General features: G+C 41.4%; 4 protein-coding genes across 13 annotated transcripts; 2 read left to right on the top strand and 2 right to left on the bottom strand.

The window, feature by feature from the left end:
* Window positions 1-18,094: 18,094 nt before the first annotated feature.
* On the top strand, window positions 18,095-22,952 carry gabrp (gamma-aminobutyric acid type A receptor subunit pi). Its single transcript, XM_029442039.1, has 9 exons — window positions 18,095-18,179; window positions 18,325-18,437; window positions 18,573-18,640; window positions 18,726-18,943; window positions 19,877-19,959; window positions 20,277-20,414; window positions 20,529-20,681; window positions 21,645-21,838; window positions 22,595-22,952. Exons 1-9 carry the CDS (start codon window positions 18,127-18,129, stop codon window positions 22,925-22,927), a joined length of 1,353 nt encoding a protein of 450 aa, XP_029297899.1. The 5' UTR covers window positions 18,095-18,126; the 3' UTR covers window positions 22,928-22,952.
* afap1l1a (actin filament associated protein 1-like 1a) lies at window positions 22,036-38,072 on the bottom strand. The gene is given in 20 exon segments (XM_029442038.1): window positions 22,036-24,483; window positions 25,537-25,599; window positions 25,601-25,663; window positions 25,755-25,933; window positions 27,294-27,461; window positions 28,856-28,970; window positions 29,509-29,581; window positions 29,703-29,848; window positions 30,074-30,285; window positions 30,536-30,655; window positions 30,852-30,915; window positions 31,459-31,542; window positions 31,676-31,855; window positions 31,960-32,174; window positions 32,269-32,364; window positions 32,517-32,652; window positions 33,049-33,128; window positions 33,252-33,335; window positions 33,478-33,603; window positions 37,942-38,072. Coding segments are annotated over 20 exon segments (2,301 nt in total). The 5' UTR covers window positions 37,976-38,072; the 3' UTR covers window positions 22,036-24,420.
* A 12,182-nt stretch (window positions 38,073-50,254) lies between these two features.
* On the bottom strand, window positions 50,255-93,348 carry ablim3 (actin binding LIM protein family, member 3). Of its 6 annotated transcripts, none has more exons than XM_029441881.1 (23): window positions 92,945-93,348; window positions 85,118-85,252; window positions 73,885-74,068; window positions 70,434-70,549; window positions 67,503-67,629; window positions 67,270-67,363; window positions 63,264-63,351; window positions 63,098-63,156; window positions 62,914-62,985; window positions 61,266-61,427; window positions 60,177-60,206; window positions 59,909-60,035; window positions 58,859-58,954; window positions 58,444-58,494; window positions 54,990-55,106; window positions 54,730-54,800; window positions 54,330-54,498; window positions 53,141-53,170; window positions 52,748-52,803; window positions 52,480-52,546; window positions 52,366-52,376; window positions 52,158-52,238; window positions 50,255-51,534 (listed from the first exon to the last, which is right to left on the bottom strand). In XM_029441881.1, exons 1-23 carry the CDS (start codon window positions 92,955-92,957, stop codon window positions 51,421-51,423), a joined length of 2,070 nt encoding a protein of 689 aa, XP_029297741.1. In that variant the 5' UTR covers window positions 92,958-93,348; the 3' UTR covers window positions 50,255-51,420. The 6 variants fall into 6 exon arrangements, with proteins under 6 accessions (XP_029297741.1, XP_029297742.1, XP_029297743.1 ...); XM_029441882.1 differs by having other exon boundaries at window positions 52,366-52,373; XM_029441883.1 differs by lacking the exon at window positions 58,444-58,494 and having other exon boundaries at window positions 54,990-55,124.
* A 3,835-nt stretch (window positions 93,349-97,183) lies between these two features.
* On the top strand, window positions 97,184-118,048 carry sh3tc2 (SH3 domain and tetratricopeptide repeats 2). Of its 5 annotated transcripts, none has more exons than XM_029441941.1 (23): window positions 97,184-97,487; window positions 102,710-102,809; window positions 103,766-103,864; window positions 105,121-105,252; window positions 105,880-106,007; window positions 106,205-106,310; window positions 106,510-106,653; window positions 107,595-107,796; window positions 108,519-108,592; window positions 109,661-109,856; window positions 110,093-110,226; window positions 110,423-110,473; window positions 110,580-110,884; window positions 111,986-112,180; window positions 112,327-113,187; window positions 113,279-113,499; window positions 113,597-113,763; window positions 114,795-114,972; window positions 115,081-115,231; window positions 115,635-115,757; window positions 115,909-116,059; window positions 116,187-116,383; window positions 116,893-118,048. In XM_029441941.1, the coding sequence occupies exons 2-23, from the start codon at window positions 102,806-102,808 to the stop codon at window positions 117,724-117,726; spliced, it is 4,653 nt and encodes a 1,550-aa protein (XP_029297801.1). In that variant the 5' UTR covers window positions 97,184-97,487; window positions 102,710-102,805; the 3' UTR covers window positions 117,727-118,048. The 5 variants fall into 5 exon arrangements, with proteins under 5 accessions (XP_029297801.1, XP_029297800.1, XP_029297802.1 ...); XM_029441940.1 differs by having other exon boundaries at window positions 102,710-102,830; XM_029441942.1 differs by adding an exon at window positions 97,733-97,805 and having other exon boundaries at window positions 102,710-103,864.
* Window positions 118,049-122,795: the final 4,747 nt, after the last annotated feature.

Raw genomic sequence — 122,795 nt, 5'->3', positions numbered from 1 at the left:
GTTGGAGCACAAGTTATTTTTACATGTATTTTGGAGCACAGTGGTTTCTCTATGGTGCAGAGATACCCAACCCAGCATCCATCAATCACATGTTACTGTAGCTATGGACCTTCCTTGCCTCAGGCAGAGTGATGTGATTAAAATCTATAAATTCTCATCTACACCTGCTGCCTGGCTCGTGTCTTCCACACACCTGTCGAAATAACAGAAACGCACACCCCCCTCACACATGTTGTTTATGTATGTGTATGTGTGCACGTGCCCGTGCAGGGCAAGTGTGTGTTGTTTATAATATAAACTCAGACAGAGAATGATTATGCCTTGAGCTGCTGTGCATGAGAGATTTGTGTGTGTAAGAACTGTCCTGATTATTGCGGTGTGACAAAGATTCCACGCCAAACTGTGTGACAGATAAAGAGTTTGTAAAGTCTGACAGCTCGTAAATCTGCTCAAAAGTGTTCCCTCTAAAGTGAGGAGATGCACGACTTCACTTTGGATAACTGCTACATGTCCAGAAATCTAACTGTCCTGGTACCAAGTCAATCCAAAACACACACAAGGACACACATTAATGGACCTACATTTGTATTATAGCATGGACACACACACACACACACACACACACACACACACACACACACACACACACACACACACACACACACACACTCACACACACACACGCACCTTCTGTATTTACTAAAACAGTCTTGTCCTATCGAGGCTGTTTAGTAAACGGTAGCAGAGAACGTCAAGCCTGGAGACATGTCGTCATGCTCAGTGCACCAGCTCTGCCTTACCAGCTTGCTGTTTAGTGTAAACACCCACACACACTCCAGACACACGCATACAGGTGATGAAATGAGCCTTTATCTACATTGCCCTTTATCTGAAAGTCATTGAACAACATATTCTGTTTTTTGTGCTCTTTAGAGGTCAATGGAAAACGCTAGAATTCACAATCTCTTGTATCCAACTGCTGTTGGCAGAAGTTTGTCACCCATGAAAGGCTCTTACTTTGATAATTCACTCATTTTCAACACGACAGTTGAACTATTGAATGCCAGAAAAAACATTTGCTTAACAATATAACTCTTGACGACAATGCCTAAATACTCCATTGCCATCCCCAATGTCCAGCAATCTCTTACTCCCAGTTTAGAAGAAGTAGAAAAAGTCCCAGTTTGACCAAATCCCATTAACGTTCTCCATGAACAAGTATAAAAATACAGCAGCTCCTTCTTTGTAAAATAGTGCATCCAGGTGTCCCAGACTCCAGAGAATAAGGCAGTGAGTGATCTCCTCTTCATCTCATGGCTTATATACACAATTTGGGGGAAAGTGAAGTTTAAAGACAAACACAGAGCACAGTGAGACTGTGTGTATATATGAATCATTGCTATTTCACCCTAAAATATTTTCCATGTCAACATGAAGTAAACATGACGATATGAACAGGGCTTTGCAGTGAGGGAGGGAGAGGAAGGAAGAAGGGGGGAACATGTCCTACTGGACATCTGTGGAAGTGAATGGGGGATCTAACATTGACAGCCTTGTGTAATGTAACACTTTTTTCTTTTTTCACATGTATTAACTAATGGCGCACTGAGAGTTTAACTTTGTCACAGTTAACCTAATAGGATGGGTTAATAGGAGACATGCAGTAGTTTACACAGTCAGCCTCAGTGAAGATTTAAGAATTAAGTCTATACATTCAGTCCTTTTCACCAAACGTTCTCAACAGCTATTAGTTGCTTTGTATTTTAAAGGTAAATTCTGAAATAAAATGCTTGGAAAATTATACAGCAAGAGCTTAAGTGAAAGCCTTCTTGTTTTTATGTTTTTCAGTTCTTGCCTCGGGCCCTGTCACACATATCCGTATGACAGAAACGTATGTACGAAAATTTGTCAGAGTCCAAATACGTCCAACTTTTCATTGGATCGGAAAAAAGAACATATACAGATACGCATGTCTAACCTATTGATGGCGCATCACTTTCTAATAAAAAATGTATCAGACAAATGCCCAACAAATGCATAAGATATATACACAAATATGGCGTATACAAAATATCGGCAACACGCTGGTGTACGTTGATATAAGGTAAGGTATAAGTAGTATTCGTTAAGAGCTCGCTGTGTTACGCTGGGGTGCGTTGTTGAACGCTGATGTTTTGAGCATGTTCAAAATTACGGGACGTACCCGACGTGTGCCTCATAAGATATGCAGACGTTACGTTACGTTAGACATACGTGAATACGGAATACGTACGTGAATATTTACCTACGTAAATACAGTACGTGAATACATACCTAGGTAAATATAGTACGTAAATACTTACGTGAATACCTACGTGAATACGTTAGAGGTATGTTAGATATAGGCTACGTCGGCTGACGGTGAACCCTACAGCCAATGTATTGATAACGAGTGGATAACCTATTCCTACCCTATGTTAAGATTATGCCTGACGACGGAGTAATTTATTAAACGTGTTTCTACAGTACAGCTAGCGTTCAGCATGTTAGCCGTTCTCCAGCATCAGCATGACGTGAACCAGATGGCACTTTTCCAGCTCCGTTGGCCAGACGCTCTGATACGTTTTAAATAAGTAAGTGATACGATATCAATGTTTGACATACGTATAATAATTCGTTATGTATTCGTTATGTATGCGTCAGCTACAACACCGCTGTGGAAAAGTTGGACATATTTGGACTCTGACACATTTTGAGCTACTTTTCATATACGCCGGCATGTTTCTGCCATACGGAGCTGTGTGACAGGGCCTTGATGGCTCCCCAGGAATACCTGGCTAACCTGTTAAATGCGTAGTAGAAATGTAATATAAGAAGTGCAATTATTACTGCTGCTGTATTTAATATGCCTTCTGGATGGAACACGGAATAAGATCCCTTTCTAAGCATAAAGGCCAGCTGATTGCCTTCAGGTTGTTTACATGCTAGCTGAGTGTCACATACTTTACAAGGCTGTATTTTAGTATGCAAGGTGGGGACTGTATCTGTTCAGTATGCACTCACATTTATTTCCATTAACCAGCCTTGAAACCGGATAAGACAGCATGAGTGCGATCCAAACATAAGATAAATTGCTCAACAGAAAACCAAAACCAAAGAAAGGAAGAAAAACACAAAACAAAGGCTCAGTTTCCAGTGTGCAGATGTGGCAATAAACATTCAGACACGGACCCTTCACCGGCAATTTTGCCTCATGCAGAAGTCAGCATAAGTATGACCATGCTCATGCTTATTATAAAAGTAGCTGATTTGGTGTATAGACCTGAATTCAAGTATTATTATTTAAAATAAATGTCATATCCCCTCTCTGCAGGATGATGATGTTGACACTGTAACCCAAATCTCATTGTTTTTAATGTTCTGAGTGAAGGCTGTGGTTTCTTTTATGTGTTTGCTTTAGTTTTTAGGTTAATGATGGTGATTGTGGTGCTCATTAAAAAAGCTGAGTGACAGCTCTCTGCTTCCTCCTCCTCCTCCTCCTCCTCCTCATGCAAGCATCTAGTGTAAGTTATTCACTAATACATGTAATAGAACTAACTAGGACATATTAATATTTACTAAATGTGGGCACGGACTCACCAAAGTGTGGAGACTCAATAGATCATTTTGAAGCTATTGACACCCCATTAAGGTGTAAACAAACAACGAGCTGTTACTGCAGCACATGTAAGTCTCGAAACAAGCTCTGGAGAAATCTTCTCACATGGAAGCTTCCAGCAGCCTTTTATGTTGGAAGAGGGAGAGAAAATCAGTCGGTTGTGTGGTTACACACAGAATACGTGTAGTTGCCTACATATTGGACTCAAAACATGTGTCACATATTCAGATTTAACAGTCCAAAATGCAGAAATGTGAAATGAGTGTCAGAGACAATACATCTCACCACAGAGGGTGTCACTTACAATCATAAAGCCTTCAGTCTGAAGCCATTCTGTTATTGTCAGTGCCTGGAGGTCACCTCTGATGGGATAGATGTCACACCTACTGTATGAGTAACGGTAAACGTCCTGATAAAACAGTCCCTCATAACAAACCCTCATAAGCTGTGTGTTGTGACACACTGCTCTGACTCCCATGACAAAAACAAGGTTTCAGACTCCACTGGTTAGATTGGTACTGATAGGGTTTTTTTTATGGCTATTTAGTGTCTTTAATTCAAATAACTTATGTCTTTGAGGCTTTAAAACTCATTCACATGGTAAGTAAGCCAACCAGATCCAAATCCTGTTTGACACAAATAAGAGAGATAATTTCTTTTAATGATTGGTGGAATGTTTTTGGTTACATGTAATGCCACTTCTCTGTCTATTTCGACAGCAGGGACATGATTGGCTGATAAAGATCGTGGCAAAATGCAGTTGGTTAACTAAAAGAGTGAACACTATAAGCAGCTGATTAGAATCAGCAGGAGGAGGGAGACAGAGAATTGAGAATAAATTAAGCCTAATGATAGTCTTCCTGATTGAGTTTACACTGAGCTGCGATTAGTTACCGTGAAAACAACTCAAAGCCTTTGCACATATACTATATATATACTGTAGTCAGATGTTGTTTTCATTTTCAGTGTATACATTTAATGAGAATTGTACAAAATAATGAATGTAAAAAGGGTTGGTGTAATAAGCTCAGGCTTCAGCCGACACATTTTGATCAGGATTAGTTTTCTTTGACTTAGCATTGTTTATTTAAGTGTATTTGAGTTCAAAATGACCAAACTAAACTAAACTAAACTACAACCCTTAATGAAGAACTGGAATTCAGGCATTAACTGGCAACATACATTCACACTACAGTTCTACTATTAAATGCACATAGCCTCTGGTTGACAGTAGATCATTGTTCCACACGTTCAGTCGTTTGTTTTAGCTCAAGACAGGACCAGACAGTCACAATATAGCTAATCCGAATTAACTGTCTTTCCAAGACTGTGGAGTAACCTGATCAAGTGTGACAACAGATACAGGTATCTTAAAAGAGTCAGTTAAGGGGTGTATACATATGCAGTGGTGCATGTGTGTGTGTGTGTGTGTGTGTGTGTGTGTGTGTGTGTGTGTGTGTGTGTGTGTGTGTGTGTGTGTGTGTGTGTGTGTGTGTGGGTGTGTGTGTGTGTGTGTGTCCATGCTATAATACAAATGTAGGTCCGTTAATGAAGACACAAAAGCCATTCACCTTTTTTAGAAGCCCAACTGGCTTTTCAATATACTTAGCAAATCTCTGGAGGTTAAAGTGAGGATCGATGGCAAAATAATTGCCTGCTTTGAGAAGTGTGTGTATCTGAGAAGATAATCAATCCACTGGAAGACTGGACTCCTTATAGGGTAACAATGTAACACAAGCCGGAATATAATAAAATGCAAGCATACATATTGTATTTATGATTTACTGTGCGTGATGAAGAATATATGATCCATTCAGTCCCATTTCTGCATTTTTTGTGTTTTTGTTTTATGCATTGTGCAGTGCATTGATGGAAGATTGAATAATTGATCACGACTGGTGACGTAGGATTGGACTTTCTGGAGAAGCTTATTGATTTTAAAGATTTTAAATTGTTTCATCATGCAAAGCTTGTGGCTGGATGGGTAGCCTCAATAAGGATCACATTCACTCACATACTGTACATATATTACATACGGTATCCTGCATTGCCGTTACCATCCTCACACTTTCACACGGACTCATTTTGATATAAATAAAGGCACACTAGAATGGAAGTTACAGTAGGTAAGAGAGGGCAAGAGAAAGAGGAGGTTGGGGGAATAACAAGTGTGTGAGGAGGAGAGGGAATTATTCTGATAAGGTCCTGGAACGGGGCATCAGAAAAAGAAAGACAAATACAAACATAAGGGAATTTGTATTGAAAAAAAAAGAAGCCACTGAAGTGTGACCACACTCAGAAAACACCAGGGAGCACAAGAAGCTCTCAGAGCAGGAATAAATAAATGTACTTTCCACATAAAAATCATTAAAACTGAATATATTTATTTCCCAAGATGCAAGTCCAGTGCACACCTGAGAAAAATGCCAGAAAATATCCTGTTTAAACACTGACATTAGAAAGTAATATTTACTAAGCAACACAAATTCCTATACAGTATATGCAGCCGAGAAATTGGCCACTGTCTTAACCAATGTAGTTTTACTTTTTTTGGGATTAGTCAGATATAATAGAATCGGTATAAAATCCATATTGTACTGGATTACTGGAAAGTAAAAAAAAACATGAAAAATGAACAAAAGTAAAAAATGCATATACCGTATATTCTTCCTCACATAATGTTTTGAAATGCTTTCCCCAAACATTGTACAGAGTGATACAAGTCTAACACATTGTATGAAACTACTTAAATAATTCTACTTGGAGAGGGAAAATTGCGTTTGCTAATGGAATAATCCTGTGAGGAAAGGAAAAGACAAAAACACACAAAGAGGAAGGAGCCACTGTGTGAGTCATTACACATCCAAGAAACAACTGTGTAGCTAATCATTCTTACTGCAGTGCATCTCTAATGTTTGCCCGGGCCATGCAGGCACACAGCCTTAGACTTATGAACCTTCATCTTCCTATTGGGCTTTTCTCCAGATCCTGAAAATATCAACTGGTGCATACTAATTGGTGTGTCTTTATCCCTGTGGCAAAAGGAAGAGCAGTGTGTGTGTGTTTGTGTGTGTGTGTGTGTGTGTGTGTGTGTGTGTGTGTGTGTGTGTGTGTGTGTGTGTGTGTGTGTGTGTGTGTGTGTGTGTTTGTGTGGGTGTGTGTGTGTGTGTGTTTGTGTGTGTGTTTGTGTTTGTGTGGGTTTGGAGGGGTCTCTAATGGACCATGCAGATGAGTTGGGTCCTAAAATTGCTGCAGGAAAAATCCTTTGTTTGACAGCTCACATCAGTGCATTATATCTATTTAGACACTGTCCCCTCATGCACACACACAGACACACTCCAAGGAGGTGAATACCATGTTCTTCCTAATGTGGGTCCTAATTTGGCCTACCATCCACACTCAGTTTTCGATAATCAAAAGCAACGCCTTTCGCAAATAATCTTCAGAAATGATACGTTTGAAGAGTCGTTCGCACAGTTTGACAATTTTTTGGTAAACCATTTGCTAGCGTTGCTGAACCTGTGGTTGCCAGCAGTTAAGTGAAACCAGTTTTGAGTTGTTTCCAATTCACTTTCATTGCTTGCATTGTGTTTACAGCCAATAACTTAACAAAGTTGGTGTCAAAGACATTTCTATCTCCGTTGTACATAAATAAATATTTGATTGAGCACCACATGCAGCAACCCAGAAATTATCATTAACTGTCGGCTGGAAGTACCACTTATGAAATTACCTCAAGCTATTATCAGTGCCAAGAGCTATTTTGTGTGAGTGGCAGGATTACAACTCAAATAACGTCATGCGTCATCAGCCATGTTTGTGATTTAACTAGGCTAGATGCTTGCCTGTGTGTGCTGTGCTAAGCTAACCAGCTGCTGGCTATAGCTTTATATTTAACGCATAGATATGATGCGTTAAATTTGAGCAAATAAATTAAAAGAGAATGCACATTTGTCATACAACTGACCTATAATTACAACGGACCTATAATTACTACGTTAAAAGTTGTTGTTGCACATTTGTGATTACAGTTACAATTTGAATTTTCTGTCACCAAATTCCCAATACAACAAAAAATTGTCAGCTCTTGATAGTTGAATTATCATAAAAATAAAACAAATATTTTAAACAATTGATAAAGCTTATGGTTGAAATAAAATACATTAGCAAAATAGCAGAGTTAGCTAGTTTAAAAAAGACAATGAATCACAAAACTAGACTTTCCACACCTACACAGCACAAAGACAGAATACAGGGGCCCGATTGGCATTATTTCTTCTTTCTCAGCACCGTCGGCCAGAGCTGGAAGGATGAAGGTAACAAGTGAACAAATTCCCTGTTTACTTCTCCTCCCTCCCGTGGAATTAAATGAGATGCTACCCCAGGTCCAGACGATAACCACTCCTGACACTACACTCATCTGAATTTCAAGTAGAAGGCAAAAGGGACAAGATTTGCCCCGGGGAGAGCCAGGGTTATTCTGGACGGAGAGACTATGGGTCGGTAGACTGATTAGATAAAGGTAAGAAGTGCCATCATAAACTAAATACGGCCACAAAATTACAGGTTAGAGAGGTCAGTACGAAGCTAATGCTTTGAAAAGAGAGAAAAGGGAATCAATGAAGAGAAAATGAGTCACAACATAATTAACCCATAGGCTACGCAGAGATAAACACACTTATTACAACAGTTATCTGAAGCATAAGCTGTGACCTGTCCTTTATCCCAGTTTTTGCCAGACCTATGGTTGATTAGATCGCCTGAACCTGAATGGGATCTCGGGGGATCCACCAGGCTGGTTGATGGTTAAAAACAGACCGGTGCACTCAGGGGGGGACAACATTTTTTAAGCTGACAGTAAAATGGAGGACTCACTGATAGATAGATGTTATACCTTGTTTGTTTAATCTGAACAAAAGGTGTAAAAACTATACGTTGTCATTATACAGGGTTGTTTTCTTGCATTCAACCCCCACCCCCTGCAGGCCTATATTGACAATGTGTTGCTTTTTAATTTTGGATTTGTACAGATTAAAAACAAACTAGATACAAAGTGTTAACTAGTGAGTGTTAGAGGTGCTTGTAGGTCAATTATATTACCTTTGGACAGAGCCAGGATGTTTCCCCCGCAAGGGTGTATATCTATGTTCCCAGGGTCCTATGTTCCATGTCTTAATATTCTCTTAATATGACACATTAACAAGACGTTTAAAAGGGTTCTCACCAATGTTTTATCCCTTGGTTAATGTGTTTAAATCCCTTACCTACAGTTTATATAAATACTAATTTTACTCCTTGTTTGCGGGTTGTATTTCTCTTTAGATACTGACATATCTAGCTTAACAGACTTTCACTAATCAAACTACATTTGAAACATCAAACTCTTCCAAGTCATATGCAATTTGAACCCCAAACTGCCCTTCCCAATCTATCACTGTGTTAGTTCATATCAAGAACATAGGACCCTGGCAACATAGGGATGACCCCCCCAGCATGGCTAACGAAGATGAAAGTGTTTTTACTGAAGCACCAGTCTCTGTTCAGGCAGATCTCCCACCTAGGCACTATTCTGCACTACATCGACCTGCAGTTAACTAGTTTAACAAGCCTTGTTTAACATGAGCCTTTAAAAGCATTTCCCTGCTAATGTAAAACCCCGCTTTTTACACTTTCCTTACTTTACGTCATTATCCCATGTTGCAAACTGTAATTGGTGCTGATATTGATTCCCAAATGGTTAGCTTGTTTGATAGCTGAGGGGAATATGGAAGTCTCACAGCTAGTGGAAGGTAAAATTGAATTTCTGATAGATAGGACACCTTTCCTTCCTAGGTCTTTATGTATCCTGTTCCTAGAGAGGAGCGCTCAGTCTTCTCTGCTGCTGACAGCACTAATAAGAGCCTGAGTGGACCTGAGGGCAGAGCAGGCAAGAGTTATGTGGCCAGGAGAATGTGGCTTATAGTGGTTTTCTTACCCTGAGCATGCACTTGGCCAAAATTGATGCAGTGTGTATTAGTGTAATACTGTGTGAAATCCATATTATTGTATCAACACTAAATTTGCCTATTACAAATTGTGCAAGTTTATCCCTGAGGATAAAGGGATCAATGCTAGTTTAATAAAGATGGGATTGGAGACAGATGGGGTAATTGGGTGTTATTATTTTGAGACTAAGATTAACAGTCTGTTAACATCATGCAAATTCTCTGAGCCCTACCAGCTATATTTCAGATCAAAGAGTCAATGACTAACTTACTTATTTACTCTGGTGGATGCCTGCACTTTACAGTTTGCATTTTCTGAAGATAATTATCTCCCATCATTGGCTACCAAACCAAAAATATGTTTTTTGTACTCCAGCCATAATGTGTCCATTTGGCAGATACAAGGGTTTAATGTTTGAATAAACCTCCCAGCCATTTCAAGCGGCAGGCAACTAATGACAGAAAATAAGATGTTAACATCGAGGGAGTAAGCAGCTTATTTCTAAAAGGATTATTCTATTTTTCACCCCCTCTAGGTTTGGTTACAACTCCCAAAGTCCTCATCGGAAAACTATGAAGCAGCAGCTCTTCTAAGAAACACAAAATGCTTGTGGTGTGGCTCTGACTGCTAACACACATTGACCCATCTTTATAACTTTGGCTCTTTAATAGACTAGCTGTAATCCTGGGTTACTAATAATACAGTACATAATTAATTGTGCACACAAAGCATACAAGAGAGAACATCAGGTTACTTTTCAATAATTAATACAGACGTTGCCTGAGCCCTGGTATTTGTTCTTTTTGAGCCAAAAAGAGGATTAACAAACACCTAAACCTACAATATGTCAAATCCACTTTAGGTCGTGAGTCTAGTTCTAATATTCATACTGATAAAGTCTGAGAAGAATACACTGAATATTTTGTGTATCAACTTTATTCAGTCATTTTGTCTTGCTGTCTCTAATCCCCTGAGGGTGTGTACTTTTAATAAGGTGTTTCACTGATGCACTGAGTGCAGTTGTTGTTAGTATTCCTGCAGCTTGGTTTCTGTTCCCAGTCCCAAACAGAATGTTGTACCATGCTGTATGAACATTGTCTTCAAATAATTTTAATTATACTTTTGTGAATATAGTGTTCTTGAGGGACCAGGCAGCTAATGTCACACATGCGCAGGGAAGGGAGAAAAACTGTTCACCAAAACTTTGACTGCAAAGAGATGAAAGGTGGAATGATCCGGATGTATAGTTGACGTTAATAAAAGAGTCTTCATGAATTTTATGTGCCTGACAGGAACTTCAAACTCTACAGTTCTAAAGTGAAAAAAGAAAGTAGATGGGATTGAAACTAGTTGATACTTTTAGATCAACAAGAGGAATGACAGGACAACGTCTGAGGAAAGATAAAAGAGCCTCAAAGGAAGAAATGCTGCTCTCCCTCAGATAACGCCTAGGGCACAAGCCAGCAGAGCCTGACTGAGAAGACCTTCTGGGAAAACAAAGAGTTGAGAGACATGTTAAAGTACAATTTCATGTCCACTTATTCTGAAGCAAGACAACAGAAAACACTTAATCCACTTCCAGTGGACACAACAGTCATGGGGAGACATGACAGCCAGCTCAGAGCGGAGGCTAGCCTAGCTCACAGGGCGAAGAGTCTACGTCACATTAATTCATACACGTTCCTCCTGGACATGGCAGCCGTCACAGTCATTTAGGAGAGATTTATCACTGTCTTTCTCAATGGAAGTCCCTTGACATTTCCATTTGTCACATGACAGCAAATCACCGAGCCAATGCGTGGGCCATCGTGACATTTAGTTTTCTGGTGGTGCTGTGGACATGAACATTACTTGAAACATGGTGTAGTCAAAATGCTTATCCATTCTGATAGTGAGACAGAGAGAGACACATGCAGAGAAATGTAAATTGAATTGAGCAGAGAGGCAAAGAGATTCAGAGAAAGTTGGTTATGCAACAGGGGATTGATGGCAAAGAAACCAAAGTGCAGCATTAAGTATTCTTGAACATAATGGAATTCTTAAGAGGAAATGGATGGATGGATTGATGGAAGAGGAGATCAGAAACTGGCTGCCATAGATGAGATTAGATATAGGAGGAGCAATAGTGGAGATGAGAGACTCCCAACTACAAAGGCCAATTGCTGTGGGGAGCTGTCAGCCAAGGACAGCTGATTGCATTTAAAATGAAAAATTAACTAGGGGGGGGTTAATGAATGAAGCTGAGACTGGGAGACTTTTGGCCAGCAGTGTAGCACTAAACACATACAGTCCATACATAAACATATATTTAAAGCAAGCACAGCATTGGATGCAGAAATGTGCATACAAGCAAATGAGGATTCTAATGCTTGGGTAACGATTGGGTTGTACCTTTACAGAGCTGCAACGGTAACTTGACTAATCGACTAGTCCATCGGAAGAAATATAATCAGCAACTATTTTGATTAAGTGTTAAAGTAATGTTTCATGCAAAAATCGGAGAAAATGCTGTTTTCAGCATCTCATAAATGGAGAATTTCTGTTTTTCTCTGTTTTATATTTAATCCCAGGAGACCGCTGTTCGTGTCCCGTGTGGAAAACCATGAACTTTTACTGAACATAACTAGGTAGTTTTGTTGCCTTAACAACTTTTTGTTTTGTTTTGTTTTGTTTCAATTTACAGTGCAGATCGGGAAAAATATGTTTACCTCAAAACATAATTGAGAATGCAGTTTAGTTGTAGGTTCTGAGTTGTGGGAACGTAATTTTTAGGAGACAGGGTTAAATTGGCCAGAAACTATTTTTAACCGCCAGTCTTTTATAATATGTTTCACAGTTGTGGCTGGCGTTCATGCCATTTGGAATGGGTAGGAAATACCAGATTACAACTAATGTAGCTGATATTATTTGGTCATTCAGACTTCACTGGCATAACATTTTGGAACTCAAGCTATATTGTGTTATTTGTGTGTAATATGACTTTAACTCTTCTCCATTTACATAATTATTGAGCATTATTTTAATCAAGTATCAGGTAAAGTGTGTTGACTATATCTCCTTATCTCTTTACTATAAATGTATATACTTTAAATATTAAATATTAAGTTGGTTCAGTTACTAAAACAGTTGCATCCTGGTCATTATGAACAATAGTTACAACTATTCTCTATGTAAGACATTTGTGAATTAGTACGTTTTAAATTTAGTGATGTATAAATCGCTACGAAGTAAACACTTGTAACTCGGCTAAGTTTAAATTTAAGAACAGCTGGTGCAAACAGATCCCGGTTCAAAAGAACATTTGTTCAGCTTTTGGCATGTTTGTTTCTAAATCCTTGACATTTGGATTTAATTGTAGCCACAACCAAACTTCTAGTATATATATATTTTTTGTGTGACAACTCTTTTTATTGGTTCTCATTTTTTTCACTTTTTCATTCATTATGGCGGAGACATTGCATAAGAAAAAAATCAAGTCACTGAAATGTTGTGTTGGCACTGCATAACACATCTGACAAGTGTCACAGTTCTTGCACTACTGTTTCCTTTTTTATTTTGAAGTGTTCACTCCCCCTTGTTATATGTCTAGTGGTACTTCCTGCCTGTGTCTTTACCCTCCTCTTCTGATTGTTAATGTGTTCCTCCTGTGTCCATTTACTCTGCCCTTGTGTTTCTCCCCAGCTGTGTCTTGTTCCCTCGTTTGGTGTCTGTGCATTTAGCCCTGTCTGCCCCAGTGTGTTTTGTGGTATTGTCATTGATGTTAGGTTGTGTTCTGTTCGTGGTCTGCTCGTGTTTGTTCTGCTCGTGTTCTGCTCTACCCCGGATTGGTTTGTGTTTTGGTTACTTTGTATTGTTGTATTCTAGATTCGGCTTTGTTTTAATAAAGCTCGCTTTTTGTTAAACCCTCGTCCTGCATTCTGCTTTTGGGTCCTCATCTTTACCACACCGTGACAGTACAATCCCACCAAAAATGGACCCAGCAGTGTTTGACGACTGAGGATTATCTAAGTCTTTATGTCGAGATAATATGTATTTTGTAGGAATGGACAGAGGCCGCATGTGGAAGGGACCAGCAGGCCCTTCTTCAAGAGGCCCGCAGCGAGGTAGCAAAGAAGCCCTGGTTGAGGAGTTTTCTGCCTGAGGCACTCAGGGACTTCCTCAACCTTGCCGATCGGTCTGCCTTTCCATCAGCTCTGCAGACCCCGGCCGTCTCCCTGCCGCCTCTGCAGACCCCGGCCGTCTACTTGCCGCCTCTGCAGACCCCGGCCACCTCCCTGCCGCATCTGAAGACCCTAGCCATCTACTTGCCGCCTCTGCAGACCCCGGCCGCCTCCCTGCCGCATCTGAAGACCCTAGCCATCTACTTGCCGCCTCTGCAGACCCCGGCCGCCTCCCTGCCGCATCTGCAGACCCCAGCCGTCTACTTGCCGTCTCTGCAGACCCCGGCCGCCTCCCTGCCGCCTCTGCAGACCCCGGCCATCTACCTGCCGCCTCTGCAGACCCCGGCCATCTACCTGCCGCCTCTGCAGACCCCGGCCGCCTCCCTGCCGCCTCTGCAGACCCCGGCCGCCTCTGCAGACCCCGGCCGTCTCCCTGCCGCCTCTGCAGACCCCGGCCCTCTCCCTGCCGCCTCTGCAGACCCCGGCCCTCTCCCTGCCGCCTCTGCAGACCCCTGTCGTCTCCCTGCCGCCTCTGCAGACCCCAGCTGTTCCCCAGCTGCCCCTCGGGCCCCCAGCTGTTCCCCAGCTGCCCCTAGAGGCCATAGTCCCAGTTCCTGCTGTTGGGCCGCGACAATCCCCTGTTTCTGCTGCCGGACCGCAACAGCCCCCAGTTTCTGCTGCCGGGCCGCAACAGGCTCCGGTTTCTGCTGTTGGGCCGCGACAGCCCTCTGTTCCTGCTTCCGGGCTGCAACAGCCCCCTGTTTTTGCTGCCGGGCCATAACAGCCCCGCATTTCTGCTGCCGATCCTCCTGCTCCAGCCCCTGACCCATTTCTGGGTACTTACCTGGCCTTCGGGGGGCCTCTGTGTCCAGAGGGCTTCCAGGCTTCTGAGGAGGAGAACTGGCAGTTCAGACCGCCATAATGTCGGTTCACAGAACCCAGTTCCTGCTGCCGGGCCTCGACAGAACCCAGTTCCTGTTGCCGGACCGCAACAGCACCCTGTTTCCGGATCCTGTGCTCCCTCTGTCCCCCGAGACCCCAGACCCTGGGCTCCCTCTGTCCCCCGAGACCCCAGACCCTGGGCTCCCTCTGTCCCCCGAGACCCCAGACCCTGGGGTCCCTCGAGACCCCAGTCCCTGTTCTCCCTCTGTCCCTCGATACCCCAGTCCCTGTGCTCCCTCTGTCCCTCGATAACCCAAACCCCCGTGTCCCTGTTGCCGCTTGAGATCCCCGTGTTCCCCCCGACTGTCGAGAGTGTCCCCAGTGACTCCACGCCGGCCTCCGCGCGCGCCGGCCTCCGCACCGGCCTCCTGAGCGGCTCCGCCCGCATCCTGCCCGGCCTCCCCGCCGGCCTCCTGAGCGGCTCCGCCCGCATCCTGCTCGGCCTCCCCGCCGGCCTCCTGAGCGGCTCCGCCCGCATCCTGCCCGGCCTCTGCGCCTGCCTCCTGAGCGGTCTCCTGCCCTGCCTCCTGCGGGCCTTAGACCCTCATCCTGATTTTTTGCAAGACATTAAAGTTGAATTGACCAAGGGAAGCAGCCATAAAGGAACATTATAGTGGCAGATAAATAGTCAGAGGATGCCAGGAAATATGAAAAGTGAGAACGCTAATAAAGACATTAGAGACAGGTGAACAGATGCGAATACACTTTAAGTGGTGAGAGGAGTACAAAGAAAAACACTCAGTCACAGACTGAGGCAGGTGGGCAGAGGCAGCCAGGTGGATACTGACTAACACTGAGTTGTGTGCCACTCTGACATCGTTGGTTTGACAATAATTATTCATTAGCCCTCTAACACACAGATCTGACACAACACCCCTCGGGTGCTTCACCAACGTCTCCAGTTGTCTCGTTCACTGTCAGGGACTGTGTGTGTGTGTGTGTGTGTGTGTACTCCCATTCCCGTAGTTGATGCAAATCAGATCATCTTATGTTCATTTGACTGCGTTCCTCACCATTATCATTAAATGTAAAAAAAAAAAAAAGACTGTTTATCCAAAGAATACAGCACCACCAGTGCATGGAATTGAAAATAAGAGAGCTTTATGTCAAAAGTAAGTTATTGGTGCACAATATAGCCTGGGCTAGAAACATAAGCTTGTTAGCAACCAGTTAACATCAGTAGTAGTCAGTACTGGGGAATGCAGGCTGGGGAGGCAATAGGCTGCAGCAGGTCGATTGAAATCTCATAAGGCGTTATTAGGCTGCCCTCAAGGCTTTGTCACACATGCTGGAACTCCTACCAGTGGGCCCTCGGAGGTCAGGCTACGTAATTAGAGTAGATACTTGGAGAAGGAAGCGCAAATAGAGATTGATCACACTGGTGCTGGAGCTGAAAAATTAAGTGCTTTAGTCAATGGACTGTGGTTGTGACCAAGTCATCACCATTATTACCAATAAAAGGATTCTGCTTATTAATTACAGTAATCAACAGTAGCAACATCAAGAGCTTCAACATATTTTCAATGAGCAAAATGCGGAGATCAACAGCCAAAGCTAGGGTTTGAGGAGCAGGCTTTAGTAGGGGAGAAAATACACAAATACCATTGTCAATAAGGTTTTTTGAGGCAAATAGAACAAAAGTAGTCCTAAAGGTCTTTTCATCTCGTATGGGCGCCACATGGGTGTTTTATGGAAGGGAATACCGAGAGGAAACTTATTCAGATGATGACACTGATGCAAGGGAACGGAGTTTGAGGTGAGAAGGGAGAGGGCACGAGGGAAAGAGACAGAGGAGAGATATGAAGCCCAGAAGGAGGTAGGGTGTCAGTGCAAATTGGAGGGGAGGGTTATAGATAGAGATTTACAATATGTGGGAGGAGGAGAATGAGGTAAAGGAAAAAAGTGATATGGCAGATTAAACTGGATGTTAATATTATATGTGGAGGTGGGGGGCAGGGAAAAAGAGAAGGGGAGGGATGCAGCGCAATTGAGAGGGTGAGTGGCATAAACAGAGAGGGAGAGAGAGGGAGGGGGTGCACAGGCTCTGTGGGGAGATGAATACAGCTGTGCAGAGACAGAGGGAGATGCACAAACAACAAAACAACCAACAACAGCCCACACACCAGGAGCAAATGATAGGAGCAACTGGGATTTATCTTTAGATGACAGAAACACTGGGATAGCATCATTAAGAACGGGAGAAGGAGGGAAATCTCAGCTACTCACAACATTTGGGACAGAGGAAGAGAGAACAGTGGGGGAGGAAAGAAAGGAGAGAGTGGAAAGAGAAGAGGAGTGACCTGAGGTGGAAAAAGGACTGAAACAGGTAGGAGAAAGAAAGAGGCATGATAAGATCAAACCTGAGAATGAGAACATTTAATGAGCATGTAAGAAAAAGGAATTAGGAAGATAATTGAGTAAATTAGGTAGAGAGTATAGTATAAGAAAATATATATATTTATTTGGATGTGCATGTACAGACTTAGCAAATGTAAAGAATGTAAATATAGAGGTATATTATTCTATAGTTAGTTGATACATGGATGAATGGAAGGAGGGATAAGTGTGGACTAAAAGAGGAATTAGAAAAAAACAAAGGAGCATGCAAAAACCAACACAAATTATATTTTAGTGAATTTAGAGAAAAAGACTTAAGCCTAAACTACAAAGCGATAAACAATCAAATGAATGTAAACAGAAAGAACACGGTGGCATGAATTAATCATTAACTGTCATGTGTGCAAAAACAACCTAATACCATTCTGTGGCTCTTTAACTTTCATTACGGCGGTTAGAAAAGGAAAACAAGTGTGTGCACATGCATTATCCGTCATAATGGCAGTGCTGTGTGAATAATACATTGCATATTTAAGGGAAATGCTTTGTGGAGGTGTCAAAATATTGGGAAAAACACATGAATGATGTATTTAGATTATTTGGGTGAAAGTAAGACGTAAAGAGGGCTATTACTGCACTTTGTGAATAAACCATGAGGTTTTGACCACATAAATCAGCAGGTGACAGACTGTAAGACACACTTACCTGCAAGAAACGCACAAAAACAAGCATGTAGATAGGTATGTAGGTGCACTTATGCCTTATCTAGTCTTTATCCCTTTGTTGTATTCATAAGCAGCTACTTATGCATTCATGGAACAGGAAGATCGATTCCACCGCATTTCCACAAGTGTGAGGGCACAGTTTTATAACATCAAGGGTGAGGATGGCCGCTGTGCTGCACATTTGCCCTGAGGTTTGGGATCCCATTCGGTCAGGTGCCGCCACCCTATGGTGGGACGACGCTATCCCATGAACTGCAGGATAATGATTTGTGGAGTTTTTGTGTGCATGTTTTTGTTTGTCCCTGAGCACAGCTGCTGACCTCTGGCCCGCTGATCCACAATGTGCGTCCATCTGCACACGCTCATGACCCTCTGCCTGACCTTCACACAGGGGTGAGAGTCCAGAGGCTAAACTCATGTACAGGGTTAAGAACATTTGCTGACATTGATATTAATGTCTATTGGAAATGTAATTCCTTACTTTTATGGTCCACCTCCTGTCTCATTTCTTTTCCATCTCTCTTTATTGGTGTCATAGTGGTTGTATGTATTCGAGCAACCACTGGGGAGAATTGAACGACTCTCAGCTTCAGCCAACAATTCAGAAGCTGATGAAAGGCTACAACCGCTACCTCAGGCCTAATTTCAATGGTAGGAATGAGCTTGATAAATTGATACAATCATTTAGCTGAGTTTAAGTGTTTACAAAAAAATCAATTTGTTGCTTGTGTATCCCATAATTGAAAACAGACTTAATTCCAAATCCTTTGTCTCTGTCTTTGATAGGGGATCCTGTGGAAATTGGAATGAGTCTTGACATCGCTAGCATTGATGCCATCTCTGAAATCAATATGGTACACCTACTTTGTTTTGTGTCAGTGGGATTAGTTTGTGATTGATTGAATTAATGAATAAATCTTCTTTTCATCAACTTCTTAGGACTACACCGCAACCATCTTCCTCCGTCAGCGCTGGCGTGACTCCAGGCTGGTGTTCCCGGGTAATGAGAGCGTCAGCGTGGACGGGCGCCTCGTGTCCCTGCTGTGGATCCCTGACACTTTCATCCCAGACTCCAAGCGCTCCTTCCTGCATGACGTCACGGTGGAAAACCGCCTAATACGCATCTTCAGCAATGGGACTGTTCTCTATGCCCTACGGTACAAGTTTATGTTCATTGATTTGACATTTATTGACATTTTCTACTCTTGCACGTGTCCAAATACAGACTCTGCTGAGCCCGTACGAGTAAAATTGACCTGGAAGGAGAGAAAATGAAAGGGTGAAATAATGCGAGAAAGAACAGGAAGAAAAATCTATAATCTTATTAAAAAAAAAATGTCATGGTGTTTTTATGTTTGTCGTGGTAATCAACCGTTAATTGGCCTTGGGTTCTGCCAGGGCAAGCAAAAAAAAAAAGCATTTATATGTCATGCCTCATCAGTCATATACCTTTAGGCAATGCCACGGAATTTCTGTGTTTTTCGTGCCCTTCAAACTGTTCAGATTGTGTTAGGGAAGATTCCCCTTTGGCCACGGTCAACATTTGTTCTGACATCTTATCAGCCATGTCACACTGATACAGAACTTCATTATGACTAGACAGCTTTACTTAGGACAGAAAGGGCAGTCCTATGCAGGAGGTTATTCTTATAACTCTAGTCTTTTTATCCTTGAGTAGAGGAACACTATTCTGATTTTATTAAGCTGATTAAACATCGTGTATCATATAATAGTAGCGTTGTACAGTAGATCCATGTTGTCCGTGTCAATCACAAATCCGCCATGTTCCTCAGTTTTCTTATGTCTTTAGTATATTTTCCTCTACCCTAACTTTATGCTATCCGTAAGTAAGTTATATATCAACAGAAGATTTTCAATTCCAACAAGTAAGCACCTTATACATATTTAATCTCTGAGGTACATACATATCTGACACTTCAGATACAAATCTTTGTTCTTTTGGTGGTTGCTCAGGGGGCAGAGTTCTTTGTGTTCACTAGTTATTAACCGCCCGGTCGTACATCAAAGGAGTGACAGTGTCTCGGGGGGAGTTTTGCTAATGATCTTGCCACTGTATGAATACACAACAGCATCACGGCTACGATTGCCTGCAACATGGACCTGACCAAGTACCCCATGGACAGACAGGTGTGCACCCTGCAGCTGGAGAGCTGTGAGTACCTGAGCATGGCTTCAACCCTCCATCATGTGTGTCAATGGACATATGTCACCATCACCATATTCATCATCATCATCATCATCATCATCATCATCATCATCATCATCATCATCATCATCATCATCATCATCATCATCATCATCATCCGTGTAGTGAGTATCAAACTGAAGAGACAACGTTATCTTTAGCAAGTCAGATTCATCAAACTTTAATTATCAAATAATTATATTTGTGTGTGTGTGTGTGTGTGTGTGTGTGTGTGTGTGTGTGTGTGTGTGTGTGTGTGTGTGTGTGTGTGTGTGTGTGGCCAGGGGGCTACAACCTGCAGGACGTGGTGTTCTACTGGACCAGAGGGAATGATTCAGTGAAGGGTCTTGACATACTGCGGCTGGCTCAGTACAGCGTAGAGAGCTACTATACATCAGTGTCACGGGCAGTGTATGAGACAGGTAGGAAACTTCAACTCCCAGAAGCCTCATCCTTACGTATGGAGGTCTATTTGAGATCACAAATGTCATACATCATCTTTATAAATACATGTCTTTTTGTGTCTCTTCAAACAGGACAATACCCTAAGCTAGTGTTGCATTTCGCACTGCGTAGAAACGTGCTGTTCTTTATCTTGGAGACGTATGTTCCCTCCATTCTGCTGGTGGTTCTCTCCTGGGTCTCTTTCTGGATCAGCCAGTCCTCTGTCCCAGCCAGAACCTGCATTGGTCAGTACCAGATCTCTTACTGTGTTTCACTATCTACTGTAGGTCAAAGGATGAGTGCAAAAAAAGTATTATTACTCATTATATATTGAATCACTTATATAACTATAACATATTCTCTCACAGACTTTATAGGGTCAGATGGATACGCCCAAAACAGAGAAAATACATTTGAATGGCATATTTAAACACAATCCGTTATTATGCAGAGTAGTCTACATTGAAGAAAGAAAACCCACCCATCCGTGGCTTAACATTACCATAACCTAAATTACTAGTAACTACTACTAATACAAAATAAATGAATACATAAAAAACACAAATTCCAAAAATTGGATATCTATAGTGGTATAATTTATTCAAATTATTTTTATTAATGTAAATGTCTACAAGTTAGCTGAAAGTCTAGTTTTCATCAGCAGTGGCTTTTCATAATGTTGTTAGGCATCCTAGAATAATCTATATAATACAAAATGTGCAACTATTAAAAACATACTACATTGTGGTAGAAACCTGACACAATACAGTTGAACTACACGGGTGAACAAAATCAGATGATTGGCCTAAAAGTACAGTATGAGTATAGTCATGTTAATTTAAAAACGACTGTACTCATCTTTAACATTATTAATGGTGGATAAAAATAGCAAAAGTAGCATTAAAGGTTAAATAAAACCCTATTTGTGTGTACATGGTGTTTTAACTTCACTAGAAAATCAATGCAGTTGATTGCACTAAGTTCTGTAATGCATTATAATTTATGAGAATATAAATATCAACACATCATCGTCATTGTAGCACCAGTCCAAGACATTATTTTATGGTTTACTTACACCAGTACCCGATTAGATGAAAGAGCAACAGCACAAGTGAAGAAAAAAGCAATTATGATTACCAAGACATGGATTAGAGGTTCAAGCACTATCGTACATTAAGAAAACAACAACACTGTGATGTATTTCCCAGGAGTGACAACAGTGCTGACAATGACCACACTGATGATGGGCGCCCGCACTTCCCTCCCCAATGCCAACTGCTTCATCAAGGCCATCGATGTTTATCTGGGAATCTGCTTCACCTTCATCTTTGGTGCCCTGGTGGAGTACGCCTGTGCCCACTTCTACACCATGCAGCACCAGACCGTAGAGGATTTACACAGGGTGAGGATAATGCTCACATTTAAATACGAGGTAAAAGACACTACAGGCAAACACATTTTTGTGTGCACTGGTCAATTTTGAGAGTTTGGGCTATTTTGCTTCCATAGCATGTTTTCTTCCATCCAAAAAACATGCACAATACACATTTAGGCGTTTCATTTATTTTGCATATGTAGATTTCTCCTAAATGCACTTCATTTACATAAATAAACATATTTTAGAACATTTGTAATACAAAAAAAGAATTGTCTTAATGTAAGTAACCAACTGGGGAAGTGTCATAGTAATATTTATTAGTTCATTTTGTTTAAACCTCTTCACCTATAATGTCTTTACAATACAAGTCGGTTTTCTCAAATTAGTTTTTTTTCCATATACTGAGACAGAAATCTGCACTTCAGTAGTAGCACTTTGTTTGTATATTGACAGTATTTTCTGATTTAGGGAGACAATCAAAGTGACATCCAGTATTCCCTTATTAAAAACCTTTGTCTGTAATATGTCAACAAATAAAACAATAATTCCTTAACTTGCCTTTATCCAATGTTCAGACTTATGTTCCAGAAGTGTATGCAAATGAGCACATAGCATCTCATTTGCATATTTAAACATCCAATGTCAGAAAACTTGTAATACAAAATATTATTGTCTTTATAGAAGAAATGTATTGGGGAAGTTTCATAGTGATGTCTATTTGTTAAAATGTTCTCCTATTAAACATGTGAGATAATGAAAACACTGTAATTGTGCATGCAGGAGCTTCTGAGGGAGCTCAATGAATCCAATGGAAACGGCTCGATGCCCTTCATCAGCTCCAGACAGTCCAACCACCCTGTGGAGATCGGCTCCACTGCAGAGGAGATCACCGAGCAGTCGGCGAACAGTGACACAAGGAACAATGCTGGGTCAAAGGAGAAGGCGTCACGACAGGGCTGCGGCCTGTCTTCAGTGAAGAACGCATCACGTAGGGCTGCAGCTGTCTTCACTGTGGAAAATCCGCACAACATTGATCGCCACTCTCGCACCGCTTTCCCCGCAGCGTTCCTCTTCGTCAATATCCTCTACTGGTGTTACTATCTCTTTCTCTGAGCTGCTGCATTGTTAACATCACCATCCATGAAGCTGCTCTACCTCCTCATTTCACACCCAATACCAGTTGACACTGCCTGGATCTAAACTGAACACATAAGCTTTTTGTATCACAGATATTTAAAGAAAAAACTTTTTTGTCCCACAGACAGGGCTGCAAAATGATGAATAGTAGTTGGGTTAGGAACCAGAAATTCTTCTCTGCATCAGTCTGTATTGAAAGCTATTATTGATCATGTATACATGGATGGCTACTAACATCTTAACATACACAAACACAAAGCTGTATCTGTGTATTTCCTGACAATTCCATAGAACAAATGAGGATGAGTCAACTAGTTATACAACAATAGGCTGCCTGAGCTGCATCACACTATACTGTGTTGCTTTGAGTTGTCGTCATTAAGTGACCGATGATGTAGATGTGTTTTTTTCTTTCTTGTTTTGGTTTTCATACATTGTTTGTATGAGACCAATATACTCTACTTCACTTCACAGCATACCATGTGAAATTAAAATAATAAATGACTGACTGAGAACACATTGTACTGTAGGTTTGTATTGTAACACATGATTAAAGATCACATGTTTGAGAATAAGACACACATTTATTATTCCCTTATCCAGGTAGGAGAACAGTAAAGTGCAAAAGTCGACCACAGGTTCAGCAGAGAAGTTGTTAGAATGACATAATAGTGAGGATTTCACACCTCAGAAAAAGATTGGTTGGCACCACTGTGTTAGTCACTCAATTATCTCCATCAGGAGTATTTAAACTGCCAAAGAGGGCAGGATGGAGGATTATTCAGCAGATGGTTCTGATGTATAGCACAACTTCAACCTGAGATAAGAAGTTTATAAGTGCAGTTTAAAAAAAATAAAAAAGGTAACTCACTCAGCCATCCATGGCACATAAGTGAAAACCGTTTACAGGTATTTCTTATGATGATGATGATGATGATGATGATGATGATGAGAAATTAATCCTTGAAGAGTATAAAAGTATAAAACACACACAACAGTAGTCATGGCTCACTCTGTACAGGCAGAATAAAAATATTATATTATATAAATGACACAAAGACTCCTTCCTCGCAGTTTCCAAACACTTTACATTTCACACCTTAATGATTTGCAACACCGGATGAGAACACAATCCTGTGTTGCCTAGCCGCTCCCAACACTATGCATTAACTCTGCTTTTCAACTCACTTTTCTTGTGTCTTTCTTTTATAAACTCACTTTCCTGTTTGCCACATTTGAATCTGTGTCACCAAAGACAATGAAAATACTTGGATTCAGACAATGAGCCGTCCTTGGATTCCTCACATTTAGAAGACGGAAGAGTAAATATTCAGGGAGATGTACCTCCACCTAGTGGCCAATTTCTTTCCTTACAGTTTATTTCCTTTGAAAAGTCTGTGCTTTGGACTGTAGGTGGAAGGTTATCCCTAATAGGATTGCATGCCACAGTAATCAGATCCTGACATCCATTAATTCTTTCTGCAGTCCTCTCTATGGAGCTGCGCTTTGGCTTCTTTCTTTGACTCCCATTCCTGTAAAGGTAAAACACATGTAGGTGATTTAGCAACAACTTGAAAGCAGGTGCAGGTGAAACACGCGTACACAATGCAAGCAATAAGCAACACAAATAAATAACAACTAATTAAACAAATTTACTGTAATAAAGATATGTGAATACAAACAAGCAAAACAATCAATAATACAGAATAATGGAAAAGCTGGGCAATATTGTTAAAACATAATATTTTATATTTGTAAGCCTTAAAGAAATGGCTGCAGAAAAATATTTTTCATAATTGGAGCATTAAGTAAGACCCCCCAGTTTTGTAAGCAGTGCTTCACTGAGTTTTTTATAAATTGTATTTTGTCCAAAATAAACCAGAAATGCTGAATAAGGCCAAACAAATGAGGTTATGGCTGTATGTATGTATGTATGTATGTATGTATGTATGTATGTATGTATGTATGTATGTATGTATGTGTGTGTGTGTGTGTGTGTGTGTGTGTGTGTGCGTGCGTGCATGCATGCATGTATGTATGCATGCATGCATGTATGTATGTATGTATGTATGTATGTATGGCTGTAAAGCACTGTAATGTGCAATGTACTGTTATTGTTCCCCAAGTCATTAAAGTAAGTGTGCAATCATGATATTAGTCAATAATCAGAACATGGAAACATCTATAAACACTTCTTGCAGCTTCATCTCAAACATTTGCAGAACGTTTCTATGTACATTCACTGATTCTCAAAATCCCCAAAACCCATTACTACTAACTTATTTAGACAATTATATTTGACAATGTATGTATTGGTGATCCACAGTACAATACATGGGAGTAGCTGAACAAAGAGACAGAATCCCATTTGATCATTATCCCTTAAAATACGCTCACTTAATTTTAAATGACTGCGTGAGCAGTCTGTCTCTCTATTTATGTGTGAACTGTGAAAACCCATTAGATGATGACACATGCTGCTATGATCCTATCAGATCCCTCTGAAGCCTGAGAGAGAAATCTGTCCATAATGACAGGCGGAGCAATTGTTCAGGAAGTGACTGTGAGACTAACTGACAACTTACCTTTGCCTTCTGCATGACAGTTCCTGTAGAAGAGGCATAAACAGACAGAGGTCTCCGGCGCATTCTCTGCGGCACAGTTTACTGGTAAAGAGTCACTGTAGATATTCTGTTTCTTTTTGCCAGAGGCCTACACAAAAAGAAAAAGAAAAAGAGTAAATAAACATTGCGTATGTGCGTGTAAACATTTGTTTGTGCGTAAAAAAAAGCAACAAATATACCTTAACTGGGGGTTTAGCGTCAACAGGCCCAGCGCCCAGCACTCCACCGGCCATGCTCTTCTTGAGGTTTTCTTGGACCTCAGTCAGCCGGAGCTCCAGGTCTACCCTCTCCGCTTCTTTAACTCGACAGGCGTCCTCCAGCTGGGACACACGCTTGTTCAGGGAGGACTTCCTCCTCTCTGCTCCACAGAAACACATTAACACACACAACACAATGAGAGAAAGGTAGATTTTTTTTAAGTTGGTGTTCAGACCCACAACACATTTACTGCATGTACTAGAGTGCATTTAATAAAGTACTGCATGTACTGTAGTTATTTTACTTCAGAGCTATACTTTTTACTCTCCTACAGCTATATATAGTATTTCTAGTAAATTGTGATACGTTGTTATCTCCACCAGGCCAGTGTTTGGTCGTGTGTGTGTGTGTGTGTGTGTGTGTGTGTGTGTGTGTGTGTGTGTGTGTGTGTGTGTGTGTTGCAGGACCTGGTTGCAGTGAATCACAATTTTGCAGAAAACAAAACGATTTTATTGATTGTTTTGTCATTGACTGCGGACTCCTCTCACTCCTCTTAACCGTCCGGTCGCGGCAGCAATGATCAACAACTGTTCCAGTAGCAAAAGGAATTTTTGGCTATCAGCTAGGCTATAAACAAGCCTTACCAAGTCTGTTACAGGCCACATTTTGTGGCCCAAAAACGGACATCAATAGAACAATTTGGTCTCGTTTTGAACCGGAGCATCTGCAGATTAATTCCATTGCCAATATGTCGTGATCCACTAAAGTTAGAAGCAACACGAGATGAATAAGACACCGTTCTTGTAAACATTTGCAGCCATCTTGGCGGTAAGGGAGTCATGACAAATGAGTGAGATTCAACTGTTCTTAGTGGAAATCTGCACTTTACTGAGTGCATCTTTCTAGTTATAGATTAAACTATCAAAACAATATCTAATAATATAGTACATACTAATATAACAGTGGCAGGTTCCATTGTAATGCCTACTGAGTACTTTTACTAGTGATTAATTTAGCCGCTACTACTTTCTACTCTTACTTGAACCGGAGAACCGGAGTATGTGAAACTACAGGAAATTAATTACATTTCTAATTATAGTTTAATAATATAAGCAATTAGACGTTTTATTTATCCCTGCAGGGAAATTGTCTTCTCACACGACCTCTAATAATTGAGGTCAGAGTGCAGGGTCAGATACAGAGCAGGGATGCAGAATCTCCACTTAATATTCAAGCCTTCTGATTAATGTGCAGATAAAAACTTAACCATCCTGGAAGCAAAATGTGACTTACAGACTAATACATTTTCCTAGGAAGACTTGCTGCCCCAATTTGTCTCTCCGTCCTTACGATCATCAAGGTACATACAGCAGATATATGTTCTAGCGATGCCGTTTATTTTGAGACTTCAGTAAGTAAGTATCTGAAGAGCTGCAGAGTTCTGTTGAAGCTGAGCTCAAGTAAAGACTGGGAATAATTTGTGTAGCATCTGCTGTCTGTTTTGCTTTGTATCTTCTTACCTGAGGCCGTCTTCAGCTCTTCCTTCAGCTCGCTCTTCTCCTTCCGGAGGGTCACCAGTGCATTTCGTATCCCATGCCTCTCTCTTTCCAGCTCCTCTTTCTCTTTCAGGTAATGCTTGGCATCCTCTTCCGCTCGCGTTTTCCCATACCTGCCATATTGGTTGGCGTCTGGGTGGAGATGTCAGAAGAGAGCAAAGGTGAAGGGTCAAATGTGCAGGGGTTATGGGAAGAAGACAAAACATCTCGCAGCAATTTCTTTCTGCTTGACCTTATTAATGTCACGCTCCTCACATGAGGACTATGACGCCATTTGCTACACCTCGCATGAAACCATAGCACACAAATTTGACCTTTTTCATAATTCAAGCAAAGAATTTTGGGAGGAAACAAAGATACAATGTCATTAATAAAAGAAAAACAGACACAAGCACTCCTGCAGAGGAGAGGTCAGGAGGCAAGACAGCGGATCTAATGTGAGTGTCCAATAAATCTCAGGTTTCATCCTGAAGCTCTCAGCCATGGAGAGCGCTGGCTCTTTGATGTGTCAGAACATCACAGTAAAGGCCTGTGAAACAGCACTGAGAAGAGCAAGGAGGAAGCCGACCACACCGATATCACGTTCTTTGACTCAGAATGCTCATCTCCCTTTTTTTGTATGGTAGAGGCCAACTGACACAACGGAGAAAATCGGAGATTTGGAAAATATTATAGAGGGAAAGTGAGAAGATGATTGAGGAGAGAGAGGGAAAAAAAAGGAATATTGAGCTGGATAAAAGCTCAGTACAACACTGAAAGGATTGTATGAGGAGTGTAAGCTACAGCAACAGTAGAGCTTTGCAATCTAACGTGAGACACACAACTACAGTATATTAAGAAGTGTTGTCTGTATTATTCTTGTTCCCCTAATAGGCTGCTACTCTTATAATCTGAAGAGATACTAAATATATTTGGTCTTGCTGTACATATACATGGTATTAAATGTTTGGTTGGTTGTGAATGATATTGTGAGTAGTTTAGATAAACAATATCATTGTGCAGCAACCTGTAGGGCCTTTATATAAAGTTCAGATCACAATATGTTGCATTACATAATATATTGGCGTGGTCAATATTAGCAAAGAGGTTCCACAGGGATCAATCCTAGGTCCTCTTCTCTTCACAAACTATATAAATAACCTAGGTCTGAATAAAGAAATAACAGTCGATTTCATCTGTATTCAGATTAAACTATTTTATACTCAAATGCTGACACAATTGTGCATGAAAAAACTTCTGAAAACTCTAGAACTTGGTACACTAATAAGTTTCTCACAGTTTGTCTCTATCATTGAAACACCACTTGAATGTGATTGTTTTAATTGATAACTTTCCCCTTGCCATTACTTAGTTGTTTCTTATACAGGGCACTCTTGCACAAGGGAGCTTGTTCTCAGTGAATTTCTACTGCATAAATTAAATTTTCATTACATTAGATTGCATTCAATCTATCAGTATACTTCATTGGAATGGGCTGGCTGGAGGTATAGCAATCTTATTTTGGAAAACCAACTAACCACACTTACTGGAGCCTGTTCGTTTGAGGGAGACTAAAGGCTTGGCTCTGTCAGAGTCGCTGCTGGAGAAACTTGAGCGCCGCTTTCCTTGATTCCCAGACTGCTGCCTGCGGTTCTCCCCTGACTGGGTGGAGTAGAGAGGGGGTGGGGGGACATGACGGATGTGGGAGGATGCAAAAAGAAAGATTAGGACAGAGGTAAAAAAGTCAGTAAAGTCTGTTTATTAGGCTAGGCAAGAAAACTAATTTATTGGTTTGAGACCACTGAGGTGTGTATGTTTGTGGATGTAGGTGTTGAGATGCATGTGTTTAACTGCATGTCAGAAGGGTTAAGAAAGGAGTTTACAGGCTGTAAAAGTGCCATGACCTTTTGCCTTCCTGTCACCAGTTTGATCGCTAGTTCTTTTTTGTCTTTTTTCCCCTCTCCTATGGCCACACACTGCTTTTTCTGTGGCCTACAAAAAGCCGTCATTGATAGGAGCGTAACAGAGCACTGTCTGTCTGTTCGGGTGACTGATATGGAGTGTCATATTCAGACAGTGACAGTCCCCAACAGCTGCACACACACAGACATGTCGCTTCTAATCTTGTCACATTAAAGTAAAGCATTACACAAAAGGTTTTACTGAACTAGAAAAATGTGTGTGAGCACATGTATCCCACCTGCATGTCCTCATTAGGGACCTCATCATATGTTCTGGAGTCTGTGGAGGTACTGATGGAGGATGTGGCCCACCTAGGATCAGAGAAAAAGGAGACATTCAATTTACGTGAGGTCTAAACATCATTGCATTGGTCACTGGCCTTGCTTTGACCTCATCCAAATATTCCCATTCCCCCCTCTCTGTCTCACTCACAGGAAGGAATGCCGCGCAGCGTCGCGGATGTTAGCGATGGTTTCCACGTCAACGTAGTCATAATGCAGTGACTCAGGATCTGTCGCGGAGCCTGTCTCAGCCAAGAGGACGCCGAGCCACCGTCCAAGTTCCTCAGAGCTACTAGCCTAAAAAGAGACAAGACAAATCAGGTTTGAATTTTGAAGTGACTAAACATTAAAGTTGCACGCTGTAAAACCGAAACAATGAGCTGAAAGACACTAAAACGAGGCTCTGTGGGTTTGTCACTAGAAGCGACTCCTTTAGAATTACACAATAATTTGACCTATTGTCAATATAAAGATATTTATGAGTGCAGGATTAAAATAAAGAACAAATGCTAAGTATTTTACCTCCAGAGCAGCGACCTCTGAGCAGTTCCGTATGATTCGGAAGGCAAAGGGATGTTTGGGTCCCAGCCCCGGGAACACCTCGCAGCCGTAGAGAGGAAGTGAAGGCAGGGAGGTCCGAGGGTCTCCTTTGTCATGGTAGAAGTGCAGGGAGCCTTTGCACACACAGCACCACTGTTCCCTCCACACCTGATTCACCAGCACCGACACGTAGCCTGCATGGTGAGGAGGGGAAATGAACGACGAATGAACGAAGAACTAGAATTACAGCATCGGTGTTGTACGCCTCCGACAACCATTCAAGTTTGAGTTACATACAATGTCTTTCCAAAATAGTATCACTTTGTTATTTTATCCTATCGTGTGTGAAATTGCAGAGGCATAAAAATAAATGACATGTCTGGAGATCTAAGAGGTCCAAAGATCTAAGGAGATCTAAAGAGGTACAGTGAAGTGGGGTCTGACCTTTTCGAGGGTCGCTGTAGGATGTCCGGGGATCTCCTGGCCGCGGGGGCTTCTTCTTGGAGAAGCTGATGATACGTGTAATTTTACGGCCTGCAGCGAAAGCCCCCCGTTTCACCTTGCCTACATCAAAAATGGAAGGATTTAACAGTTGCTTTTTATCCAAAAGTATGTGGAAACTATACTTTAAGATATGCAAAAAACATGTGACAAAATACATTTCACTATGGACTATAGAAATGAAGTTACGTGATGATAACTAGACAAAGATCCAGTTGATTGCTGTATTAATATGAGGCTGTGTGTTTCTCCGTCTCACCATTCTCTCCAGTTGACACACCCACACTCTCTGAGTCTGATGCGTTCCTCTCTGCAGATAACCTCTGAGGAAAACACACACACACACATGTTGAGACTTTCAAGAGGAGAGTCCAAGTCCTGCACTGGATCTGTAAGACTGCCAGGATCAAACCAGAGCTAGGACTTCTACACTTGTCTTACTTAAAAGCTTAATAAGTATAATTAAGACAATTCGTTAACAATCTTAAATGTATTCTTTCATTATCTTACATAATGACATAATGAGACAAACTCTATGGTTGCTCTTATCTCATCATCCTGTGCTTTCTTTCATGACAGGACCTTTCGCAGTTAATGTTCTGACAGGTTGGTTAGCTTTAAAAGAGGATGTGCCTGTTCCAACACTGACTCACCCTCAGCCCTATCATTGACGTCTTAACACCCAATTACGCTGCATATCCCTTCTTTGTTCTGCAGGCCAAATACAGGTATCACTGTTGTTTAATAAAATTGATGGTGACAACACAATTACTGCTTGCCCCCAACTGTTCACCTCAGCTGTAAAGATGAATGATGTCTTGGGGATGAAGAACGACGGACACAAACATCCTCTCTCCTGTACTTACCTTGTCAAGTTCGGTTTTTCTTGGAATGATGGGAGACGCAGATTCCTCAGGCCCTGCGCTCTGACTGCTCACCTCTCTAACAACCTGTGGGAGGACATTTTACATGTGTCACTCTCGACAGGGTTTGTTTTTCCACATTGTCAAACCCACTTCCAGTGATTGTCGACAAGATTGACGACTGCTGCATGCATGCATATCATTTCAAAGTGTAGCTCACCCTAAGCCATCTGTGGGCCTGCTCCTTGCTTTGTACCGCCAGCACCAGTGCATCTCCATTGGGCAAAGTGAAGCGGAGTTCATGGTGCTTCCTCTTGCTGTCTTTGGGTGCATAGACCACAGTGCATTGGGGCAGCAGCAGATCCACATAGGGGCATGTGTCTTTAGAACTCTTATAGCACTGCAGAAAGGAGGACACATAGGATAAGAAGTTGAAAAAGAGGTCGTGTATGGGTTCCTGCTTGCATGCTTTCCTGAAAACTTGTTGAATGTACAATTTCTCACCTGTAGTCTGTTCTCCCGTATGACAGTGAGCTGTTTCGACCATTGGCCGAAACGTTTCTTGCGCAGCAGGAAGGCACAGATTCGACAGTCCCGGGCAGGAGGCATGGAGCTCTCATCCGAGGGCCACTGATGAGTGAGTCGGACGTCGGGACTCCTCTCCTCCTCATCCTCCTCGTAGGACTCGTAGGAACTACTCAGGGCATCGGAGTCATTGTCTGAGAGGGCAACAACAGAGAAGAAGAAGTGTTTTATTTGATGTTTATCATGTAATATTGTTCATTTTGGGGGGTAACTTTGTTCTCAACTCACATGAGTTTTTGCGGCGTGTGTTTATGCAAGTAGTTGGATAGTTGTTTTCAGCATCTTCATACCCATCCTCGATAGAGTTGGGAGGGCTAGGTCTGACTAAAAAGGGAAGGGAAAAAAATCCCTAATTACTCCTTATGTTCCATCCTGCACTTTAATGCAACTTGTACTTTGTAATTACTGTCTCAGAGGTTTTTACAGCAACATTACACTAAGGGCACTGAGTTCAGCCGAGGCGGGAAGATGCTGACCTCGTGTGATGATGTACTCGGGCAACTTGCCAGGACTGAGGGGCACTGCCTCCTCATAATACTCCTCGGGAGGAGGCGTTGTGGGCAGAGGGGGAGGGGAGTCTGCTGAGTGTGGGGCTGGCGAGTCTGCACAGTTCTGCAAAGGGAAACACACAAACACAGCTCACAGATTTCCCTCATAACCATGAAAGAATTTCTATTTCACAGCCTCAGAACTACATCATCAAAGAGATAGAGGGAAAAACCCTCAAAATGATATCCACAAATTAGAAACATGGGCTCTGGGCGGGTCCCTAAATCTTAACTCTTCCACCAGCTTGCAGATTGATGAGCATGTGTGTATGGGAAACCCCCATAACGTGGAACACAATGTCTGTTCTTCTTTGCTTTTCTAGAGGTGTAATAGTCCTCTGCAGTGTTGAATTTGGATGGAGAGTGCTAAAAAGATACGTACATCCTCCACAGACTGAGTCATATGTAATTTAGTCTGGTAAGGGATCATTTAGAGATTCACTATATATTGGCCACTTGCCTGTTTTAAAGTGTCAGCTTGTGTGTTCTTGTCTTCTTTCAGATCATCTGTAACATCCTTTAGGTCTCCAAGCTCGCAGTCTGTAAGACATAACAACGTATATTTAAACACACACTTGTATACAAAGAGAACATGATATCTGCAGCTCATTTATAGATGAGGTGGTGCACATTTTACAGCACCATGTTGGAACTCAAACTCACCAAAAGTCTCAAAGAGGGACTCTACGAAGCTGGTGCCATTTCTGTACACTGCTGAGTTCATGTAGATGTAGTCCGTTCCTGAAACTGGAGGCAAGGAAAGAAACACCTTTAACATGTTGAGTGTATTGCACATTTTTGAGTGTAAAAAGCTTCCGATTGAAGAAATAAAACTGACAAAAAAAGAAAATTAAAAACAAAGTAAGACATCTTTTCTCCTCTCACTGACCTGAGGGCTGTATCTGCTGCAGGAGGTTCCACACGGAGGTCTTCTTCTCCTGCGTGGGGGAGCTGAGGTTCTCTTGGTCCAGCATCTTCAGCAGGACGCCCAGCTCACTCACCAACACCTCCATCGCTGCACAGAGAGGGAGGCAAAGGTCAGATGGGGCACGGGTTCAGTTCATCATCAGCAGAGAAGTCTAAACAAACCGAAGGGGTTTATGTAAAAAAAAGAAAACTCTTTCTGCTTCGCTTTCCCTGCGTCTTTCTTTCATTTTCTGACACGTCTGCTTCACAGTTTGTCAATATCAATCTTCCCCCCTAAACAAGTCTCCTCTTCTCCTCCTCTCTCTGTTACTAGCCAGACTAAACAACAACATCAGGCTGACAGGAAATGCGTTTGCTAATTGCTCATTATCCTCGAAAAAAGAGGAAGTGAAGCTACCAAAAATAACTATTTGCACAGAATATCAACAGAAATAGAGCTGCAACAATTAGTCGAACGAATGAAACATATCGATTCATTTTTTAAGTAATTTTTCATGCAAAAATGGCAGAAAATGCTGCTTTCAGCTTCTCAAACATGGATATTTCCTGCACCATATCTTTGGGTGTTTGGCTGACAGAACAAGACATTTACCTTGGACTTTGAGCAACCGGGATGGACATTTATCTCTAGTTTCTGACATTTTATACACCAAACGATTAATAGATTAATCTAAAAATAATCGGCAGATCATGAAAAAATGTCAAGAAAAACAAAGAAAGATGTGTCTTTCTGCAGCTCAGACTGATGGCCATAAACCCACATTTCAATCAACTGTCGCATAGGTAGATTAACTGCTCTATAAGAATGTGTAAAAATGTTGGCAGAAATATGAGATTCTGACAAGAATAACTGAAGCAGCACTTTAAAGAGCCCAGAGCGGCCAAATGTGCCAGCAAGCAGAGTCTCATGGCACCTGATCTTTATCAGCAGTGGAGAGATTTTAAACTCCTAGACTCACAATTTCAGCAAACGCTGGCTCAGACAGGCAGACCTCCTGCAAAACACATTCTTCACAAGGCTCTCCAGGTTCTGTAATACTTTGAGGACTCAGCGTATAGGAATACATGATCCACACATCATGTTGATCTGGTCCACTCCCTGTTTTCAGAGCAGAACTTAAATAAACCGTCTCCCTCCCCCCGGCTGCTGGACATCCTGAGAACAGGTCTGCAACCTGCTGCTGTGTTTGGATTCCTCCTCGTTCTGCCAGACACAAGCAAAGCCACAATGTATCTCCCTTCTTTCTGCTAATTTCACAGCTTCTTTTGTATTCTTTCCCTGTTTATAGTTAATACATACTAATTCGCATTTCTCTACCTCTATAATCCTGAAAATCCCCAGAAAATCCCTGACAACTGGCTGAGTCACTGCTGGCACACTTGTCTGCCTTCCCCCACTCCCTCCATCTCTTTCTCTCACCCACTCCCCCCCCCCCCCCCCTTTTCCTTCCCCCCCCCCTGCAACAGTTTCACAATCCAGCCACATTAGACCTGCTGAACCGTGCATTTTTCTGGGGTTAACCACGGGACAGCCGCTGAGCCAGAAAAGTCTTTGTTCGGGCCATCAGATGGCAACAGGTAACCAAACACAAAATACACACGAGTGTTGTCACTATACTGGAATTTCTTACTTCAATACAATAACTTGATTTTCGATTACATTTTCAAAACCACGTGGAAATATTGACACAACAATGAGGACAGAGGCTATAACATGACGTGCTGGTAGCAGAGAACAGCAGGAATAAGTGTTGTAAACACTAACAGTAATAAAACATTTTATTATTAAACAAAACAATATTCTTCTTGAGGTACACGCAATCAAAAGACAATAAAGTGCACGAAAAAAAAAGAAACAAAAGTGTATTATGTGTTTTTTGAATGTACGAGTATATCGATGTATCGAATTGAAACAGTTTCAAATATCCAAAATCGGTATGTATTAAAAAACTGATATTTTTGACAGCACTAACTCACACTAACACACAGGAATGCGTGTGTGATGTGGATTTAGTGGGGCGTGCAAAAAGTGAACTTTGGTGCACCTGTCAACAAGCCAGCGTGTTGTGCCAGTTTGAGGAGCATATTAATGAGCTCAGGCAGAATGTTGGACTCTTCGATGTATTACTCTGACACGACAATCTTGTATGTAATCACCACTGACAAGTAGAAAGTCTTGATAATGTGGGAGATGTATGTGGTATTTGTTCTACATTTCAGACCGCTCCCACTCCTTAAAGACAGACATACTTTCCTGAGGTGGGTCTTCCTATGGGCTTCACAATACCCTGCCAGGGCTACAGTCAAGAGCAACAAGAGCTACAGTAGGTGCGCTTGCCTGTGTCTGTTCAACCACTTCTTTACGAGTGCGGTTTCCTTCTATTGTAATAAAAGCACGCTCGCTCTCTGAGAAGCGGGCATTAATTCCTGCAAGGACTTGGAATGTCTCCTCATTAAGATCCGATTCACCCGAGGGAAATAAGGACGTGGGGGTCCGGGGAAGGAGAGGAAACTCATGAGAGTGGGATGTTTTGGCCTGGTGAGTGCTGTCTCTCTGCCAGAGGCTCCCAGCTGTTTAGATTCTGGCTGTAGCGCACCACTGGGCTTCCCCTATCCGAGTGGAAGATGGAACTTTATCCACAGCGTGACTCATTCACAGCAGAGAGAGACTGACATTTACACCAGTCAGCATTAAATCAAATATAACTAAGAAATCAAGGCGTCGCTTTCAAGGAGTGTGCGTGAAGAGGTCATAAAGAAACTTCACTATTTCACTTGGACCAGTGTTCTAAAAAGCTTATTATCCAACTCCACGATTACAGTGTTATTCCGCTTGTGCCAAAATGAGCAAAGAGGAATTACTACATAGTATTTGGCATGCGAGGCGCTTAAGACCACCCTTAAGTCTCCAGCTATGCCTTCATAATCAACACCACACTACTCATATTAGTTCTTCTCACACACTTAAAACAGCACATGATCCTTTAAATCTCTGTTGCAATGTTGTGTGTGTTTGTGCGAGGGCGATGTGTGTCTTTGATGTGTCTAAAAGCCAGAAAGAAAACAGATTGTGAGCCGAGCACCTGAGGGACACTACACACAAGCTTGGATAAGGTAATAACGCTGCATGAAAACAGGTCAGACCGTGGTGAATTTGGAATATTTGCAGCTACAAGAAGGACAATTTAGGGCTGTACTGCATAGTTCGAAGCACAATACAATTTCTGTACAGTTGCAGATAAGATTAGGCAAAAACTAATACTATTAGTATTCTACTATTACAGAGTGAAAGTGTAAATGTTTTTATCTAATGAAATATTGTGCTTCAATCCATAATTGTTGCTGTTAAAAACAACATTTTTAATGCAAGAACTGCCCTCGCGCATGCTGCACTAAAAGAGAGGCACACACTGAGGAGTCATATTCATTAAAGAAAGTTAATTTGATAAAAAAAAGACCGAAAACATTTCATCCTTAGGGTGATGGCGTCATAAAATGTGACGACAGACATTCGAAAGCTTAATCCAAAAACCTCAATAGAAGCTTCCGGTACAGCCCTAGGACAAACTATACATTTAATCATCTACATACAGATGAGTAATCCATCAGAGAAAACATCATGACATTTTAGAGAGCACAAAAGATGGGTACAGGCAGTGCACCATGCAGGAATGTGTAGTGCCATTCAAAGCTCAAACATTTACCTCCTCACACTTGTCCGACACTTGCTGTTAAACACTAGACACATTCCCCATCTTGTTAATAGTGCAAGACTCTGCAAAGTGTGTTTGTGTGAGTGTGTACATCAATAGTAAAGCCAAGAGAGAAGTTTGTTTAAGAGTGCAGACTAAGACCTTTTAAAAAGAGCGAGGGGGGGTTGAGTAATGTCAGCAAATTGAGCACCTGTGCGAACATGTCCAACAAACCTTGATATGAAGAATAATGACCTTGATGCACGGGTTGTTTTTTTTACTCCCTCCTTTACATGCCAAGGGCTTTCTTCATGCTGAGCTTACTTATCTTGCTACACATCGCACACTGACACACACAAATAACTCCCCAGTATGTGAAAAGTGACAGAATTCCCTCTGTTTCACAATATTGTTGCAGGCAGACATTCCAAGATAATCACACACACATTTTCATCCAACAAAGAGTCTCTAGTGGCTTTAAAAATTACAATGTTTCACTATTTGGGGGGCAAACTGCTGTTTTCTCAACAACTCTGCCCTACTTGGTGTTTCAGTAAGCTGGCACAATGGCACGAAGTAAACATCACCTCATTCGGTCTCATGTTTACAACACCTCCGCAGCCTGTGTGTCTTTGCATTGTTCAGTTTATATTAAAAGATCTTTACGAATCCTCCTTCAGCTTCAGATACCTGCTGTTGATATCCTGACAAGCCACAAAGACTTCAACTCTTACCCTCGGCAGCAGCAGTGGATGAGAGTCCCACCATGTTCCAAGGTTACGAAGGAGAAACCGGTTCCTACATACAGAAGCGATACTTCGAGATATTCCAAAACCAAAGTCTCTGCGTGTGCTGTGACCTGTGAAGTCTTTGTAGTGGAGGTGAGCTGTAGTCTGCCTACTGCTGAATTCACACTTACCTTCCTTCCTCCCTGCGATCTGTTATCTCTCTATTCTTCCCTCCCACTCTGTCTCCCCTGCTCTCTTTTCTTTTTTTTTTGTGTGTGGGGGGGGGGGGGGTAGGGAGTTTGTGGTGGTGGTGGTGCTCTTTGTGTGTGCATGTGTGTGTGTAGCCCTACAGCTGTAATCCTAGGGATCGTATAGCACCTGGGAAAGGCTGGCTGTGTAAACACACACATGTCGACTAATAGCTAACTCACATTCTTTATTCTTTCACATTCCTCCCCTCAATGCATTATCAACCTTTAACTAGATGCACATAAAAGGTTACCACCCAGATGATGCCAGTGAACCCACTGACCTACCAGATACAGTAAGGCATTGTAGTACTACTTTACATTAGAGCATCTTTAATACCTACTGATAAAGATACCAGTACAATGTTTCAAGGGAAGCTGATAATGTGAGTGGTAACCTCTGAACTAGAAGATACAGGGGTGACCTGAGGAAAGGCTGTGGGGTGGAGAGAGAGGCAAGTTGAGACTTTTCTGAGTTACACGTGGATTACTTTTTGCCTTGAGGCAGACTCGTGCCCTGACACGATGCGACACGCTGCCTTCAATCATACACACAACCATAAGCACAGCGATGCACACACGCTGCTCGAAATTGAAACATTGAAATCACTTCAGTTAAGAATTACATTTTGAAGGATGCTCATTCACTTCCTTGCTGAAAGTCACAAGAGTTCGATATAAGATCTCATGTCTGTATGGTAAACAGGAAGATGGTTAGTTAGCTTAGTTTAACACAAAGACAAACGGCTACAGTGGCTCTCTCCAATGGTAACTAAATCCACAGACATGCACCTTAAATGCTCACAAATGAACATGTAATATCTCTCTTTGAGGGTTGTGGGGCTTTCTTTTCTCCAGGAAGTCACTGATTAAAGGTTTGTACAGATTTAAAAAAAGAAAGAGATATACAATATTTATGCTAAGATAAGATGACTGGAGCTGCTGCTTCATATTTAGTGAACAACACAAGACAGTGGTATCAATTGTAATCTACCAAATAGAGAACATCTTTAGGCATCACAGAGACAACAGTGATGACTAAAGATAATTATAGCGTTAAAGGTGATCTCGGTCAAGAACATTGCAGAAATACCACTAGACAATGAATCATAGACAAACGAGTCATTCTGTGCACAGATAAAGAGGATTTCAAAATATACACTTCCAAGGATGTCAGAGTAGAAACATGGAAAAGTAATTGCCTAATAATGTAGACCGGAAGCTTCCCTGAGGCATTGCTAGTGTTTCCCAACTTTTCCAATATCCTCTTTAATTGTGACACATGCCACAGACACACCCTGAGAGACTTGGTTATGGCCTAACAAACCACTCCTCCTCGCTGTGACTAAACGTGACCTCTGACATCCTCAGTAAAGCTGTGAACTCACACAGGACCGTGGATGCCAGAGGAGGGACGGGAAAGCACGCCATGTTGTAAAAAAACACATTACGACTGGATACAATAGCTCTCATGCGTTTAGGCAAAACTGACACGTTCGGGACAAACGTATTCAAGTAACTGCCAAAACATGGTAGATTGTTAATCTGGAAAATAGATGCATTTTCCAGATTAACAGTGATAAACACAAATAATGCCCACCATACAGAACAAAGTTTTAACCACATAACAAAGCGGCTGTGAGAAAATCAAACGACTGTACCATCTGTGACTCCACAAGAGATCAGTATCTAATGAAAACTGCTGGGCTTTTCTTGGAAGTCTCCCCTTCCTTATTGTCTTTGGACATGTTGGGTATACAGCAGTTTCCCAACCCGATCTGACATGAAAGAGCGCTGCAGGTTGAAGACTTTGAGGTGTCCAGGCACAAAGTGTGGGAGTCTTACGTTGTCTCATCACTAAGGTCGGTTGAACAATATGACTCAGCGACTTTTGAAAGGAAATGAAAAAAAAACCATACAATCTTATCTCATGTTATGTAAGTCACAGGAGAGGCTTTTTTCCTTTAGGGTTTAAATGTTATCTTCATGCCGTGTGAGGGTTATCTAAATACCACCATCCAACTCAGTCATCAAAGATGGGATATGCATGTTTAGGGGAAAAAAGCTGAATCATAACATTTAGAAGACAGACTAAAAAATGGATGCCACATCTGTAGTTAAAAATGTATCACACCCAGTTGCCATATATAGATCATTGAGCTGTGTGTAGGCAACACATGCCAACAAAGGTGAGGTAAACCAGATGACCAGATGTTGTTGAGGTTTTTAATTACAATAAGAGCTGTGCCAACAATGCCATCTCTCACCAGCCTGTGCCCTATCATGATGATATCTCCTCCCACTCTACTCCTCAGATTCCAGACATTTCCCAAGTCTGACACTTCTCCTCTCCCCGGCACAAAACATGCCCGGGCATTCACAAGTTGATATCACCAGAGCCCACGATAGGTAAATGGAGACAGTGTTGGTTTAATGGGAAGATGATACAACATCAGTGAGATGACTGAAACTGTTAACTTGCTGTGTTGTTGCAACTGTTTGTTACGTGTGTATTCATCATTCAGGGTAGGACTTGAGGTGCACGAACACAGCCGGATTCAAATATGTTGCAATAAATCAATATTTTTAAGGCCTTTACTCAGCGAGGGCCTTTTTTTGTGTGTGATTAATTCATTCGTCAATACATTTTTGCAAAGTGTTGTTTTTGCCATGAACACCTTCACACAGAATGTGAATATTACGCGGCGAAAAAGCGATGGTGAATTTCTCTGAATAAAAGGAATCAACCAATCTTGTTGGTTGGAACTGACATAGGGCCTATTCAAAAAGAGAAGTATAGTGCAGATGAGGATTATAACAGGAGACAGAAAACCTTTTTACTCGTTGCTGTGATTATTATTTGAATAATGGGGTGACTTTGAATTATATAGTACCTTGTAATTAAATACTGCAATACCAACCTTTTGTCTGCATTTGCCATAGTCCCACTGCTGCCATCAAAACATGAAGGAGTGGTAAAGTAGCTTGATTTAATTGGCTGACTAAGCCAACTAAGAGATCGCTTTGTGCTGAGAAATTGAGAATATTTGAACATTTATACTTGTCTAAAAACTGCTACAAAAACACGACTTATGGTGCAAGAAAGTGCGGCAGGTACCACAGGAAAACAGTGGTTCAGCTGGCGACGCGTTTCTAGAAACGCACCTCGGGGCTTTACGGGGTATTGAAGTGTTTTTCAGCTTATTGTTTTGGTATTGTGGCCTTGCAACTTTATAGTTTTGTTTCACTCACACCAGTGTTGTTTCCAGACACAGCAAGCAGCAATCAGTCAAATCCCACTCTCTGCTACCTCTTTAGCACCAAGCAACCAAATAGACAAATTGAGCAACTAGCTGGTGAAGATAGTGGAACATTTAGCAGCTAAAGAGATGGACATCCCCTCTGAAAACTGAGCTAAGAGGATAGTGAATGTGAATGAAACCCAGACGTCATGTAGCATAAAGGCTCGTTATATGTGAGAGTAAGCTGAAAAAGTCATTTAAAGATCATACTGGCTCTGAAAAGCCAAAGACTGAAGACCCTTAGAGACTTATTTTGATTTTATTCCGCATGCTGACAACAAAACACTTTTCCTGTCCTACATTAATTAATGGTCAACCAACTGTATGGGGATGCCCCCTATAGAGATGGACTTCCTCCCTCTTCTGGTGACATCACTTATCACCTCCGGCCTTCTGTTTCCTCTTCCTGTCAGCTGACCCACTCCCACCTTTACTGGGCTGTCTCTTGTGAGCCCATTCTCAATGCACTGTCTAGATCCTGGGCTAGATAGAATTAAACGTGCCTGCTTCTACAACTGTATTTCAAACAGATGACAATATAATGGAGCTTTTGAATATGCTATTATTACAACCCTTTATTTAGCTGCTGCAGGTTGTCCCATTGAGAGGGAGAATTCCTTTCTCATGGCGTTGACATGGACATTTATTATGTGGGTGGACATTTTAGACAAACAGACAACAATAAACACACATACAAAATACACAATGCAAAACCAGCTGAAGTTGAGAAGCAGGTGAGGGAAGCATGTGGAAAAACTTATTTGGTTTGGAAGTCGTAAAGGTATACAAATTTAGGGGAGAAGGGAAAAAACATGTTCTCCCCACTGTTTTTATTGTACCTGGACGGGAAGATGCTTCAGGTTATCATAAAATGATCCATCTCACACCACATGATACTCACAAGTGTACTCACAAATACAATGAATATACTAGAGGTGGAAACAATCCAGGGAAATACATTGCTTTGAATGTCTTTGTGATACATTAGGTAGTATTCTGTGCTAGTTTCTTATTTTCAAAAATAATTGCCAGGTACATTGCACATTGACACTTTATCTGATTGTTTACTTGAAAATCCCATTTAATAATCTTACATTAGGCAGAGCCTATGGCATTTGGAAAATGCATTCCACAGCACAATTACTGCCCGGCCTTACATCTTAGTTTAACTCTCCCTAAAGTAGAGCAAGGTTTAGGTTGAATTACCCTCGACTTTGCAAATATTTGTAGACATAATTTAAATGGGGTGTGTTCCTAGCTTGAACGTGCCTCCTTTCTCCTTCTAATTAGGCTGATCTAATGAGCTTGTCACATGGAAATAAATCTTCTCAAAGTCATTATGCCTCTTGAGCGGCTGGGACGTTTCCATGGTGATGGAGTGGGAAAATTACAGGTTTGTGCTCCCACTCACTCACCTGTTCAAGCATTAACCGGCTTTGAAGGGCAGCAGTGGAGCACATAAGCTTTTGATGTTCACACACACACACACACACACACACACACACACACACACACACTGCTATCTCAGCTGGGAGTGAGAGTCAAGGACTCCACTTACAGGTCAGGTTAGTAAAGCATTGCTGCTCATTTCCTCATCTACTTTTGCACTATAACTTTTGCATTGTTTTAGTGAGCTTGAACTTGGGCTTGGATTACATGTTGTCAGCTCAATAGCGGCCAAATCTGACGGATGTGGGGCATCACAAACAAAGGTGTAATATGCCACAGAAATACTTTCATAGTGTATCGTGTGACTTGGAGGAAAACAAGCGTTGAGCAATACTTTACAGCTCACAATGTCCTGATACAAAGATGTGGTTTTCCATTGTTTTACTTACTGTGAATGTAGCCATGTTTTTATACACATGTATCCTAAATGTTAACCACATTTTGAGAAAGTCTGCAAAAGAAAATGCAAATGAATGCTTATTTCCATCTACTACCGTTATGCGATAATTCGGAGTTGGCTCATTGAGATAAGCAGTAAGAGGCACACATACTCTAGTTGTGAAACCATTAAACCCATTGCAGAAGAAGAGGGTGCAACAAGATGAAAAACAATGTAGAAAACCGTTTGTTTCTAAAAACAGGTTGAACCCATAGTTCATGTCAAATTCATCTCTCTTGTATACCTTTACTTCCCCCTTATTGTGTCAAATCTATTGCATCATCAAATATGCTTGTTAAGCACTGTGATCAACAGGCAAACTCTGAGGGGGATTTCCCTCTATTCCCAATGCATTATGGGATAGGCTGATCTCGCCAGTGACCCTGAACAGAAAAGAATCAGGTATAAAAAATGGACAGATGGGTAGAAGTCATGGAGTAGTAGCGATGACCAGATTGCAATAGTTGCATCTGGGTATTTCTCAATATGGACTCAGGTCAAAGGTGAAAGGTCGCTGAACTGACCATGATGTAGGGGATGTCTGTCTGCTAAACCTCCTTCCCCTCTTTCTCATTTTTTGTTTTCTGCTCTGTGATTTATTCAGGTCTGAGATGGCACAGAGGACTTGACTCAGCCTGCTGCTGCCAGACAAAGGCCCTACAGTGCAGTCAGTATTATTCAGATCCAGTATCTGCCCTGAGTCCTATGAGATCATCACCATGCTATGTCTCCCTCACAGAAAAGTATTCACACACTGAGAAAGATGCTATTCTGCAAGTGGAAGCACAGTCTTACTGATGTTGCACAGACAAGGGTAATATACACAACACACACACACACACACACACACATACACGTACACACACACACACACACACACACACACACACACACACACACACACACACACACACACACATAGAGTCACACACACACAAAAGGGGCAAAGGAGCTGCTTTGTCTCCATTTGGGATTTTTCGTGTTAATGGGATTTTGACCGGAGGGGGAGTGCTGCCTTCAGTTGTTCGCAAGAAAAGCATCATAGAGCACAAGTTCTTCTTACTTCCAGAATGAAAGGCATTTCCCAGCACCAGGTAAACCCTAACGTGACACACACATATGTACCACAGCCTTCCTATTTTCTATATATAATGTTTCAGTATGCAATAAACGAATGTGACAATTTAGTCAAACGTCTTCCATGAAACTTCCCAGTCAATGAAATAACAATGTCAATGTACCTCGTCTACCTCTTCATGCAGAACAAGAGTTTCTCCTGCTGAAGAACAGTCTTGTGTACCGTAACACTCGTAACACACACACTATGCACTGCTTTTGTATAACTGAATGGGCATGGACTGGAATAAAATCACATGTCTCCATCACATGCTGATGTGCTGAATAATAATAATACTTTAGATTTGTAAAGCGCTTTTCTAGAAACTCAAAGACACTTAAATATGTGTTTTTCCCCATTTAAACAATGTTCCAGATAATGAAACTACAGATCGCACATCGATGTTTTTCCATGAATTCTGTTTAAACTCTTCTGAGTTTAAACAGAATCAGAAACACATTTTGTTAGTACTTGTTGTACTGTTTGAACTGCTAACTTGGATGTATCCTTAAGGCTAATAAATTACAATTCTATACATGAATATTAATATCAATCATATTTCACTGCTAAATTGTGGCTGTTGTCAAGCAACATATAGTAAACCTAACTGATAACAGGTAAGGCAAGTCGTATTCTATCTAGACTCTTATTTTCTGCCAAGTCTCTCCAATAAATCTGAAACTCCCTGTGAGTTTATTGCTCGTACCTGTCTGCATACACACCCCAGGCAGAGTCACTTCTCTCCAACATAATAAAACACCATACTTCTAAGTGTCATAGAACTGCTGTAATGTTGTGCAGCACATCTCCATGGAAACCCCCTATAAACAGCTGTGAATGACCATTGCCTATAGGCCCTATAGACAACGCACACGTGCACGCCTACAAATACCCTTCACAGACATATGAATCATGGTGATCTTCTCATCTCACAAGGGTTAAAGAGGGGAATTCCACTTTTTATAGGGCTGGTCCACAATCATCCATGATTTACAGCTCATGCATGATGGGGCATATACTGTATATGTATGTAATATAATGTACTGTATGTATGCGTGTCAGCACACTCATTTTATAACTAAAAGCTCTCTTGATAAAGTCTCATAGACAAAACAAAACAAGGGAACTTATGAATCTTTCATGTATAATTAAAACTCATACGGGAGTGAGATTCCTTCTCCTTATATCTCCTTATTATTATAGCTGGTGTTTCTATTGGTTAGAATAACACAGCATCCAGTACCATGCACTGACAGAACAGACAGGAGTGCCCCACTGGAACCAGCTTTTCAACAGTAAGACCCAGAGGTTAAAAAATGATGGAATAGTCCTTTATTGGTGCGTTCACACAGGACGTGAAACAGATTTTCCGCGCGGCGCGATTACATTTAAAATCAATGCAAAGCGGTAAACGTGAATAGGCGCGAATGACGCAAGGTGAATTTTGCAGGTTGCAAATTTTAAACAGTTCTAACAAGGTGGAAATGTGTAGGAAATATATGTGTACAAACCCTAGACTGTCTATGAAACAATACATTTGCTGCTGTATTTATGCCCAAAAGACGTTATTTTGAGTGTTGATACGATGTTAGCTTAGCCTAGCCCTGATTGAACCAATTGCCATTCAGAAAACAACCATTTAAAACGTTTTTTTGCTCGTTGTCTTGCGGACAGACCAGACAAAAAAACTAATGATATAAACTTTGGAGTGAACTTACTTCCACAAACTTTAGTTTTGCAATGTGAAATGCAGATTGCTGCATACATAATGAGTAATAGGGCATAAATGCACACACAGCGAGGTCAGCAACCACCGGCTAGATGACGACAGCAGACTGCATTTTAATTGTGCTCTTTAGCCCCGCTAACCCGTACCCACTTAAACCATGTTGTCATTCAAAGTTTAACAATTCAAATCCTTGTTTAATCTCAAACACATTCTCCACAAGCCTGAAGACTTGATCTGTATCATGACAAAAATGTATTGTTTCTCAGAGCCATCGGTTGCTTTTGTATGTGAATATAACAATTATAAGGAAAGAAAATCCCCATAGGCACACACACAGGTTCTCTATTCATAGATTTCTCAGTGGAATGCTAAACCATCTCATTAGAGGAAAGACGTGGATAGAGTATGCATTTCATGCACACGCTGCAGACTTGTGCTTATATGAGCAGTATGTAACATTTATGCATCATTGTGGAGCCCATAGCAGATCATTGTTGTGTCCACAACTTCTTCCATATGCTCCCAAAACATCCTGACAATAGCCACAATTGATTCATCAGATCTGCTGAGCTAAATCACAGACAATCCCAGCCCTGCAATGCATCTCTGTGGGGACAGCCTCTCCCCTCTCACACCCACCTGGTGCACTGCTTCTCACTGTGGAAACCAAACTTGTATTACACTGTTGCTCCAGCTGGCTTGGATAGTGCATATTAATAAGCTCCTAACATTCAAGTTCATACCTGCCTTTCATCAACCTTAACAGGATTGATAGCTGAGCTTATGTAACTCTGCACAGCAAGCTTTGATAGACAGAACATGAACAAAAATAACCTTTAAGACAAATAACTGATCAATTTAAAGTTGCACTAATCAATATTGTTTACATTAACAATGGGTCTAAGGACTCATGACCTGTAATGTGATGGTCGTTCTCTTCAACTTTGGGGAAGTTTTTAGCATCTTTTAGCTCATTGTTTTGAATATTTTGGTTCACTCAACCCCATTTCCAGCAGCAGCAATCGTGGAGGAGTTTACAACTTGCTTGTATTGACCCAAAATTCAGTTAATGCAGCTTTAAGTACAACACTTGTTATTACTTATTTATAGCTAATACTTGAATTTGTATTCTACTGTTTCTGTATGTTGCACTTATGTTGCACTTCAAACTGGCTTATCTGAAGACAGTGTTCACTTGTACGATTGTACCTATTTGAAGCTATTGTACTTACAAGATTCTTGCTATTCGAAGTTGTATCTCCATGATTGTTTGCACTTTTTGTACGTTGCTTTGGACAAAATGAACTGTAATGTACTTCTTCATCCTTTTATTTTCTTAATTATTGTTTAGACTAAATAAATGATTGGAAGGTGTCACTTTAGCAGCTTGTAAAGGGCATTTGTCCTTATTTTCTCACATTCAAAGACTAATCTAAACTAAAATATCATTGCTTGAAGGAAAAGTGATTCAGCAGCAGTCAATCAGGGGATTATAAGACCATGTAAACAGTAGGGTGCTCCCCAGGGATCACTAGCCGTCACCATGTGTTTTCTCCTGCTGTGTTTTCTCCTGCTGTGTTTTCTCCTGCTGTGTTTTCTCCTGCTGTGTTTACACAAACACAAAGCTCAGATAGAAAGTCAGTCAAGCAAAATTCCTGTGTTTGTACTGTGTGTGTGTGTGTGTGTGTGTGTGTGTGTGTGTGTGTGTGTGTGTGTGTGTGTGTGTGTGTGTTGAGAGAGATGGCAGTGACAGGCAAGGATTCCTCCCAACAAGACCTAAAGAAACTTCCTTCTTTAGATACTTTGTGTGCACACCAAACAAACTGCTGACATCCACATACACCAACAAGGTGAGACAGGATGTCAAATTAGTAAATCATGGACAGGAAAGGCAGAAGTGACATGTGTGGATGAAAAAAAAGTATTTTGGATGTCATCATCTCTCTCACATGTGTACCCGCCTGGCAGCTGGCAACAAGTCTATGTGTAAAAACACATCAAACTAATTAAAATCACTAAACTGAAATATTTGAAATGCTGAGTTGGGTCACACCTTTCCCTGGTAACGCTGTCACTTCTAACCTTGTTTTCAGTTACAATGTGGATAAATGTTGTACTGTGCAGGGGGGCAACTGCACTGAAGAAAACACATGGGGCGGAAACACATTTTGTATTTCTTGCTATTTCAACACAAAAAGCTCTGGAGCACTCCAGAGATTTCTATGAAGAATTCTCTGCTGGTGGTGTCCGATATCAAACAATGATTACCGCCTAACCTCCAAATATCTCATCTCCACATCCAGATATTTGACTTGACTCAGGATGAGTGAGGTTCACTTTCTATAACAACAATCAACCTTCAGATGAACACTTGGTTCTCTGCCTCTCCAAGCAGCTGGAGGGGAGACCAAAGCAACATTATTTATATGTTTAAAGTGCACTACCATTGTGTCTTAGATGTACAACAGGAGGGGGAATTACAGGGGAAATGAAGTGTACCAGACAACTGATTTCTGGTTCTAATAGTCACACAGAGAGAATATAAATTTAGAGAATAATATGACAGAAAATTAAGAGCAATCAGGGCGGAAATTTAGAAAAATATAACTGTGTTAAGGTATGTTTTCTCAGTAATTGTGTCCCACATGTCCCCAGTAACACCAGTGCAATGGAAGCCTAAGTGAGGGTGCTGCAGTCAGAAGTGTGGGAGGAAGGACACACACACAGTCGGTGTGTGAAACGATACCAACGTTTTTGACAGCCGCAAAAAAATGACCAATTAACACATAAAACAAACATGCATAGGTCTATATCTAAACTCACCTTTGCAAACTTGCACAAACTGAAGCAAAACACTCAAATAAGCAACTCACTGTCAGTCAATGTCTCGTTTCACGTTGAAAAGTAAACTTACATTTGATGCCGTTTGTTTCCATTCTGCTGGTGATGCTGTCCATGTAAGAGTTGTTGAAATTGAATGCAGGCCCATGAGTGAGTGAGTGAGTGAGTGTGTGTGTGTGTGTGTGTGTGTGTGTGTGAGTGAGTGTGTGTGTTTGTTTGTGTGTGTGAAGGCGTGGAGAGCCACCGCTGACAGATACAGTCGATACATTACAGATCCGCTGCTTCTCTGCTGGGTCCTAGCGTCCGCCTCTGCAGGGAAGCTGCCGGCACAGACCTGAGCCAGGCATGCAATGATTCCTCAAGCTAGTAAGGAGTGTGCTTATTCACTTCCTTTCCGAGAAGGGAAGCTTAATAAAACGTTCAAGTCAGTAGGAAATATGCTATTTAGCTAGCTGGAGCCAGCAGCCGGTTAGCTTAGTTTAGAATAAATACTGGAAACAAGAGGAAGGTAGTCCAATTCCGCCAGGAAAATAACACAATAAGATGAAAACTCAGCCTTGTGATGAAAAGAGTGATCCTCTCTAAGTCACTGACAAACTTCCTCTAAATAATGACTTAGGAGGCTTATCTCAAAATTAAGATTTAATATCTCAAAGTAATGAGTTAATATAAAAAAAAGAAGAAGAACATTCTCAATATGTCATTATTTTGAGATACTATGTCATTATTCTAAAACAGTTTATCAGTATAAGGACTTACTGGATTATTCCTTTTCATCAAATTGGCAATAATTAGCTTCCTTAAAACTGGCTCTGTCCAAACGTCCAAACATCTGCATATCTATCCTTAAATTCACATGTGTGTGTGTGTGTGTGTGTGTGTGTGTGTGTGTGTGTGTGTATATATATATATATATATATATATATATATATATTGCTAGGCCATTGCTAGGCAACCAGTGGAGACTGCCGCTGGCCAAGAAATGGCAACACGTTGTCAACGTTTACATGAATTAGGAGCAATGTGTCAATGAATTTTGGAAGCTGTTTCAAGTCTTTAGCTGCTCCACAGAGTCATCAGAGTGTGAGGGATCTTCCCATCTAGTTTATAACTCAACAAGAAAACAAATACGCCAAGCTTTTTTTTTTACAGGTGGTTTCTTCCAAACTACAAATACAAAAAGAGGAGACTGTGTTTGTTTCAAGTTTAATTTTTAGTGACAAAATCAAAAATAACAGTATTCAAAGGAAGTAAAGTCTTCAACAAACCTGGATCTTTGTCAGTGTGTTAAATACCTTGCAGAGTTTTTCATTGTGAGTGAATATAATCTCTGTAGCTACAAAAATGATTGGATTATCATTCTAAAAGAATACAAATGATAGTGAATGTAAATGTATGGATGACTACAGTCCTCATCATAAAACATTTAGTCATCATTCTATTGCAATGAGCTGGGAAACATGGAGCAGGAGGACTACATTGATGTTTCCTGTATCTATTTAATCTACCGGATTGCACATTATTTTAAGTTACCATACAGCTGCACAGTGAACTGTATCTATTGGTGACCTTTAACTATTTAACCAGAACATTACATGGAAGTGATCTGCTAATCTGTATATTTGCATTCTCACTTTGGTTTTCATTTGCACACAAATCAATGCAGATCACACGTACAATTGAAACAAGTTGTATCTACCTCATATTGTTACTTTTTTCATTCTATATCAATTAGTGTAAACCAGAGGGACACAGTATTTCAGGTGAAAGAGCAAAAACAGGAAAACGGGTAAACAAAATGCATCTTTAAAAACCATAGCAAAGTGATGCTGCTGTATGCTCGCTCACTCATTCTCCCCATCTAATCATTCACACTGATAAAGTGTCATAAATGATATCTACATTCTACTCATTCAGATTGCTGGTGCTGCACACTCATAACTAAGAGAGCATAACAAATAAGGCAAAGCCAAAATTCTCCTCTTTATGTTTTTAAGTACTGCCGCTCTGGTCACAAATATCACCACATGTGGCCTTAAAAGGGCACAGCCATGCCCTCCTCCATCCTTCAGGCTTAAGAAATGCACATCACTAATAGCCTCTATTGCTTGCACACCACTCCAGCACACAGCCATGTAACAGTGTATCAGTCCATCTGTGCATAATGTCTCTGTGGCCTTCCCTCAGTATCTCAGAAGCCCACGCAGGTGTGACCAGAATTTGGTTTGTCAAATGAGGAGATCTAGAACAGGTTCTCAGCCATGGCAGTAAAACCGAGCAGAAGTCTAACTATCTGTTTCTACCCCTCCTACAGTCTCTTGCTCTAGTTATGGCAGTAATCAACAGGCGTCCACATGTTATTAAAACAGTCGGGCCTGTTTCTTGAGATCATTTCTCTTCCACAGAGCCAGCCGGTCAAAATCCTCCACAGTCATGCCGAACACTTGGAGGAACTCCTCTGGCGACAGGTGACGCTGAGAACACAATGGTGAAGAGATGACACACAGTTATCACATTATACATGTCTTTTTCTTCTTACATTACTCAACTCAATTCCTCTAATGAAGAGTTTCTCAATCGAATTTCAGCCAAGGACCCGTTACAAGATAGAGAATATACTATCTATCTATCTATCTCTCTCTCTCTCTCTCTCTCTCTCTCTCTCTCTCTCTCTCTCTCTCTCTCTCTCTCTCTCTCTCTCTCTCTCTCTCTCTCTCTCTCTCTATCTATCTATCTATTCTTTTCAACTTCGAGAAAATTCAAAAAATATATATTTTTCAGGCAAAAGAAATAAATGCATGAATTAAAAAGATTGTTGTATTTTCATCCAGAATTACATAAATGGCAACAGACTATAATATAAAGAGATACAATTGACACAAAACATAATTGAACAGATCAATTAATAGATATATTTTAAATACAAATAATATTTGACAGAGTTTGGTGGGTGGCTTGTCAGAAGTCTCTTAGGTAGGTGGGGTTCTGCTGCAGGTATAGCCTTTGTATTTGTAAAGCCTTGGCTACGGTGCTACTGTTTAACTAGACCAGACTCTCTATTCCCAGCAGTTATCCTAAAGGCCCATTCATAACTTACCTCCAGTCTGGCTCGGTCTGCATCTTTGGGCAGCCTGTTGCGACCTCTGGTGGTGACAATAAGCGCCTCATAGGGGTAAATCTGCAGGGAGGAAGAGGCAGCCATGCTTTATCAAATTTTGGACACTTACACTAACACTGGGATTATTCAACATAAAGGCTAATACACATGGGAATGAATTATTCAAGTGATTAATGTAAAACCTTACCGTATATTCTGCTGGGAGGAAAGAAAGAAAATTAAGTCAGTAGAAAAGAACAAAACATTGAATTAATTGCTTCAATCTAATAAGAGGTAGGTGTTTAAATGCATATTAAATTACCTCGGCTTCCCCAGTTGCCCTCGCTGCCACTGTCGTACTGGTACTGGTAGCAATCTGCACTCTGAGGCTGCAGGTGTAGAGAGCGACAGCGACTTCAACATAAACAGATACTGGCATATTTTTAGCCTGAGATATGTAAACATCTGTAATAAGAGTATGAAAAAAATAACAGCCCAAACAATACCCTAGTGTCAGAAATAATCCCCCAAGCCTGTATAATTAATACAGCTAATCATGTTTTGTGGTGTTATGTTCACTGTGGTCTCACCCTCTGGATGCCGTTGCGTCCGTATCCAGGGAGCGAGGCGGACTTACAAACAAAATCTAAAATGCAGAAAGCAGTAGTACAATATTAACTCAGTCAAGATTAGTTAACAGTTACTTAAATTTCTAATTATTTTCATGTGGTTTGGCACTTTGAAATCATACGATCAGTGCCGTTCAGTGCCAGAAGATGGCGCTCATGACTAACAGAAACATTCCTAAAGTTCCAGATGTGTGGGCTTAATATTGGAGCTTTGATGTAAGGTTATTGAATCAAACATATCATTTATGATCTAATTAAACTATTATTTAAATAAACCAGAAGCCCAAACTGAGTTGGTCTGCAATAAGCCTAAATCATTTTCAGATATGTTTGTAATATAAATGATGAACTCACCATTATCAGCACTGTACTGAGACCTGGGAGCTGTGAAATAAAGACATCATATAGTTACATGACATCTCACTTAATGCAAAAAAAACACAAATGCTGCAGCATTTTTTAATCTGCCCAGCTCTAAATTGTGATTAAATTCCTCAAACAACATATTCAGGGGAGATGGTGATAGAGATTTGACAGCCATCTGTTTGGTGTAACAAAGAAACAGAAAAAGAGCAAGTTGGGTAGCCAGCAAGCCCTGGGAGAAAACAAAACATCAAAGGGGCAATAAGGCAGAAAGAGGCCAGGCATGGTTCAGGGAAGAAGGGGGAAAATAAAAAAATGTTTAAAAATAACATACAAGCAGAAAGACACACAGCACGCTCCATCATGTAATCGCATAACACAGCTCGTATGGGTACACGTCTTTGTTGCCTTTTAACCATAGCCAACAGAGTCCTGTTCAGTTGTGTGCCCTCCCATCAGAGAAACAGCTTTAATGAGAGATCTTACTGCTCATAAATAAACCAGGATATGGGACACCAGATGTGAGAGCGAGAGAGTGCGATAGATACACAGATAGATGGATGGAGATGGAGAGTTAACAAAGTAAAATATAGAGAGCGATATCAGGAGAGAGAGGAGGAGAAACAAGCTCGCAGATTGAGACGGAGCAAAGGAGTGAAAAGATGAAGGGAACCATTGGATAATGATGGAGACCGGCTGGTATCTGGGGCTAAAATAGCAGTCCTACCCCCGGTGAAGCTTGCTTCTTACAAACAGAAAGCAACTCTGGTAGCTTCAGGTTTATCACATCTGGCTTGAACGTTGTTCGGTAGCCTAAAATGTTCCGAATCAGTGTGATTAGATATCCCCACAACAATGACAGGCCACATCTGTCGCCGCTGGTGGCCTACCGCAGGTGGCCTACTGCAGGTTCAGCAGCAGCTGTTCAGCTGTCTTTCCATCTCAATAAACCGCCCCGCCTGCAGCAGCCATGACCCTCTCTGACCTGCATCCAACAACCTCACTGCCCCGATGACAGCAGATATCGAGGCTCGTAAAAAGCTCGTAAAAAGCCCTTGTGGCAACACATATGATCACACACGAGTGGGACAAAGCCATGGCTGCACAGGCGTGAACTTGCAGAAACGGAAAGAAGAAGAGACAAAGAGGGAGATGCAAAGGGGGCAGGGTGGATCCTTACATCCGTTGACGGTGTTGTTGTACGCCGTGGTGCCGTAGCCTGTAGTGTTGAGTGTTTCCTTGCTCCCACAACGAGAATTCCTCGCACTGCCCCAGGGGTCGTTGTCATAGGAACCAGATCTTGCTTTCATCTCCTCCTTTAGGATCAACCTCCCTATGCCACTCCCGATCTGAGAGGGAGTGAGGAATTGAGAAAGAAGGGGGAGGAAAAAAGAAAGAAGCGTAAGGGGAAAACTGCTAATTAAATGTACAGTGAATGCAATATGGAAAAAGATGCAATTAAAGAAAATGTGGATAGTTTAGGCACCATACCATAAGAAGTTCATTATTTATTGGTGTTTCAAGAGGTGACTTTCTTCAACTAGATGTTGAAGAGAGAAAGAAAATAACGAAGCTCTTACTCTTTGAAGACTGTGACTCCAGCTCTCTTCATCTCCTCCTGTCGAGAAGCGTCTTCTCGGCACCCGATAGGCTGAGAGACAAAAACAGATAAAAGAGATTCCCTTGTATGAATATAGAGTTCAGAGTGGAGCGCAGTGGTAAATATGACAACACTGTTACAGGAACTGACTGTCTGTGTTTGCTCCAGCAACAAATGAATAAAGGCAGCTTACTAGGCAGCTTGGCATTCTAAACTAAGTGAGATAACACTGTTTCGTACCCCTGGGGGAGCTGGCGTACGGGTAGTAGTCAGACTCTGTCTGGGTGTATGGCTCAGGAGAGTAGGTGGACAGTCTGGAGGATCGGAGGATGTCCTCGCTGGTCCTGCTTTTTGTGGCTGCGTCCACATGATTGTCTGTGAAGAAATGGGATCAAGTTAGGAGAGAAAAAACTAGACAGAACCAAAGTAAGTAATATTTCTGTCAAAGAAATAGTTTGACATTTTGGGAAATATGTTTATTCACTTTTTGCCGAGAGTTAGATGAGAAGATACCACTCTCCCATTTGTCCTTTAAATATGAAGCTAGTTCCAGGAGGAGGCTATTAGCTTAGCTTAGCTTAGCTTAGCTTAGCTTATCCGTAAAAACGACAAGCTTTTACACGGTGGGGAGCAGTTGACTTCCTGGATTCTCAGCTAGCTACCCGCCAAACCTCAACAAGACTCCTGGAAGTCAATGAGCCTGGATTTTTGTATGAATTTGACAAACAAGATATATGTTGTTAATTAGCGACCGGTCTGCAAGATTTTACAGAGCCACGCTAGCTGTTTCTCCTTGCTTCCACCCCTTATGCAAAGCTAAACCATTTTTGTTCTGGCTCCAGCTTCATATTGAATACAGATATGAGAGTCTTTTATTCTAGCTCTCAACAAGAACATGAATAAGATATTTCCAAAATGTCAAACTATCCCTATAAGGAGGAACATGTGAACATTAATATAGCCAGAGTACATAGCCTATAGCCTACGCTACATATCCACAGTTATCATATCCACCATTCCCTGTCAGAGGGGATCAATATTTCAGCCAACAGCATGAAAATAACCAGCATTAAAGTGACTGCTCAGCTTGAGGCACACAGTCGTTTGATGAGTGGTGCAAGGCGATGATATTGATGCCACTCTGCACTAAAGCAAAGTCAATGGGAGTCAATGGCTGTGACATGCAGTGTAACGTTAGATAGATCGCTCTCCACTCTGTTAGCCATTACCCGTGCCAGCCCCGATCTATGATCCATTGAATTTCTATACACATGATGCATGACACCGATGGCAGACATTCTCATCGTTGGGACACACACACACACACACACACACACACACACACACACACACACACACACACACACACACACACACACACACACACACACATATTTGGAGCAAAGTTTGACAGCAGGTTGAAACTTCTGTCAGAGGAAGTATGGCTGTACAGTTATGTTATGGGATGACAAACACAGAAAGAGAGACACATACAGAGACAGACATTATGCAACATCTATCTACTGACAGTGAGTGAAACAGCGAGAGGAGGGAAATACTTACAGGCAAGGTCACCAGGTAAAGTGAAGCAGGAGGTGGAGGGAAGTGAATAAAAGTGATTGGATGGAATAAGAAAGAGGTGAAAATAAAAAGGAAACATTATTTTATTATTGGAGAGCTATTAGAGCGACAATGTGAGAGTTTTACGGCGAACAAGGACAAAGCCAAACAGCAGGGATCTGATCTTTTCTATTGGCCTACAGGTAACACACTTGTTAACTGAGTAGTACATCACAGGCCTTGCATGCCACACAGCAACACAAATTCAGGGAACTGCAAAGATATTTTGAGGGCCTGTTGCTCTGACCCAGAAAAAGGGCACAACCACGCCCCCCCCCCCCCCCCTCTCCCCCACCTTGATTTCAGGTGTCAACATTAGTATGTATCTGAATGGTGTAAAATCTGGAAATTTAACAAACCACAAGTCAGTTTTAAATGTGTAAATTGTTATACATTTTGAAGAAGATGTAAAATATATGCACACTGTCATGTTCAAGGGTTAATTTGAAAAAAAGAACACATTTTTTCTGCCTCTATGCTGTCTGTCTACATTAATAGTTTTACCCCCTGTAAATGCCTTTTGTATGTTCTTTCTGAGAGCATAGGGCATGCCTTTGTGCTCTTTTTGTTTGTTTGTTTGTTTGACTCTGGGTCACCCCATCTCTGTGTCCCGTGGAGGCATGCATTTAAAAAGTAATAAAAGTTTGGATGTTATGCTGTTTTCATTTTGTCTTACTCTACCAACAATGTGCTACTCGTACAACAGAAAAAATAAAACAATTATTTTATTTTATTTCCTCCAGAGGGGCAGCTCAGCTCAAACAACTTTAGATTGGCCTTGTGCACGTCCCTACATGTGTCTGTAGTGACTTTGGATTTACACCAATCCTGTTAAGTGCTGAAACAAGAGAAAATAATAATCAATAGCTGTTTTGAAAGACATGAAGTACAAAAAGGATCAATGTGACTGAAGTGTGTGCACAATGTCCGTATTCTAACAAGGCAAGCTTGAAGGTTTTTCAATTTGCCATTTATTTATTTTTTATAGGCAAAAATGTGTCATGTGAACATTATGGCCAGTGATGTACTAATTATAGAAGGGTGAAAGTGTTTATACACAGGTCGACAGAGTTTACTCACTCCCCCACAAGTACCAACACACACAGCACAGAAGAACATGCAGGACAACAACAAAGATACACTATCTTCCAACAAGAAGTCTTAAGTCTTGTGACTCTCAGCTGAACAGCCTTCCAGTGTAATGTGACAAAGCGATAGTGTATCTCTTTCTTATGGATGTTTATACTTAAGCCCGGAAACCAGATGGCTGAAGTGCATTTCAGTTTAATCACTTGGGAAAAGGGCAAAAAATAGCATCTTGTGTTAACCGTGCTGATGTGTTATTTGACAACATAAATCCACACAATTAGGAAATCAGTCTTCCCTCTCCCATACTCGCGTTTTTGACCAAAAAGCGAACACAACAACTGTCTTCGGATTCAAACAATTACAATTTCAGTAACGTTAAATTACACACTGACCACTGGTAAACTAGGCTGGACTGAGACTCCACAGCAAGTATAAATTGCAGTTATAATACACAGTTTCTTTCACCGTGCCTTTTACAATTGTTCTGTTCTATTCTGGTGAATTGTGTGTCCTCAGAGTCCCATGTACTCAACACTTGCCACGCCTGAGCAACCTTCACTTCACATTCAGGGTCTATTCCGGCTCCATTTGCCGACAACAACCTGTCATGCTGCGGGAGTTGTACGCAGAGGTAGGCATGTGCTTGTGGCATGCACACTGAACACTGCTCTTTTGCATTTGGCCTCTTACTAATGCAATAAGTCTCATTGATCTTTATCTTCAATTTTGAGAAGAGTTTTACAAGTCGAACTCTATTTCCTTTGTGCATCTTTAAGCACACACTCAATCTTTTCCATTTATCTGGTTCTGTTAGCAATGCCTTCGATTTCAACTTAAGCATCAATACCAATAGAATGCTAAATCACAAAGGGCTGCTGGAAAACATCAATAGGTCAGTAAAAACATCTACATCGAGTACTCAAACACGGCATGACTAAACTGACAGGAGGGCAGGCAGGCTAAGGCGGGGCTGACTACACTGTACCCGTTTTCGTATAGATGGGAGGCTTCCTGTAGATGTTGGGCTCCCTTGTGGCTGAGGAGAGAAAGAGGAGATGGCGAGGTGAAACGTGGAGGAGGGGATGTGAGTTTCTGTCGGGATGATCGTAAGGAATGAGGTGGGCTGGAGGTAAAAGGGATGGTTGTGAACTGATGGATGAACTGAACTGTAATGTAATGTTGTAAAGGAAGGTAAAGATGCAGTAAGAAGGGGAGAGTGTGCAAGAGCAATTGTGTGCGGTATAAAAATACGACTTAGTCACATTTTCACACACTCTGAGTTCCACGAAACTCAAAATGAATGATTTGCATTCGTGAATAATGGCTGATGAAATCTTTCCCACAGAGTTAAAAAGTCTATGAGAATGTGAGTAGTGCAATGAGGAGATGGGGAGTCCTACCTGGTACATGAAAATGTTTAGGGGGCTGGTTTGTGGTTGGTGTGCTTGACCGCTCCTCTTGGCCGTAATAAGGTGAACTCCTGCCACTCTCAGAGCCTGCAGCCAGCCACAGCCAATCACAGCAAAGGAAACATGAGCATGAAGGAAGGCCTCAACACAAGACTCATCCATGCAGATGAAAACCCAACAGCCTAAACACTCATTCAAATTACAAAGTGACATCGGATAACTATTCCACTTGTGCAATTACAAAGGTTATTGACTTGTCTTCCTATGACAGTAATTACAGTGTCAATGCACATGTGTAAGAGTTAAATGAAATGACAGCCAAGGAGCAACCGCAGCATATGAGATAGACAAACTATTTTGGAGTGAAGTGAAAGAGATTCTGCCCGAAGGCGGTGAATCTGTATATCTTTTGTCACCACTGAAATTCTATGATGGCATATTTGTTAATATATTACAGTGGTGATGACATACAAATGGAAATGACAAGCAATTTGATCTCTCTTAAGGGAATAGTTAGACATTTGTTTCCTTGCCGAGATTTAGATGAAACAATTGATTGATACAGCCAGAAAAGCTTAGCTTAGCTGAGCATAACTTAAAGACTGGAAACAGGGGGGGGGGGGGGGGGGGGCTATCCTAACTCGCAGATCTAAAGCTGACCAATTAATAAGTTATTAAGTCTTAATGATAAGTCATTTTTCAAAATTTGCACTTAAACCAAAGTATAAAAACGTCAATTGTGGGACGGTTTCTTGGCCAGGAGCATTAACCAGTGTCTGGCAACCTAACAATGAAGAGAGGCAAGAGAGAATACAGGCATATTCAACAAATGTTGCACTATTCCTTTAAACAATTTAATTTCAGCCGAATCATTATCAATCCTAAAATCTAAAAATTAAACTCCCATTTGTTTCAGTTTTGTTCAAAGTGCATTTTACATTAAGCACACCATAATTGACTTAATTTAATATGTTTTCAATGGACCCACTTTAAACTCTGAGTTCAATGCAGACAATAAGGAGTGAACACCGTCTGACTCACCAGCGTAGGCATAGTGCTGCGGAGAGCGAGGCATGATGGGTGACATGCCTTGACGGCTATACGTCGGCGAGTCAATGTAACCTGGACTGGAGCACCGCCTCTGCTTTATATCCAGGCTGTCGTAGTCCTGAGAAGATAAAAGATACGAGGTAGAAGTGAAAAAAGAGCAGGGGGCATTGACGAGACACATAGCTTAGTGACAGGCCAACATTACAACAGTACACTTGTTTAAACTCGTTTGAAGTGCTCTGATAGGAAGAATGCTTACCTGAGAATAGGGAGAGAGTGTCCCAAGTGACTGGAGAATCAGTGGAGAGAGAAGATATATATATATATTTATATTGTAGCACCGCGGGACAAAGAAAACAATATATCTTATATAGTGTATTGAAGGATCACAGTAAAAGTGCAGAATTCAAATTCAATCTATCCTTTGTTTTATCCTACATGGATGATTGGTGTTTTTTCTTTTGCATGGGACAAAGGGAGGACTAGAAGCATCTACCTCATTATTTTAAAGTCAATTAAAAGAATAGTTTTGGGAAATAAGCTTATTCGTGTTCTTGCCAATAATTAGATGAGAAGATGGATACCACTTTAATGTCTGTCTAAAGCTCACTAATTAACCAGTTATATCCCTTTTGGTTATTTTCGTATACAAACCGAAATGCAAAAATGTCAAGTTGTGGTGTGTTTGAACTATTTCTTGGTTTTACACTTTAGAGGTGCAGGCAGGCAGAATTCTCTGACTTTGGACCCAACAAGGCTGTTTTCTCCTGAAGCCTGAAGCCTGCTGGCTCGAGCAACATATTGAGCGAACAGATATGAGAGTGGTATTGTTATTCTCAAGAAAGTGAATAAGTGTCATTTCAAAAATGTTGAACTATTCTCTTTAGTGTGGTGTATATGTACAAAGACAGGTGTCAGACATTAATGTGGATTGTCTAAACATGTACAGTATGTTGAAAAATCCATCTGTAACTTTAAACAAATGCTACAAAATATTCACAAGTACTTCAGGCTCATCATTTCCTTTATCAAATGTCACAACACATTTTTAAGGATTTCAAAATTTAGTTGAGGTAAAAATTTGATTTTTTATCTTGATCTCAAAAATGAGTCCCTTCCTGTAATAAAACAAAAATCACATTTCTGAATCACATTTTACCAAATCAAATTAATCCATTCAATTCATTTCTGAAAATGAAAATATTGAGCCCTACACATACTATATGACTGAGATTCAATGAAGACAGACACACTTCTCCATCTATAAAGTCAGCAACGTGTTTCTCCTGACAACTGACAAACGATGAGACCAAAGATTAGTTTGGCCTGGAGTGTGTGGCAGTAGTACCTCCCCATAGCTGTACGTTTCTAGCCTGTCATCAGAGGTGAATCTGTGGTAGGGCTGGTATGAGGAGGATATGAGGTCTGGCTGTTGGACCTCGTATATGGCCTTGACCTTTGGCAGGGCAGCTAGGTCCTTATAATCTAGGATCTGATTCTTCACTCTGGCCTGGAGAGAGGACACACACATACACCCAGACAACAGCAACAAGACCCAACATCAACCACATGGACAATGCACAGCAACAAAGTACAATGTAAACTCCACCGGTGACGGTGAGCAGATCATGCAACGGTGAGAGGATTGAAAAAGCGCTGATGAAGCACACATAAGCCTGCACATGCATATACATGTGTGCGCTCATCAAAAGTACACATGTACGCTGCAGATCCTGACAGCAGCGTAAATTGTTGACCTTCAGGAGCTCAGCATGTGTGAGGAAGAGAGCAGAGGAAGCAAAGACAGCAAGAGAGAGAGAGATAGAGAGAGGGGGGGGGGAGACAGTATGGACGACAAGCGTGCTGACACTGCACTTCTGCCTCATCCATCACCTTAAACAGAAAGGTCATTGATTATGAGACGAGAGCAGAGCGGGGCAGGGCCGAGCATAGAGCGGTGACTCCTTCTTGCATGCAGACAACCCTTGACATGCCAATGCTGCCAACATGCAGCAGCACTCAGCAGAGTGCCAAACAGCACAGTTGGAGTCTGTTCCATATCTGTCTGAACCCTTGTTTTGAAATGGAACTGGTCCAACTCTGCAATGCATAGTGACAACCTTCACAGAAACCTGTTTTTTTCCCAACTAGCCTCTCTCTCTCTCTCTCTCTTGCTTTATATATACAGTATATACAGTCTATATAGTGTATATATAGAGTGAGTGCTAAAACCCGGAAATGAGTTCCCTCGTGAATGGGTTTTTTGTTTAGATGTGGGATATAAGGTCTGTGGTTAACACGAGCTTAACGAGTGAAGTTTGAAGCTTTTACGTGTCTTAAAAAAGGTGGTTGCACACAAGTGGCTAAGAGGTTTTCGGGGACATTACAATTCATCATGCTGACCACTGGTCCGCCTTTAGCTTAGTGGTGGTTACGTGATTGTGGTATAGTTTGCAAGAGGCCATGTGTCGCAAACTCTGGTAAAAACCCCAATTGAGACTTGAGATATTCCGAATGCACTGTACTGTATACATGTCCAAACAATGCTCCTCAAACCTGAATAATATCGGCATATCCCTCATGTCTTAATCGGTAAATACTACATGCTAAATAAGGCCTGATTCTGAATATCAAACAGAGTATACTGTTTATACGACCTGTATACAATTCAGAATATTGTCATTTTTGGAAAATAATAGCATAATATTAGTATCCATGTACACATAGTCATTGCGTTTTAACAGTTGTTCACGTGGTGACAACCAGACACTTTATAATTGTTTCACTTCTTTTCTTCTGCTGCACATCACTGACAACAGATGTTAGGACACAGACAGAGGCCAAAGGAGTGAGCAGCCGCTCAGCTTGGTGCTTAACCATTCAAGGGGGCAATGGGTAGTGCTTGTGTTTCTGCTGTAGAGATTGTTCTTTTAGGGTAAGCTTGGTGGCAGTGGCAGTTAAAAGTGACTAAAAGCTTCAATGTATGAGCTACTTACGCATATAACCCTATTGGGAGAGCCTATGGAGGAGCCCGGTGGGGAGATGGAGGCCTCTGACAGGCGTCTGTGCTGTGAGGTACAAACAGACAAAAAAAAGAAAAGCAGAGGAAAGAACGCAGACAGTGAGGAAAATCACTTTTTTTTTGTTATCTTAACTTTTTCATTTCAAACTCCATCTCACCCTGAGCCTCCTCTCTGCCCTCGCTGCCTGCTTGCATAATGGGTGCCACACCTCACAACCTGAAAAAGAGCGAGAGATGAAGAGAAGTCAGATTGGCGCTGGGTGTTCCCACATGCCATGCATTCGTCTACATGGGCAAGTACTCTGTATTGGCATCAAGTTTCACCTGTCAGGTACATTTCCTCTCCCTCTTTGAACATCAGGTTACAGCGGGAGCATCGAGCGCAGGTCGGATGGTAGTGCTTCCCTCCCGCCTGTGAGGAGGAGAGGAGAGCAGGAGAGGCGTGACTGAACATAAATTATCATCATAAAGACTTTCACAGAGGTGATGGCTGATCTACAAATGAGCAGGTCATTACCTCCATATGCTTTCTCACGCATATCACCTGACCACCAATGGCCCCATAATGTACCAAGACATCATTGCACAGCCTGTAGTTGTTCACCAGCATGGGGCAATCAAATAATAGCTGCCACCCATTTGACATAATTAGAGCAAAGATCCGTGTAGGTCAGTCACATGAAGAACAGTGTTGGAGGTTGTGCGTGCGTGTGTTTGTGTGTGTGTGTGTGCGTGACAAAGAGGGAAGTAGGTGGCCATGTAAGTGAAGGACACAAGAGTGCGATACATGTCCTTGGACGTTCAGAGCACCCTGTGGGACCACATCTAAACAGGTGAAATGGACTCATGAAATGATGCAGTATGATGTCACTGCGCCAGCTCCGGTCATTAATCCAGTCCGGTTCACGGTCCTTAAGTTTCTCAGATGTGTCTCTGCGGGGGCAGACGGCTGAGGCGTGGCCTCCGTCCCGTCGCTTCTGCCTCCCTGAGACACCATTAGAGAATTTCTATTTATAGAAGCACCGGTGACATGCGGCCTGTGTCGAGGAGACCTCGACTGTTTCATCTGAAGACACCCAGCACGTGTGTTTGAGTGTGTCATTTTCTGCCGCATTGACTTTCCTCGCTTTTAAAAAAAAATAAAACTGATCGTATCTAAGATGCATTCTGTCCAATCCCCGCTCTCCTTATCTGTCTCAGGTTACTCTGAAAGGAAAGCCCCGAGAGGATGCAACATTTCCGTTCCCTTCCTTTCCGAGCAACAGAGACGCTTACCGTCTGTGGTCATACGGTATCAGTTTAACAACTGCTGTTAGCATTTCTAATGAGGCCCCCATTCTCTCCGGTGGCATTAATAGGCTGCTATATTTATTGGCGAACTAAAGACACAGAGGAAGGAAGGAGAAGGAAAGAAGTGAAACTAAAGAAAGAAGGATTTATGCTTCTCTCTTTTCTGCTTCCTGTCTTTATTTGATCCCCTTCTCCATCTATTCTATCCTCATTAGACTAACAACCACTGGCTCTGGAAAGTTGGACCGACGAGGGGCTCTGTTGGAAGCCTGATCATCAGTACAGACACAAACACTGACAGAATAGTCTGGGTTTTCAATGTAGGAGAGAAGAGAAATCAGTACTACAAAGTGATCCTTAAAAACAGATAAGTAGATGACTTATTGGCTTCTGTGCAACGTTATTTTTCATAACAAAAACCAGACGAAATAAAGTTGCTGAAAACAAGAGCTAATGTAAAGAAAATGTATGCATTTTTTTGCGAACAAATAAAAACTGAAGCATAAGATGGACACATGGATGAATTAACTTAATACTGTTTTAATGTAAAGTCTTATTTTAAAAAATGTAATTACGGGATCTGAGACACTTCTTCCACACAATCTCTCCAGATCCTTCAGATTCCGAGGTTGACGCTTGTGGACTCTCCTCTTCAGCTCATCCCACACGTTTTCTATAGGATTTAGGTCCGGGGACTGTGATGGCTGTGGCAAAACCTTTATTCTGTGGTCAGTAAACCATGGTTGTGTAGATTTTGAGGTGTGCTTTGGATCATTGTCCGGCTGGAAGGTCCAACCACGGCCCATTAGGGTTTCATTTAATATCTGCTGGTATTTGATATAATCCATGATACCATGTATCCTAACAAGATGTCCAGGGCCTTTGGAAGAAAAACAGCCCCACAACATCAAAGATCCACCACCATACTTCACAGTGGATATGAGGTGCTTTTCTGTATGGCTATCTTTCTGCCTTCGCCTAACCCACTTTTGACGTTTGTTGCCAAAAAGCTCTATTTTGGTCTCATCTGACCATATAACCCTGTCCCAATCAAATCCCAGTGGAACCATCCTCCTCACGGTGTGTGGCGTCAATGTACACACACGTCCTCTTCCAGGCTGATTCTTAACATCTCCTGTTGCTTTAAACTTCTTAATTATTGCCCTGTAGTGGAAATGGGCATTTTCAACTGTTTCAAGATTTTCTTATATCCATTTCCTAATTTGTGAAGCTCAACAACTTTTCGTCGCAGATCTTCACTGTGTTCTCGGGTCTTTCCCATAGTGAAGGATGACAAAGAGAATTTTGGCTTGTGTCACCTCATATTAATACCCCAGTGAAACAGGAAGTCATGGTTGACCACTTGAGAGTTCCTAATCCAACAGGTGAAAGATATGACTGGAAATATACATAGATTTTTATCATAGGATTTTCTCAGGGTGCCAATAATTGTGGCACAAATGTTTTGGAGAAAGATATTTATTCAAAGTCAACATTTATTTTTTCTTTCAATAACTTTTACTTCAGTGAAAAGGAAATATTTGTGTGAATATTTTGAATGAAAGGCCAAGATGATAAACAATACATTGCATTTTACAGCCTGTTTTGCTCATTTCTACTAAAGGGGTGCCAAACATTCTGGAGGGCACTGTAGATCCCCATGCAGTTAGCTAATAAGGCTATTCCAGGGTGCTACTTTCTGGGATCGACTTTCGATTGGACTCAGAGACAATATTTGGATTGAATGGTCATGAAGCTTGCACAGCTTGCTCCGATATAAGTGCAAAGTTAGCTTTACCCATGGAGTCACAATGGATACATTTTTGGGAATTGTGCCATCTTAAAATATACTGTAATTTGACTAAAACTGACATTTTTGTCAAAATAATTATACTAAATTCAATAATCAGATGCCAAAATGAACACAGCATTTGTGAAAGTTCCCAGAAGGATTTTATGTTATTCTGTTCCTAAATGAAGACTATGTTTGGAGAGTTATTGTTCCTGGATCTGACTTTCTGTGAGTCAAAACAGTTGCACTCTGCATCTTAAAGAAACAAATCATTATGATATCAAAAAAATTGACGGGAGAAAAGCAAGAGTGTCATTCGTTCAAGCACACACAAACAATCAGAGTGAGAGTGAGAGAGAGAGAGAGATAGAATGAAAAAAGAGAGAGAGAGGGAGACTCACAGATAAAGGCTGACATGTCCCCATGTCTATAAATAGCCCAGAGAGACTGACAGTCACGAACAAAACACTTTACACCAGCCATTCTGACAAGCAAATGAGCACAGGGACAACAAGACCCCATATGTGTGTGTGTGTACATGTGTGTGTCCGACAAAGTTTCACCACGTCTGTTGCTTTTCCCCAGGTCCCGACAGACAAGATCCACCCTTCAGAGAGTCTTCCAAAACATTTAATTAGCATGTGCACTTTATCATTTTCATTATATTCAAATCTGCTCCCCTCATTATTTCCCCTTCCCTTCTTCCACCCCTCTGTCCGCCTCAGCTGCTCCTCCCCTGCTCTCCTCTCTCCACTGTTGTCTCCTTCTTCCATCTCTTTTTTCAAAAGCGTTTCTGTGTAAGAGCATGCAAAAAGCACACATCTCTATCACTGCAGAGATTGCTCTCTGCGTCTCTCTTCACTCTTTACCCTCTGATCTTTTTATAACTTCCTTTTCCTCTAAACTCCTCTTCTGATTCAATCGAGCTTTTTGCTTCCTGTTAGTGCAGGTAGGCCTTTGTTCTGCTCAACTGTGCTTCTACAAGTAAAAAAGCATTTGACCAGGCTAACACATTGCAGCTGAATTTGTTTTGGTTTAGTAAAGCGACACACAATTTGTTATCACCCGCCAATCGTAAGTCTCTCCTTCCCCAAAGCACAGTGGGGCTTAAACTGAGGAGAGGATGAAATGCGACTGCTCGACTGTGATAACGCTGATTGCACTCAGTCACCAGAGTCAACTCCTAATTTGGAATTCTGTATTACGGCAGAATTCTGTGCGAATGTGGAAATCTGGTCCAGTTCTCACCTCCAGAACCCTTCCACTGATGTATCTGCAGCAGGTCTCACACTTCACCCCGTACTGGGCGTGGTAATCTGCCTCACAGTATGGCACTCCATCCCTGCAACACAGAGAATAAAAACAACTGCTGTAGCGCGTGAAATGCACAGTTTAGCCTATCTGGCGAGCAAATGTATACAAAAGATGTCTTCTGAGTGAGACATGAAAATGCTTTGAAATGTTCCTCTTTACAGACTCACTTGCTGATGTACTCTCCGGTGAGGACTATGTTGCAGGTCCGACATCTGAAGCAGCTGACGTGCCACTGCTTCTCCAGCGCCAGGAGAGACTGACCCTGCTTGATCTCGGCTCTACACCCGGCACAGTCTGGAGATGGATAGTGTGTGATAGAGAAAGAAAGAAGAATAGGAAGGGAAACAGGAAGAGAGAAGGGTGCAGACGGAGAGAAGAGAAAAGAAGTGGAGAGGGGAAAGAGGCAAAGGAAGAGATAGACAAAGTGAGCCAAGGTGTAATTGCACATCTTTAAACACCCACTGTTCTCATAAGTGTAGTTATATAGCCCTTTGGCAAAGCCACCTGAGTAATCAATAGCCGTACTAATGCGGGATATTGCAGAGCTATGAGGTTTGTTCTCTCAACTGTAAGCCCTGCTACATGGATTCAATCATGCAACATGATTGAATGCAGGCGGGAAGCAAGAATCACTCAAATAGCCTCAGGGATAAAACAGTTGCAGAAAATCCCCCTCACATGAGACATGTATGAATCGCTCTGTCGGATTGTCTCACACACATCCTAGCACTGTATTCAAGCAGACTGTAGAATTACACTTCTCTCAGAAGGACGCCCCAGCAGGCGTTATTGACCACCACTAACAGGGCAAGAAAGAAGCAGAACAGCGCAGAGGCTAAACAATGATGCATGGCTGCAGAGAAAAAAAGGTCAGCACTCCATTTGTTTCCATTTGGAAGACGTTTGGCCTAGCTTAACCTTTTCTGACCTGCTCGACTGCCCCTTAGAGAAGCCTGGAGTCACAGGGAACTACTCCCCTCCTGTCAGCGAAGACAAACTGGGTTTTGCAGTAAAGAACTGAAGTGTATTGAGTCAGGTTTCTGCAGGCCAAATAAATCTTAACTGTCATTCGGTTACAGTTCCCATTTTAGCAACCTAATGAAATTGGTATTGGAAGGTCTAAAGAATGAAGTAACAGAGCTTGTGACGAGAAATTGTTAGGAAGTAGAAATTAACACTGAATGAGGGAGGGAAGAAAAAGGCCTGTGCACTGTTGTTGTATTTCTGGCCCAACCCCAGTCTGTGTCACAGCAGGTGTGTCCATCAGCTGTTCACTAGACATGCTCTCTGTGATTTAGTGTTTATTTAAAGGAATAGTTTGTCATTTTGGGAAACACTTTTAGTTAAAAGAAATCTTGGATTAGTCCAACATATAAACCACAAATTGTTGTTTTTTTCACTTAGTTTTTTGTGTGGATTAAACAAACAAGATATACCATTTAATTAGTGAGCTTTAGAGAAGCCGCTCAGAAGATTTTGCCACAGTTTGACAGTTTGAGCCATATCTCCTCGCTTCCAGTCTTAATGCTAAATTAAGCCAACCACTTCTTGAATCCCTTGTCCAAAGGATTTGTCTTATATTATATATATATATATATATATATATATATATATATATATATATATATATATATATATATATATATAATATAGTTGGGGGGCATTTTTGCCTTTAATTAGTATGTAGATGATAATCAGAAAGAAAAAGAATACAGGAAGAGACTGCGGGGACAGCCCGTTATCCTGAAAACAAGTGCTCATTGTGCCGATGGCCCACTGCTCCAAAAATACACACTCTCAGTGTGTGAGCCTACTGTCCCTCTGATTACTCGTTGCCTACATTGGTTTGGTTCAGGCAGAAGAAGTGAGATTGGAGACAACGTCCACTGAGAAAACAGTGCAGTACTGTAATGGAAAAATACTGCATCGCTTAAATTGCTTTATTGTCCTTAATGTTGTCTGTCTTCCTTTGTCACATGAAGGTACCTACCTACAGGGTGAAGGTTTGACCTTTTTTATGTCCTAGGTGTTTACGGTAGGTGGAGGCAGTAAATGGATGAGGAGACAGGGGGCTGTGTTTGAAAAATGTCCTAACTGACTAAAGCCAGGTCCAGTCTTCAACTCTGCTTTCGCCTCGCCCTATTCCTTGACCCCTATAGGTCACCTGAGGTGTGTAAAGATGAGAACACTTCCTCACACGGTATCATTGCTTGACAGACCTTTGTGCTGCATGCTCTGATCCTTTCTGCAGAAAGCCTTCTTTATAATAAAATACTCAAAGACAAACTTTGTATCTTTTGATCATCTTTGTTAACATCATTTCCACCACAGTACTTTCCATTATGTTCCTTTTCCCCTAAAGTAATAATTTTGTACTGGCTAAATAGCTTTCAACCACTTTTGCACACAGTGCATATATTTGCATTCTTAAATATCAAAATGACACAGGGAACTGGCTGTTAAAGCCAAGTGCATTACATTTAGTGTCTGCACTCTGTGTCCCGTCTCATAGATTGCCTCCTCATAAGACAGAGTGATGAACACGTACCTGGGGAGCCGTTTGGATTTCATTCTCCTGAATGGAGCGAACTGGGGAGGACAGTTATTCACTGCCCGTCCACCATCTGTTATTACTGCACAGCCAGTGAGTGGCAGCCTGCTGTCTGTGTGCCACACTTAACAAATGATTCACTATCAATCACTATTGCTGTGTTGTGGGAACATCATTTGTCATTTTCCCGCTTAATTCTGAAAGTGTGAGGGCTATGCACTCTTCCACATATAGCTTTCTGATACCACACAGGATGTTCAGCTCATTATAATCATGCAGGAATATGTGACCAGATATACACTGGTTACATACAATATTGTGTTTGTTTGTTTGGTGTTGACAGTAATGAATGAATGATGTGTCTGTTTGTGTTGCATAATTCTCAGCTGGCAGATCAGTGCGACAGGTTGGATGACTGATTTGACAGACACTTGATTAGCTAAATGAGCTAAATGGGCCTGGCGGACACATCGCATTAGACTCAGCGCTCTGTAGCGCCTGGTGGCCCTAAACAGAACGGACAGAGCGAGACGGACGCCGGACTTACGGCTGGGCCCGTGGATCTTGATCGGTTCATTTGGCTTGGCGAGTGTGCGGGAGCACTGCTGGCACACGCAGTCCTTTCCACTGAACGTCACTCTGTCTCCGATGGGGAAGGGTTTACTGAGGAGGGAACGAAAAGAGAGACAGAGAGGGAAAGGGAATTAGAAAACAAGCACACAATGGGTAATAGAAACAAATGCCTGCAGTGATTTTATAGTTGTAACAGTTTGTTTACATTACTATCCAGAGTACACACGGAAATAACAAATGGGTGCTGGCAGAAACATGATTGGGTGACAGACAGGCCATAATTCGGCTGACACAAGCCAAATACAGTCTGACATCCTCTATGAACCTGAAAATACATTTGCAAACGGAGCGACGGGTTAATAGGACGCTGATTGTTGTAGGAGCACCTGGCTGCTCTGTAATTAAAGAGGCGATAATGTGACGCTGCCATGGGCTTCTAAAAGGAAACTGGCTCTCTCAGTGAGAATGAAAAGTTATTAGGGAGACAGTGCAGAGTGCATACTGATCCTACCCTCCTCTTTCTATCTCAGTCTGTCCGCCCAGTTCGCTCTGCCTTGCTCACTCCCTACACAGCTGGTGCCACCAGGTCACAGATTTCTTCACTGCTTTAACGTTAAGATTAAGAAGAGTAAATACACGAAGAGGAGCAGAGTACATGACAGCAAAACAGCTTTTATGAAATTACATTTAACACATCGCGATTTCAGCTCTCTTTCCTATTCTGCAGCATTTTAGTATAGACAGATTGATTTCTTTATGACTGGGGAGGATGTGAGACTGAATGGGGAGCTAAAAGGCTTAGGGAAGGCTGTTTAAAAGACATAGACGGCAGTAATCCTTTTACTCCCCCGCCGAGGCCTGGAGCCGGAGCCAAGACCCAGAGGGAGGCTAGAGTCTCCAGCAGAGCTCGCAGTCAGCACACAGGAGTGAAGTGCATCCATGTACGCAGTTAGAGATGTACAGAGGCAAGCATGTATGAAGGTTTGTGCAATATATACAGCTGCAGAGGTTGTGAGCCCTAGAAAGTGAGTTTCTAGGGAGCTGTTTTGCAATTGTTACTGCCTAAATATGTGTGTGTGTGGAGGGAACTGGCACATACAGTATTCTTGGTTAGCTCCTCTGTGCTTTTATATTGTTTAAAAAAGGGCAACATGCATACATAGAAGAGAAAGGATGAACAAGCGAGCAGAGCAGATGCGCCAGCAGAGATATTTCATCGCACAAATTATTCAACAAAGGCCCCTGGTAAATATTGAAAGGGACACAAGTCAATGAAAAGTGATAAATAAAACTGTTACATTCATTCAGGCTGAATTTTAATTTCACCCTTCAGTTGATGCCAAGGTTAACCATCTGTTTTTTTACTTTAATGAAGCTTGTTTTTCTAGGTTTGTATCTGCACCTCCAAGCATGACGGGCTGTATAAGTGTATAAGTGAGCGAACATAGACATTCCAGTCTATAGTCCAACTTAAGGAAACGCTGTAATAGTGCAGAAGAGTGTGTTAGTCTGTGTTTGACCTTGTCTTTACCTGTGTGTTGCTCTCACTCCCTCAAGACCATCTTGCCGTGTCAGCCTTTCTCAGCGCTTTAAAAATTTACTCTGTTTACATATTTAATGCACGTTTTTTCCCCCCTCTTTTTCCTAAACTGGCCACAGAAGTAAAGCTATTTCTGGCCTTAGCGACATGCCCTCTGGCTGTTATCACTGCCGCTTTCCTAAAAAACATAAGCACGGAAAAATGAAACTTGCAATCAGCCGTCATTAGAGCTGAGGCCGTGATGACAAAAGAGAAAGAGACGGAAGATGATGAAGTCATGAAGGAAGAAGAAGGGATGCTGACGGTGATTAAGAGCGGGAAAATCATGACGGTAATGATGAGAATGAGGAGAGGACAGAGGAGGAGGAGGAGGTGGAGGTGGGGAAGGAGGGGAAGGGGAAAGAATTACAGGAGGTACAAAAAAAGAATTGTGAGCAATGAGACAGAGGGCAGACGGAGCAGGAAAGAAGAGATTCGGCCTTCGGCTTCTTGCTGTCTCTTCCAGTCGACTCCACACACACTGACACACACGCACACACGCACACACACACACACACACACACACACACGCACACACACACACACACACACACACACAGAGACATCCCCGTGCCAGGGCTGCTCCACTGACTGTCTCAAGCCAGTTGGTGTCAGTTCAGTTTCTTTTGCCCACGGCTGGTGGGCATGACCGCATGCTTATCAGCCAATGTCAAGCCGATACACAACAACAGACAAACACTACTGTCCTGGAGGGAGGTAGGGGAAGATCGTTCTTACGTAAACACATTGAAACAGATGGGGAGGGAGGAAAATAGTGCAAAACAAACAGTGAGATTAGGGGACTTTTTAAGAATGGGACATGAAAGAGAGAAAGAGAAGGGGAGTGAAATAATGAAATATAAAGAGGAAAGGAAAGCCAACAGGGATGCTGACTCCTACTTCGTTCAGGAGGAGCTTAAAACAAACAGTGATGGAGGTCAGAGGAGAGATGGCCTACTTTTACTAAATCTAACAGCGTGAAACACCAGGTCAGCTCTCTTTTTGGAATCGTGTCTCGACTAAGCAAAACGTCTGACAGCTTGAGCTTTGCAATCAGACATGTATTAACATTCAGGAGCCAAGATAAGACTGAATCATGAACTGAATGGCATTATTAAACGCAATATATAGAAATGAGCCCCCGTTGCGTTTCTTATTTTGAAAGATGCAACATGTGATTGTATGGTCATGAGGCAAAAAACAGTCATGCATTACTTGTTCAGTAACTCCACAATTCATCTCCTGTTCTGTGTCTTCTCCAGGCTACTCTCACTAATGAATCAGAACTTGTGTGCTTCACAGTACAGAACAGTACAAATAAAGACACGACAAAGTAATGTGTACAAGAGTGTTATGCTTAATGAGTAGCATGGGTTAGTGTGTACGAGTAGGAGAAGGCAATATGGATAAAAATCCTTATTCATTATTGTAAAATCAATATATTGTGATTCAATCAATTCTTTCTTGAAAACATCGAGATGGAAAGAAAATAAAGATGTCAGCTGGATAAAATAACCAGACTGTGTGTTGGTTTGTTTTTGTAATCCTGCATTTTAAAGCTGTACTAATAATTATCTGTATATTAATGACGGATGAAACATCGTGTATTTTAGGCGAAAAACTCTGACAAACCCACTGTACGCTTAATTTGATATTTAAGGATAGCAAATACAGAATGAGCAGTAAAACACTTGACGATAGGCAAAATATTTTAAATATATATAGATTAAATATTAACTCCAAAACAATAATGCCGCTGTTTTTTATTGCCTAACTACAGTATATGTACTACTATATATGCAGTAGGAGATTGTGTGTGTGTCTGTTTGTGTGTGTGCTGGTGTACCTGCAGACACTGCAGACAAAGCACTTGGGGTGGTACGTGCGCCCCAGAGCGGAGACCACCTCTCCCGTGATGAAGCTGTCACAGCGGTCGCAGCGTGTACCGTACAGGCGCTGATAGTCTGCCGTGCAGATGTACTCGCCCTTCTTCTGGAAGAAGCCAGATCGTGCCAGATCACAGTTACACACTGTGGAGAGAGCAGGTGAGAGAAAGTGTGAAATCAGGACATTAAAAACACTAAAGTACATGCGCTTACATGTGGATGTCCTGTTCTCTTCAAATCAAATTAAATAACAAAATACCCAGCAACATTAAGTGTTTTACAAATCCTATTTGTCTGTTTTGCAATGTTTTGTTGCATTACACTTGAGTATTTCGGGGTTATTTTCAGTCCTTGCTATCCGTCTGTGTGAGCATGTGTACTTATTTGTGCTGTGTGTATGTTTGTCTTCACACATGACTGCTAGGGAAGTTATTCCGCTCCAAACAGTGGTGAGCCAATTTACTGTAATGGGAATATAATGATATAATCAGCGGAATAGTCATTTTGTGCTAAACAATGTGAAGACGGAGACAAAACAACAGACCGCATGTTCCCAGCATCCTCAGAATGTCGACTGCAGACTCATTAAATGCCAATGAGGAAGGCACCAAGATAATAATTTGCTGTGTTTGCACAGTTTGTGTTTGTGTGTCTTTATGTTGTGTAAAGACACACATACACTGTAGGCTGCAGCTCTTCGCCATGTAACTGAGAGTACATTTTAGTGGGTGTAATCGTATAGCTAAGAGGCGTTTTCACAGATCAGTGGCTGGTGTGGTTGCTGGTCTCAGGTTTCTCCCAGACTATGCGGTTCACCAACAGGAATACTTGACAGTTTTTTTTGTAATCTCCAGCTGGAAAATATACTATGACCTGACACACATGGCACTGATATCGGTCATATGCTGTGTTAAAAAAATCCATATTTTTGCATGTGTACTGTACATACAAAGTTATGTAAAAAGTAAGTATTTACCAAATGAGAATTTCCTAAAACTAGCATTACTAGAACGTAAACCTTCACCACTGTTAAACTTCAAAAACAGCTGGTTAGCTTAGCTTAGCATAAAGACTGGAAATAGGGGGACACAGCGAGTGGGGCAATTGTTAAAAACATCTAGCTAAAACTACAAATTGTAGTAATTAAACAACTGAGATACATCATGTTAATTAGTGCATTTTAGAAGTGCTGGCAGGCCGATTGTGTTACCTTTTGAACTGAATCAGGCTAGCTGTTTCTCCTGCTTCTGTCCAAAGGTAACACAATCTGTCCTTCTACAGTGGAACTTCAAAAGCTCACTTGTTAACACGTTATATCTCGTTTGTTTGATCGTCGTTTTAGGAGGGGTTATGTGCCAAACTGTTTCTTGGCAGGTGACAGTTAGCAGGCAACAGATAGTGACTCCAATAAGTTACTACTCCCAGTCTTTATGCTAAACTAAACCAACTGGCTGTTAGCTCTATCTACACCGTAAAGACACAAGAGTTGTATCAATCTTCTCAGCTAAACAAGCCTATTTTCCCACTAGCAACTTTCCCATAAACATTACTTTAATGCCACTTCCTTTGACACAATCTGCTACAGGAAAGAAAAAAACAAGCCCAACACACTTTCTGCCCTCCAAAAGGCGGCCCAACACAATACTCTGTAGTGAACACAAAGACTTTCTCCTAAATAATTCCTAAAAGATGAATGGACTATTGGTTTTCTCAGACTTGAAAAGCAGATTCTAAGTGCAGAAACCCTCAGATCCTCCTGATAAGCCTGCAGGTCATGTGAAACGGGCCATGAATTGGAAACTAGATCAGAGGGTTTAAACACCAGCTACTGGTAGATCGAGCTCACACTCAAGACGCTAGAAACAGACAGCAGAGAAACGAGTAACCTGAGTACAGTTTGGACTGCCAGGGAAGAGTACAACCGTCGTACCTGGCAGTCGTGGAGCACAAATGTACTGTATCACTAAACACAGACAACCTGAAGGAAGTATTTATTTGACCAAAGCTGAGTCTCAGACGCTGTATGCGCTTGCTACTGAGACATCTCAACTCAAATTCTTTCCTGAAATTGAGGAAAGAATCCAGCCACAATTACTCATGAATACGGTTTCTATACAGAAGCCAAACCACTGACCATTATCATAGCATGAAAAAATGTAAATATAATCTACGTGGAAAAACTGCTAATGATGAGGTTAACAATATCAGGTCCAACTGACGATGCTAAAAAAAGACTGGCAACACATAGTCAATAAAGGTGGATTGTGATGCAGTTAATAAAGCAGTTAGCATATTAAACTTAACAATACATCATTCTTGTGGTGGAATGACGCACCTTGAATACCAACAACTTGATACAAGTTAATAAATGGCTTCATCCCAGCCATGTTATAGAGACTATAGAGTTGCTGCTACAGGCTGAATGTGGTTGCCTATAGCCACCAGTTTTTAGTGTATGCTGGCAGGCTGAGGGTTCACAGACACACAGACACAGACAGATGCACACACACATGCGCATAAACCCTTCAAAGGGGCTCATTTAATCTCCAGCTGTTTATGAGTGGAGCGTATTGACTTAATGGTGTAATAAAAGATCAATGGGCCCTCACTTAAAAACCAAACAACCTCGGCTCCCACAGGAGGACAGGAACACATAAATCCATCACCGATGAGATGGCCCTGTGCGTATGCAGAGATAGGATGATGAAATGGGACAGTGTGTATGGTGCGATATGATGATGGATCTTTATTATCGAGACAGGTCATTGGTATCAAGGCAAGGCGGCTGCAGAAGTGCAGAGGAAGGGAGGAGAATGAAGAACGAAAAAAAGGGGATGCATGAGGGAGACCAGAGAGAAGATTTGAAATAGCTTGTTTATAAAAACGTGTGTGTGTGTGTGTGTGTGTGTGTGTGTGTGTGTGTGTGTGTGTGTGTGTGTGTGTGTGTGTGTGCAAACCACATTTCCAGAACCACTGAACAATGGCACAGACCTTCAAAAAGTGTCCCTGCTGCATTTTAAACCAGACTTACTAAGGCTAGAAACCAGAAACCTAAATCACAGGCTATGTGATGCCTTCATGGAAAAGGGGGAATACATAGTTCCACATCTACTAAACTCTTCGTCATGGAAAACAAATCATTGTGTCTTCAAATGGTCCATTGCATTAATTTAATAAAAATGTTTTTAATCTTCTAAACCTAAATTGAAGTAATATTCACAACATTATTTTCTAATTTTTTCTCGTCTCTTTTTCCCTGTCTTGTCTGCCTCTCTCTCTTCTCTCTCTGTCGAAATGATTTGCTTTTCATTCTCCACCCAGATTGATTTTCAAATGACTCAATGTTCAATTAGCCTAATGCACTTCATTAGCATATGGACGCCTGGCCAAATCACAGCCAGCAGACTGGATCTGCTCAAACTGGATTGGATAGGCTGGCTGGATGGTTCACCTGTTCTGGCTAATCATATTGTTTTCTTTTGACTGGACGATTGGCTGGATGCCTCAAAAAGGACATCCCCCTTCCTCAGTTGCCATAGGAGACGTAAACCTTCCACAGTTGCCCTAGAGACAGCTAGGTCCCTGAGTCTGAATGATGTGGTGGTGGTGGCACATTTGGTTTTGTTGTGGCTGTAAATACCTTCAAATCAGTTTGAAACTTAATGTGATGGCAAAAGCATTGAACTGACACATTACAATCAAGTTTTCACCTTAATGTTACAAAAATGATTAATGATTCAAGTTAACGTTCTCAAAGCTGATTTAAGGCACCATTGGCAAATAATAAGACCATGTCAACTCCAAGTGTATTACACATGTTGTTCCTTTAACTAAGATTATGTCAAAACCATAGTATTCACTTCAAGAGACCATCTTAAAGTTCACAAACACACACACACACACACACACACACACACACACACACACACACACACACACACACACACACACACACATCTACAGTTAAGGTGACTTACCAAATAATGTATCTCAAAGTGTTCTTTTATGTGTGAAATTTAAAAGTCCATTGGATTAGCTATAAAATGCATAATAACAACGGAGAAAATAGGTGTTTTGTCTTATTTGCAACTGTTTATGGACACCTTGTTAGACTCAAAAGTAAATCCAACTTTTAGATGTTGGACCATTCTATAATCCTCCCAATTAGAGCCTCCATCTTCACAGCATATTTGCAAGCAGGCCCTCTACTTTCTCGCTCATTTTTAGCCCTAGCCATTAACCAGAAGTTTCAAACTTCTCCCTCCACATGTTGTAGTTGCCAGCAAAGTGGGTGTAGTTGGGTCAGAGCGTGATGTCTGTACGGCCGCAGAGACGTGGCTTAGCTTGGCTCTGAGACGAAAGGCTTTGGTTACAGCCGCACAACCAGCACCACATGGTGTGGACACAAACTCATAAAAACAACAGCCCAATACAACCAACGAAGAACCAGCCTAGTCTGTTACACTGTCCTATGAATGGCCTTTGGAGATGTATATTGTTGCTACTCATGGGAAAGTGCACCCAGTTGGAGTGGAAATCATATGTATGTAGAATTCCCAAGTTAATGAAAAGTTGTGTTTATATGGGAACTATGTATTATTATTGGAGACATATTCAGATTGATCATCAATTAGCTTCCTAACCAAACATAATCAGCTTTGAAAGACAAAACTACATCAAAGACTTCATCTCTTTGCACATTTTATGATGTGAATGGCGTTTTAATGAGAAAAACTAAAAGATTCTGCCTCTCCTTCATATTGCTCTTTTTTGGCAACGTAGGAAGTTAGCATAGAGATCATAAGTCTAGTGATTAGAGGTTAGCATGTAAGCCGGTGTCTGCAGCTGTGGTCATTAGAACCGCACTGATTAGGCACCCACAGGGGGTCCGCGTGATTGGGTATTTATCTCCAGCCAACAGACGCAATTAAAATTCCCTTCTCAAAGTCGGCCCAGGCCGGAACCCCAAAATAGTGCTGACAACCCTGCCTCCTCCCCTTCCCTTTCTCTGTCTTTCCCTTTCAAGACTGCTTCCAAATCGTTGTGGCTCTGAGCACAAGGTCTCCACTTTATCTCAATCTGCACCCTCTTTTCTATCTACAGGTCTGCACCTCCATGCAACCTTCTCTTTCTTTCACAGTCTCCCTTCGGCCCCCATTCGTCCCCAAGTCTCTCTCACTGTGACTTCCCTGACCTAATTATTCTACTGTTAGGTCTTCATAATGTGCTATCAAGTAAATGGACATACTTTACCTCAAAGTAGCCCCGCTGCGCATGCTATGTTAATTTACAAGGCTTTTAAAATTTTTTATAATAGGGGCAGTGACACATTTCAGCAGGGGAGGTGCTCACCTATTCACCCTCACATCTGTGCTACCAACATGGGGCCCAGGCTCCTCCGCCCTCTCCCTGTCCCCTGGATCTGATCCCCCTCAGACAGGAGGAAACACTTCAAGAGTAAATAATGTGTTTTCTCAAGTTGTGCCAAATCACAGGGGGGTAGAGGAGGTGGTCAGACAGTCAGGAAGAGGAGTGAAACAAAAGTCTGCAAACACACTAGGAGCTTTGTGAGGCTGTGATCGGGAATGGCGCTTTCAGTCAAAAGCTCAAATCAGCCAAAGGCTAAAATCAGCATGCTCACAATGACAACGCTAACAGTCTAATGTTTAGCAGTTATAGTGTTTATTATGTCACAATTTTAGTTAAGTGTGTAAGCATGCCAACATTTGCTAATTAGCTGTACAAAGTACAGCTGAGGCTAATTACATTTGTTTCAGTCACAAACTGCGTGACATATGTTAACCTGATGATGGCACCACATGAAAAGTAAGGTTCACTAAAGTTAATACAATCTACTGGGGAACATAAATGGCTGTAGTAAATTTCATTAAAAGCCGTCTAATAGTTGTTGAGGTACACGAGGAAACGTCAGGGATTGTTAGGATTCCTCGTCTGTGAACAATAGTTGTCTGTACAAAATGTTGTGTCAATCTATCTAATGGTTGTTGAGATATTTCAATCTGGACCAAAGTGGCGGACTGGCCGACTGACATTGCCATACCTAAAATCATGCCGGCTGCATGCGTGGCTATAAAAAAGAAAACCAGTAACAGAAAACAGACGGAGATGTGGTCGTAGAAAAGGGAAAGATGAGAGAGAGAAAAGGAGAGGCAGCTAAAGGCTAAAACAGAGAGAAATCGTGCATGAGTGACAAGGTTCCCCCTAGCATTTGGCTGCGGTAGTTGATGGAGACAGATGGTTGCCCAGTGGAGTCCCTTCATACCAGCAGACCAGCCCCGCTGCTGAGGCCTTCAGCTTTTAACCCTCTGAGGGCCGATGAGACACTCAGCTGAGGGGAAAATAGGCGTGAATGAGATCTCAAACACACACACAGGGACAAACTGCTGGGAGAGATGGGGCCATGTGATAAACAATGCAAATGTATAAATGTACTGATTTAGTGTGTGTGTGTGTGTGTGTGTGTGTGTGTGTGTGTGTGTGTGTGTGTGTGTGTGTGTGTGTGAGTGTTTGTAGTAGGGTTTGCCGCTTAATGATCCTCTTTATCATTCAGAAATCACTCCTTCACTGAGCCAGACAGTTACACACTTAGGCAGCTCCACCTCACCGTGGCACACACACACACACACACACACGCTCACTTAAAAACAATAGGGAGGGCGTCAGTGTTTGACAATCCCTCAGGACGGTGAACGCTTGAGAGAGAGAAGTGAGGAATAATCCCTGTCATCTCTCCCAGATCCTGGAGAGTTGTCGGGGAAAAGCGCCGCTGCCTCCGTGCTCCCTTCTCTCTCCGCCGGATTCTCTCCCTAGCAACCAGGCATTGGCGTGGTGATTGGACCAGCGTACCAGTGGTTGCTATAGCTACAGGAAGCTCCCTGTCCCTGTAACCCCCCACTTTCCTGTGCTGTGTGTCTCTTTTTCTATAACCTCTCTTTCTTTTTCTCTTTATTCCTCCTGCTGTTTGTCTTTTTCCTAACCCTCTTTACCCTCCGCTAGCTTTCTCTCTATCTCAGTCTGTCGCTCGCCGTCACAGAACAGAAGTACAGTAGGTCGATGTTATTACCACAGAGGTTGAGTGATGGGGGCTAATGGCATTCAAAGGGAGGCTGAACTGACTGAAAAAGGTCTGCAGAGAAAAAGACAAATATGCTGCAATTTCACAAGAGCCCCAGTGACAATACCGGCAAGAAATGGAGCATTAGCAGAGCAGTCAAGTATTTATTTGACCTGTCTGTGTAAATATTCTATTCCCTTTAGCGCTGTTTTATGATAAAAATCTGTTTTGTTTCCGAGAATAAATAACTACTGGGAGCAGCCTGCAAGTTTATGTGCAAATGTGTCTGTGTTTGCATCTGTATCTGTCTGCAGTTGTATATTTGTTTCTGTGCTTCTGTGTTTTCTGTTAGCATGTGAGTTGTCTGTACGGAGAGACACACGCACATTTTGCCTTTGCATGTGATTTATGTGAGTGTTAGCTTTGCGCTCGTGCCACTGACAGGCCCCGCTCTTTCTGTTGGAAAATAAGAGTGCCAATTATGCTTCAGAGGCGGGATAAATGTGGCCACTATGTCATTAGGCCAGTATGCACGAGTCAGCGGTCTGCCGGTAATACAACACTACATTATCCATACTGTACAGCTGCTACACAGAAAAGTGCTACAGGATCCACATAATACCCACACACATACACACACACACACACACACACACACACACACACACACACACACACACACACACACACACACACACACACTGCCTTCTCTGTGTCTGGAGTTGATGCATCAATCTGTGAGCTGGCTTCTGTCTTTAGCATTTTTTCCACAGACTTGTTTCTCGAGTTGATTGTGTGGCTGCCTCTTAGTGCTATAATCAGCTGCTGTATAATGGGTTCAACTGAGAGGTTAAATGCACATGATGAGTGATCTGTTCTTCTTCTGACTAATGCATGAGAGAGGAATTATGATAATGTGTCATGAGGAAGGTAATGTGGCTTGATAAAGTGTGGGGAAAGACAGAGGGAGGAGGAAATGATGGACGGGATGGATTGATTTATTTCTGCATTCTAAGTGAATGTGTGTGCTCACAAACTCTGAGTGTGTCTGACTGTTTAAGACTTCCGTGATCATGATCTATTTAGTGGGGCATTGTCAGCCCTTTTTTGAGTAAAAACAGAAAAAAACAAGAAAGAACTGGAGAAGGAGGAAAAAACGGCGAAAGATTTTATGTCGTGGTTTTGCAGTGTGAATGAAGTGACTGAGGCACACACACTATCATTGGTCAAGGTCAATAACCTGAGTACACACGCTAATTCTCTGGAGGAAAAAAATGGCCAAGTAAAGAATGAAATCAAATTTATAAACACACCCCAGCCACATAGTACATAAACACATCCAACAGATAAGGCAATTGGCAGCTGACAGTGGATTGTCACTCTGGCGCGATGGTATAATACAGTTTAGCCATTAGCCTCCAAATTGTACGCCCCGCATGCCAATGTCATCCCATCCCAAGATGAGAAATTGATTTCATGCTTGGGTGACTGTCATCAGGAAAGAAAAGAGAGAAAAGGGGAGAAAGAGGGAGAGGGAGAAAAACTGAGAGAAAAGGCAACAGAGAGATCTTAAATCCTGCCACTGAATTCACAAGCATTCAACCTCGGAACATATACTGTAGAGGGGGGACTACTGAGCAGCGGAGAATAGAAGAGCAGACAACAGAGAATAGATTGAGTTTATGAAGTTCAAAAGAACATGCAACATGTTTGTGTGTGAGGGGGGGTTTAGACACTGAACAATACAAGCTTTAGAAAACTGCTGGCTCTGCAGAGGCCCACACAGGAGACCATATTATGGGGCAGGGATGTGGCAGAGTCTCGACGCACAATAGTGCCCCATTGCCTCATGGGATGAGGAGAGCTCTCTGGAACATTAGAGGGAAGAGCTGCCTGATGGGTGTATTTAACATGATACTCGTCGATGGCAGTTTTCCATTACTGTACCGCTGCTGCAAGTTGAGAGGGAAATGAAAAGGAAGAGGAGCAAGTGAGAATCAGATTGGTATTACACTCAAGTGATGATGTAATGTTTAGGCGACCCAAACAGCACCCCCATCCCCCCTCTTCTTCTCTTTTCTGCTCGCTTCCTGTGTTCACCCCCCTTTTTCTCTGGGGCAGAGAATAGAGCATTCTGATTGGTTAATAGCACCATAGAGATGCTGAGAATATCCACCAACCAGGGCCCGGGTGCCCCTTCACATCGTTACCACAGCAACCCCTCACAACCACAGCGAGCGTGTACGCATGTATGGTTGAGTGCATGTGTGTATGTGTGCACCGTATAGATGTGTTTTCATGTGTGTGAGGGCTACACATAGGGAACGTGTAACAACAGTCCTCCAATGAATAGCCTTCAGTGAGTTTATCTTCTGTGTAATGCAGTTCGTACAGTAAATAAACACAACTTCTCCTCGACAACAGCCGCTGCAGAAAAGTCTAAATAACTGCTGGTGTCGTGGATTTATTTCACATATTGTTTTGTACCTGAATATGGGATTGAATGATTTATTGAACATTTGAAATGAAATGCAGAATGTGTACAAACATTATTTAACAGTTTATTACACCTTCTATGAAAAATAAAATAAAAGATGAACAGATGTGCTCAAATGTGCAATATGTCAAGATACATAAGAAATGGTGCCTATTTAGGGAAGTGGAACATTTCTATTAAACTGAAATTATTGAAATAACTATTACATTATTGCAATTAATCTCCTTTAATGGTAGATGTTCTAAATAATAAGTCTTCTTGTTTATTTTTATTTTCATGGAGTAAATAAGTATGATATTTACAGAGAACACTGCCTATTGTCTGTCTCTAATGTCAGTGGTCGTATAATGTTGCATTTCTCACAACCTGTCTATTTAACGTACTGTAAATGTTTACTTAACAAATGTTTAGTGTACTTAAATCAGAGAGCCATAATGACTTGGCCTTATACAACTAAGCCAGTGTGACATAATGTCTACATAACTCAGTTGAGCCCATGAGAAATATGATGGCTAGAGAACAAAGTGGGGAGAGATCGGTGTCAGGTGTCAATTATGCCAGATTATTTTATAATTATGCAAAACTGCTTGTGATTAGATGACTGCAAAGTACACATTTCCTCTTAATCTATCTGGTTGGTTTTTTCAAAGTCATCTGTAAATGACTGAGAGTAACCATGACTGACTGCCTTTGCTTTAGAAATGGGATTATTAACATAAAAATTAGTACACTCGCTGCAGGCTGTACAGCTGCATGACAAATACAATTCCTCGGTTCTGTGATTTCTGATTTTCTCATGCACAAATGCCTAACTGTCATAAACCCCTTTCGGACCTGAATTTTACTGTACAAATGAGAAGCTGTTTTCACAATCTTGCTGAGCTGAAGTCAAACAAAAAAAACATCCCATTCATCAGATCATCAGCTTCCTAAATGTTACACTTCCAGCTATGCCAACTGCTTGCAGCATGAAACTCCAGAAAAACAACATTTGAGCAAAACAGGAATTTCATGTTTTTTCAGTTTATTATGTATTCTTATTATTTTACTTTAAATGAATAATTTACATAAATCTATTCCTTTAAACAGATAAATAAATTCATTTTAAAACATTGAACACACATCCCTGTTGTAAGACTATGTGAAGGATGCCACCTCTGTATCTATTCTAGGTCACCTGTAGCACTACAAAGCTCATTGACACAGTTTCATTAGACCACAGCGTGCAACCAAAAGAAAATCCTGTCTAAGTTGGCAGCGCAATAACAAGCTACCTTAGCAGGAGCCTTAGTCTCCTACAAGGCACCTCTGATCCGTTCCAATCCCCACCATGGGCTAATAGTAGCACTCAGCATGTACACTAGGAGATGGATGAAGACTGAGTGTGTTAGTGTGTGTGCGTGGGTATGTGTATGGAAGGGAAGGATGTGATCAAGATAGATGTCTTGTTTCTAGTCTACTACTGGTATCCAACTCCAATCCTATTTAACTTTAACAACATTTATGACCAGGGCACCCACACCTTGAGACTGTAAGACAGCACCTGTCTGTGTGATCAGCTGTTTGTGTACTCTAACACTTGCGTTGTTGTGTTGTTATGGATCATGTTTCCATGTCTTACCGGTGCAGGTGAAACACTTGACATGAAAGTGGATGTCTTGTACTCGCACCACCTCTCCTTTGCATACTTCACGACATCGCTGGCACCGGATTGGTTCAGGTCTTCGTTCACTGCCCACAGAGCCTTGGTGATAAGCTGCAGAAGACAGGAGAAGGGATACACATTTAGTAGTATATTTAACTAAATAATTTTGCCAGATCAATTGAAGCCAAAACTTAGTTACTGTTGCTAAACCTGTCAAGCTTTCTATTCATGCACAGCACATAGGCTACAGCAGTTTACAATGAAAACGGTGAAAGATTACCACTTCAAATCCTTACGACATTTTCAAAGGAATAGGTTCTTTCTGACAGTGGTAGAAAAAAGCAAGCTTCTAATTTCTAGCTATCAACAGTTGATTTGATATCTGATATCTATCGGTGGCAGATTTTATCAGCATAACAGCTAGCTAGCTAATTAAGCTAACGTTAGAATCACAGGTTGATTTGAAATTCATTTATTTTAAAAGTCCGTTAAACGATCTTAAATGAGTACTTGATGGCAACATACAGTAGGCCTACATTATATATGATGTTTTGCTGAAGGCTAAAGCTAACCGGTAGCAGTCAAAAATTGAGCATCCTTATAGTTGATGATCCATAGCCACTTTGGCTGGGAGTGCTTGAGTGCATATTCAAATTAGGACAGAGCTAGTAACTTTAGCCTTCTACTGTAGGAAGTAGTTAGCCGGCAGACTTGATAATCTTTGTGGTTTACAGTAAGTTATAACAGACAAACACACTGTTTGATCAATTCCTCACACTTTTGCTCTCCTATTTTTGGTATTTGAGAGATAAAAAAAATAAAAAGAAAGCTTACTAAAAAAACTAGAGCTTCCTAAATTGATAGAGCCCCATGTATACTGTCTCAACATGCAGAGAAATCTAAAACTTGACATGCCCGTTGTGGATTATAGTTGCTAAGCTATGAGTGGACAATCATTGCAATTTCACCTCAAAGTTAGGCTAATAGTGTACAATGAAAATACCATATAATTGGACGATCACATAGCCAAACCAATATAGCCTGTTGCCTACTAATTCAATTAGATAATGGCATTGTCCATCACATAGATGCAACCCCAACCAACCCTAATCAACATTTCTGTTTCTCCAGCCACTTTAATGGACTTAAATGTATCATCCACTTTGATGGACATAATAGCATTGTATTAATTCAAAAGCATTATTGATTTCAGCATTAAGCTCAACAAAACTGCTTCACATATTCAAAGGTTTCTCCACTGTACTTTATGAAGCAATCCATCACCAGAACGGCTCTGAGACTGAGTACACTTCACACAATACGATCAGTGTGTAGCTCTGTCAACACTTGTTCTGAAGCTGTGAGGTCTGACACCTATGTAAGCCGGGTAAGCTCCAAGCTTTCTCTCCCACTGTCTCTATTTTCCACACACACACACACACACACACACACACACACACACACACACACACACACACACACACACACACACACACAAACACACACACAGCTGCGTCAGGATAGAAAGTGGATGGATCCCCTTACCTCATTATGCATTAGCTTAGCCTACATTTCAGACTCCTGCAAGCCCGATAGCTATTTCACGTTGTCAGGAAAGCAAGGTCTCACACACCCAGCCTCAACAGAAATGGAATAAATGCTCTCACAACCAAAAAGGTCAAAATATTAGATTAATTTGAAGAAAATGAATTTATCTAAGAACTCTTAGGCTATTTGAGACTCTTTAAATGTCCATCTTCTCCTGTAGGCTATAAACAGATTGTCTTGCAGAGACAACCAGCCTCTGAATACTAAAGGCTGTGCCAGAGCAGCTGGGTTCACAGTCTCTTATTATGTTCCATCTTTCTTAAGGAGCATCTGCGTGGTCCTACACTCTGTGAGAAAAGGATATAATGGCAGGGTAACCAGCAGGCATGTCTACCTGAGTAGCTGACTGAAGGACTTTGCTGCTTCAGTCAGAGCAGCATCAGCGTATGGGCTGGCGTGACAAAGACACTGATTCCATTTCATTGGATGAATCCTGAAGGACTCACAGCACTTAAAAAGTCTAACAGTCTTGCATGCTTCAAAGCCTGAGCACCCTTAGCATGCTCCAAATTTGTATAATGTACATTATGTGTACTGAGTGTGAGCGTATATATACATTCATGGGAACATGACAGAGTGAATGCAGTGCTGAAGTTTATTTTCCTGTTCGGGACAGGAGTGTGGGCACTGGAAATATGCAATCATGATTAATTCCCACTCCCAATCTCCCACACTCAAGTCTCTGTTAGTTCATTGTTTCCCTCACAATGTCTGCAGCACCACTGGGACCCACTACCCTGCCTCATAAGTGCCCAGCCACTGGTTTAAATAATGACACTCCGTTGGAAGTGGAATTTTGTATATGTGCGTGTGTGGGGCCAGGAAAAGGGAGGCAGTCTTTTTTTGTCGTAAAACCAAATGAGCAACACTGCTCCCATCAAGTGTGAATGAGAGATAATGGGAACTAATGGCAGTGCAAGCACGTTGATGTGCCAACACCTACTGGAAACACACAGGACATTTATTTACAATGCTGACCTTCTGAAATATGGCCAAAACAAACCTCCATCACTGCATAACCTCCTCTGCTTTTGCAGCCCATCCAGGCAAATTGGTATGAAAGAAACAATATACTGTACCGAGCACGGTGCTGAATTGACATTATCAACACATACCTAAACTAAACAGGCAAAGGCGTGGCAAATAGCAAAGATTCCTGCACATTTTCATCAATGTGTTAATGAATGAGCTCACTTGATAAACTTGTTGAAAGTGCATGCCGAAAAGCTGCACCTACGCAGAGAATCCAGGTACACAATCAGCTCAGGAGATGAAGCATTGTATAACTCTGTCTAATTGTGTCACGGCGTTCATTCTCATTGAACACAGCCACGCTCTCCTCTTCTAAACCCATTACAGTGCTCTCAAACAACCCTCCATCCCATGCTGAGGTGTTGAGTCAGTCTTCTAATTATAATCACTGGACTACAGGTGTAATCCACTGACTCCAAATCAGTGGTGACTGTCTGGGGGGGAAAAACAGACAGGTGATAAAAACAGGGCCAGGGTCAGAGAGGCCAACAGCATCCCAAGGGACCAAGAGGCTGCTATTCCTGACCTGACAGCCCCAGGGAAGAACTTACTGCGAGCTCAGTCACAAGGGATGCTGAGAGATCAGTGGTGACAAGTGAGCGGAGCGAAGAATGGGGAAAAAATCAAAGAGAAGCAAAACAAAGACAATGTGGATCAAAGATAATTTTTTATAGTTTACTTTGTAGTTAGTAACATACCCCCAATAACCCTACTATAGAACCATTTCTACCACACACATCTCCAGATGCCACCAAACCAACCAGCAACCAGCAATGCTAAAAGCTGAAGCCACTCCAGTAGTTTAGATAATGGCTGCAAGATGCCAGTTTAAAGAAATCCCTGTATTGAAGTGACTGGGAAAACCCCACAACAGTTTTCTTTAAACACATCCCATATTTTCTACAAGATCATAGGGTCTCAATCACATGTGTCTTAGTGGCAAGTTTAAAACATTTTGTTTGATTGTGAATCCCATAATAACCTCACATTTATCTAGGGTATAGCCCACTGTCTCAAATAAGGTTTAACATTTCTTCAGGTCCCAAGTGAAAAGAATCATATCACTTTTACTACATTCATGTTTTTCTACAGGTTCAAATGCAGTGAAACTATCTGGTTAACGATGTATCTAGCGAAAATATGTTCTCTGTGTTTTAAAATCAGCACTGTATGCTATACATTGTTACAACAGCCTTCCCCGTCCGTATTCTAATGCAGCCAATGAACAGGTGTCTCCCTGCCATCCCCCACCCTCTTTCATTATCTCCCTTCGTCTCTGTCAGGACCTTGGCCAGGAGCAATCATCAGAGCAACGATGATGTCCAGTGGTATTGCAAACATACTGTCACTCTATGGAGAGCATGAAAGGTCAGACTGTTGCTGACAGTTTGAAATGATCACTCAATCCCACCAGAGGCCAAAGTTATGGAGACACCAACCTTGAGGACACAACACACTATATAGCCACAATGCTTGAGCTGAATGAAGCTCATTGTTACTCTATTCATTCAAATTAAATTTAAAAAAGATCTTAGAGCTTGCACCTGAATGTTTTCACACAGTTTTCATTATTTCCTTCCCACAAGGGCTTTATCTGTTCTACACAAACCCAACTGAGTACCATTGTATAACCCCAATGACTGTAGCTGCAAATGAACAAGTAAAACAACTGTTTTCATGTTGAACTTTAAATACTGTACATACCAGTTGTACATGACTGTGTACTATGAATATTCATGTGTGTACCCCAGCATCTGTGTGTGCATCTGCGCAGCTTTATATCCCACCTTTTGTTCTCTGTGTTATTGAACTAAGGCGTCTGGCAGGAGGAGTGATAAATGGTGTTTGGCTCTGGTTTGGACTGCTCACCAGATGAGGCAGAAGAGCAGGAATCATATATGATACAGCTCCCCTCCCTGTCTACCCTTGTTCTATTTCATTCCTCCCATAAAACAGAAATAAACACAACTGACATCGAAACAGCGCAGGAAATATCCATCATTTAATCGAGTACCATCCTGTGTATCTATACATTACTATCTATACATTATGCAGGTTACTGTCTTTTCAGTGGGTTATTTTACCATTATGTACATTAAGACACTTTGGTCCAGAGAGGTTCCCTGACATTTGCCTTTTACCATCATAAAGCCAAAATCTTCCTTTGACAAATGCTTTGATCCATAACAAGGTATCTGGAAATGAACCTTGCTGCACATACTGGGGTCGGCGAAGGATGAATCGGTGATTGACTCTTTTGTCTTCTATTGCCACCATCAGGTCAAAGCAATCTCTTAAATTATTACAATGAGGTCAGTTCAACGCATTTCCAGTCAGTCATTGATGCCAAACATTGCGCTGATGCGAAGTCAAATTTGTACCAAATCAGATTGTTTCAAGACCTTTCTTGAATAAAGTGTCATTCCTTGACATAAGTTGATCAAACTGCCTGATTATAATGTACTTTGAGATATTGACACATCTCTATAAAATTCTTAAAACGAATCTATCTATCAAATCAAATTGTGTGCCAATCCATCAAGTAGATGTTGAGATATTTCACAAGAAAAGAGACATTTTTGACCGGCTGGTGGTGCTAGATGAAAAGTCAGAGGATCACCATAGTCATTATGATTCATCCTCTGGGTGCAATGAGTATCTGTAGCAAATTGCATGGCAATCCATCCAACCGTTGTTGAGATACTTTAGTCCGGACCAAAGTGGAGGGCTGACCAACATCGACAGACCAACATTGCCATTCAAGGAGCAACACTGCTAGTGTGGATAAAAAGACGATACATGAAACACCATAGCTCAGCAACTTGGACAATACTTCCATGGAGATTGCACTTAGAGCTGCCGTTGATTTCCATACTCATCATGCATTCAAATCATATGTCTTAATCATTAGGTTGCATGAGATGCAGACACGCTTTTTGAAGTTAAGACACCCAAATGGGAACGCCTTTCGGATGCATTTTTTCTGATACCTGAGAACTCTCTGCTATATAGAGAGAAAGAGAGGGAGTGAAAGAGGTGTCAGTGCCGTCTGTGATGTATGGCTCTGCAGACCGCCTCAGGTCCCTGAGCTCAATGATCACTATATTGATCAACATGTGTTTTATCGCTCCCCTGAAACACACATACTGTACATACACTGCATCTCAGAAATGGCCTTATTTGTCAGTTTGATTACATTTTGCAAAACTGCACCTTTACTCTGCGGGAATACTTGTTAGTGATCATATAGTATATCTTAAGTATGTGAAACCAAACCCTAACCTAACCTGCTACACTCACGGTCCTGCCTCGACTTCCAGCCAGGCAGAAAATAGGAGTCCGTCTTGACACACACACACACACACACACACACACACACACAAACACATACATTCACATAAAACCCAGTGACCATGAGAGATAGAAGGCCAAGAAGATGAAGACAGACAGTCAGAGCTGTGTGTAATTACTCTGTGTGTGTCGATGGCCTCGGGGCTATCACAGCCAATGCAGCGGAAAACACTGCACACAGTACTGCCTAACAGTCCCATTCACGTCCAAACGTTGAGAGTATTGAGAGTAGAGAGGAGCATATGTTTGACTGACTACAGGGGTGGGAGTGAGGAAGAGGAGAGGAGAGGAGAGGGGAGGAGAGGGGAGGAGAGGAGAGGAGTTGGTCTTTCCTCAGCTCTGACGCCTGTTGTGTTTTTATGCCTGAAGCCAGACACATGTCCCACCATCGTCCGCCTGCTGTGACAATGCTGTCACACGCACACGGCTAAAAATGCAGACATACTCAGGTTTACTCATACTCACAGGCAAACGTAATACCACAGGTTGACATGTTGTTGATGTGTGTGTTTGCCTGCATTTCCTGTTTAAGCACATGCTTTTAAATCACGAGAGCTTGTGACAGCTCTCCACATGCTGCCTGCATGTGTTCCTCCCCCTACTGTGTCAGCTGAGAAAAAGCATTTAGAAGCTTCACAAAAGAATTCTACACATTTTCTAGGGGGAAGCGAGGAGCTGCGTCACCACTCCCGGCACGCACGGCACGGGAACTGGCAGTCAAGGCAAGCCTCGGTACCAGAGGGTTAAGAGCATTGGATGAATAATGTAGTGGCACACAATGACATGGCTAGATTATGAATGATGCAGTAATACCAGGTTCCTCCTGTAGACACTGAGGACAGGGGAGGGAGGACAGGAAGCACACCGAGCACATGGAGAACATCAATATTAACTGGCCTCACTGACAGCTATGGGACTCTTAAAAAAAAGTCTTCCAAGCCTTGTGAATCAACCAGTGATAACTTGTAAACAACAAAGTGGAGGCCCACATACAGGCACACAGCTGACCAGCCAGGCCCTACAGGGGAAAGCCCTGATTCAGCTGACAGAGGATCAGGGTCACAGTCAGCTGATACAAGGTCAGTTTAGCATCATGGCAGGCCCCGGACCAGTCTAGCATAAGTATGACAGAAGCCCTCAGGCTATCAGGCTTAATTGGCATGCGCTGCATCGCAGTGAACTACACTCCACGAGACCAGGTCAGAAACCTCCAGGCTCCAGGGCATCCTGCTTCTGTAACAAATGTGTTAGAAGACAGGTGGACTTTTATGAAATCCTGGGTGGTCTCCATGAGAGAGGTCAAACGTGCTGCTGGTGGTGGCGAAGGAGAAGAGAAGAAGATGAAAGAGGAGTGACAGAGGAGGGGTCGGACATTGGGAGGGACCAAGCAACAGCTGTTACGTGGATGTAGAATCCCAAAAATGCTACTCTATGGATGAACTCTGGGCAAATGCTACTTTGACCTCCAGATATACTGAGCTCCCCTTTCCACTCTAAACCTGCTCCAAGTCTATAAAAGGGCTTGGTACACACACTATAAGCAGAGCATCAATTTTATAATCACATTTCTGAATGTACATGAAAATTACAATTTAATACAGCTATGAAATCTAATATTATAGTATACTGATGTGAAGTGGAAATACATGTGTTAAACCTTGATTTTCATATTAAGTTGCCACTTTCTGTATTCTCTTTCATCACATACAGGCTACTATTGTTGAATGGTAGTTCTTCTCTCTGCTCTCACATATAGGTCCTTGCGCTGAGAGAGATAAAGTGGAGAGATAAAGCGCGCAAGAATGGACTTACCACTGGAACTCATGATGCCCAATGTTGTTCTTATCTGAAACAAAGCGTCTTCGTCGACGATAATCCCATAAAGCAATAGGAAATCTTCGCGGAGCAGTTTACTCCTTCCTAATTGGGTTAATTAAAAATGAACCTCAAGTGAACGTAAATGATGCTGCTCACTCTCCACAACACTGCTTGCTGTCCAATTTCTGAGAAGGTGGACAGAGAGGTACAAAAATGTATAATAAAAAGAAAAATAACGCGAGGATATTTCCAGTGGTTATAAAATCCAAAATAAAGCTCCTGTTCTTGCTGTGCGTGAATGTCGGAATGTTTTCTTTTAAAGAGAAACAGGCGGCCAGTTAAGACACAATGCTGCTCAGTCTGATTCCACCTTTCATATTTTCGCTCCTGGCTGATTCCAGCTCCGCCGCGCTCTCCCTGGCGGTGCACTGCTGCTGACACCGTGCGCCTCTCACGCGCTGTCCACACAGACAAAGCAGATATGTTCCGGTCTTCCCTTTCAAAATAAATGAATCAAGTGGGTCTGGTGACAGTGGCCCTTACTTGTTCTGTGTCTAAACGTTCAGATTACTACAGACATGATTCTTAATTTACAATTTCATCAGGTAGGCTATATTTGAAAAGATATCATGAGTTTCAGGTTATTGGGTCTGAGGGGTAATGAAAATATTAAAACCAAACCCCTTAAAAAGCCTTCATTTTTAAAAGCTGTTACACATAAATTTAGGTTGATTTTAAGAGCTAATACCCCATCCAAATGAAGTAGATCCTAGGAGCTACATAGCATTCCTCTGGTTGATTTATACATAATCAGTTTAAAATACTATTAAGGGATTAAGCGTGTGACATTCAATACAATGTTATTACTAATGTTGTTTCTTTCCACTGCATACATTGAAACAGCAGCTCAATCCATTGGGCAGTTTGTGAAACGATAGCACTTCAGCTGTAATAAGATATCTTTGTATGAAAGTGTCAATAAGCAGACTACTTGATGTCTCTTGGATCTGGAGGCCAAGTAGCTAGTAACACACTTTTATGATTTTATTGTGAAAGTAAAGCTGTATTATTTCCGGTACTGCTCTGCCTCTCTATTGGTAACTTGACTGAGAGCCCTCTTCATTATCCTGGGTTAAACGACGTCACTCTGTGCTGCTGTGGACTCTTTGGGGACACTATAGCCTACATCACACTGCAAAGTGTCCTAAAGTCATTAGTCTGACTCTTAATTCATTTTTCACACGAGGAGAGATAGAGATTCTCCAAAGCATTTTAAATTAATTGAATAATTAGTCAAGCCAGTGTAATTTAAAACTGGGTAGAATACCACGGATCACATTAGTAATCTTTGAAGATAGCTAAAATACTACTTGAAACCGATTGATTTAAAGATTCTGGACATCCTTTATGATACTGAGACTTGTTTGGTGTTTTTCTTGTTGCTCTGCTATGCTGGGTTTGTTGTTAAAACTGCTATGACACCGCCCTCTTCTGGAAAGTCGACGTAAGCAAATCAGTTAATTGGATTATTTATGGTGGAGCTGTTGACAAGGGGAGGAGGTTAATTGTGATGCTGTTGACCGATTTACTGTGATGTGTTTGGCTTTAGAATTACAGTAATTGCATTATAGTAACTGGCCTGTAAAGGTATACCATCTTAGTTGGTCCCAACACTTTGTATGATTAATAACTGAACGTGCATGGTGAAATGCCAATCTGCTATTTTCCAAGTCTGTCATTAGTCAAGTCAAGTCATGTTTAAAAGCAATTGCAGTTGGTCAAATGAAACAAAAGTCAAATTAAAAGACAAAAAAACAGGCAAATATATTAGCCGTGTAAACAGAAGAATATATAGTCTATGTAGGCACTATGTGTATATGTGTGTGATCTGTTTTTACTAAAGCAACCGACTGCCTTGCCCCGTGTCCTGAGGAAGCCCTGGTTCTGAATCCTGGAGGAAGCTGTACAATGGGGGGATGTGAGAGGCGCCTCTCTCTCTCTCTCTCTCTCTCTCTCTCTCTCTCTCTCTCTCTCTCTCTCTCTCTCTCTCTCTCTGCTGCCCAGCACAGTCTTACCTCTTTGGTTCTGGAGCTCAGTGGTTGTACAAGATGTTCTCTCTTTGTCCTTTAATCTGCTTTACTCCCTCACACACTTTGGTTCTCAGGTTTAACAGGGAGCTTTGTAAAACTATAGTGGATTTCACTGAAAGAGAAATGGATTATAAATTATTAAACATCTATTTTTAAATGATTTCATTATAAGGTGCCCTGCTGGCAAAGAGAGCAAAGGTTTTTACAGTGTAACATCAGTGTCATACATTTGAATCTTTGTTCTCCCCTCAATTCACTGTTCAGCAAATTTAAATCATAATCTAACGCTGCATGTACCAGATTATGTATGGATCCCAGTGATTGTATATGTTTATATTTTACTACAGTATGTTTACTGACCTGGCCCAAGTCAAAGCTGATTATGATCACTGTGGATAATGATAATAGTGATAAATGAGGGTGTGTGTATGTGTGTGTGGGTGTGACACTATGTAGGTGGGTGCCCTGTGGGCCTGATGTGTGCCGGGTGCTGATTGTTCTCCTGTGTCAGTCCTGCGCTGTACTTGTGTCCTCCAAACTGATGGGGCACAAAAACAGGAAGCTGGCCTTCCTGTGAACTGAAGGCAGCGGGGCAGGAGGGCCGTCAGGTCAACGCACTATTGTCACTGACTGTAAAGGTGCCACTGTCCCCTGATTGACAGCAAACGCAAACATCTCCTGATACTTGTTATTACTGGAAAAAGCCTGGACAGCCTTCTGATGGAAACAGTTTCTTCAAGCAGTATAAAACAGCAACACTGAGTACAATATATGGTTTTTATGAGCTGCTAAACACGTGACGGAGATCATGTTAATGTTGCAGTTCAGTACTAATATATTGTCACATTGTATGACCTATAATCATTCACTCAGTGTTTTTCTATTGAAGGTAATGTGTCTTTTGTTTGTCACACTCAGGCCAACTATCAGTAGCACTGATCAGCAGTATGCTGCATTCTTCACTAATCCTCTCAATCCTTGCCCTTTGTCCAACCACAAGGCCAGGGTAAAGCACACCCACACACACATACACACACACACACACACACACACACACACACACACACACACACACACACACACACACACACACACACACACACACACATACACACACACACACGCAATCTACTATTCACCCTGTAACGCTACGCTGACATCTCCACCCATTCCTATATAGTTCTAATTTGTTGCTATTCAATACAGCCTCATTCCCTCTAGTTCTCTGCCCCATACAAACATACACACACACACACACACACACACACACACACACACACACACACACACACACACACACACACACACACACACATACTTTTGCAAACAGAGCAGAATAAATGGTCTGTGTCCTGGAGCCTTGCATAGCCAAATACACGATCACATGTGCAGTGCCCGGCTGATATTCTGTGTTCAGGGTGACTTTGTCATGGTGCGTTGGGGGCTGGGGGATACACAATCAGTTCCAGAGTTTATATTTAACTAAGCAGGCACAAAAAAACCCAAGAAACCAAAGCAACGCTGGCCTGGGGATTATTATCTTCCCAAACACAGATAGAAATGGAGTTGACCCAGAAAATGAAAAAGTGTCAATGATAGGGAGAGGTCACTGTTATTGTACACAAGGGGACATACTTCACATTACCAGCCATTACAGAGGAATGCTGGCAGTGTTTGTGGTTTATAGGGCAGGACTGTGAAAGCTCTGTGCCTCTGGAATGAAGATGAGTGATTTCTCACGTATGAACACCACAATTGTACAAACCAGCTGATTGATTGTGTCTTTAAGTGTGGGTGCGTCAAACCAAACTTGTGCGACTGCTGTTGTAGAATGAGGAAATAGTCTGATTCTAAAAGGGAAGTAGTGTCACACAATGGTCACATAAAAGTGGTGTCAGGGTTAAACAGCTTTTAAGATAGATTAAAATGCAATTATACCATGGCCTATTTTTACTGGTCAAGTCTCCTTTTAGGCTTTCCAAATGTTGACTGAGAGAGGAAGAGTATGTTTGGGTGTGAGGGATAGGGGTGAGTGAGAAAGAGAGAGAGAGAGAGAGGGGGGGGGGGGGTAGGCTGTGCCCTTGTCCCAAAGAAATCATGGGAGGAGTTAACAGCTAAACTTCCTCAGTCAGTGTGACATGCCGTCTGGGATAGCCTCTAACGCTCAAACGCACACACACGCTCTTACTTTCTTTTTCTGCTTCTCTTCTCCTGTGCTTTTGGGCTGACAGCGGAGAATGACAGCTGTTTCGCCAGTTGTCATGAGATTCAATTCGCCAGTTAAATGGTGAAACGACACACACACACACACACACACACACACACACACACACACACACACACACACACACACACACACAAACAGAAACACAGAGATACATAGGTACACACACACGCCACGCACATGAGGAATGAATTGAGAGAGGGGAGCTGGCAGCAACACAGAGGTAAGAGTTGTTTTTTTTCTACTTCTGACTGCTCTGTAAGTCTTACTGTGTCATACACATTCTTCTGCTGCACTTTGTACCAAGTCACTTAACCATAAAGTTGTTGTCAGTCAGGGTTTAGGATGGACAGTAAAGCTGCTATTTAGTGATTGCAGGTCCTTATTCTATGTTTGCTTGATGATGAATGTCTGAAGTCTTCCTCTGCCTTTATTCTATTCATTATACTTCCACACTGTTTGTTTCAGTGTCGTACAAATGCCGCTATGCAACAGTGTGGGAATCTCCCTGCAGGGACATCTGTCCTAGACACACAGGCATGTGAGTGATCTAGTTAGCCTAAACTTAGAGTCCATAGCCCCTGTCTCATATTCCTCCTTGCAAACTTCTGTACCACATTTTCCAAATCTAAAAACACAGATTGTACACATACACAGTCACAAACACCTCAAAATAACCACTGCTTGTCATGCATTTGAACACAGCCAGACACTGCTGACACCATATGTTTCTTATTAGCTTAAATGCTATTGTCACGAACTGCAGAGTGTAACAATGGCAGTCCAGGCTTTTGTTGTGGTTTCAGACTGTATGGAGAATCAGAAATACTTTATTGAACCCCGGGGGAGAATTGGGTTATTAAAAGGTGCTCCCAGAATAAAAATTACATAGAGAAATTAAGAAAATGAGTAGTAAGAAATTAGTATGTAAAATAGGTGCATTATAGTACAATATATAACAACAATAAATAATAACGATAAATGTGAAGAAATAAGAAATATGTAATAAAATAATGATATACTGCAATATCTAACGATAATAATGTTGAAAAGAGACACTATATGCAGGGTTCCTAAAAATAATGCCTTAATTGGTATTAAAATGTCTTAAATCAATCTTACAAATACTAAGACAGAAGTAGGATGTTATGAATGTTTGTTTACTGTTGCATTGTAAAATCTCAAAATAATAAGTACCATCTATTTAAAAAATGCCTCTTGCATTTCACTCAGATCCAATTGATCTTACATTTCATTCCAAATTGCAATAAAAAAGTCTTAAAAAGTCCTAAACCTAACTTGCCTTTAGCTGTAGAAACCCAAATAAGCTAATTTACAGTATGTACTCATTGGACTTAATACATACTGTGTTTTTGGCTTAGCATGACTTTAATCACTTTGGCCTTCCAGCTGACAGAATAATATTAGCAGGTGTCACGTGGAGAGTGGGTTGAGACTTCTTGTATACACAGCATCACCAGCATCACATTGTTTTTACTGACAATATCTGTATGTTTTAAAGTGGATGTCACTGGAGAAAACTGCTGGCCCTTGTGCAGCATTTTGTGAAAACAAACGCAAAGCATGTGACCGCACACATCGGCCTTGAGAGGTCTGCGTTTATTAGATTAGACAGAATCTTTTGCACTATGAGAAACAAGCAGCGGAGGCCAAAGAGCTTGAGGATATGTCTTGACACGCCTTCAGTCTGTTTATAGCTTTCTGTGACACAAGTTACACATGCACAGAGCCAATCAGCCGCCACATAAACAAGATGAAGAGACTAGTATCAGAAAAGGATATCAGACAAGGATATCAGCCTCTTTGTCCGCAGCATGTTTAAGCAGTTGAGCGATCAGGGCAAACTTAATGCATCTGTTTGACTAGATCAGTGATTACATGCAGAGTCACGTAATACATCATGATGCACAGAGCATCTCTCCCTCTGTAATGTAACATTACATTGTTTCCATCACCACATCGACAGCCATCAATTTTTAAAGAAGTTTAAAAGTTGTATCTTGCAGAGACTCCATGAGAGAGCCATGAGTCTTTCCTATGTTTGTGTGATAAAAGTCAAATTCTCCCAAAAATGAACAATCTTTTGTTCATCCTCCAGATTGAGAATGGTAGCGTTAGACCTTATAGACAAGGTGTGACGTTTGAAAGATGTGGGCATTTATGAGGCAAGTTGCAATAATGGAGAATTTTCAAGCCCCCCAACTTCATGGAAGTGCAATGCTAAACCGCTGGAGTATCATTATGAAGGTTGTCCAGATCAGTAGAGTGTCAGTTCATCTTTTGAGAGATAAACATATCAATCTGAACCCTTTAAGTTTACATTTAGATGGGCATAGAGCTTCAGGCTGACATCATCCTCTACTTTCACATAGGTCAGGTCTAAAGTGGCCGATTCATGCAAATTCCATTTTCTTTTACACGTAAATTAATAAAGCTTGAAATTCAGTTTGCAGGGCAGCGGGGGATGTGTTCTCTAATACAACAAGAATAATGCTGCTTTACTCAAATTATACAATACATAGCTGGTTCACATTGTGTGCTATAGATGCAAGAATTATGCTTGTGTGAAATTCCAAGTTAAAAACTCTTATATCTCAAAACAAACATTTTCCCTTAATTGATCATTTCAAGCCCAATATTATTACGATACTGTGCCTATACAGACATAGACAAAGTGTAGCAGCATTATATCATTGATTCTTTAGAATTTGAATAAAATACGTTTAAAAATGTTTTTTATTTACTGTTAAGAAATCTAAACGTATGTGTTTATAGAACAAGGTCTCAGCAATCGAGCAATATTTCTGGGCAACCTCCTGATTTTGTTTGATTTGCTCATACATGATGTGTTTCTTCTGTCATTGCTTAGTATCACTTTCATCATTAGAATTAAATATACAAAATAATAATTGTGGACATAAAAAAATCTAATGTTTTATTTCAAATAGACATTTACTTCAATACAGCAACTGCATTAGAGGAACACATTGTAGTCATATTCATTTAAAACAAAGAAAGTTCCATCTGACGGTGGTGACTGAGACCTGACGGTCGTGACAGTGACCTAATTACAACAAACTATTTGTTATGTACATGTTATCCTTCTGTAAATATTAACAATGGTGAACGGCAAGATAAAAACTACAGTGCAACTGCAATGTTTTAAACATGAATAAGACAGAAAACCTGACGGTGTTGACGTCTGACGGTGGTGACAAAAACACACGTTTTGACATGTCATGCATGAGTTGTATACAGCAGCCATCTTGTTTTCTCTCTGTTGCTAGCTGCCTCTAGCCTTTACTGAAAATGCATACATTCATAATGTAAAATAATTATTTCTTTACAAAAGAGACCGTGTTGACACATCATGGTTGTGACCGTAGCAACATCAATAAATATGTAAAAATTCTTGAACAAATGGCAAACTTACAGGAGCCTGAATGCTCATGTAGCATTTAGCAGATGTGGAGGGTGGACAGCGAGTCCTTAGGAGAACAGTTCATCATGTGGTCGCCTGATTTTATTGCTTTTTTTATAAATATTTGACAGTGTTGACAAAAACCGTGGACACATTTTGAGCAACCATAAAATAAGTGAATATATTTGAACATTCATTGCTTTTAGTTTTAAAGAAATATTGGACTCTACTCTTTCATTTGGAATATATATATATATATATATATATTATACATTTTAAATGAGTTTTGAATTTTCTATCAAATTTAAATGACAATCTCTTGTCTGGGGACAACTGATTTTCTGGGTATTGGGCTATCATATAATTTATTAATTTATCAAATTAAAGACAAACATATGAATTTTTTTTACATTTGTGCAAAAGACCCTCAGATGATCAGCCCTGATTATTTTAAATGAGAAAATGTGGTTGCTTTTCAACGGAATTACCACTTGCTTTAGTCGGACATGTTTTCGCCAAAGTCTCAAGAATCAGTGATAGGCTAATGTTGTATTAGCCTAGCCTAAATCATAACTTCACTATATTTAAACATACACATTAAAGGCACTATGTTAGAGTATAATTATAATTATTTAGTATTGTATTTATATCTTGTGATCCTTTTCTAAATCCTCTTTTAAAGTAACAAACTGTCTCTCTTGTAGCTACAACTGTTGGTTCAATATAAAAGCTAGCCTCTTGTATTAAATGCAGATATTTCTTTTAACTCATTCTTTGCATCGCATTGAGAGCTTCTCCAAATAAAGAGGAGGAGAGATTTGTGTTCCAGTTGGCTGCTACAGGTTGTTATACACATCATTATGACACACCCAGATCAGGAGCACCACACCCGACACAGCTTTGACATCAGGCATCTTCGGGGCATTTCATTGCCGCCTGAGTGAACGCATCATGCCGGAGCATTAGTGACCAATTACGCCGGTTTACCTCCATCAAACTGGAGGCCAGTTTCTGCACACTGTGTGTCAGGAATTCCCACTTTGAAGGGAGCCATATTTCTTTTTCCGATGGTAAAAGGTCACATGAGTTCAGTGATTTTGAAGTTCCCATGACAACATATTTTGTAGTATCCCTATTTACATCATAATGAAGCCGTGAACCCTTAACACGTTCATGGAATAACCCACCATCCAATGCATCCAACAGTGTAGGTTGATGCTGCCGTGGTGCACTCTGTCATCTCATCTGTCTGCTACCCATCAGATGGCAGAGAGTGGAGTTGTGTTGAACTGTGGGATGTGGATAAACTGATCCTCAATCTATGCCACTAGGCTACTCTCACCCCTCCTCCTCGCTGTGACCTTGCAGACCTGTCCCTGTGTGGCATTGCGTTACAGTGCCTCAGCAATACATTCTCCCACAAAAGACATACACACACACACACATTCTGTGCATATTTTCACTGGCACACATATGCAACCCACAGGAAAACTCACACTGAGGCCTGTCGTCTCACCCCCCCCCCCCCCCCCCCCCCACACACACACACACACACTCATACCAATCGCAGAGAGTGCTTTGTGCATTCACTGACTGACTGGGCAGCTACTGAAGAGAGAGAGAGAGAGAGGGAGGCTGGTGGGAGGAGGGAGATGGAGACAGCAAGAGACAGAGGGATTACAACGAGAAGCAGACCCAGACAGATAAAGGAGAAGAGGAGATATGACTTACAGTGGGACATCCAGCAAACTCTAACTGGTGGAAAGACAGAGTGAGCAGGACAGGAAAGGCAATACAGAAATAGGAAGGGAAATGGGGCTTGTCCAACAGAAAGGAAGAGAGTGAGTTGTTGTTAAAGAGGTTGAGGGGAACTGATGGGATGGCATTGATCTCTGGGAACTGCTGCGGGCTCCTGGGCCAGATGGCGTCTTGTTGCTGCAAACCACTGCTCAACTCTTCCTGCTGTGGACCGTTCATCAAAGTCTGCCTCTCCTCCTTCACAGGTCTGTCCCAGCCCGCTCTCTGTCCGTGCTACTACTGTACCGTCATGACACGGACAGCTACATTCAGATAGACAGGAGCATAGCTCTATACAAAACATGGGTAACACACTTAGCCAAGAAGGTAAAAAGGACATGGTGTGTGTTTCTGTCCCGTAGCAGCATGACTGTGCTTGTGTTGACTCAAGCAGTCCTGATGCTGCTAACTGTGCTCTGTGTTGTAGGAGGGAAAATAATAGGCTGTTGTCCTCTTCGGCCTAATGTCATGTTGCATTGTGCTGCTAAATTGTGCCCCATTGTCTTGTTATGAATGCTTTGCACCAAGATAACACTGTTCTGCTGTGTTTTTGCACTGACAAAGCATGTGGAAAATGAAGAGAAATGGCATTTTAATCAAAGTTATTCCTTTTTATTGTGTTACTCTTTGGTTAACAATGTTTCTTTTTTCTTTTCAATGGTGTGTGACTGTGTGTCTTAAAACATGTGACCAGTGTAGGTGTCAGGGGCAGCTGCGTAAGCCTGGAGGTTTTTCTGATATCAATGCAGCTGTGTGTCTGTGCAAGTCCTGTGTGTGTTCAACGTCATTTGCCAGACTCCTTCTTGGCCAGTAACTTCATGGAGTCAAGAAATAGTTTGGCACAACAGGAAAATGGCGAATTGTTGATTTTATACTTCTGTTTTCAGATTAACATTTCAATGTTAAGATTAAAACATGTAAAAAAGAATTGCCTAAGAGGAACTGGTAGGCTCTTATTAAATCTTTTTTTAAACGTTTTGGATGGAACTAGGCTAGCTGTTAACTCTAGTGTCCAATCTTTATGCCAAGCTCTAAACTCAACTTGAGAGTTTTATCGATCTTCTCAACTCAAGAAAGTGAATATGTGTATTACTTTAAATTACAAATGATTCCTTTTAGATGCATTGTTATGATATATGAATTGTATTAAACATATGTGAAGTATTAGGTGGTTACAGTCATTTATTGAAAGGGAACATAAAAGGGACTAAATGTGATTTTCACGTTCAGGTTCATGAACTGAAGTGTTTCCTTATTTACAGACATCTCTCCTGCTGAGCTCGATGCTCTTTGGAGGGAACCACCATATACTCTTGGGGGAGCACATGAACACTTCTCAGAAAATGACATCATGACTCAAGGTAGACTATTTGTGCACCGAACATCTTAATTATATCTGAAATCATATTTTTATAGAGTCCTCTATTAGGTTGGAGGTAAAACAATATCATCAAGCTCATTTGAGCTGCGCTGCTGTCTGTGTGCTGACAAATTGAGGAAGTGTTTGGGACATCCTCCCTGCACAATGGAACAAACCAGGGGAAGCCCGTCACTACTATACTGCAAAAACCAGCTATTATTCATCCATCTGCCTGATTTCTATAGGTTTCTAAACTATTATGATCGTGTTAATGTGTTGAGATAAAGCCATCTTACTACCTACACAAAGACAATGATTCCCAACTAGAGGTACAGTTAGCTAAAATTGAATATCAAAACAGTTGAAATAGTTAGCTAAAAGCTTTGGATAAATGATATAAAAAAGCTAAAAGTAATGGATAAACGGCTGAGTTTCTGCCACTCCAGGTATTGTAGTAGGACCGCTAATTTGATCAAATCAACCTAAATTGACAGTTTAGTTTTATGGCTTACCAGCGGTAAACAGCGGTCTCCTGGGTGAAACTCCACTTGAGGTACCTGCCTAACAATTTTGAACCTCCCTGTGGTGATCCAGCTTACCAATAGATGATAACGGCCTACTGATCCAATTAGGAGGTAGAGTAGGGGCATACTGAATCTGCTGATATGACTTGCACCAATTTACTACTTAAAATGTTTTCAATGCATAATGTAAAGCACTTTGAATTGCCTTTGTGTACGAAATGTGCTGCACAAATAAAGTTATCTTGCCTTATTGTTACAATATCCACGTAATTGATAGTGATAAATAACATTCAGCACATTTGGAATATATGACAGGTGGTTTTTGATGAAACACTTTTTGAGTTGATGTGACAGGGCTGTTGGTTTATATGTTTAGATAAAACAGAGAACAACAAAATAGAACAACCTATGACTACAGACTGACCCCAGATGTGTTTTCTCAGTGATTGCTATCGTGTGTCATCTGGTAACATTTCCAGTTAAATCTCCAATACAGTCTGGGTCTTGCATTGTAATTGCAGCTTACTTTGAACAGGCCTTTTAATTAAATTGTGTCTATATAACACATACTTGTCTTTGTCACACAAAAATGCTATATACAAAATGCTGTTTAGGATACACTGGCTTAACCAACACCGGATTGAGTTGTGGGTGCATAAAGGAAAGTCATGTTGACGATGACGATCTAAACGTAATCCAGCAGCTTTTCACTGACTTTTGTTTCCTGTTTCAGGTGCAGGTGAGGAGGAGGACGGTCCAGTGGTGCAGTCAGGTGAAGGAGGGGTGGAGCCTGACAGCTACTGGAAGAAGAAAGAAGCCTTCCTCAGAGGAAGTACTGTGACACTGGGAGAGAAATTCTCCTCAGGTAGGATACATTTAATGATGCTTTTCGCCACAGTCCATTGTCTGACTTGTGTGTTTCTACTGAAAAACTAGCTTTTACATTAGAGTCTAAACTACTAATCTTTTATACGCAGAAGCATTTCCCATGCATTATATTATACATACATATAAGGCACATCTCCATGCTAATGTTTTACCTTCTCAGCAGTTTAGCTCCATCCATCACATTCCCCGCGGTTCTTTCTCTCAAATGGATTTAAATGGCAACACTAAGGTCCAGTAAGAAGCCTAATAGCTTTGTTATTCCTCCTGGGACAAACATGCTCACAGAGCATCTTGCTGAAATACGAGCTCTTGTATAAAATCTTTAATGAACACTTGAAAGTTTGGTCGCTCTTTTCCTAAGTGACTCCAGACAGAAAAATACAATGAACTTGTGCAAGTGTGATGATTTAGCAAAAGGATTATAAACGCATGATTTGTTTATTCCTTTAAATCTGGCAGATGATAAATCTCTTTCGGTACCTAAATACATTTTTCTTCTAAGCCTATTTGCATTGGATGTGTTTGTATTCCGTATTGTTCCACTAGAAGAAACAATCTAATTCAGGAGTGATTGATCGCAGCACTCTTCGTGTGTTTTGCCTAGAAATTGAGCTGCTGTTCACTGGGCGGAGGCGCTCCAGCATGGATCCTGACCGGGCGCTACAGGAGGCGCTCCGCACCCGACTCCGAGTGGTGGAGAGTAGCAGCCAAGACGTCATCCAGCTCTTTAAAGTGAGTAACAGTCAGAGCTGACAATGCAGACATTACATGGGCATTACTGTCCTACTCAAACTTTCTGATGTCATAACGAAGACTAAGGTGCATTATGATATGATAAGAATCTATATAATGCAATATTATATGGATTGTGCACTTAATGGAAATGGATGTTTGTTCTGTTATTGAAACATGACACTTTGTTTCTGCAGGACTTGTCAGCACGTCTGGTGTCTGTCCACGCTGAGAAGGATAGCTTCGTACTCACATTCAAGACTGTGGAGGAAATCTGGAAGTTTTCAACTTACCTAGCATTAGGTAACAACTTTGAATTGACTCAGTTTTCAGGGGGAAACACATGAATGGTTCTTTGCTTCACCTTTTTTCCAATTTATACACTTATTGTACTATTTGTATTCTTATTATCACCATATAACACATGTTTGTTGTTAAGGGTTGCAGTGATATTAGCATAAGGAGTGTTAGTTGTACCTGATTTACATTGAATCTATCTCAGGCTATGTGGCTCGCTGCTTGGAGAACTTCCTGTGTGATCAGTCCTTCTGGCTGGACCCGGAGCTGCTCAGTGACCTGCAGATCAATGTAACTGTGGACGAGGAACATCTGGCCACCCTCTACCTGGGACTGTTACTCCAGGAGGGTCAGTGGTGTTGTGCTATTTTACAGTGGCTCAGTGAACCTTTTATGATCAGTTTTATTATAAACACAGAGGTTGAGAGAGAGTGAAAAGGGTATTTGACTACCATGAACATACTCCCACATTCTCAAAATGTAAATGTGAGAGTTTCTTCCCTGTGAAAACTCTCAGAATATTTGAAGTATTTATTGTCAGAAGTATCCTTAATCTTGTCACTGTAATTATATAGTGACTAACTTCATCTGCCATTTGATCCCATTAATTTAAATCCATCTTCACTGACCCCAATTAACACTATGAAAGCCTCAGGAATATGTGGCCACACATGAATTTGGACTAATTATAGCAATAGCTTTTTGTCATTACCAGACCTGATGTGCCTCATTGTGTACAGCCAATGTCTAAAACATAATAGTCTTTTAATTACAAGTCAGTGTTATAATGATTTCTATTTATAGCCACAACCTCTTTCTTTTGTATTGTACAAGTGAAAGCTGTAGTGAATTTTAGCAATTTGCTCAAATGTTTTAAGGCATTATGAAATAAGTGTTCTGCTAAAGCATAACCATTATACTACTTACCCATAAGAATGTATATTGATTTCTTCCGGCCTGGCAAACGTCACTACTTTCTCCTGAACATATCCCCGAGGCAAAAAGCTACATGGAACGGATAATAAAACTGCAGTGTTGGCAAATAGTGATGAGATTTACATTAACTTAATAGGTAGAGGATATAAAACATCCATCATTTGCCAGTGACTGAATGGGGGCGCACAAGCTGTAGCACTTTTGCTGATCTTTCACTTAAGTTTTGCGACTTTCCAACGTGAAAACCCTTCAGTGTCTGCATTCATGCTTGTGTATCTGTGCTGTCTATACATGTTTGTGTGGGGGGATTTGTAGAGGTTGAATCAGTCTACTAATAAACCTTTCTATTTGCAGGATCCTTCTTCGCTAAGGCACTATACACAAGAAGTGATCAGGACGAGGACGACGAAGAACAGCTGTCGTTCAAAAAGAATGACTTGCTGACGGTGAGGGACACAGGGCAGGACAACATGTGGGAGGGCACCATGCTCTCCACAGGAAACCATGGCCTGGTGCCGGTCAACGCTATGCAACCCTTGCCTTACCCCTTCTATCAGTGAGTCACTGTGTTCCTCAAATGAGCTGCTTCTGTTACATATTTCTTTATTTACACTGTAAGAATCATTGTGATTAAGGGAATACTCCAACCACAAAATGACCATTTTTATATCAATTATTTACCTAATCATTCTTGAAGAAACTTAGTTATTCGTCCAGGCCTCCACAGTAAATGAATAATCAAAGAATTTAGAAAATGCTTGATGAATTGAACTAAATAGAGGCTGTGTTTTGGAACAGCAACAATTCAAAACAACTATAATACACATGTAAAACACTTCTGGATAAACAGAAGTGAGTCCAAAGTTTTTTAAATATAAAGGTTTTAGTCAAAATGCATGTGTTTGTGAAATAGTGAGCATACGACTGGATAAATAAGACTTGGATTATACATGAGTTGTGTGAGAGTTTGAATGCAGATGTTTTTATATAGGTTTGCGTTTTTTAAAGGTGGCCCTCCCCTTTATTTAAATTCATCAAGACTTTGTTCCGTTTTTTGATTCTTCGTTCACCGTGCAGGAAAGCGAGTTTTCTTTAAGAATGCAAGGTATCATGGGGTAAGTAATTGAGATACAAATGGTCATTGTGGGTGAAGCATTCCTTTAACACGTTCTCTTGTCAACAATTTTGTCTGAATGAGCAGATAAGCAATACAGATGGTGGACACGTGTACACATGAGTTGGCATGGTTTTCTTAAACGATACTTCCTGTTTGGTCAGGTGGTTCCTGAGGAAGTACCCAAGCAACGCTGGATGCTCGCAAGCAGAAAAGGAACCATTAGATCATTCTATCGGTAAAAAATATTATCCTTATAACATCTTCACACTACATAATGTACCCTGAACCCAGGCAGATATACTTAGAACCACCTCCTCCACTGACCATGGGAAGCTGGGATGAATTTGATATATTGTTATTGATTTGTGTTGTTTTCGAACACAGCTGTTTACAATGAAAAACCCACACAACACTACTTGCTCAACACCAAACAGAAGACAGACAAAGTAAAAGACTAATTGATAAACTTAGTGGAGCATTTAGAGCCAGATATTTACCTCAGGAGTTTTTGGACACCAAATCAGAGCTACACAGGGATTCAATATTGGACTTCAATTTATCACAAACATGACTTCAAATGAATGCTAATGTTGCTCAATGTCTGCTGGATGTGTCAACTGTTTGGGAACACATTGGCCATAGTTTATAAGGAGAAAAATGGAAATGTTGTCTTTACAACTTGTTACCCCCAAGTGGCCAGTGGCTGTAGTAGTGATTGTTTTTGAAGAAACGGCACTACCTATCCAAAGTCAGACACACTCACTGACGCCTTTTATGTGTCTGCATGCAGTCTGATGACACATGTGTTGAATGCTAATGTCAGTTTAAAATAGTGCAATTCCTGGATTTCTATTGTGTGAGATGAAGTAGAGGTTTGTCACAAAAGTCGGGGAATACATTGAGACCAATCTGAATGTGATGTGCAACTTCAAAATATGTTGTGTTTGCAAAGTCAGCAATTTTACTGTTTGCAAAGAATAATAGAGAAAATAATATCAACTTTTTCATTTCCTATTTACCGGAACACACCGCAGTGCACAGTGGATCAATACTAATATGCTAATGTACAATAGTGGTAGCTCCAACCTGTATGCACTTGTGAAAATCATTGGAACTTTATTGTTTTATATCCTGTCAATACTTTTGCAGGGTATATAAGAAATGCATACAAACATATGAAAGAAATACTGTATCGTCATATTGCAAAGTTCATTTTTGAAATAGTAATGTTCTTAAATATTGACCTCGAAACTCTCATATCGTTTGCTTGTCCTTATCCTTTTCTCCTCATCAAATACCTCAGTGACAGGTTCCTGTGTAGCAGTGGTCGACTACAGTCCAGTGGGCATGGATGAGCTTCAGCTGAGTCAAGGTGACATTGTGGAGATCCAGGGTCTACTAGTCCGAGGCCTGGCCATGTTCATAGCAACACACACTTCCACAGGTCGCACTGGTTTCGTACACAAGGCCCATGTCAAGCCTCGGGACACCATACCCCTGTAAGAAAGTATTTCTTTTTATTATGCATGGCTTGGATTGAATTTACTGGTCTGATGATGTTGTGCGTCATTTCAACTTTAAAGCACTTTATCTTATCTCCACATTAGTTGCTTCTTGTTTATTGCCTTGTGCTGATCTTTTATGAAATCCTATTTAGTGTATCCGCAGTCAGACGGGGTGAGTGGGCCGGGGGGACAGCAGAAGTGATAATGCTGCCTTTGTTTCCCTTGCACAGAGACGGTCAGTTGGTCTTTCTGACAGAGGAGGAGAGGGCCAGCCTGGCTAAGGTTAAGCCGTGTAGCTCTGACAGCGACAGCGGCCTGCTGGAAAGACTGTTCTCGTGTGACATCAGCTCTGTGTACAGGCTAGGTAAAGCAGCGACTGGGGTAAAGGGAGGGGTTGTGCCACCGAGCCATGGCTGAAATATAGGTCACGTTCAGTGTGATCTGCAGCTCCTGTTTGTTTTCTCAAGAGTGGTTAGTGATTCATTCTGGGAAAAATGTTTCCATCTCTATTCCCTAATGGAAAATTGATGCTTAAATAAATTTACCTTTTGTGTTATCAGACAGACTGGATGAGACAGACTTCACGTACATCAGGAATCGCCCAAAAGATGGTAATGCTTTACAATTTATTGATGAAATGAGCTGCTTAAAAGCTTAATGCACGAAAATAGCTTGAAATATTAAATGTGTTTTTTTTATTTTCTGTCTTCTTCCCAGAGCCTAAGGTTCCTGCAAGCACCCGTCAGAGCGTCATGTCAGAGAAAAGTGAAGGGACACCGCCGTACCACTCCTCTCCTCGCCACTCTCTCTCTCACTCCTCCCCTCGTCTGTCCCTCTATCAGTCCCACAATCCTCTGCCACGTGAGGGAGAGCGGCTGTCCTTCACTCTGGAGGACACATTCAAAGAACTGGACGAGTACCAGGAAGACCCACCTCTCTTTGTGGAGGAGAACAGCTGGGAGAGGGAGGACTCCGAGTTCAGTGACCCCACATTGACCCTGCTCAACCACGAGCATTTCCAGGTCTGCAGTTCATTCATTCATTTATTTATACAGAGCCAAGCAGAAGCAAACAAGAGATTGCAGGTGTTCTTGTTTCTGTCTTGTTTTTCTATTTTGTTTCTATGGCTATGGTCTATGGAGGCTTAATGCATTTACTTGAGAGGAAAAAAAAAACAGTTTTTCTGAATTAACAAGGTTATTGTTTTGAAAAGTTTTCATGGGGAAAAAAATGATGCTCTTCTTATTTTCTTGAAAGCGGAAATGAGATATGGGAAGACACTCTTGTGTTTAAGTAACCCAATATAGATGGTGTTGTTTTGACTTTGCACAGGCACCTCAGGACTCTGCAGTGACTCAGAAGTAATGCCCATGGTCTGCTGGACAGTTGCAATGTTTCTCCAGATTCAGTTGAACCATAATATTAACGAAGATATTATTTAACGTAACATGTAACTAAAACCTAAGATACTGTACCTGTATTGACCTTGTACTTGAAATCATAAGCACTTAGAGGGTCAGGCTGATTAGCAGCACCGTACTCTATGCAGGTGAAAGCTTTAGGATTAAACTTGTTCATTTGAAATAACTGCCAAATTTATTTTTGATGTGAAAGATGCAAAAACAGGAAGTGAACAGTTTATTTTGTGTTGCTTTATCATTTGATTGCATGATGATGCCTGAACTAAGTCATTATTAAAAAGATCATTAATGTACCTACAGTATGTGCACATTTAAAATGACCCGAGCATCATTCTCATTTTATTTGAATCTTATCTTATTGGCTTGTAACTTCTCTTTTGTGTATGGAAAAAAGCTCCTTGGTTCAATACACGTTTAACACATATCATGTAATCACTTTCAGTTGATTAATTAAGATGCTCCTTTTGAATTATTACTATTACATTCCAAGTTCAAGACAGATCTTTGGCATGCCTTTAACGTATTATGACTTATCAAAACAATTATGATGAGTAAATTTGTATTTGGTTGCAATATGTAAATTATTTGGCAGTTTCTTTCATTATTTTCCTTTGTATCATTCCTATTAACTTTTTTTTAACCAAAAACATGCAGCCTGTCAAGAGACTTTTCTTAACTATTTGATTTTGTAATTTCTTCCAGGAGGAATTCCTGCCTCTGTATGACCTGCAGTATTCCTTTCTTTGGGTGACCTTCAGTGGCAAGACTGAGGACGAGCTATCAGGTTACCTAGAGAGTGTCAGGGAGTATGCTAAGAGGATGGGCTTGCACTGGGCCCATCGACGGGCATGTTTCCTCCTGGGAAGACTCTGTGCCCGGAAGCTAAAATTATCGCAGGTTTGTACTTTATGTCTAGTATTACTAAAAGGTTAAACTACTTTTACACAATTCTCCACTGTTATTGTACTTCCTGAGGCTTTCTTAAGTATTAAAATAATCAGTTTGAAATCAGCTCCTACATAAATGTCTCCTCCTCTCCTCAGGCCCGTGTGTACTATGAGGAGGCTCTCAGTGTCCGTGTGGACAGTTTCTCTGACATGCCGCTCCTCATCGCTCTCTTCACAAACCTCACCGCTGTCTACCTGAAGCAACGTATGACGGACAAGCTGCCCCAGACTCTGGAGAAGGCCAGTGCCCTGCTCCTCTGTCTCCCCTGCCACTCCTTCACCTCCACGGACGAGGTTGAACTGCTGCAGCTGCTCCTGAGGAGATCGGTGGTGTTGGGGGACAAACACCTGGAGGCTCGTGTCTGCTACCTCTTCTCCAGCCTCTTCCTGCTTCTCAGGAAGACTGACGATGCCCTTCCCTTCGTTGAGCGACTCCAGTTTCTCTCTGTGACTCTCTCTGCCTCCGAGGGACGTCCCATTGTACCTTTGGACCTCAACTGGCTCTTGAGCTGGCTCTATCATCGTAAATACATGCCTTACTTAGCGCTGGCCTCTCTGAGCCTGGACTCAAGACAAGACCACTCCCTCCACGATGCGTTCCAGAGGATTGAGTTGTTTATCAGGAACTCTGTTCGCCTGAACCCGTGCTGGAAGGAAGGAACCTCCCTGCTCCCTGCCCAGATTGTGATTTACCTTCAGCAGGCCCTGATTATAGCTGAGCAAGGGGAGGACTTGAAGACCCAGAGGGATCTTTGTCAGGGCTTGGCCACAGTCTATCAGCAGTATGATGCTCTAGATAAGGCGGTGCGCTGTGCTCAACAAGCTGTGGAGACTGGAGGCTACATCAATGAGGAGGAGGGCTTTGAGGCCTCTGTGCTGCTTGGGTGGCTGCTGGTGTTGACGGGCCAGGCTGAGAAGGCCCAGAGTGTCCTACAGCCACTGCTCACATCACTACAGGTACAGCAAACTATTCACCTGCATAAATGCACATCAGCTTTTGGTAGAAGTACTTAAATGTAGGTTCTTCCACTACGTGTAATGTCTCCAGGGCACAGACAGTCCCACGCAGCGAGGAGTGATCCACAACCTCTTGGCTTTGTGTCTGAGGCGGCAGGATCGCATCCCAGAGGCAGGCTGGCATCTCCACTCTGCATTAGTAATCTCCAGGGAATGTGGAAACCAGAGGAACCAAGCACTGGCATTGGCCAACCTGGGCTGCTTGGCACTGGATGTGGGGGCATCGTTAGTGGCAGAACGCTTCCTGGTCAGGTCAGATATCCATCTTATTGTTTTCTCCCAGGGAATTCAACACAGGCAGAAAGAGTTTGCGAATAGTTATTTATTGTGATGGTGATTGTATTCCCAGATCCCTGTGTCTTTTTCTGGAGCTTTGGGAAAGCCCCACAGACGAGGAACATGTTCAGACCTGTCTTTGGCTGGGGCGGAGCTACAGAGACAGGAGGAAGAATCAGGACAGCAGGGCGTGTTATGAAATGGGGCTACTTATTGCACTACATGCCAGAAACTTACATAGTGAGTACAAGTTTAACGTATTAAAGGAATATTTTGACATGTTGGCCTTATTACCCTCTCCCTTATTACCCGCTTTCTTGCCAAATGTTGGAAAAGAAGACTGATACCACTTTCATGTCTGCCAACCAGCACCTGTAAATTAACATGTTATATCTTTGTTTATTCAAACAATACGAAAACTTAAAGGAAACGTGTTTAGGATTTACTGGCAACTAGTTCTGTGATTCAGATTGCAACCAACTGAATACTCCTTCACTTTCCCCTCCTTCAGTAATGTAAATATGCAAAGGTCCCTATCTAGAGCCAGAGCTTGATTTTTCTATTCTGGGCTATTGTAGAAACATGGCGCCGCAACAAGGCAATCTCTACGAAAGAGGACCTGCTCCCTATGTAGTCATGAAGGGCTTATTCTAAGATAATGGAAGCACAATTCATATGATTACACACTAAATAAAAAATATATGGCCTCGCAAAATGCTTTGCAAACAAATGACTGTTTACTGATAGTATGTGACAGGGCTACCTTGTCATCCAACTTTCCCAATTTCCCAAAATGTTGAACTATTCCTTTAAATGTGTGTACATTAGTAATACAAAATCAGTTATAAAGCTAAAGGCGAGACAGTTTCCTATATCTGTATAGATTTCTACTCATTTTAATCTAATTAAATGAGAGTATGACTAATACTGGATTATTGAGGTTGATATTGACATAAAATAATCAGAAGGATATATCTTATTTTCAATTCTTAACATCAATACATACTGTATGAGATAGTATATGTGCTGAGAGGGACATTTTACAATTCAAATTAAACCTTTTATTGCCCCTGGTGAACATCTTATGGAATGACAAAACTTTTTCTAAACAATCTCGCAGATACCAATATTTCTGTAATATGATACAATTGACTAATAATATCAGCCATGCCAATGTACGGTAAAGGACAGACTATATATTTTTCTTTTTCTATATCACAAATGTATCAGTGTATTTAATGTGAGGAGCAACAGGTAACATTTTCTCATAGGTCAGATGGTGGTGGCCAAGGTGCTGAGTCGGCTGTATGCTGACATGCTGCTGTACGGTCAGAGTATCGTCTACTATGAGCACTGTGTGTCGGTATCCAGAGAGCTGAAGGACAAGAGACTGGAGGGGGAGTATCTGGAAATCCTCAGCAACCAATATCTCTCACTCAACACTGAAAGGTGAGTTTCTGCCTCCCCTTCCCACTTAATCTTATTCTCTATCCATCTTTTCCATAATATCTTTGTTTTTTGACTAAAACTGTATCAATTCTGGATTATGGATTGCAGATCATCTCGTAAATCTCTGGACTACACCAAGCAGAGCCTGAGGATTTCTATAGATTTGGGCAAGAGAGAGGAGGAGTCAGAGACCTGGCTGCAGGTGGGGCGCATCTATTACCTCATCCATGAAGATGAGCTTGCTGATATGTATCTGCAGGTAAGAGGGAGGGAATATGTGACATGTGTGGGGTGGAGGGACATGAGGGACAATTTTCAGTGTTTCAGTTTCAGTTTTTGTTTTTAATTTTCTTTAAATGTTTAAATAAAATGTACAGAAGCCCTGAGAGCCAAGTGAGTTAAATTATTTTCTCTCCTGTGTTTATGACTTAAGACTTAAAAAACATGTCTTGATCTTTTTTCTAAGTTACTTTTTCAGAAAGATGACAAAAAAAAGAAACACCTAAGCTTTGTTGTTGTGTTACACATTTACATATTTTCATATTTAATTTAGAAAGATTGTCCTGGAAAAACCTTTTTGTTCACCTGTCGTTAAGTCAAACACAGAAGAGAGATGTCAGATATGCAATCAATATTGATTGACAATATCATTTGATAAACAGGCAGCAGTGAAGACAGCCCTGAGGATGAATGATCATCACTTTGTTATGAGCATCTACGAGGAGGCCGGAGACGTCTACTTTAAAGGCATCAGGAACCGAATGGCTTCATTGCCTTTCTACAGGGTAAGAGGATGCAAAACAAGCATGCAATGTCATGATGCAATTTCTTTCTGTGATAAATTGTAGCAAATTTGATTTAAATTCCATTAAACTATTTTTAAATTCTTGGCCAAAACTGATCTCATTTACCAAAATAATTCATGTTTGGTTTCAGGATGGCGGTCTGCCATTTGCACGGAGCATCAGGGACGTCCATTCAGAGTTCCGTTTGTTGAGTAAACTGACAGAGCTGTTAATGAACCAGGGAGAGCAGGAGGAGGCTCTGCAGTACGCAACACTGGCTGTTCAGATCGCCAGCAAAACAGGTACAGAGTACAAGCATGGCCTATAGTAAAAATCTGTGACTTGTGCCTGTGAGGGAACTTTTAATGATCATGTAAAGCTGATTTAGAACTACTTTGTTAACAGAGGCCACTGTTGTTTTTTCCTCAGATGTACATGTGAATGAGAGGACAGCCTACCACCGGCTGGCTACAGTCTACTACAGCCTGCAGCAGTATGAGATGGCAGAAAACTACTACCTCAAGTCCCTGTCCCTCTGTCCGCCTGTCCTGCAGGACCCTAAGGAGGCTCACTACTTCACCAAGCTCTACTGCAGGCTAGGCAATCTCACTCTTCACAAACTGAAGGTACAGGAGAGGAATATATTTTGGTATTTGCTTTTGCATAAGTAAAAACAGAGTACAGTAGCCTCTGTTTCTGAAACACACATTCTGCTGAAATCTCTATCTTAAAGACACAAACTTAAGAATTGACAGTAATAAATTGAGAAATCAACTAAATCTTATTTTTATTTTTTTATCTAACTATTCAGTTACAGTTTATGTTCCTAAAACTTATTGTAATCAAGGACAGTTAGGATTACATCTTTTACAATCGAGTTGGTTTAATTTGCAATTAAAGAACACACCCACACCCAGAAGTAGAAATGTCTTACATGTAGTAGGACATTTCTACTTCTTTTAGGCATTCCATGCATTTCCCAGTCAAAATCACATGATTAAGATCTCGAATTTTCAGATCTTGATCAATAACCAAATTATGATTGCACAGTTCTAAACCTTGGTTTTCACAAGCCTCCAAATGTTTAATTTAGATGTGACCTGTTCTGACCTCTGCTCCTGTGTACTCTCTCTAGGATTCTTTTGATGCAGTGGGCTACTTCCAGTTGGCTCTGGCAGCGGCCCTGGAAGACCAAGCTCACCCGGAGGCTCTGTATGTGGTGTACATGAAGCTGGCCGAGATCCACGGCAACCACATGCCCGATGCTCAGCTGTGCCAAGTGTACAGAGACAGAGCCCAGAGTCTGAAGAGAGTTCTCGCCAGAGAGGAAGGCGCTGCTGCTGGAGAGGATGCAGACACAGAGTCTGGCCCAAAGAAGGAAGTGGACTCTAATGCTGATATGGAGTGTACAGAAAGTTTGGTGAAGAGAAACAGCGCTTTCATGTCTGCATCTGAAAATGAAAAATGTGAAGATAAATCATTTCCAAGAACTTGTATAATCCATGGAGACCAAGGAGCTATATGTACAGACACTCATCTTGGAGATACTAATGGGGGGAAAGATCACAGCATGGCAGCTGAAAGCCCTTTTATGAATGCCTTCGGGTCTGAGGCAGAAACCATGGGCAGTCAGTCGTACAGTGACAGTATTCTTACCGAGTCCTTTGATACAGCCAAGGAGCAGATCTCAGACTCCAGCAGCTCCACTGACACTTTACAAACTTACCATAATCCAACAGATGAGAAATACTTTGATACTGACCACAGCACGCCTAGTCAAATACCTGATAATCAAACAAGTGACATCACAAGACACACAGATGCCCAAAACACAGATTCTGATATTCAGGATGAACAAAACACACCCACTAAAGAAACACATGTGTGTGCAGATTCTATTGAAAAACATGTCAGTGCTGAGGACAATCAGTCTGATACTGACCGGACAGAGACTGTTAGCACGGACTGATAACGCTGTGAGCGAGGACGACTACACAGAGAGAGTTAAATGTGACACTATTGACACACACAGTGAGTCTTTCTGTGTCACTTAATGTTCTTCACTGACATTTCCTGGTCACATGTTTCTGGACCAGCACATTGACTACGTTCCAGTCACATGGCACTTATTGTAGGAAAGATGATGTCAATACTGTTGGACAGAGATTGTGTGACTCTAAAGCATGTGCCTTTTGTATATATAATATATTCTGTGGTTATTATGTTTTCTAAGTGTATGTTTTTGTATCTCTGGAAGATATGACTCACACATAAAGAATGTTATTTTGTTTGCTGAGTGTTTATTTGTGCTTTTTTTTTATTCATTCAAATATGGGAGAACTATGGTGACCTTGAGGTGCAAAGCGCAACAACATATAAACAAATTAGAACACACAATAAATTACATTACGGGGAAAACATAATGGGATTTTGGTGAACACAATTGCATTTATAGCACAGAAACTCCCACATTATTATATTTTTCTTATTCGTAACCAGGGCTTACAGTGGGCCGGAACAATCCAGAATGTTGAAATCAAGAAATCAACAGGTGTTTGTATGTATTGATTCATTGGCAAGCTCTCAGACAGACTGGGACCCTTGATCAATCAATGTAGAGACAACATACATAAAGCAGCATTACTTGTGTCATTTAAACAGCTGTCTATGCACATAAGGCTTCACTAAACACGACAAAAATAGACTGGAAAAAGAAACGCTCCGGGTCTTTGTGAGTGTATTGGCAGTTCTAAGGGAGAACAAGGGGGACATCAAAGCGGACATAACAAATGCTTCTAAAAACACTTTCTATGTTGATGGAATTTAGGGTTCCCCCACTCCTGCTGTCAATCAATATATTGAAAAATCGGTCTCAGCTCTCAGCTTTGTAAAGCTTTAAAAACACGTTGCAAATAAATAGTTTTTTTAAAGCCTCAGTAATTGCTTAAAACAGCTGGTGACTAGTTTTTAGCAATGTTACCCTCAGTAGAAAATGGTGCATTTGTTGGGGATTATATTCTTCCGCAGATGCATACACATTTGGTGAATCAGCGAGTATTTAGGGCAGCAGGACTGAGTGTGAAGGATTGATTCAAAATAAACTACAGTCCCTGTGTTCAGAGCAATTAGAGAAGATCTCACCCAGTGCAACAATGTGCTCTTGTTTTAACAGTTTTCTCTCAAATATGGCTTCCCAAAATCTCAGCAAAATGTCTGTTGGGGTTACAAAGGTCGTTTTGGACCGAGTCTCCAATGCTCTCACCACTGTGGAACGTCAGGCTACCTTCTCCCGCTCCATCAGGGATGACATGGTCCTGTCTATCCGAACAAAGATCAGACACACGCACCCACACGATGTGTTGGTGGACAGGATAGGGAGCTTCGCACCAGCGCTGCCGAGTGAAATTGTTGATGTTGCAATGGGACAGATTTGTGGGATGTTTCAAAGTGACGGCTCATCTGACCCCCGCTGTTGAACCTCCTGCCACCACTCCAGTCCAGGATGATTTAAACCTGGCTGTGACTGAGGAGCCGCCAACACCCAATCCAGAGACAACTCTGCTTTGTTGTCACCTTCACCAGCTTCTCCGACACCCCCTGCTGAACCTACATCCATTACGGACGTTCAGGCCAAGGAGGATGATAATGACAAACCCAGCCTCGAGAATGACCCTGAACCCACCAGTGAACCACACTCTGCTGTAACTCCAGCTCCACTGACACCTCCTGCTGAACCTATGATCATTACTGCAGTGCAGGACGGCTTTAACCAGCCGCTAAAACAGAGCAGCACACCTCCAGTCCGGAGACAAACTCTGCTGAGGTATCAACTCCACCAGCTCCTCACATGTCCAGGACAGGGAGGATACAAATGAAACGCCAAACATGGAGGAAGGCCCAAAACCAGAGCAGAGAACCTGCTGCTGTTGCAGCTTCATTGGTTCCTCTGACTCCTCCTCTTGAACCAGTGGTCATTGTTAGTGTCAGAAGTTGAGATGACCAAAAAAAGAGAGAGTAGAGAACTTCTTCAGCTGGCTCTTTCAACCACTTTGCTGTTGCTTTAAATGACTCTCTTCTGCCTATGTTAAGTAAATATATAATAAATACATTTACATTTAAAAATAAACAATTGTATGAAATTATTTAACATTTGTGAACACAATGAAATGCTTAGGTAAAGATTTAGTCCTCAGTGTTTTTGTTCTTATTTTTTCTCTTCTTTAATGAACACCATCTAGTACAAATCCACATACACATACATACCACATACAGGATATAATATAATAATATACTGCAAAACTATGAGTCAATAGTAGCCCATAACATTACCCATGATAAGTTAGCAATAACAAACAAAGGAAAGTGTGCACAATGTCAACATATTCAGAGCCTTTACTTCAGGAAATAGCAGAAATACTCAATTACAAGGAAATCATTCTAAATTCAAAGCTTTGTTAAAGTATTATCAGAAAAATCTACCTTCTAGTATAATAAGTAAAAGTACTCATTATACATAAATGGCCTTTCAAAACTATATCATTTGGAATTAACATAAAGAAAATGTGTTTCCCTTAAAGATACAGCTACATTAAAATTCAAATAAATATACATTAATTATTGAGTTATTATTGGAAACTCAAGTCTCTATATTAATGCTGAACTGCTTGCTTTAATTTCACATGTTCATGTCCAGCTGAGTTTGAGTTCCCTGACTACAAGACTCTCAGATTACACAAGGAAATAATTGGAATAAATGAAATGGACAAACTGAACAATGTTTATGTTTTCCAAATTATTAGTAACTATTTATTTTCAGGAAACTTCCTAATAGGAAATAATTCTTTAAGGAAAGTCCAGCAAAACAAAAGTGTTACATGATTTGATAACAATACAGAACTTGAATTTACTTAGTTACTTTCCACCTCTGGAGAAGATGGGTCTTTTTTCCAAACACATGTTCCAAAATCCTTCCAAAAAAAGAAAATCCCTAAACACCATCACTGAGCCACGCCACCTCCAGCTATGGAGCAGCTGCTGCAGCGGCAGTACGGTGCAGTATTGTTTCCAAAAGGTTGCTTCTTACAAGGATCCCACAAGTTTGGAAGGGAAACTCATTTCTTCCCACAGTGCAAAACTAAACAGAATGACTTCACTGTTTGTACTGCCATGTGCCGATGGAGCCACAACACTGGGGTCATTTTATTTACAATGTGTTGTTGTTCTTTACACCTCAGAGCCAGAAAAGAAGCAGTAAATGCATCTGGACAATAACGCCATGTCTTAGAAACACCACAAGAGAGAGATATCATGTGGATTGTGCACTTTGCTGTAAAAAGTCATCATCATGGTGTTGTTCCTCAGTTTAGCCAGAGGTGGGCAGTGAAAGACAACTCCTCCAGTAGCTGCAGTCTGCGTTGCATGGGCTGCTGCAACCCCTTTCAACAGGTGAGAGAAACAGGAGGAAAGAGAAAAATAATTAAGTCATCTGCCTGACAATGGCAGCAATCCGAGCTCAGCATAATAGAAAGTGTCCTCTTAGTCACATTTCGTGCTTGGGTTGACCTATAGTCCAATTATTACGTCCATTTATGCAGAAAGGTCCTAAAATCACACTGTGAGTAAGAGTGAAAGAGGATTTTGTATTAAAATGCGTTTCCTGACATGAGTTTAAAACACACACAGTAATATCTATGGATTTGGTCAGTAGATATGGTGCAGCTTGAATTGAACCACACTTTTTGAGAGAATGGTGTGCCTAATGGTATTTCTTGAATTGCAGTGGGAAGATACTAATGAGCCTACATTTTATGGAACTGGCACAATGGAAGTGAGAGTTCAGGCAAGGCCAAACAAAGAGAAACTGTTAAGGATTAGGTTGTTGTAAAGCAACGAGCCAAAGGAAGGACTGTTTGCATGCATGGCCTGCATGCTGAATGAAGTTGCAGGGCTTCTTCCTTCCACCCACAGGCATGAGTGTAGCCCAAGTTCAAAACGTCCAATTGTGCCCAGACAAGCACTGAAATTGTTCTTCCTTTTTTAGTATTCCCAGGGTTACTTTCAAAGGATCTTTGGAGACTTTTGCTTAACAAGTTTTCCGCTCTTTACTTCATCAAATGCTTATACAGAAGCAGAAGCAGGTAAAATAATCTCATATGACCCAATAAAACAAAAAATGTGTAAAACCCTCAGTGCATAAAATGGAAAGGTTTAAAAACAATATATAAATAAATAATTGTTTTTTAACGGGTCTTCCAAGCTTTAGACAAGATAGTTTACAGCTCATGTGGCAAGTGACTGAATAGTTTCTTTGATGAAATACCTTTTCTAAAGACTTCCTTCTAACATAAGAGGATTGTCAACATTCTTTTGTCCTCGACGACATTCTCAGATTGAGAGATAACCCTTTGGAAAAAAACATCACAACTTGGAGACCCGTGGAGCTATAAACTAAAAGGGTATATATAACTAGTATTAAGTACATTTAGGAATAATATGCTATAGTACTTAAAGGGCCAGTGTGTACTATTTAGGGGCGATCTATTAGCATTATTACATTACAGGTAATTTAGCAGACGCTCTTATCCAGAGCTAACTACAGGGACAGTCTCCCTGGAGCAACTCAGGGTTAAGTACCTTGCTCATGGGCACAATGGTGGCAGACCACTAGGCCATCACCTCCCCATTAGCAGATATGTAATATAATATTCATAACTATGTTTTCATAAAAACTAAGAATCATTGTGTTTGTGTTACCTTAGAATGAGCCCTTCGTATCTACATAGGGAGCGGTCTCTTTTCCACAGAGTCCGCTCCGTTTAACCGCCATGTTTCTACAGTGCTCTTTTGCGTTTTTACGTTACCTGAAGGCCACCGAAGTTCTCCAACAGGCTTGTAAATCTGCAGTACCACCAGCCGCCACATGAATGATGACGGGTGAGCGGAGCGTCGGTATTCAGCTGCTTGCAATCTGAAACCGCAACGCTAGATGCTGACAAACGCTACACACTGTCCCTTTAAACTACTATATATAACATGTAA

This window comes from Cottoperca gobio, chromosome 10 (assembly GCF_900634415.1).
Source record: "Cottoperca gobio chromosome 10, fCotGob3.1, whole genome shotgun sequence".
Taxonomy (NCBI): Eukaryota; Metazoa; Chordata; class Actinopteri; order Perciformes; family Bovichtidae; genus Cottoperca; species Cottoperca gobio.
Note: the sequence above shows the minus strand (reverse complement) of the source record. Positions and strands in the feature narration are given on the sequence as shown.

What these genes read in the sequence shown, in the direction of transcription:
- gabrp (XM_029442039.1), top strand. Translation starts at nt 18,127, where the DNA reads ATGTGCGTCCATCTGCACACGCTCATGACCCTCTGCCTGACCTTCACA. An exon ending in TGCCTGACCTTCACACAGGG is followed by an intron (nt 18,180 to 18,324) that starts GTGAGAGTCCAG and finishes TTGGTGTCATAG; the next exon opens with TGGTTGTATGTATTCGAGCA. An exon ending in ACTGTTCTCTATGCCCTACG is followed by an intron (nt 18,944 to 19,876) that starts GTACAAGTTTAT and finishes AATACACAACAG; the next exon opens with CATCACGGCTACGATTGCCT.
- ablim3 (XM_029441881.1), bottom strand. An exon ending in CAAGTGTTTCACCTGCACCG is followed by an intron (nt 74,069 to 85,117) that starts GTAAGACATGGA and finishes CTCTCTCCACAG; the next exon opens with TGTGTAACTGTGATCTGGCA. An exon ending in GTACGCCAGCTCCCCCAGGG is followed by an intron (nt 54,801 to 54,989) that starts GTACGAAACAGT and finishes TTTGTCTCTCAG; the next exon opens with CCTATCGGGTGCCGAGAAGA.
- sh3tc2 (XM_029441938.1), top strand. Translation starts at nt 102,586, where the DNA reads ATGGCATTGATCTCTGGGAACTGCTGCGGGCTCCTGGGCCAGATGGCG. An exon ending in ACCATTAGATCATTCTATCG is followed by an intron (nt 108,593 to 109,660) that starts GTAAAAAATATT and finishes CAAATACCTCAG; the next exon opens with TGACAGGTTCCTGTGTAGCA. An exon ending in CAGGAATCGCCCAAAAGATG is followed by an intron (nt 110,474 to 110,579) that starts GTAATGCTTTAC and finishes TCTTCTTCCCAG; the next exon opens with AGCCTAAGGTTCCTGCAAGC.